The sequence below is a fragment of the Podarcis filfolensis genome (assembly GCF_964270895.1).
Source record: "Podarcis filfolensis genome assembly, chromosome: 7".
NCBI classification, from domain to species: Eukaryota; Metazoa; Chordata; class Lepidosauria; order Squamata; family Lacertidae; genus Podarcis; species Podarcis filfolensis.
In genome coordinates, this window is record NC_139603.1 from 67,008,600 (window position 1) to 67,112,118 (window position 103,519).

The window sequence follows — 103,519 nt, forward strand, 5'->3', positions numbered from 1 at the left end:
ATTTTGAGGTTGGAGGCGTCAGGAAAGGAAGTCTGGGACACCAGTGGAGCTTCAGCGTTCAATACATCTGTATGTGTGTATGTATGTATGTATTATATTCTTCTAATGAAGCAAGAATGAATGTTGCCTGAAGGAAAATTAATGTTCAGTAGAATATGCAGAACCAGGAGAGACACTTATTTAATTAATATATTTAGATGCAGCTTTTCTCTCAAATTCTACTACGTGACAGATATTTGAAGACCACTAGCATGTCCTGTTCCCCCCACCCCACCCTCCCCACATCTTCTCTTCTCCAGGTTAAAGATATCCAGCTCCTTCCTCACAAGACTTGGACTGCATCTGCACCATACATTTAAAGCACTCTTATACAACTATAGACAGCCATGGCTTCCCCTCAAAGAATCCTGGGAGCTGTAGTTTGTTAAGGGTGCTAAGAGTTGTTAGGAGGCCCCCAATCCCCTCACACAGCTACAACTCCCAGAGTTCCCTGGGAAGAGGCATTGACTGTTAAACCATTCTGTGAGGGAAATCGAGGGCTTTTAACAACTCTCAGTGCCCTTATCAATCTTCAGTTCATAGGATGGAAGCCATCACGGTTAAAAGGGGGCATAATAACACTTTCAATGCCTGGTGCAAATGCGGCCTTGGTTTCTGCCTTCACCATCTTTGTTGTCCCCCTTTGAATATCCTCCAATTTGTCGGTGGTGCCCTGAAGTGGGCATCTGATGTGTATCCTTATCTGGTGCCCTTTTGAGCTTTATTTGTAGTGTCAAAACCAGGTCAGGTTGCTTTTGCCACTACTCACTTTCAAGCTGTGTCTAGCTAGGGCGAGACCCAGCTCTACCCTGGCAGCAGCTCTCTATGTCTGCTTGTTACCCTGAGGAATGACCTCTGAGGAGAAATTTTTGCCTTGGAATCCACAGCTATTAGACCTGCAACTTGTATGAAGGGTTGCATGTGCGCTATATTATGGCATCTGCGTTCTATTATAGCTGGAGGGGAACTCCCTTGTGCTTTTTGGCTGGCTTATTAAAGCCTCCTCAGTGTAATGAATTACACTGGTTGGGCATTCCTCCCTTTAGCTGTAAAATTGTTTTTCAAATCAGCATGACGGTTTTATGAAGCGTTTGGTTTTCATACAGAGATGGATTATTTTTATGAGCCAGAGGCCAACTTGGTTAGGTGGCTTATTTTTATTTTATTTTTTGCTTCATGCCAGGCTGGGGGTAAGAGAGGGTTTTGTTCAATGCTTGCTTTGATTTGGGGGAGAACCGTTGCCTCCGCACCAAAGCCAGGTGGTATGATAAATCTGTGCTAAGACGGTTTGGGGGCCTCAGGGGGGTGTGCTCAGAGAAAAGGATGCGCACCAGATGAAAACAGGCAAGGCTGTATTCAGGGGCAGGTTGAAGGATGCCCAGCTCAGAATCTGTCTTGGACTCATGATGAGACTATCCCTGAAACAAAAAGCACAAATAGTTCAAATGGCAGAAAGAAGGAACACATATTTTCAGATCCAAGCTTGGGAAATGTTTCCCTGGCTTACAGGGTAGAAATCCAGAATACATGCAAATTGAGGGTGGAAATCATGAAATGGGCTACGAAAGCAATTTTTAAAAGGTATTTATTATTTGTTCATCTGGGAAATGGAATTCCTGCTGCCTATAAAGGAGGTGTATATGGGTGGTAGGCTCGCCTAACAGTTTCAGGGCATATATCTCAGAAGACGTCTAAAGAGACACCACTATATGTGAGCTCACAAAGGTTACCTACTGCTTTGAAGATGGAGTCCTTGAGTCAATAGTGCTCAAAGCTCCCCACGATATCTGCTTGTACCGTTTGTTTGGGCTCTTGGACCAGGGATCTGAAGAATACGTTCAATATCTGAAATTTAGAGGAAGAAGCCCAGGCCATTCAACAACATATTTCACATCTCTTCCTCTTTCACGGGGGACCCCCCCCCCCGGCAGAAATAAATAAATAAATAAATAAATAATCTGCAGCCCTGTTTCTCCATACAAGATTGTCAGTCAGCATTTGTAAAAATTGGATCCCTAACTGATTTGTTCGTCGCCTCGTTCACCATATTGGAAACAACAGAGATCTGGCTTGATAAAGGACTGGTCCACACTTCTGCTCATCCTGTGCTCAGAAAGCATGGGTCCTGGGGGTTTCCCCACGTGTCCCATACTTTCTAGACATGGGCCCCACCACTTTCCCCAGGAAAACTTGCTCTTTAGTGCTGAATCAGAACAAACATCAATCCGTGGAAAGCCCAGTTAACATTAGCTCCCATTTAGCAGTAAACATTGGGTTTTTCTGGGGGAAAGTAGCAGAACAAACAGAAGTCTGGAGGAGCCCTTAGTCTCTAAAGGCTGTAAAGCCACTGCCCAGTCAGTGGGAAGAGCTCTCCAAATGTTCTCTATATAGTCATGTGATCTCTAGCCACAAAAATTTCAGACATTTGTTTCACACCTTTTTCAGGGCGATGGCTGCCCTTCACCATGTCAGTGTCAGAGGCCTTGTCTGAAAGCAGTGGCAGACCTGGGGAGCTCAAAGTTCAACGGCAACCTACACAACACCCAAATTCAGTGCCCTTTCACCTCCCATTCTACACCATAATTACAGCACCCCCAAGGCTCCAGGCCCACTGAGACCAAACTGGTCACACTCCCCTAAATCTGCCCCTGCTGTCAGCTCTGAATAATCTCCTTCAAGTTTAACCCATAATTCGTATTTGTCAAGCTTGCTTTTTAGGTCACATGATCTCCACAGCATGACCTTTCAGGAGGCAGTCCTTGTAAGAAACATATTCAGAATTTTAACATTCAGTGGGTTTCATTCATTGTTTGCTAGACTCAGAGCAGACCCACTGAAATTAATGGGCATGACTAACTTAGGTCTGTGAATTTCAACCAGTCCACTCTAGGAGAACATAGTTGGATACATTAGGGTTGCCATATTTCAAAAAGTGAACAAACAAACAAACAAACAAACAAACAAACAAGCAAACACAAAAGTTGTTGAGATCTTTTTTTGGGGGGGGGGACACACCAAGTTGTTGAGATCTTTTTAGACTTCTGACATGGGTTGTGCTATATGTCCAGATTTTCCTGGACATTTCAGCGATTTCCACCCGGACACTGTTGGTGATTGCAACCCAATAGGTGCATTCAGTAAATGTTGGCAACATTTCTGAGATCCAGTTGCCGTTTTCAAATAAATACACCAAATACAGATATCCAAATACAAGCAAACACTTCCCATGCGCAAACCACACTAACAGCAGTGACAATCATTGCTTGTTTTAACTGCTTACTGGTAGCAAATCCTAGATAGGACCTCGATACTTTTTGGTGCCAGAAAATCCAAATGGCACCCTTTCAATGCACCAAACAAGGGCATCAACAATCACAAAGTTCCTGTTCATTTCAGTGGAGCTCACTCAGGAGACCCTCTCAGTCTTTTTTGCCCCAAGAGTTAGCTTAGTCTATCTCTAACCTTATAATCCACACCAGCGCCCTAAATCGGTTGCCCAACAAGGCAGCCATCTCATCTTGGTTCACAGTAAGGCTGTTTCTGGGGGCTGTCATCAGTGACACTACCGTGTAATAAATCCAGTTATTGGGAAACGTTGGCCAAATACTCATAGCCCCTACCAGATCTTTAATTTTTGGAACAGGATTTCGTAATTCCCTTTCTCAATTTGCAGCCCAGTTCAGGCTCTCCTTTCAATCAACAGCTGAAATGCACCAAATCAAATAACAACAATGGCTATCCAGGGCTTTCTATCATAAAACTGCTGCTGTGATGCAGATTAGAGGCATCTACGCCACTAAGAGCTCTCCAGCTGTACCATAACTTCTCATCACTTACACTGGATCCCTCGGGTAGCGTCACACACAAAACATGATAGTAGTTGTTGACGTTAATGCTTAACACAGGTCAAAACAATCTAACCCGACTTTTTTTTTTTGGCCAAAACAGGCTTAATAATTATTAACTGCACTCTGAGTTATGAAGGAACGAACATTAACTAATAACCTTGAGCTACTTTAGCAAACATTTATTTAATATCTCTTTTGTAAATGTCCGTTATGAGTGCTGTTTTATTTGCTTAGGAATCCATCACGGATTCCCAGTTGAGTTGTGCCTACATACAATAGCAGAAGGGCACAATGGTAAGCTGTATCTAGAGTCTTTCTCCACAACCCCATGGCTTTTGGCTATTTTTGTGCTATATATAGAAATGGACATGCTCTGAGTCATAGAGCAAAGTCTGTATCATGGAGGTCATTCTGTTCCCTAGATGGAGGGGAGGTATGTCTGTGTGGCTATCTAGGTATTGTTGGACTCCAAATCCCATCAGCTCCAGCTAGCATGACCAATGGTCAGGTATGATGGGAGTTGTAGGCCACATTCACACCATATGTCACCACTTTGAGCAGTCACAGCTTCTCCCAAATAATTCTGGGAGCTGTAGTTTGTTAAGGGTGCTGAGACTTGTTAGGAAACCCCCATTCCCCTCACAGAGCTACAATTCCCAGAGTTCCCTGGGAAGAGGGATTGACTGTTGAACCGCTTTTGAGAATAGTTTGACGCAATGCCCTCCAGAAGTTGTGGACTGCAGCTCCCATTATCCCTGATCATTGGCCATGCCAGCTGGAGTCCACGGCAGTTGTAGTCCACAATTTCTCAAAGGCACCATGTTGACTATCCCTGAATTTAAAAAAGCCTGCCCAAGGAAAGACATCTTAAGAACTCATTTAAATGTGAGCAAAGAAGGGGCCAGATGGACTTCCCTTGGAAGTTCCGCTACTCATTTCCTTATCAACAGCACCTGGCTGGAAAACAACAAGAAGGACCTCAAGAACAGAGCGAAGATCTCATATAGGTTCATATGGGAGGAGGTGATAGGCTGGCCATGTGTCCAACCTGGCAGAGGACCATCCTCTGTTGTAAGGGCTGTCCAGTCCAAGCCCTGTTTATAGATACAGAACCATCAGATGGGAAAGTAGGAGGAGCCCTGAAGTTGTACCTGTAGCTGCTGGACAGCAGGCTGGGGAAACACCTGGTCACAGTCTTCCCTGCCATGGAATTGCATTTCTCTTCAAATTATACTTATGATTTCTAAAGTTTCATTGATAATATTTGCATATGCAATTTTTATGCAAACCTGCCTCCTCTTTCTTCATCTTTTTGGGGGTTGGGGAGGTTAATGCATTTGTTACCCTTTTTTTGAGCTATTTGTAAGCGGCCACCCTAGGATGGGGGTGATTTTTCTCAGATGCCCTCAGGAATTTGTTTGCATGCTTTTGCTCTGTTGGTTTTGGTGTTTTCGTTTGGAATCCACGTCAGGGGCTATGCCAAGAAGCGAGACAATACAATAAAACCTGCTGCTCTGAGCTCCTTGGAAGAATGGTGGGCGATACAAATGTGATAGACAGATTACCAAAAGCATGGGCAGTGGCCATCTGGCTGCATCCTTTGCCTTCAAATCTGAAGCATAATGTAAATTACAGCCGTTTCTTCTTGGCACAGAAGATGCGGTTTACAGTTCTAAGTTATGTTTTGTCTGTCTCTAACCAAAGCCAGGCCGTGGAGTGTTCAAAATAAGCAGCAATTACATCAGTGTTCAGGAACAACATGACTTTTGAACAAAGCAAGCATTTGAAATAATATCTTTTAGCCCTTGTAGTTTGTTCTTTATTTGCGTTTGATCCATCTGTTGCTTAAAATAGGTCTGCTGTGAGATGTAAGGAGTTATGAATAGCAAAAATTAAAGAGAGAGAAAGAAGACCCTTTGCTTCTGAGTGCCAGAGTCAACCAAGAACACGAGCTATTCTCCTTTCAAAGGAGAATTCATTTTGCTGTTTTCCTGATAGTTACTTGTGCAGCCTGGGAACTTCAGGAGTCTTGAGTTAGATAGCTGCCTCAGGGGGCAGATGCTAGAGGGTATTTGGCTCTCTGATGAACATCTATCATACTGCAAAGGAACAATCAATTTGCAGGGGAGAAGCAGCAATGCAGGAACTGCTTCTGCACTGCCATTTTCCCAGGAGCTTTGCTTCCAGCTGTCTTCTTCTTCTTCTTTGGTGATCCCTCATAGCCGAGTAAGATTGTCTTCCATAAACACAGTTTTAACAGTGGGTCCGTAAGTGACTGTGGAGGCCAGTTCTGGATCCACACGTCTTTCCACAGTGAGGACATAGGTTTCTGGGAGGGAGTTGATAATGGTGAGGGTTTGCCAAGCATGCCTTCCTCTTAGCACGTTTCTCCCTTTTGTCCTGAGTTTGAGCATCTTCAAAGCCCATGGCACCTTTGGTAGAGGCTGTTATCCAACTGGAGCACTCACCGGCCAGTGTTTCCTGGTTGTCGGTGTTTATATTCCATTTTTAAGATTTGGCTTGAGAGAGTCTTTGACCCTCTTTTGTTGACCACCAGCATTACGCGTACCATTTTTAAGTTTAGAATAGAGTAGTTGCTTTGGAAGGTGATAATCAGGCATCCACACAACATGACCAGTCCAACAAAGTTGATGTTGAAGAATCATTGCCTCGACACTGGTGATCTTTACTTCTTCCAGTACACTGGCATTAGTTCACCTGACTTCCCAGGTGATGTGTAAATTTTTTCAGAGACACCATTGATGGGATCTTTCGAGGAGTTGGAGATGGCGTTGGAGATGGTCCATGTTTCACAAGTAAGGTTGGTAGTACAATAGCTTTGTAAACAAGCATTTTGGTTTCCCTGCGAATGTCCCAGTCCTCAAACAGTCTGCGCTTCAATCAAACAGCTAGGTGCCCTAGCTAGGGAAACTGGGGTGCAGGGAAGAAATGATGGGGATGTAAGGTTGAGGCACTCCATCTACTTCAGCCATAATTTCTCCACTAATTTGATGTTTGAGGGAACCATTTTGACTGTACCCTGCAAAGGAAAAATAAGTCTTGAGTTTTTGGAATGTTTCTTTAGGCTGAGGCTCAACTTGTGCAATAAAAATGTATGACATAAACACCACAAGCTTCCAGTACTTTTTTCCTCACAGGGAAATGGATAATGTAACAGGCTACCTTGGACCTTTTACCACTTAAGAAATCCGGGAACATCAACTGGTAGTTGCCTCATTCTGCTCAAATAGGGCTGTCTAATATTGACCAAGTTCTGCCTATTTCAACAGTGGTGAAGCTGTGAGCCAAAACAGCCATCGCTGGAAATGAAAGAATTACATGTTGTTCCCAGTCTCCAGGCCAAATGACCACAACTACTGTTCCTTCATCACTGAACTCGTGGGCATTCTAGTGCCAAGTGTGTTGTAATTTCCAGCTCCAATGTGAGAGGCAGTTGGTCCATGAGCTGGTGGAAAGGGAACTTGGAACAAGGGGACATGATGCTTTCTTCAATTCATCTGTGTGTCACTGTTCAACAGGTGAACCAACTCCATTGAAAAGCATTGCATTGGAGGTGACTTTGGATGATACAAAATCTCTGTCTCTGGTTAAATTTGTGATAGCTCATTCACACATTCAAGTTAATGCTTGATGTTGCTGACTTCAAGTGATGAATGTGCTTAGCTGAGTCAGCCCGGTGTCTCTATTAAAAATTGTGCTGCATTTAAACAAAGCCAACTTCTCCACCAACAACTATAGCCCTGATCAGTTGCACAAAATTTGTTGCTCAAATCGAATTGAAATCAATGAGGTTTAAGTTAGTCACAATCACCTTGCCCCTTGATTTCTGAATGGGACTCAAATGTAACAAACATTCCCAGATCAGGGCCATTTTTGTCTTATATTCATAAGAGAATTTTCACAAGCAGTGCTAAGAGCGTCTTTCAAGTTTGGTTTGGGGCTCTTGGCAATAGTGCCAAAGAATTGATGCTTTTGAATTATGGTGCTGGAGGAGACTCTTGAGAGTCCCATGGACTGCAAGAAGATCAAACCTCTCCATTCTTAAGGAAATCAGCCCTGAGTGCTCCCTGGAAGGACAGATCGTGAAGCTGAGGCTCCAATACTTTGGCCACCTCATGAGAAAGATTGAGGGCACAAGGAGAAGGGGACGACAGAGGACGAGATGGTTGGACAGTGTTCTCGAAGCTACCAGCATGAGTTTGACCAAACTGCGGGAGGCAGTGGAAGACAGGAGTGCCTGGTGTGCTCTGGTCCATGGGGTCACGAAGAGTCGGACACAACTAAACGACTAAACAACAACAAGAAAGAGGAAAGGAGCCATTTTAAAACCAAATATGCATTCCAGTGGATCTTCATGTTAATGGTGTTTTCATTGTTACAGACTTGTAATAATTTCTATCAAAATTTTGGAATGTGTTATTGATGCCTCTGGCCCCCTTTCCGCCTCAATATTTCTAACCTGCTTTCTGTGGTGATTTTGTTTATGCTTGATTTCGCATTTAATAGCAAAAGAAATGTATTCTAGTCAAGGCAGGTTTCCCCACTTTGCAGATCTGTTAATACTGCAAACATGGTTTAGCAGTCACATGTGAAAATGGAGCTGACCAGATTTCCACTTGCCTTTCCGCATCACCCTCCCACTCTCCAAATGCTCTTTCTTTTCTTAAGTTTTGCTTTCACAAGAGTTCAGTTAAGAGCAGTTAGCAGCTTATTATTCTATTTATTTCCTTGTGCCATTTGGTAGCTGCTTCAAAATTGGTCCTACCCCAACAGAGCTATTTGCAGAAAAGAGCAACATGGCTTCTCGCCTGGACACGCTTCAAGTGTTGACCTCGCGAGGTCAAGTCGTCCTGGACAAGCTCCCATTAGGCAGCAATACCTTTTTCTAGATCTGGACACTTGCTGAGGAAAGGATTCACAGTTCAGAAGTTTCCATGAGGTCTGGAAAAAAAAGAGAGAAGTTGGCACTGTAATCTTAGATAGAATCCCTTAAAACAGGACTCAAGAATCCATTGACCTCCAGATATTGTTGGACTACAGATCCCATCACCCCTGACCGTTTCTGCTTGGGGCTGATGGGAATTGGAGTTCAGCAAGTTACATGTGCCCAGTTAGGTGCATGTTAGGTGCACCTGATGAGACAATCAAGGCCTGACTGAGAACTAAACAGGAGTCAAACGTCCAACTCCTTTATTGAGTTGCTTCATTTCTGAAGCCACAGTTCTCTTCAAGCTACAGATTCCAGCTCAGAGCCATTCCTGAACTGGGGAGGCTGAACCCTAGTTGGCAAAGACCATATGCTCTTGAAATTACAGACATGCAAACAGAGAACCTTTCCAAGCAAACAATTCATCCTGCAGAAAAACTGTTCTTGGCGTGTAGCGCTTTCAACTACAGGCAGCAACCATTTCATGCGGGGGTTCCACCCTGGCCCCCACGCATGTTGGTAGAGCACGTATAAGTGCACCCCACCCCATTCTGCCTTGCACCCCCATTCTGCCTTCTTCCAGGTCCTAAAGGACCCACACATCAGTGATCATGTGTCAATTGGCCATGTGTAAAATGTCCATCGCTTGTATGTTATCGTGTGCTCCCCCAGGGATGGTGCCAGGGAGAAGAGGGAGAAACATAGAAAAGCAGCAAAGCTAGTCTAGCCCAGAACTCTTTCCCCTTTACACCTGGCTTCCAAAGTGCTGAGAGTATCAACATCAGCACCACCACTGCCACTGGGAGAGTATTACATCCTGAGTTTAAGTGCTGGGAGGACAGTGGAAATGTTGCCTTTTAAGGAGCAGGCAAGGTTTATCTGTAATCTTAGTGTTATGATCACATATAAAAGATCCTCCAGTCTGTGATTTAGACAAATTCAGTTGCAAAACACAATAAATAGAATACTGCATATGGATCAATCTTCAGGTTGGGACAGCCTTGTGCTGCGAAACTATTATGGTACATTAGAAGAAACACCAGACATATTTCTAATTGGGAAGAATTGAGGAGTGTCATGGGTTTAATTCAGACAACAAGTATGTTTCATTTTGGCACCGCACATTCCTATAATCAAATTGTCTGAGGACTGCTGTTCACGGCAGACATATAATGTGAATAAATATTCTTTGTTTCCTTTCAGGGGGATTATGTTGACGGTAATATTCTGCTTTAAACCTGATCATACATTCTCCCTCTTATTATGCAAGCTCTCAAGGGCATCCTAGAGTCATGAATTAAAGCAAGAGGCCTAATTAGATCCTATTGTGGCAACTAAATATTATTTGATCTGCAGCAACAACACAGAGAATGCAACTCTCCAGCTTGTTCTGTCTGGCTTTATTAAATCTTCTTCTTTTTTCCAGAAATAGGCATAGTTTACGCTTAACGTTTTTGAGTTAGCACCTGAATAAAGTAAAAGAAACCAATCTATACTTTCTGGTAGCAAAACTGAAAGGAAAGAACACAGCATAATTACACTATCTCTGTACAGTTAATATTTTCTTCCTTCCGTGTGTAAATCTATCAGACATGTCTGCCCGCAATCACATCCAGCTGGTTAAATAGTAAACAAAGGCTATATTTTTAAATAAAAGTACAGAGTTCCATTTGCTGTAAGTGAAGGTTTTGCAAGTGTTTGAACAACTGCATATGACTTGTGGCAGTGTGGGTTTTTATTTGAAGTACATTTCAATTGTTTCTGTAGCAGATGTGAATTTACTGGTTGATAGTGTCTCTGGGCAATTTTCAACTTTAAAATGTTTGTCATCTAATCGGGGGATGACATTATTTAGATAACAGATCCTCTGTGATGCATCCACACAGCCGGCAGCAAAACATAGCTGAGAAAGGAATGTTAGCTGAACATGTCCCATGTGATGGGAAATTATCCACATCTTCCAAGACAGGGCTCACCGTGTTTTAGGAACACAGGAAGCTGCCATATGCCAAGTCAGATTGTTGGTTCTTATATGCCATTATTGTGTACAATGGCTGGCAGCTGCTTGTCAGGGATATGCCTGAATCGAACGCCTGGGAAGAGTCTGACTCTGGAGATGAAGGAATACAAGTACAGAGGGAGCCAGAGTCTGACTCGGGAGATAAGGGATTGCAGCCACAAACAGAGCAGGAGTGGGTTAGTTCGCCCCCCCCTTCATCAAGAGTTCCCAGACTCAGATAGAGCAGCAGACTCGGGAAGCTCACAGGCAGATGGAGGGGAGGAGATAGATGACATTGAGGGGGTCGCTATGCAACCAGGAGGGAGGCAGTGTTTGGAAGGATCTTTGTTTGATAGCTGGGGGGGGGGGAGTTCACCCACCTTATCTCCAAACCAGAAGAGCTTAAAATGCAATGGAAGTACAAGAGAGGAAGGACTGGACTTTGGTGTCCTTCGTTCTGCGAAAGGGGTGCAGACTCAGAGTGACCAACTCGTAGCAAAGTGCTGCAGGCTCAGAGCCATGCGATGGATGTTTATTGTAAATAAACGTACCATAAAAGTGCCAAAGACTCATTCATTCTTATTGGGGCTTGCTTGCCTGCCTGAGATCATTAAACTGCTCCACAGAGTTTCAGACGGGAGTCCTTCCCATTCGTACCTGGAGATGCTGGGAGCTGCACCTGGGCCCTTTTGCATGCTAAGTATGTGCACTGAATTATGCCCTTTCTTCCTCTTTTAACCCTGGAACCTGCTTTTATTGCCAGGGGACTCAGCACCAATCCCATGAATGTAAAAACAGTTTTATGCAGGCCCAAAGTCCAGGTCACCTCTGTTGATATATCCTCAATACGGCTGCAGCAAATGTCTGCTGCATCAACAGAAGTATAGTGTCCAGATCAAGGGAAATAATAGCCCTGTTCTATTCTGCCTTGGTCAGACCACACCTGGAGTCTTGGACCCAGCTCTTGGCACCACGATTTAAGAAGGATATTGGCAAGCTGGAATGTATGCAGAGGAGGGCAACCAAGACTGTCAAGGGTCTGGAAAGCAAGACTTGTGAGGAACGATTGAAGGAGCTGGGTATGTTTAGTCTGGAAAAGAGAAGACTGAGAGCAGATATGATGGCCATCTTCAAATATCTTAAAGGCTGTCACATGGAAGATGGAGCAAGCTTGTTTTCTCCTGCTCTGGAGGCTAGTCCCCAAACCAATGGATTCAAGTTACAATAAAGGCAATCTCAATCCAACACCAGGAAGAACTTTCTGAGAGTAAGAGCTGTTTGACAGGGGAACAGACTCCCACAAGAGGTGGTAGATTCTTCTCCCCTGGAGATTTTAAAGTAGAGGTTGGATGGCCATCTGTCGTGGATGCTTTAGTTGAGATTCCTGCATTGCAGGGGGTTGAGCTAGATGACCCTTGGGTCCCTTCCAACTCTATGATTCTATTAATTAATTGTTTTTTTTATTTTAAAACCCTTCCTTTCTTCTGATGCAGGACCCAAGCTGGCTCAAAATTTTAAACTGATACAAAGAAACATGCACAATAATAGAAATACAGTGGTACCTCAGGTTAAGTACTTAATTCGTTCTGGAGGTCCGCACTTAACCTGAAACTTAACCTGAACCTGAAGCACCACTTTAGCTAATTGGGCCTCCTGCTGCCGCCGCATCACCGGAGCACAATTTCTGTTCTCATCCTGAAGCAAAGTTCTTAACCCGAGGTACTATTTCTGGGTTAGTGGAGTCTGTAACCTGAAGCATATGTAACCTGAAGCGTCTGTAACCTGAGGTACCACTGTAATTTTTAAAATTAGATAAATAAGTAACCCCATTAAAAATAGCACTTAAAACACTTGCAAATATTTAAAAGCACACAAAAAAGTGGTGTGGAGAACAACACCCACTCTTAGAAGATTCTGCCGCAACGGCCAGTTGAACTAAAAAGGGCCTACTCCTCCTGACAGCACATAAACTATCCAAAACCAGACAAATGGCAATTTTTCAAGAAACCTATAAATCTATTTTGGCCATACTTAGCCCATTCAGATAGAATCTTTGCCATTCTCTCTCATTTCAGGATGCTGTTCTAAGATAATGTCACTGTCGGTAAGCTGTTGGAAGTAATTTTCTTCCTAATTTTAGGCCACAGAGGTAATAATGAATGAATTACTGGATTATTAATATTTGGAGGCCTTGCCTCCTCCTTTACCTGCATAAGTGAATTCAAGCATAGCCCAATTCCATTTAGTTCCAAAGTATCTCATCCGCCTTTGTTTTCCAGTAACAATGATGATTTATTGGCGCCATGCTCTAGATCTTTCAAAGCGCAGGTCGCTAACCAAATTTGCCCACTTTGGGCTGATCCAGTCTTCGGTCAGTTTGGCTCACTGGGGACAGAGTGGTTGGGTGGCACTTTATATGCTACTGGAGCAAGGTGAGTAGCAATCAACACAGGGCCTTTTGAGTAGTGGCACCCCAGTTACGGAATAAATATGTGCAGATAGGGGCTCATTTCATTCAGTTAACTGAATAGGCTGACATCAGAAGTGTGGACAGAGGGGCACACTGAGTTTTGGGGTGTGGACAGCTAGTGCAGCCTTGCTCCCCTTTCATGCATGCAGTGAACACACAAGAAGTGGGGTTGGATTCTGAACAGGGCTTTCTCCTCCTTCAGCTTTTCTGACACTTCGCTTCCTAGAGTGACTGCTCTAAGTAGGAGTTCACTGCATCAGGGGTATCAAGGATCTAAGAACAGAGAAGGTGTCTTGGAAAACAGCATGGGTGTGAATTGTATTGTCCTAGGGGAACTTAAAATATATGTCTAAACATAATACGCTGTTGCACACCACCTCAATCTCTGAGCAGTGTGAAATTCCTGGACTTCTAGGCCCTGGGTCTGTGTTTCCTTTTGGAAATGAGGCACAGGGGAGAGTGTGGCGTCTTTATGATATATGGTTTATTTATGCATATCTACAACCTGAGCCTACAATGGAGGAACTCTCAGCATCAGCACCCCCAAAGGATCTTGTTTCTCCCATAGCTGTAGTCAGAGGTGCCAGCTTCTCAAGTTTATTGAGGGGGGCCGGCTCAACGTTGACAACGTCCTCTGAACATTGAGGGGGCCCGGCCCCCTCAAAAGAAATATTCAGGGGGTTGGAAGTGTCTTGGGCCCCAGGAGTTGGTGCCTATGGCCATCGCCTTGGATTCAAACAGAAGCATTGCTCTCTCCAGCTTGCTGCTTTATGTCTAGGTCACATTACTCCCACTTTCAGCTCTAAACTCAGGCTTTGTCCTCCTAACTACCTCTGAGCTGAGAGAGAGCCCCCACCCATTTTTCATCTCACACAGAGCCTCCTTTCCTTTGTTCCCCTTAATGGCCCATCACCCAGGCTATTACCTCCAGACAGGAAGCTAGCGCGGCTTATATTTTAACACTTGCTGGATCCAGGGGTTGGAAGGATCTCACATACAGCCTTCTTCCTCCCCCTCTGCCCCCCACCCCAACTCATAACAATACATTCCACCTTAGCAAACGAAGGGAGGGTGGGAATGCTACTTTCTCTTGCAAACTCAGCTAAAATAATTTTTCCTAACACTGTTTGAACAAGTGTGATTTTTATAATCTCAGTGTTTGCTTTGTACTGCCGTTGTGGCGGTGGTGGTGGGGAATGGGGCGCGGGGTTGTGGTTCACATGTATTTTGAATAGCAAAACAGAAGCAAGTTATTTACTTTTCTGATTAGGTTAACAGCTTTTCGGGGAAAGTGCTTACCAAACCTAAAACAAGTTAACATGAGTGCAGTGCACAGATGGCCAATCATTTGGGGTTCTTGGAAGAGAAGGAGGAGAAGCCGGTGGGTGAACATCCTGTTTTGTTTTTGCCATGAAAGGGGAGAGGGAGGAAATGACAGGCATATAAGGCGTTCAGATATCAAAGATTCTCCTCATCAGATAAATAAATAAACCCACAGAGCAGCCTGCAAGAAACCTTGCGTTTGTACATGCAATGTTTCCAAGTAAGTTGTATATGTTGCTAGGCATGAGGAACTGTTGCAGCAGAGCGCACAGCAAACTGGGAAGAGAAGTACAGTGGTACCTCAGGTTACAGATGCGTCAGTTACAGATGCTTCAGGTTACAGACTCCGTTAACCCATAAATAGTATCTTGGGTTAAGAATTTTACCTCAGGATGAGAACAGAAATTGTGTGGTAGTGGCGCGTTGGCAACGGGAGGCCCCATTAGCTAAAGTGGTACCTCAGGTTAAGAACAGTTTCAAGTTAAGAACGGACTTCCAGAACAAATTAAGTTCTTAACCCGAGGTACCACTGTAGTTGGGGAAGAGGCATGGGCCACACTCAAAGCACTATAATGTCGCTTTAGAAGAAGAAGAAGAGTTTGGATTTGATATCCCGCTTTATCACTACCCGAAGGAGTCTCAAAGCGGCTAACAATCTATTTTCCCTTCCTCTCCCACAACAAACAATCTGTGAAGTGAGTGAGGCTGAGAGACTTGTTCAACCTTGGTTCAACCATTCTAAGAATCATAGCGCTGTGAGGGGAATAGTTGTAATAATTTTGGTATATGCAGTTTGATACAACTTCGTTAATATATTCAGAAAGGTTTATCTGAACTTTTACTGTTGTTTTATTTTAATTTGATTTTAATTTTTTGTAGCATTAGAGCATGTCCTACGTTAAACATTTGAAAGTATGAAAATCAGTAGGAACTGTTACACGCCCCCCGCCCCAAAAAAGGTATAAATACGTTCAGGTGTACTGTCTCTCCATGGCATGTTTTATTCTTCAAAGGAAAATTCTTGAGTTGAAATATATAGAACATTTGAAGTATAGTATATTAAATAGTCTGTAGCAGATTCCATCAGGGGAATCATATCATTAAGCATTTTCTTCTTTTTACCATCTCCTTCATCTGGGAAAGTAATCTGTATTTTCATTTTTCTTTCTTTTTTTTAAAAAATATGGTAATTAAAGCTTGTACTCCCACAGGAGATCCTTTTTAAGCAATAGGACAATGGATTTGAGACATGTAAAGGACCCCATTATAAAAGACCCTGAAATCAACTGGCCTGAAGACAGGTTTTTAAAGCTTCTTTTCCATGTTATTCCCATGCAAAAGGACAACCAGAATTGGGGAGGGGGGACACATGTACATTACCAAAGAGGAACAAAAGAGGGCACCAACCTGCATAAAAATTGTATATGCTAACTGATATGTGTAGATGTAACTCTGAAAATTATAATTGTGATTTTAATAGAAATAAGCAGCAGCATTCTGGGGGGGGGGGGGAGGGATGGAGCAGCACTCGTAATCTTGGCATCACTGCATTGCTGTTTACCTGGATGGCACTAGGGTAGGGTGGAGCAGTGGTGAGGTTGGGGGCTGTATGGATACAGTGGTGGTGCATCAATACAGCCTCCATCTCCCTGCTACTTTGCCCCATCCAGGTAAACTGCCATGATACCACTGTCAGAAGGGCTTTTCTGCAGCTCCACCTCACTACAGCAGCCATTACTAGAGACGCAGTACATCTCACCATAGCAGGGAAGTCTGCGGCCAGGTGACCTGTGTGTCTGCTCTTAACTATTATTTCCGTTTGGGGGAGCTGTGGCTCATCTTCAAAGTGCTAAACCATGGTTTAGTGTTTCATGTGAATGCAGCTGTTGTACAGCAGCAGAAAAAGAGAGAAGAAGCTGACATGAACACTAAGGATATTCTATGAGTCCTAACTTAACTTAACTCTGTGGGTTAAACCACAGAGCCTAGGACTTGCCGATCAGAAGGTCGGCGGTTTGAATCCCCGCAACGGGGTGAGCTCCTGTTGCTCGATCCCTGCTCCTGCCAACCTAGCAGTTTGAAAGCACGTCAAAGTGCAAGTAGATAAATAGGTACCGCTCCGGTGGGAAGGTAAATGGCGTTTCCATGCGCTGCTCTGGTTTACCAGAAGTGGCTTAGTCATGCTGGTCACATAACCCGGAAGCTGTACACCGGCTCCCTCGGCCAATAAAGTGAGATGAGCACTGCAACCCCAGAGTCGGCCATGACTGGACCTGATGGTCAGGGGTCCCATTACCTTTAACTTAAATGCATAAATTAATACAGCCAGTCCACAAGTCCAAATTTGGTATCTAAATGAGATCAACAGCAAGGGCCGACTTTGGTCTGTCAAATTTCAGCAGCGCCCTGTGCGAGTCCAAAATTCGGCACGCACACCCACTTCTTGTCTTATGTTCTGCTTAATTAACTACATCATAGTTGTGACGTCCTGCAGAGCCTCCTAGACTCGGCACCCAGTAGGGCAAGACTGGTCGCGCTGCCCTAAATCTGCCGCTGTCAACAACTTAAAGTCATGTGTTCAAATGTAGTGAGTGCCCCCAGATGCCATAAGGATGTCACAAAAAAGGGGACAGAATGAGGTGGAGCGGGAACAGAGGAGAACGGGTTTACGCGCACTCTACATGCGCATGCAGGTGTCTGGATCATAAACCCCGCTCAAAACTAGGATGGCCTGTATGTGAACACTGCCCAGTGTGTTTTGATTATAAACATTCCTAAGGAGGATAACAGATCTTCATGTTTCTTACACTTGTGCATCACTTGAAAGTGTTGTTTTCACCAGGACGCATGAAGACCCTTCACTTCTGAGGAGGGAATTCTTGTCAAGATTGCAGCACTGGGCAATCTTCATATCACAAACAACTACTTCCAGGCACCAGCTTCAGGCCTTCCTCTTCCTTCGCTCATCCATTGTCTGCTAGCTTATTAGAGAATAAGCTTGTGTGGTTTTCTGCTCAGTGCCTTCCTTGCTTCCTTTGTTGACAAGCAGCCTGATGCTGTTGTGGCTGTCTGCCAAACCTAACTATATACCTGTCTGCATGCTGGTTTTATTTCCTAGGCAGGTAGACAGATAGGTCATCACTAGGGAAGATGTCCTCCTTGACTGCCTTCAACTATATCTTTTGATTGGGCTATGAGACGGTGCTAGGGAGCCTTGGGTACCTAGCCCAAGGTCACCCAGTGAGATTCATGGCCAAGTGTGGATTTGAATCCTTGTCTCCCAGGTCCTAGTCCAACACTCCAACCACTACACCACACTGTCTCCCTGTCAGGCCATTGGTTCTTTCACTGTTCGCTTTCCTCCCTTGCTAGCGTTGGGAGAGAAAGGGGGATTAGCTGTGCTTTGAAACAGCTCCACAATGGAGCTTGCGCAAATGGCTGGGGTGTTAAGACATGACGTAAGTGCAAAATGGTGCTATTAATGCCCGTACTGCATTTCATTGTCGCTGGGGTAGGAACCTTGGAATGTAGGAAATGCAATTAAATCCCTCGCAAACACTAGTTCAGATTTCATTAAAAGATAACAGTTTGCAATGTTATTTTGTAAAGAAGAATAAGAGCCAAGGGAATTTAGCCCAGCCCAACCAGCTCCAATTCTCCAGATCCCCACTTAAGGGGGTGTAAATATCCATATAAAAAGCTATTTATGGGGCAGGTCCGCTGAGAATAACCACAGATGTGATGCTTTGAGCTAGTTCTGTTCCCAATACTTTTTTTTTAGAGGTGATAGAATCCTGCAGAGGGCTCTTTGCTGGCTTGCCTTATTTAGAGCTTTATTATTTATGAGGACTTGTAGAAAAAATTACACTTTCTTTGAAGTTATTGCTCCGAAACTGTTTCCCCTTTACTTTTTGAAAAACGTTTCCATTGTTGCCCCAAACGGAAGAGATTAGGATTTGAGGAGGTGCAGAAGAGGGCAACCCAAAATTATTCCTTATGGAGGAAAGGCTAAAAAGCTTTGGACTTTGTGTAGGAAAAAAAGAACTCACTGGGCATGGCAGAGATTTATAAAATCATACATTGTGTGGAGCACCTTTGCCTGACCTGATGGCTTCCAGATGTTACGAACGACGTCCCATCAGACCCAGCCAGCTGAAAGGCCATAGCTGAGTTACCACTGAGCAACCGCCTTGCATGCAGAAGGTCACAGGTTCAATCCCCAGAATCTCCCCATAACAGAGGGAGGGACCTTGTCTGAAGAGCTGCTGCTGGAGAGCTGTAGACAATGATGAGCCAGTGGCGTAGCGTGGGTTGTCAGCACCCGGGGCAAGGCAAGTAATTTGTGCCCCCTAACCCGTGGATTTGCACCCCCTAACCCTAACCCCAGATGTTGCGCCCGGTGCGGCCTGCCCCCCCGCACCCCCCACGCTACGCCACTGTGATGAGCCAAATCGAACAATTGTTTGGCACAGTATAACACAACTTTCCCTGTTTTGAATCTCTTTTCTGTATGTATGTGTGTGAATTTTGGTTGTCCCATTCCATGAGATCCATGCACATAAGCAGGTCTTCTGCATGATACGTTGCTGATGTGGAAGTATGTCTGGGTACACATTCCCCATCTGCACTGTGATGCACAATGCGCCAGCATTATCCTCTTTTAAAAATGAAAATAGTGTCGCTGGCTTGTTCCTGTAATCATGGCTGCTCGGAACTGTGCAACGTCACTAGGGCATACACACAAACTGTGGGGTGCACACACAATATCATCATGCCCCCTGGTGTGCGTGTGTGACATCATCACACCCCTCAGTGTGCCAATGTCAGTTGCACATGTGGCATGGCTACGTCATAATGACGTTGTGTGCATGCTCCCCGTGGCATCCATGTGCAGCCGCCATGTTGTGGGAGCCATGGCACCCAGGGCCCCTGGGACCTGGTCCCGATGGGAGCGCGCATCTGTACCCAGGTCCACTGATTGTGACTTGTGACTAAATGACCACAGATCGACCTGCATCTTATTTATTTTTTGGTTAAAGGTGGGAAGTAAGAGACTGAAAACAGACTGGAGAGAGAAAAACAACTACCAGACTTTTAGAAGACATCTGAAGGCAGCCCTGTTTAGGGAAGCTTTTAATGTTTAATAGGTTATTGTATTTTAATATTCTGCTGGGAGCTGCCTAGAGTGGCTGGGGAAACCAAGCAGATGGGGGGTATAAATGATGATGATGATGAAGATGATGATGATGATGAAAAGCAACACTGACTGATTAAACAATGCCTTGCCTTTGTAGGCCTAATAAAAGACAGATACACTCAAAATACATACCCTTCAACATTCCTCAGATGAAAACAGGGATATTTCTCATTCCCCTCAACTGATCCTTCTCAACACCCCTCCCCCATATTTGTGACCCTCCCCCAGCAGAGCATTTCCTGTCAGAAAAAGGGTGGGTGCCACAGAGCACAAACACCTGTGCTGCTGCCATCTCTCCTCTTGTTCTCTGCAGCCAGGTCTGACATGACCTGGCAATGGAGCTGCTGTGGTCGGGTGCGCCTTGCCACTGCTGAGGAGGGCCGCTCTCTGCCGCCGGGTCAGAAGAGCTGCTGCTGCTGGGCGCAGGGTGTGCCGTTCACTCGCCTGCCATTTTGTCACCCCCCCTTAGTCATGACACCCAGGGTGGGCCACACCCACTACACCCCCCTTCCTACGCCTCTGCCGCCACCGTCCCGAGAAAACCCCTTTATCCTGATTTGATTTGATTCTTTATATTTACAAGAAGAAAAATGCACACCAATATATATGTGTGTGTATATACACACACACAGTGGTACCTCGGGTTAAGAACTTAATTCGTTCCGGAGGTCCGTTCTTAACCTGAAACTGTTCTTAACCTGAGGTACCACTTTGCTAATGGGACCTCCCGCTGCTGCTCAAAAAAGTGCCAGTTCCTCCCCCCCCCCCAAGCTTGGTGCCAGCAGGGGAAATGGGGACTTTCTAGGATCAAATCAGAAGCTGGTGTGGCTTTTGTAATTCCGGGACTATCCCTGGAACATCAGGACACTTGGAGGGTATGAAAATACCTGTTTTCACCCCATACATTTAAAGCACATAGTTTCCCCCAAGAACCCTGGGAACTGTAGTTTAACCCTCACAGAGCTATTCCCAACACCCTTAATAAACCACATTTGCAAGAATTCTTTGAGGGAAGGTATGTGCTTTAAATGTATGGTGCAGTTGTGACCATAGTAATCTATTTGCTTTTGTAGGTTGCCTTAGAGAAGCCTGTGTTGTTGCCATATTTCCATTTAAAAGCATGGAAGCATGTACACACACACACACACGCACACGCACACGCACACACACACACACACACACACACACACCAATATGCAATGTTTAGATGGATAAGCACTGAGTATCTTAAACCCTAATCCCTTGAGTGTTAACACTTAATGGAAAACTATTCACAAATTAGCCCAGGGGTGCTCTAACCTAGATAGATAATCACTGGTAAAATTATGTTTTCCTGTACTGAGACAAATGAAATGTACATGGTGGCTCCTTGGAACAAGTAAAAGCAAAACAGCAAGATCAAGTCTTGGCATATATTTTTTTTTGCTCTTCAAGAAAAGAGATTCTGGAGATAGTAACAATTGGAGATTTGTTTTGCAGGGGAGGTTGGGTTGAGGAAAGAGTAGCATCTCTGTTTAGAAAGTGAGAGACTGAGCTGTGACAGATGGTGTTATTCTGGAAAAGAAATTCAGTTTTAATTAAGGTTTTAATAGTGTGAACCAGATGTTCATCCTGTACTTTATCTTTGAAAAGAGTTGGGAGAATGCCAGGAAGATACATGTGTGCATCACAGATCTAGCATCACAGGTTTCGCCTCAACTAGGAACCTCTCCTATCCTTTGTCATTTATGTGAATGAAAATAAACTCTCCAGCAATGCAAAAGTTAGCTGGGCACCTGGATTTTCTGCTGTCAGAAAGTAGACTGGCTTTGTGAGCCAAGATTCTTCTGCAGAATTTGATGATAAAGCCAAGTCCGCTGGATCCCTCTTAGGGGTGGCAGGTGAATTTCAGGTAGAGACATTAAGAAGGTTTATGATCAGCTAAATTTGACCATTAAGAAACATAGGAAGCTGTCTTATGCTGAATAGCACCTCAGTACAGTGAGAGATTTTACTTTCTTGGGCTCCATGATCACTGCAGATGGTGAGAGCAGCCACAAAATTAAAAAAGGCCTGCTTCTTGGAAGAAAAGCAATGACAAACCTAGACAGCATCTTAAAAAGCAGAGACATCACCTTGCCAACAAAGGTCCGTATAGTTAAAGCTATGGTTTTCCCAGTAGTGATGTATGGAAGTGAGAGCTGGACCATAAAGAAGGCTGGTCGCCAAAGAATTGATGCTTTTGAATTGGTGCTGGAGGAGACTCTTGAGAGTCCCATGGACTGCAAGAAGATCAAACCTCTCCATTCTGAAGGAAATCAGCCCTGAGTGCTCACTGGAAGGACAGATCGTGAAGCTGAGGCTCCAATACTTTGGCCACCTCATGAGAAGTCTCCCTGGAAAAGACCCTGATGTTGGGAAAGATTGAGGGCACAAGGAGAAGGGGACGACAGAGGACAAGATGGTTGGATAGTGTCTTCGAAGCTACCAGCATGAGTTTGACCAAACTGCAGGAGGCAGTGGAAGACAGGAGTGCCTGGCGTGCTCTGGTCCATGGGGGTCACGAAGAGTCGGACACGACTAAACGACTAAACAACAACAACAACTGGAACTCAATGGGTAACTTTGACCCAATCACCTTCTCTTAACCTAGCCCACCTTACAAAGTTATTATGATGCTGAAGTAGAGAAAGGGGGAAAACATATACTGAGCTCGTTGTAGGGCACTATAAGCAAATAATGAACAGTGTTTGAAACACAGAGCATGGAGCATATGATTTGGATACATATAAGCACACACATATGCACTAGGGACTGCTGCCCCTACTTGCACCACTTCTCAACCCCATCTACCCTACAATCCTTTGCCAATCCTCCTTCCTTCACACCTGGCCAACCCCTCTTCTTCTCTGCTCCTGCTCCTCTGCTCCACCTCTCTTCACAACGTGACCCAACACCCTGCTCCACTGCTTGGTTGCTTGCTGGAGGCCATGTGAACTACAGCATGACTGCAGCCGTACAATTTTATTATATAGCAAGATATATTGATATAGCACATTGTTGTCCTACGGAATTTGCTACTGCAAGAGATGGTGATGGCCACCAACATGAATGGCTCTAAATGGGGATTAAACAGATTTGTAGAAGATAAGGCTATCCATTGCTCCCAGATTTTTTCGATGAGCTTAAATTCAATTCTGCCCACTTTGAACATACTTCTAGGGAGTGGGGGCTTGCATGGTGAGTGGATGACTTAACACACAAGTCCTTTGAACTGTTATTTGTTCCAAATAGTGTACTGCTATGTTCTGTGAGATAGGCTTGAGGGGAAAAGGACAAGGACCTTGATTTTGGGGATACCACATCTTTATCTCTGCAATTCCTGAATCATAAATTTACCTTAAAAGAGACTTTCATTGCCTGTGTGAAGTCTGGTTCCCACTTACATGAAGGTGATAATTAAGTATTTCTTGTAAATAAAAAGATAAGCATGCTAATCTTTTCTGCAACTATTAGAGCCAGGATGTTAATTATTCTTTCCAGGACATGTCTGAGACAAGAGCTTGTGCCATGGTCTCAGATAGTTCACGAGGGGCATCTTTTACAGTATATTAAACTTATGCCAGCTGTGCTGATGCCATGATCCATTGAAATAAATCATATAAAAAGCCCAGACATGTAAAAACCATGTAAAAAACCCAGACCATGTAAAAATGCATCATTATTCCCTCTCCTCCTGCATGTGACATAACGTTTGCCATTTTAAAAGGGTTTTTAAAAAAGTGCTTAGTATGTCAACTGCTTCTCTGTTCTGTTACATATATATCCAAAGCACCGTAAATGAAAATTGTGGCTGCAAGGCTGCTCCCTCTCCTACAACAATTCTCTCCCAATTGAGAACATTGTGTCTGCTTAAAGAGCTCCACTATAAAACAAACAAACAAGCAGTATATATTTTGAGGAAGGGATTCAAGCGCATACTGGGAATTTAGGTTTGCACAGTTCCTCCTTCAGTGTGGTGTAGTGGTTCAGAGCAGTGGACTCGTAATCTGGTGAACTGGGTTTGCGTCTCTGCTCCTCCACATGCAGCTGCTGGGTGACCTTGGGTCAGTCACACTTCTGTGAAGTCTCTCAGCCCCACTCACCTCACAGAGTGTTTGTTGTGGGGGAGGAAGGGAAAGGAGATTGTTAACTGCTTTGAGACTCCTTAAGGCAGCCTTTCTCAACCTGTGGGTCCCCAGACGTTGTTGAACTACAACTCCCATCAGCCCATCTAGCATGGCCAGAGCTCAGGGATCATGGGAGTTGTAGTCCAACAACGTCTGGGGACCCACAAGTTGAGAACCGCTGCCTTAAGGGGAGTGAAAGGCGGGATATCAAATCCAAACTACTCCTCCTCCTCCTCCTCTTCTTCTTCTTCTTCTTCTTCTTCTTCTTCTTCTTCTTCTTCTTCTTCTTCTTCCTCTTCCTCTTCCTCTTCCTCTTCCTCTTCCTCTTCCTCTTCCTCTTCTTCTTCCTCTTCCTCTTCCTCTCCCTCTCCTCCTCCTCCTCCTTCTCCTCCTCCTCTTTCGTAACCTGGTCCTGAGCTGTAGACGGACTTATATGTTAGTACCAACATCTTGAACTTGGCTCAGATCTACCCGTAAATCCCCATGCAATGTTAACAAAATGCAGGCTCTCTTCTCATGCTCATGTGTATCTCATGCATGGGGTTCTAATGGATGGAGTGGGGTGCACCTTCTGGCCCCTGCCCTCAACATCCTGTGCCCCATGCACAGGTGCTCCAAACGATTGTGTCCCCCAATTGCACAGGGAGGGGGTTGCCAACCAAGGCTGAGCCTGACCTTTCCCAAAGGGAGTTTAGGAAGAGGACAGGTAGTTGGTCTTCATCTGCTGCTGTCTTCAAATTTGTCGTCCTTGTTTCCAAAACGCGGGTAGTCATTTGCTTTATTGTGTATAATTCTGCAAGCGTCTTGGTGTTTATGTGGACAGAAAAGCTGCGGAGAGGGGGAATAAAGAAGTCAAACTGAAGAAATGTTTGAGGATGGCTGAAGGGAAAGCTTAGCAAGGAGCTCCATTCTCTCCTATTGAATCTGATTATGTGTTTCCACCACCCCTGCATTTTTAAAGCACATGGTTTCCCCCAAAGATTGCTGGGGAACCATAGTTTAAGGGTGCTGGGAATGGTAGCTCGGGGGGGGGGGAGCTACAGTTTCCAGGATTCTTTAGGGAAAGCCAGGTGCAACAAATAGTATGGATGCGATCTTTGTTAAATGAAGGAAATGAAGCAGCGTTTACCCTACTGAAAAGGAGTCTTATTCGGAGACTTTAGAACTGTTTTGGTTCTATCTTTCAGGGATTCCGCCCCCTTCAGTGGAACAAATGATTTGCTTTAAAAACAGCAGAAGCAACAAACACAGACACAAGCAATCCTTTCTCACCACTTTGCAGAAACTGTTTTCGGAGGTAGCAGGGGGCAGGGGGAACTGACCAGGAAATCACAGGAGCCAATGCTCCATGAGTCATCCCGAAGCTTCTGTCCTGCTCCGTTTTCCTTCTGCCAGCCAAAATCAATATATTTAACATTTGCATTTCATTACACGAGGCTGGAAAGGTCAGTGTTTCAGGGTTGAAGGTTTCTTCTATCTTAGAAAAGACCGTGGCTAGTTTGGAATCTGACTTATGGTCCGGGAGAGGGTTCATTGCACTCTCCTTACCTGGGGAGAAATGAGAGAAGGTGGGAGCAAAAGCTTCTTCTCTGCTTCCCACTATCCAATGCAAACAACACACCAGCAGATGATAAGATTCCTGTTATTTTGTAGCATAGTGACAAGGCACCAGAGATGTACAATAACATGCAAAATGTTTATGCAAATCCAGCCAAGAAAATCTTAACAAAAGCTTTTAAACCGTATTGTGAGCCCAGGAAAAAGCCAGTGTTTGAACACTATCAGTTTTGGCAACTTAAGTTGGATGAAACCGAAGAAATGGATCGTTTTGTTATGCAATTAAGGTGCAGAGCTCATGAGTGTGAGTTTGGAACATCAGAGGATGTAATGATAAGGTATAAAATTGTTTTCAGTGTCCCTGACTACAAGTCAAAAGAGAATCGTGGAATCGTAGAGTTGGAAGTGATCCACAGAGCAATCTTATCCAACGCAGAAATTACAACTAAAGGTTCCCTGACAGATGACCAGCTAAACTCTGTTTAAAAATCTGAGGTGAAGTAGAGTCCACCACCTTCCAAAACTTCTTTAGTACCCCGATCTCACACATGCTCAACCAATAGACGTTTGCAGACTTCAGCTCATGCATACCCTGCCCCTTGCAATGGCTCAAGAGTCTCCAGTATCTGTCCACAGTCAGCCAAAGGAGCATACGAATTCATCCATTGCATCAGCCAGCAAGGTCACCAGCAATGTCAGCAGTTTGGCACCAGTATTAATGGATTAATAGGAGAACCTTTGTTATTGAGAAGACTCAGCGATGACAGTGGGAGGGACTAGTCCACTAGTGAGGTACAAAAACCCCTGCAGGGCTGTGTCCTGAAAAACAAATGGCATGTGCATGGCAGTTGATTGGTGGTTTTCTAATATGTCTACCACTAGAGAGCTCTTTCTCTATAGACTTCACTGCAGAGGACCTGCTGTGTTCTGGAGAGATTCTGAGGGCATGTGTTGGGGGCTGGTCCACTCACACAGGATGTTAGGCAGGGCTTTTGAGCCTCATCATTGTACTGCATGAACTGAGAGCGCAGCAGAGGAATACTCCAAGAACAAAGAAACAGAGGAAGCTTCCTTATAATGAGTGAGACCATTGGACACCTAGCTCAGCGTTGTCTGCAAAAATCGGGCAGAGACTTTCCAGGGTTTAAGAAAGGGGACCTTTCCAACTCCACCTGGAGATCGAACATTGAACCTTCTGCTCTCCCACTGAGCTATGCTCCCCCCTTCCAAATAGTAGTAAGTGTGGAGGACAAAGTAGGGGAGGTCAGTTGTGATGGGGAAACTGTCTTGCAGGTAAGCTTGTCCACCAGGGTGAAACTTTTCATTGAGGCACCCTGGACTTCCCCAGAACACAGTTTGAGAACGCCTGGCTTAGACAAAGCTTACGATCAAAAAGAAAGGGAAAAGAGAAGCGTGTCCAGCCCCTCTTTCATGTCTCAGGAGATCTTCCTCACTTCATCCTCAGAGACTGTCATTTTCTTTCCCCACCCCCAGAACTGGTGCTTCTTCTTTTATCGTTATCCTCCCATTTCCTTCCGCAATTACAAAGCTCTGCAAAGATCAAAGTCCTTGTGACCCTGAGTTTGCACAGTCTTTCTCTTTTGTCACTGGATGGTGGCCAGCTGGAGCGTGTTAAAAAAAACCACACATCACTGGAATATGCTCCAAATTCAGACTTTTAATAAAATGCTGGAATAGATGCTGATGCTGATTGGCTGATACCCAGTGATGGAACCCTGCAAAAGGGAAGTCATCACTTTGATGTTAGCAGCTGCACCGTTTTTGTACATAATCATTCTTTTCTCCCATCTCCCCTGCCCTGTGGTCTATTTTTCGATGATGCAGCATCTAGCCCTGTGCTGAGGGACCTTTGAGAGTTGTCTCCCTCAGTTTATTAGCATGCTTGTTGAAACTTGCAGATGTGGGGCCCCCACCCAGCCCAGCATCCTATTCTCACAGTGACTAACCAAATGCATAATTAATTTCATTTGAAGATCACAGGGTGGTTTATACCATGAAACTACAAAATGAAAGCATGATTGCAGGAATGGGCCAGTGGGCCACTAGTAAGTTTCTTTAGGATTAGAAACTCAAAGGCCAGATTGCATGCCGTCCTTGGATAGGGATAGTCCCATGACAAAATCAGCCTTCCAATTTATTGAATGTTTTCTTCTCCAGTGAAACAGACTTCTGTTTTTCTGCCACATTTGCAGAGCACTTTGGAATTTATTTAGAATTCCTGCATTATTCCAGGAGATGTGGGGTTCAGTTTACCTTATCCTAGGAAATAGTTGAGGGTGGCGTATATGGGTTTTTCTTCCCCTTTCTCCAGTGATCTGTTTCTGTTCCTTGTGCTTCCTGAGCTGGGGGGGAAAAAACACAACCTGTGGAAGAAGTAACCTCATGATATCTTTCCCTCAGTTTTAAATCAAGTGCAAGAAGGCTAGCTGCTGAGCGGCTGAGTTTGGTGTGCTCACTGGTTGTGTTTTTAAAGGAAAACCTTCCTTTTACCTTAAAAAGAAAAGAATAGAAAATCTTCCCACACTGATTTATTTAATAATTTTTTAAAAAGCTTCAGTTTTGGGGGGGGGGGGAATGACTGCCACATATCAGCACTACGGAACTGGGGGTGGAGACAGGAGATAGAACTAGGCTTATGCTTTGGCACATACCATCACGGCATCCAGTTGAGAAGAAACAAAAGAATTTGACAGCTAGCATCGTTCATCACAGGTGGCTCTGCTTGGAGACAAAGTTAACGACAAGTGGACTCAGGGAAATAATTGTTACTTGAATGACTGATTTGTGTTTGTTGGTGTCATGCACTTGAGGGGGGCAGGAGTGCAGACTTTTGCCCCTTATGGGCAAAATTTCTAGATCTGGCCCTGCTGTTTTCATCGAAGACTCACGGCTGCACAGGACATTATAATAGGCTTATTTTATCTGTATGCCTTTCATTTCCCCCCAGCTTCACAGAAAAGCCTCACTTTCTTTTCCCAAGATACCCCACTGTTGATAAATATCATCGGCTATTTATCTCTCCTTTGCTGTTTGATTCATTGCATTCGCAAATTTGGAGCTAATTCCTTGTATGACAGGGCAGCTAATGAGTTTGTCTCCAAGACTTGGAATAGAATTTTAAATCCTTTCTATGGACTCTTAAATCCTTTACAGCCATTAATGTCTTATCAGTGAGAGTCTCGTTGAACAAAAGGTATAATTCTTAGCTCATGCTGTGTTAACACCAACTGAATTCAGCTCAGTTGCTTTTGCTACACAAAACGCAGGAGAGGGAGCCTGTTCTGCAGGTCATCACTGCTGAATATTACACTTTGAAGTATTTTTTCTTCATTCAATTAAGAACATTGGCTTATAGGGAAATCTGAATCTCAAAATTCAGCTATCCCTACTGCCTTTTCATCATCAGACTGGATTTAACAGTCATTCATTCTTTGAGGACCCAGGTTGGAATTCAATGTACTGCTAAGTTAAAGTCCCTTGGCAATGTCCTAGTTGCGCTACTAAAATGGGTTTTGCAAGAGGAGGCACAGGAAGCCAGCATAGTTTTCATGGCTGCTTGTGCAACAGATTTTTGTAGTGCTGATACTTCCTGTTGCACAACCAGTTGCACAATAAGCTTCCACTAATGCAGCTGTTGCACAGGGCTTCCTATTGCACAGCCATTATTCTCACCCTTATGCTTGTGCAACAGTCCTTACCCTGACAATGCATGTTAAACTATTGCAGATATTAATATTATGCAGCATGAAGCAATTGGATGCATAAAATTTGACTCCTTTCAAAAAAAAAAAAAACACCCTGTCCAGACCCATGAACTTCTTCAAAACAGGTATAGAAGCATTATTGACACACCCAAATAATTCTATAAAGGATATGCTTATTCAAGCATAGGTTCTTCTTCTTAAATATATAACGTAATTACGATCAGGCTATGCAGCTCCTAGAGAGGCTTCATTATCTCACCCTTCTCTCACTGTACCTGGGAACATAAGACAAAGGCAACTCACCTTCAAAATGGCGAATTTGCAATTGAATACCTTAATCATGTGCTATAAGGTTAAACACTCACATGTAAGCTAGCAGGGAACACCAACAGTTAATTATCAACTCAGTTAAAAGCTTAGAGAGAGCTTCAGTATAGCCTGGGTTACAATTCTTAAATTATCTTACTGTTGCTCTGTATGCAGCAGCCATTTCTCATTTTGCCACCTGAGGCGAAACAGGATTGTGCCATGTCACTGCAGCCTCCACTGCAGCATCTGTTGCCCAAGATAGCTGCCTCTTCCTACCTCATGAACAGGCCTAGCCCGGCAGTAGCTGGCAACCACCTCAAGCATTCTGTGCATCTAGGTCAGGGCTCTGTTCCTCCCTGAAATCTATTGAAAGTGTCACGGCTCTTGTGCTTTTGAAGCCTCAGTTTCATTGACTGCTCACTGATACTTTAGAGGTGTCACTCCTAACTCCCTTCTTTGTGTGACGGCTTTACCCTGTGACCGTTGGCAAAACTACTGCCTAATGCCAGAGAGAAAATGAACTTAACAAGGACAGCGAATATTGCAATTCTTTAAAGCAGCGCAGGCAGACAATCTCATCTCAGAGCTTTGAGTCATACTTCAAACTTTTTGATTACTCGCAGGATGCACAATCGGAGGGTAATAAAAATGCATACGGCTATATCGCTGACATATTTATTTATACACATGTGCACACAGAGGAGGCAGATGCAATGCAAATGGATACAGATACAAAAACAACACAAAAAGCTGGAAACCTTGAAAGAGACTAGTGGTCCCTCGATAATGGAAAGCGTGTCTGAGTGGAAGAATCCTGCTAAAGAATATATTTAACTCAAGCAGGGAGAAAATACTCCACCTACACAGTATATACAAAAAAGTTGTGAAATGCAAATGCGGTTTATATAGAACATAGCAACCTACATTTTTTCACTTGTAAAAGGAGTACACCAAAGGACACCAGCAGGCCTGCAGGAACAGTCTTTGCAAAAGAAAGTTTTGTCGACTCTGACCACTAACGTTCTAGGAATAGGGGCAGGGGCTCTGGCTGCCAATTTGCTACTGGGCCAAGTTAAAGGCATTTCTGTTAGTATATAAACACCTGAACAACTTGGGACCTGGTTATTTGATAAACCACCTTCTCCCATATTGCCCTATTTGGTCACTGAAGTCACTGGAAGAGGCTTTCAAGGTTTGGTACGGGGGATAGAGTGATGATTAATCAAATACTGTCTGATGCTTTTGCTGCTTTCTGCAGGGAACCTTTGGGCTGTGAACCAAATTAAACCCAACAAGGGTCCCAGTTGGACCTGAAAGGCCATTTCCCCCAAACTATGTCTGCCTGTCCCACACCTGACATCATATATGACCTCAGGTGTTGGACAGGTGGAGATGTTACAGGATCAGCTGCATGACCAAGTTCCCTGTGGGGAACTTGATTTCCACAAGCAGAAGATACCAATCATCAGCTGATGGTTGATGATTCCAAGCCCATTGAATCAGCTGTGTGACCAATTCCCTTTGAGGAACAGAGCTCAACCTCCATGTTCTGCTCTGATGTTTGCTCTCTCTTCCCCCATCATCCCACCCTGGCTTTGTGGCATTACAATGAGCTCAGAAGCATTACTTTTCCTTTCAGCAGATGCTTGTGTGCCTCATTTTTTTGGGTGCATTGATAATCAAGGTGTCATCAAGTACCTTGTGCCATCTTGTAGAGATCCCAGCTTTCCTCTGACAAGCCCCATGCTTTGCCTTGGGATTTGGAATTCATCCAGATCTGATGCATACCCCTAAAAACTACTCTCTGCAGAGAGTCCCAGGCTTTGGCACCAGCCCGTTTTGCTTTGGGCAAAATCTGCTTCACTCCAAAGTAGGCTGCTCCGTACCAAAAAGCAAGCAAAGCAACTCAAAAACAATGAGCAAACTCTGCAGCAAATCATCTGCTATATAGATAGTGGGGTTTTTTTAAAGGCATGTTTAAACTTTCAGTTTTCCAGGATCACCTCTAGCTAATCCTACCTGACTCCAAATTGCCTACAAGAAAATAAATGGAGGAAGCTACTATTTAGAACAATCCCACAAGCAATTTTGTCTTCTCCAGTTAATCCTTTCTTTCCACACCTGCTAATTCAATTTCAAATGCTCACATTTTTGTTCTTTTTAAAGCCCAGAGAACATTGCTGTTCTGGAATATTTTTAGAGTTAAATGTTTGCATGGAACAGACAGGCGGCAGTTGAAATGTTGCAATACAGACGTCTGTTCTAATAATTTTGGGACATTCTAACCTGTTTTCTAATACAGTGTTCCAGTTTCGTCTTGCTGCAGAACTCACAAAACCAGTGCAATGATAATAATAATAATAATAATAATAATAATAATAATAATAATAATAATAATAATAATTTTTATTATTTATACCCCACCCATCTGGCTGGGTTTCCCAGTAATGCATTTCAGATAATTAATTACCCCATCAGCTAAAAAATTAACCCAGCACTTTGTTCTGTTCCTCTTATTCTTTGCAAAAGTTATGAAAGGAAACTGACAACCTCTTAATTTCTTTTAATGTGGTTCCAACTCCAGCTCTTTTCCATTCCCAGCGGAAGGAAAACCACTGGTGGTTTATACAACAAATGTTGACTAGTGCCAAATACATTTGCACTGCCTCTTTTATTGCTGTTGCAAGGCACTTAGATCTGCTCTTTACACATCTCCAGATGCTGCTGGCCAAGAAATCTCAAGGCTGGTTCATGGATTGAAATAGAAATTTCCTCAGTTGACCTTTTGTTTCCTGTTCTGGCTTAGGGCTTATCCACACTTACCTTTCCTTTGTACTTTCCAGTCTGCGCTTTAAAGCTCAGCATCCTAGCGCCCCCCACTTTTTTTTGCTCAGGAGCTTTCACTGTGAAAACCCGCTCTTTACAGCTGAATCGGAGCAATCGGCTATTCAGGTTTTCAGCCGATTACTGTTTGCTCCAATTCAACTTTTAAAGAGCAGGTTTTTGCCAGGAAAACTCTGGAGCAAAAAGAAGGGGCGATTGGACATGGAGCTTTAAAGTGTGGGCTTCGTGTCTGAGTGAGGCAATAGCTAAGTGTAGAGAAGTCCTTAGATTAGGGTTTCTCAAACTTGTGTATTCTGCTGTTTTTTGACCACAACTCCCATCATCCCTAGCTAGCAGGACCAGTGGTCAGGGATGATGGGAATTATAGTCCAGATACAGCTAAATACCCAAGTTTGAGAAACCCTGCCTTAGATATTCCACCTTTCCTTTCCTTTTGTATCCCATGCTCCTTTAGAATGTAAGTCCTGCAGAGCTGAATGGGGTTTACCCCCAAGTAAATAGGTACCGGTAGTTATTTACAGTGGACCCATTGCAGTTACAAAGATAGGCCGAGCATCAGTCCGAAGCATCCTCATCCGGAGGCCAGGGCCTCTATATCCCAGGACGGCCCACAAACACACCTTTTAAATTTAAATTTTATTTTTGATGGGTCTGGAAGCTACCATGAGCCCTGTGCGGGTGGTCAGAGAGGGTGGTCAGAGGATGATGTGGAATGGAAGAGCATGAGTCCAATCTGGGGGAAGGTCCTATTGAGTTGGGGTATGGGGATCCAGAACGCTGAGAAGTGCCAGACTCTGGGGAGGATCCCAGTGGCTTAAGAGTGGAGACCTGGGTCCAGGGGAAAGGGCTGATCAGGTTGTCACGGTAACTTCCCTGTCATCAAATTCAAGTCAATGTCCCCACTTGCCAAGGTGGTGCAGGCAAGGGAGAGCCAGTGTGGTGTAGCAGTTAGAGTGTCAGACTAAGATCTGGGAGACCTAGTGTGGCGTTTGCCCTCCTATGTGTGTGACATCATACTGGGTTCATAGGGCTTTCACTAATTGTAAAATGACTAACCAATGGGAACCCAGGGGGCAGAGTTAAGGGTGTATAAATTTAAGCACAGAGGTTTTTAGTGAGTTAGAGTTGTTGAGGAGACAGTCTGGAGTTAGGAGAGACAGAGAAGATAAGTCTGTGGGTTGGGCTAGTCTGGTGTGAGAGAGTGAGAGAATTTGTTAAGAGGAGTCAGTCAAACAGTTAAGATAATTAGTCAGAAGGTATTAGGAAGGTATAGGCCGGTAAAGAAACTAAAGTTAAGATACTGACAGGAATATTATCAAAGAAACCATAAACTTGTTAATGTTTGTAAAATAAACTTGTTTTTTTGGTTCACTTTTAACAACTGACTGGACTCAGTGTTTTACCAGAGAGTAACTGATTGGTCGCAGTAGGGAAGCGAGCACAGTGGTGGCACAGGGATCAATAGACTGTTAAACGTCCGGGGACCCTGTGTGATCGCCACACCTAGGTTCAAATCCCTAGGTTGTGGGAATTAAATGGGGGGGGGGGGAAGAACCATGTGTACCACCTTGAGCTCCTTAGGAGGAAAAGGTGTGGTAGAAATATGATACAATGCAATAACGACCAAGTGCTGCCAATGTTCAAACTTGAATGGGTTTGTGCACATAGTAATGTCAAGGTGGGAGTCGTGTGCAGGTTGGCAATAGCTCACAAGATGCCAGTGAAGTTAACTCTTTATTCAAAGAAACAGAACAGTGCAGCCCTAGTGAGCACAGCACCTCTTCCTAGTAGGCCTTGCCCCAATGAAGCAGTTGCAAGGACTGAAGGTCTTTCTCACAACTCTCTATTTCCCCCCACCCCTGATCCTTCCCAAACAACCTGAGACTTCTTTGCCTTGTCTGTCTTTGCTTTGCTTTCTTCATCCTTCTGTGGCTTCTGGGAGACCAGGGGGAGGGGAGCTGGTCACAGCAGGAGGGGAAAACTCCCTGGCTTCTTCAGCAGCCTGCCTGATCTCTGCCTCTTGGCCCCGCTCTTCTACAGCCTCTGCTTCTGCACTGCTCTCTGCCACAGCTTCTTCCTGCTCACTAAACCCTGTTGCCTCTTCAGCTTCCGACACTTCCTCAGCACAGTCTGCTCCCTCTGACCACACATCGCCATCCCACCACCAATCCCCTGGCTCTAAGCCTTCTTCCCTTAGGGGTTCCTCAGCTGGTTCCTCCCACCACTTCTCTGTATCCAGCCAGTCCATGACAAGTAAGTACATTTAAACATGACTGGCTGCATATGTGTAAGGACTTTCACAGGCCCTGTCATGTTTAAATCCATCCTTTGTCTATGCAAAAAAGAAAAAGTAAAGCGAGGACCACAGACTTTGCTCTTTGGGGTGCTTCTAGCTGTGCTTCCTTCCCTGATCCTGCCAGTCTTTTCCCTGGGTTTCTGCCCCTGCCAGTTCTGCTTCCTGCTCCTCTCTGCACACCCGTCTTTCACCTCTCCAAGCTGCCTCCTGGGAGCTGACCTCGGCCTGCCTCTCTGACCGACGAGTTTGCCTTGCAGTTCAGATTCATGTCTTGCCTGGACCTGCAGGGTAAAAGGGCACATGATGCCTCTGGTGCATGACAGCGGTTGCCCTGCTGAATTCTCAGCATACACAATATGCTTTAATACAAGAAGCTGCCTTTTGTCTAATTAAATCAGACCACTCTAATCATCCAAACCTGTGATTGCCAAACACTGCAGGGCTGATAAGAGAGACAGAAAGAGATAACAGAGTGAGGAATGAAGGAGTGTTTTTATTTTTAATATAGACAAGAGCAACACAGTGATTAATGGCTGAGCGTCTGGATCACGAACACCCTAGGCAGACCTCCTGCTTTGTCTTGGCAACACGGCTGTGTCACCAGCCTCTGATTAACCACCACTTCTTGCACATTTTTGTTTACTCCTTTGTGCTGCATCTTCCCCAGGCCTCCATCCTATAAAACTCAGGCAATGGCAGGAACAAGTGGCGGCAGTTGAGAGCCGCCATTTTGATGTCTCATAAACTCCAGCCAACATGGCTAATTGTCAGGACTGATGGAAACTGGAGTCCAGCAACTTCTGAAGGACACAGGTTCCCCCCCCCCACAGACACACACACACACACACACACAGAGAGAGAGAGAGAGAGACAGAGAGAGAGAATGTTCCAAGATCACACCAGAGTTTGACTAAGAAGAACCTAGATGGGGCAGGTTAGGTTTTAATGTTTGCCAGGGAAGAGGTTTAGCCTCAAGTGCACTTCCATAAGAATGAATGGCTGCCACGTTCCTATGAAGAAGGCTGGTTGGTGGGAGAGGTCATAGTGTCTCACTGGCAGCTTCCACCAGCCTTAAGTTGGGCACCCCCCGGTCAGTAAAGTGCTGACCTGCCCTTGTCTGCCTGCTTCCATGGGTGCTTGGAGCTCTGAGTATCGCTCAACAAGTGGACCAATCTACTGCACCAGGCAAAAAAGAAAATAAATAAACCCTCTTGCATCTAGCAAGCTGGAACGTCAGGACCACGTGTCCCAGCTTGTCCACCAAACTGCTGGTCAACTGCTCATGGAATATGACCAGTGCTTTTTTCTGGGGAGACGCAGGGGTATGCATACCCCTAAACATTTTGCGAATCTAAGTTTGGTCTCATTAAGAGGCAGTATTTCAATATGAGTATGAAAATGAGAGTACCCCTAAACATTTTTTTAAGGGGGGGAAAAGCACTGAATACGACCATCATTGACCGTGAACTGAAAATGCTCAACAAGGACGTTGCCACTCTACAGGAGACAGGCTCGCTTTGAATGGAAGCCTCCAAGAAAAGAACTACACCTTTTTCTGGCGAGGAGAGCATCCAGAAGGACCACATATTCAAGGCATAGGCTTCGCAGTGAGGAACTCCTGTCTGTGATAGAACTGCTGACTGAGAGCTCAGAACGCTTGCTTTCCCTCTGCATCTCAACCACCTCCAATCTGGTTGACATCTTGAGGGCCTCCAGTCTGGTTAACATCTTGATGATCCCACAAACCAATGACTAGTTCCCCATATCTGCTGTAGACAAACTACAAACCAATCTCCTATGCTTATTTCTACCCCAATCCCTTCCTTGGTTCAGAATTTTAACTGTGGGGCCCATTAGAAAACAAAAAAATATATTATTTTCTTGATTTTTCTTTGTTGCACTTCCACCAAAGGTAGGAATGATCCAATTTCCAGCAAAGATTGTCTGTAACAAAAACCAGTGTACAATGCCATTAGTGCAGCAATATAATGGATTTTTTTTCATAGATTTAAATACACTGAAAAAGAGGCTTCAGGTATTAAAAATAAAACTCCATTCATCTTATTGTGAATTCCAATGCCTTTACATCTTTCAAATCCTACAAAATTTAATAATACTTTGTAAGTAATCCTTTAATTCTAATAATTTGCCAGTCATTTTTCATCAGAGATTAATGCCCATCATTTGTTGAAGTAAGCTTTATCTTAAATGGAAATATTGGGGGGAAAGGGAGCGAACTTTCCCATTTAAAATGCACACTTCTGATCTGAATAAATAAGAGTTGTTGAAATTCAGAAATAACTGCAGCATTGCTCTGCTGGGATTGTACCATTTTAGAATGCAAATGGGTTATCACATGATTCAATGAATGTGCACACACACAGCCTTAAAAAGCCCTATGCATGAGAAAGGAAAGTGGTATGTCAAGGAGAAGTCTAGGAGGAAATAACCATTCCACCTGAGATAGGGATGTGGGTAGCGCTGTGGTCTAAACCACTGATCCTCTAATACTTGCCGATTAGAAGGGTGAGCTCCTGTTGCTCTGTTTCTGCTCCTGCCAACCTAGCTGTTCAAAAGCACACCAGTACAAGCAGATAAATAGGTACCACTGTAAGGTAAACAGTGTTTCTGTGCACTCTGGCACTCATCACAGTGTCCTGTTGTGCCAGTAACGGTTTAGTCATGCTGGCCACATGACCCGGAAAGCTGTCTGTGGACAAACGCCGGCTCCCTCAGCCTGAAAGCGAGATGAGCGCCACACCCCATAGCTGTCTTTGAGTGGACTTAACCATCCAGGGGTCCTTTACCTTTACCTACCTTTCTACCTGAGAGGTTCTCACAGTGGCAACCAGATGCCTGTGGGAAACCAGCAAGCAGGACCTGAGCACAAGACCACAAGTGCTCACCACTGCCTCCTGTGGGAGCAAGTTCCATAGAACAGTGCACAGCGTGAAAAAGGTACTTGGCATCTTTCTGGGGACAGCACGACTCCAAAACAGCCTATCCTGCTCATCGCCTGTTGAAGGTGAGGCTCTCAGAGGAGGACCTTATTAAATGATTATGATCATTGAGCAGGTTTAGCTGGACAGTCCTTCAGGCTGGAACCCTTAGGTAGGAGGAAGCTTCATCCTTTGGGGAAGTCAACTAGGTGTTGCAGCCAGTGGTGGGTGGAGCTAGAACCCTAAGTGGGCGGAGTTTGAAGCAAAGCATGGATCTCCCTCTCACTCCATTAACACAAGTCTGAACTGATTGCTCACGGAGGGCCACATGCAATGGGGCAAAGGGCCAAATGCAGCTGGGAATAAGAAGCATTAGATTCAACGGATATACAGTGGTACCTCGGGTTAAGAATTTAATTCGTACTGGAGGTCCGTTCTTAACCTAAAACTGTTCTTAACCTGAGGTACCTCTTTAGCTAATGGGAACTCCCACTGCCGCCACACCACCGCTGATCAATTCTGTTCTCATCCTGAAGCAAAGTTCTTAACCCGAGGTACTATTTCTGGGTTGTTGTTGTTGTTTAGTCGTGTCCGACTCTTCGTAACCCCATGGACCAGAGCACGCCAGGCACTTCTGTCTTCCACTGCCTCCCGCAGTTTAGTCTGGATTAGCGGAGTCTTTAACCTAAAGCGTCTGTAACCCGAGGTACCACTGTACATGCAATGGAATGTGCTTTTATACACCCAGTTCCCAACCCCTGTAAGGCCATATAATTATGAATATGCAGTTTGCTTGATTTCTGGTAGATAAAAACTGTAGCAACGTGCAAGGCACCTTACTGCTTTGCCTCAGGTGGTGAAATGGGCCGGGCCAGTGCTACAGTAAGCGGATGCTTCCAGGTTCCAGCTATCTTGCAAGATCTCGCCAGAGCCTAGGAGCCACCACCGCCATTTCTCTGGCAGCGAAGTGCGCCCCTCAGATTCTGCCGCCCAAGTCAGCTGCCTCAATCTGCTACATGATAGGCCAGCCCTGTGTAGCCCAAGCAAGTTTCCTGAGACCAGAACTTAAAAGCTGTACAAAATCCCAAGGCCAAGGTAAAAGGTAAAGGGACCCCTGACCATTAGGTCCAGTCATAGCCAACTCTGGGGTGACGGCGCTCATCTCGCTTTATTGGCCGAGAGAGCCGGTGTACAGCTTCCGGGTCATGTGGCCAGCATGACTAAGCCGCTTTTGGCGAATCAGAGCAGTGCACGGAAATGCCGTTTACCTTCCCGCTGGAGCGGTACCTATTTATCTACTTGCACTTTGACACGCTTTCGAACTGCTAGGTTGGAAGGAAGGGCCAAGGTACCTGTTCATAAATTTCAGGAACAAGTGGCAACCTGAGGATTTGCACCGCACTGCTTCCTTCTCTCTCTCCAGGGGTGCAAACTTGAATAAAATATCTTTTTTGCGGGGGTGGGGGGGAACAACCAGGTAAGCCCCACCCAGCATAATCGATCACATGACGTGACGCGCACACACTATTTTGAATGGCAATGCCCATCAAATATTTTATTGCTGGGGAGTGGGCTTCTCGCGCGCGCGCGCCTGAGCTCGTTTCTCCCGTCTGCACGACGCTACTCAGCAAAGGAAGACAGGAATCCGAGGCGGGTTGGACGAGGGGAGCTGGAGAGTGTGCGCGCGCGTGTGTGGAGAGAGCGGTACGTGGTCAGGGGGCGGCGGCTCTGAGGGGGGATTAGCTTGGCTTTGCGAGGGACCAAGCAGCGCCGGGGTTGCCGCCGCGCGCCCCGCGCGCCTCCCCTCCCCTCCTTCCCACTGGTTGCGCGACCTGCCAATCCGCGCCGTAATCCTGCAGGAATTTCCCTCAGGCTTCAACTAGGAGTCGCGCTCGCACAGCCCTGGGAAAGGAAAGCCGAGCGGAAAAACGGCGAGTTAAGAGCGCGGCTTGCGACGACGACCGCCGAGGCTCCGCTCCCTTCTCCCCGCGGACAACTCCGGCGCCTCGGCCAAACTTTGTGGCGTTGCCCTGCGCGCCTCTCTTGGCCGGACCCGGCGCGAGGGAGAGAAAGAGGGACGGGCTTGAGTCCGACGAAGCGGCGAGGAGGCGAAGGCGAGCGAGCGGCGGCGGCAGTCCGGAGCAGCCCACCAGCCCAGCCCCTTCCCCTTCTGCTCCCCACAAGCCAGCCAACTCCTCCCTGAAGCGAGCGAGGAGGAGCGGCGTCTGCAGGAGCAGAGACCAGGGAAGAGGGGGAGCCCGCGAGCCCGTCGCTTCTGCCGGCGAGGAGGGGGGAGGAGGAGGAGGAGGATTACTCGCAGGACCTGCCTGGGAATCTCTCCTCTCCAGCGCGCGCTCTCCTTTTTTTGTGGAGGGGGGGACGGGTCCTTCGAAGCCACCGCTTGCAACCCCGGGAATAATGTGGAACGTGTGGATACTGCTTGCTTTCGCCTCGGCGGCCTGCGTCTCGGCAGAGACGGTACGTCCCTTCTTCTTCTTCTTGCAAAAAAAAATTGTTTTTGAGGAGTGGGCGGGAGGGAGAAGCGGAGCAACCGTGGGACGAATCGATACTGGCAGCTTCCTTTCTCTCCCCCCCCCCTTCGTTTTCAGTCGCATTCCATGCAGCCGGCCACCCCGCAAGCCCTGCAGCCAACCCCGATGCCCCCTAACTGCTGCATTTTGGTCAACTGGTGCGGATAAACAACCCCCCCCCCCGCTTCGTGCAGGCAGCGAAGCCCCGCTGGCTATTTCAGCGCCTGCAGAAACTTCGCTTCACTTTCCCCGCTGCGCTCGAGGATTCTTTTTCCTGCCCTCCCCGCTCCGCTAGTTAGTGCTGGCAGCCAACAGCACGGAATGTCACGCTGGCCCCATCTGAGATGGGGGGGTGTCTATTTTGGAAAAAGCCCCCCCTTCTCGATTCTAGAAGCCCAGGAGTCGGCCCCGATTTGGGGAGGGAAGGGGTGGGGGCGACGGCTCAATCGGGAGGAAGGATGAGACGCCCCCGCTGTTCCCACATCTGCTGCGCAGAAGTTTTGCTGAGGTCATTCGCAAAAGATCAAAACTTTTCGAGCAGAAAAGGGGCACTTTGGTCTTTCGGCTCCTCGGTGGTGATATGCGAGACTGGGGTTGGCGCGTGGGAGGAAAGGAGAGAGGGCAGCCCATTGTATGTCACCAAGCAGTGATTTTCCTGGAATTGGGGCCAGGCTGTTGCATTGAAGGATGTTCGTCCTGAAGAGGCATTTGACAAAACCTTGTGCTGCATTTCTGACGCTCTGTTTGGGTGGTGCCTCCTTTGTTTTTTTTAATAAAGTACCAAAAAAATTGTCCGAATATAATGGTTTAAACCGAAATGCAGAGATGGGAAAGCTTTATAAATGCACCATAAAAAGGCATTTCTTTTTTAAAAAGTGGGTGCATGAGTGTGGCTGCTTTTTTAGCACTGTAGAAAAAAAGTTTGTAATTGATTCAGACCTCCGATGCTGCGGCTTCAGTTTGTTCACTTTGCCTGGAAGACTCAGGAGAACATGATATGATGGTGATTCAAATTGTGATCATTGTTTTGGGGAGGGGCAGGGGTGAGAATCCCAGAGACAATCTTTAAGTTCAGCTTGATGGATCGGAACTGAAATGTGGATTTGGTCAGAAGCTCGCTATATGATAGCTTCTCCCCACCCAACAACAACAACAACAACAAAATTATAAGCAGACTTAAGAGTTAAATCCATCCCCAGCAAAGCTTTCTGGTTGGACCTGTGGGATTGATACGTTGCATAGATCGTTAGAATGGAATTGGGGAAATGTTTTCCCTCTTAGGGTTTGTTTTGCAGTTGACTAACAGGCTCTCTTTAAGTTTAGAAACCAGTCAGGGATTCCTCTGGGCTGTAGCTATGGTGCTTACCCAGGATGCCTGGAAAAGGCTGGTTGTGTCCCTTCTTGCCTTCTGCCTCTGACATATAGTGGAGTTTAATTGTTGACGATAAGACATTTAAGAATCGAATGCCTTTCTGGTCCTTGTGCAATCAAAATCTCTTCTTTCCACCCCCTTGCATGGAAAAGTGAGGGAAAATCTTTTACTCTTTGCAAAATAGCTCGAATCCCTGCAGGATTCTGTTGCTGAAAGTGCTTGTATCCCTCGAGAACTGGGAGGTTCAGCTGCAGATCTTGAGCAATATATGTTGTGGTCTCTTCCCTCATCACTTCAGCATATCTGAAACTCCTCATGTAAAAAGATCTTGTGCTCTTTTCTGGCTGTATTACATCCTCTTCCCCGCTCCTCTCTTTCTGGTGTTCAAGGTTAGAAGTACTTCAGCATACCTTGAATTTATGGAATTTGCAGTTAGCACAGAGTTTCTCTCTGGAGTACTGTAGCTTGTTTGCATTTCCTATTCCCCTTATGCATAATACAGGCTTCAAAACTACTGAATAATAATGGGGAAGCCAAGCTGAAATCTGATAATAATATGAGATTTCCCCCTCGCCTAAGGATTTTGATGTGGCTTTAGTATCTTGTTCTCTGCTCATACAGGGTCTCTCTCTTTCTCTCTCTCTGTGTGTGTGTGCTTGCTTGCTAGGGTACTGTCAATGGGGGGGGGGTCCTGTCTCTGCTTGGCTTAGTATCATTGAGAAGCATTCCAGGCAATCCTGTATCCTTTCAGAAGTTGCAGTGAGGATAAAATAAGCACTTCTCTGTGGTTAGAAAGTGTATATAGGAACTAATTGTGGAGTTTGCTGATTTCTCCCTCCTTACTCTTTAAAATGTTTTGGATGTCTTTGAGCTGCTCCACTTTGCTGTCATGAGTTTCCAAAACCGGTAGCCTGATAATGAATATTCACGTAAGTTTTCTGGAGTTAAATAGGACTTACAGCCAACTCCAAATTAAATGTGCATGGAATTGCAGCCCTAGGAATACCTCCACCAATACATATGGCACAGCCTGGACCAACCACTTGATGGAGTGAGTGTGCATAGGATTGCAATTGGACAGCACGCCTACTTTGTGGGTTAGCCCAGTAAACTAGGTGGAATTTACATTAAAGAAACTCACTTAAGATCCGACTAAATGTGTTTATTACTGCATTGCACCCGTCTCCTGGCCTGAATGCAATGATTTTATCATCTTAATTGGTGACGTCTTTCAGTGTTTGTTTTCTTCATAAAATAGGCATGGTATTAATTGGTAGTAGTTGCTTCCTCCTCCCCCTCCCCATTTGATCAATGGCAGTATAAGAACAATTGTTTAAATGTTTGTACATTAGGATTTCTTCACCACACTGTTCATATAAAATCTAAACCTTCATAAAACCTTCATTTTCCAGTTAATGCACCTGCTAATGGTGTCATTATCTTGGGTTTCTCTGACAAAAGTTATTCATGAAAGAGCTACAGCAATTGGCAGTACTTTCATTTTTTATTTTTATTTTGCATTAAGTTCTAAGTGGCTGAGCTGGTAGTCCTGCTGCTTTTGTCTGGATGCAGTAAGACTGATAGAAAAGGATGGTGTTGAACCCCATCGTATTGAAAATCCGTGAAGACTATAAAGAAAGGAGGGCCAACCCCACCATTGATAAAGAGGCGTAGGCATGCATACGTCCACAAAGTGCCTTCATTACATTAATTGGGAAGGATAGCTCAGCAGCACAGCTCAAATCTAGTTTTGGACTTACTGAATTGTGAATATTAAGGAAGAGTTTGCATTGGCCCTATTGGTCATATTGGGGAGTCCTCGGCTAGCTGGGGCCTGGTGCTAGTTTTCTTGATGAACTAAAGACTGCACGCATTAAGCGTGTTTACATAGAAGTCTCGTTGAGATGAATGATGCTTCTTCAGAGTAAATGGATGTAGAATTGATGGTGCAAGTGAACAACCCACTCAGCATAGTCTTCTTCTACCCAGCAGAAGCACTTTACAATTTTCTCTGGAGCTTTTTAGACTGAAAAGAGTGGATTTTCTGCAGAGACTGCATCTGAGCTGACTATACACATGCAGCGTTGATTCAGCGATGCTATAGCTGCAGTGTTAGCTCTTGTTTCCAAATGTGTAAATAGATCATACTGTTTCAGTACCATTTCCAGCTCAGATGTGTGTTTCCAAATCCATCTGATGCAATGTAATGTAATGGCTAGAGTGTTAGACTAGACCAGGGAGACGAGGGTGAAAATTCTCAGCTGGCCATGAATCTTGCTGGGTCCATCACAGTCTCTCAGCCTAACCTACCCTCTCAAAGGGTTGTTGGGGTGATAAATGGAGGTGTGAGGGGATGGACCCATGAGCCATGTATGCCGTCTTGAGCTCCTTGCAGCAATGGAAGGATACAAACGTGATAACAATTCAACAAGTCATTGAATTGTTGAGTTGGGAGCAATCTTGTATATCTCGTACAATCCCCAGCAATGCAGGAAACACAGCTAAGGAATCCCCAGCAGATGGCCACCCAACCTCTGTTTAAAAGTCCCCAATGAAGGAGAGCCCATAGCCTCCTGTGGAAGTCCGTCCCACTGTTGAACAGCTCTTACCACCAGAAAATTATTCCTCATGTTTAGTCCTTTCTTGTAACTTGAATCCATTGATTCAGGTCCTGCCCTCCAGAGCAGGAGAAAACAAGCTTGCTCCATCTTCCATGTGACATCCCTTTATATATTTCTCTCTCCCCTTTAATTGTTTCTTTTTGGAGAGGTAAGTTCTCATCAACAGTTTCCCGGAAAGAAAAAAAAGGTGGTAGAAGTGGAGATGTTTTATTTTATTTTTGCTGCCCCCCCCCAAAAGAGATGAGGAATTATAGACACTGTGGCATGTTAAATGAAGGGGGCACGTTTCACAAGGAAAACGGCATAAGGTTTTCAGTAAACAACAAAGCCATCAATTGTGGTGACCCAGTTGTGGCTCCTGGCATCCTACCCTTAAACTATGTTTGGATGTCTTGAAAACATTCCACGTTGCCACCACAGATCATTTGCTCTAGTTGCACAGTAGTTCCAGCAGGTAATAAGGTGATTTTGTCAGCCACAAATATATAGTGCAGCGATGATGTAGCTGTTCTACTGATGGATGAAGATTCTTAGAACTTATTCTTAGAACTCTCACCTGGGTAGCAGAGATTGTTTTATGTCTCCTCTTTATGGTCAGCGCAGCTGGAATTATGAAGGGCTTAGACTTCCCCCAAATATTCCAGAAGAAGGGCAGTAAACAAACATGGAATTACTATTCAGCAAGATCTCATGGATGTTCTTACCTGCAGGACCTTCTTTTTATCTAGTTCTAATAGAGGTTCAGGGATGCGGGTGGCGCTGTGGGTTAAACCACAAAGCCTAGGACTTGCCAATCAGAAGGTCGGTAGTTCGAATCCCCATGACGGGGTGAGCTCCTGTTGCTTGGTCCCTGCTCCTGCCAACTTAGCAGTTCGAAAGCACGTCAAAGTGCAAGTAGATAAATAGGTACCGCTCCGGCGGGAAGGTAAACGGCATTTCTGTGCGCTGCTCTGGTTCGCCAGAAGCGGCTTAGTCATGCTGGCCACATGACCCGGAAGCTGTACGCTGGCTCCCCCGGCCAATAAAGCGAGATGAGCACCGCAACCCCAGAGTCGGTCACGACTGGACCTAATGGTCAGGGGTCCCTTTACCTTACCTTTAATAGATTTTCAGTGCAGATCAGCTATGTGCAAGATTCAGGCTGAAGACAATTGCATCATAGATTCTGACCAAACTAAGCCTCCTGATGTATATTTTGCACTAGGAGGCTTAGTTTGGTCAGAATCAAGTATGCACTTTCAGAGTTAACGCTGAATACAGTATTTCTGGTAAGTGAGCCACCATAGCTGCTAGCGGGCAGTGAAAATTTGTGTCCCAGACCTTTTAGATGAGGGACACATTGGTTGCAAAATGTGATTTTGATTTTTCCAGCTCTCCTACCCCATTACAGGAAAATGGGAAGAAGGAATGGACTGGAGTAGCCTAGAAGATGGTATGACTAGCTGCAACCCTGAATAGGAGCACTCTAGGCTGCAACATTTTGTTGCAGGTCCCACTTGAACCAAATGGAGATGCCCTAGCTCTAGATTTCCTTTAACCAATAGGGGTTTGGACTAGGTAGGCAAATAGACCCATCCAACTCTGACTCCTTTTCCTAGCTAAGAGGAGAGGCCTTGTTGGTCTTTAGAAACAGTGATGTGATCTAGTCGTCTGTAAAAATTGTGGTTATTATCTTGGATTGTATATGTAACGTGTGCACTAGCAGCAAAGCACGGAGAAAGACTAGTATTTATGGGGTTCCCATGGTGGTGTATCAGTTGCCTTGAATGTGGTATAATGAAGAATATAAACATTTTAAATAAACAAAGTAAATAGTGTCTCTAATAGCATTTCTTGCACTTTCTCCCTTTCTTTCTGTGAGAGTTTGCAAAGAACAACCACCACGCTATGCTTATTTTATTTAAGGTTAACTTCACTGCAGCACGTCTATAATGAGTTATTAATTAAATTATTATAATTAAACGGCTATTTAATTACCATGGAAAATGAGTTAACTTTTCCTGGTCACCAGTTCAAATGTTTTCCTTATGGCGAATAATTATGTTGTTGTGATCCGGAGACTGAATAAAAGAGCACTTGTGTAGCTGCTGAAAAGCACTCTGTCGTCTTATTAGATGTGACTGTTTCTTTTAAACAGGGTTGTGTTGTTCTTTGAAGATGGAGAGGTTGTTTTAAGTCCCCTGTAAGGCACTGCTTGCATGGAAGTCATAAAGAACCCCCTTTTTAAATGTTTGCGTCTCATCTTCAGCCGCAGCAAATAATGAGTGAGCAATTTGGGTTTGGTTCAAGACACATTGCTAAAGTGGTATAACATGGTTTCCTGTTGTAGCTAGTATGGGAGAATTACTTCAGGCTGTTCTGCAAACAAAACCTTGCCTAGTTGTGTCCTTAGTTCACAAGGCAAGTGAGGAGTTTGTGTCTGTAGCGCTGGTAATTTATTCCTAGACCTACATTGCACAACATAGTCTTCCTTGTTCACAGCGAAACACATTTTGCACCCCTTTTGAGCAAAGAGAGATTAATCCTTGATGATGTAATGATAGTTACGGTTGCTTTCTGAATTCTATAGTCCTGAGGAACAATAACATAATACAACAATACTCAAAATGACACAGGTTCTCCGAAGCAACCCTGGGGAGAATGACTGTGCAGAGAGTTAAACCTTAAGGGATCTGCTTCCAACAAGCAGTGTGAATTATTTTTGTCTGGTTCTGAGTTTGCTTGGGGTGAAATAAGATGATGAGCAATACATGCATAATATTGCACAAGCAATCTGTAAAGAACAAATTGCACATCAAATAAATAAAATAAAAATATGGTTTTCTTAAAACACTTGTAAGCACATTAACCCAATTGTTTCCAACCAAAAGCGAATTAATTTTGGATGGCATTATTAACATTGTGTTGGACTTCCTTGTTGAACACAAATACACAACACTGCATTCTTTTCTTCCTTCCTGCTCAAAACAATTCTGTGGTGTCTTGGAAGATCTGTAATACTGAAGGTGGCTATAAAATGAAAGATTTATTAACATGTGCACAGTAGGATGGTTAATATCTTTTCATTTATATCAGGGATAGGGAAACTTGTTCTGAGGGCCGCATAATGTTTTGGGGGCCGCATGGCAGTGGTGGGTGGGGCCAGAGGTGAAAGTGGGTGGAGCAACCAAACAAGCGTCATTATCAGAGTTCAGGGACACATCCCAACCAGGCAGAAACTCTCAAGGTGTGTGAGAAGCAACACTGGTGAGGGGTGTCACCTGGAAATAGTCCCAAGGGCCATATTTCGAGACCCAGAAGGGCAGCATTTGAACCCTGGAGCTGTGTTCCCCTCGATTTACATGAACCTTCACCATTGCATCCCTATGGCAGATACTCAACATTATGTTGCAAAATAAACAGTAGTGTTTAATGATCTAACTGACTTGTATTCACGGATTCTCATTGGTATGCTTTCTCCTCACACCATCTCACAAACATATAGGTGCCTAGTTGTTACTGGCACCTTTAAAAAACACAATTGGTCCTGGCACGGGTTCCTGAAAACGACAGGAAGCAGGTTCTTCATCCTGGGTATGTTGCACTCTGTGTGTGGGCTTGGCTACCTCTTCCGGCGAAGTATGATACTCAGTCATGTGATTCTCTGGAGAGCTTTTTTTAAAAAAAGAAAAAGAAAAAAGAGGCACATGGGTGGCCATATTGGAGTGGGGAGGGCACTCTTCTATCAGCTGTTTGGCTCAAAATCATTCCTTTCCCACCCTGCCCATAGCAGGTTAAAGTAAACGGTCCCCAGTGATCATTATCTGTATGTAGCTGAGTCCTTCCTTTCTCAGTTCTTAATCTCAGCACTGGAGGTAAGGCATCCAAATTGGAGGCAATGATATCAGAGTACAGTGGTACCTTGGTTTAAGAACAGCTTAGTTCAGGCTTCCTCAACCTCTGCCCTCCAAATGTTTTTTGGCCTACAACTCCCATGATCCCTAGCTAGCAGGACCAGTGGTCAGGGATGATGGGAACTGTAGTCTGGAAACATCTGGAGGGCCGAGGTTGAGGAAGCCTGGCTTAGTTTATGAACAACTTGGATTAAGAACACTGCAAACCGGGAAGTAGGTGTTTTGGTTTGTGAACTTTGCCTTGGAATAAGAACATGCTTCGCTTCCTGTTGAGTGTGTTCCATTTGTAACTTGAGTTGCTATGGGAAAGCATGCCTTGGTTTAAGAACGGACTTCTGGAACGGATTAAGTTCGCAAACCAAGGTACCACTGTAGTTTGCAGTGCTAGGACTTCACGGTGTTGAGTGTGTGGGCCAGAGGGGTGGGACGAACGAGGAAGCTATTAGCCATCCCTTCCAACTGGTGGATCCTGCTCTCCACCTTCCTAAGTTCTGCAGAATCGGAATCAATAATAATATTCTATCTTTACCTGTAATGACTCTTTTTTAATTTCGGTATTCATCATGAAAAGATTGTGTGTCTCACTCTCTGTGTTAATAAGATTCAAAGGCATAATTTCTGAATGGATCTGACATTTAGGGCCATGATGTCCCTGCTGCTATTGGAACCTTTGCTTCTTGAGGCAAACTTTATACAGTACGTTTCTCATACACATATTTTTTGTAAAACGCTTAGAGGTTTTTTCTACAATCAAGCAGTATATAAATTTTAGGAAATAAATAGGTTTTGGTCATCTCTAGGTATGTGCTCTTCTGATCAGATGTAGGTAGAATTTATACAAACATAAAAGCAAGAGCCACTCTACTCTGCTGTTGAACACTGTGTTGACTTTTTCATTGGGCTCTACACAGTGAAATTAAGATTTCCTTCTGGTCAATCACTATCAGCTCAGACACCATCCATGTATATGCATAGTTAGGTATTTCAGTCCCAATGTACCGTATTTTACATTTACATTGAACAGCATTTGCCAATTAGTGTCAATTCTTCTGGAGCTCTTTGCAAACCCTTGCATTTTTATTACCCTGAATAAATTGCTTTCCTATACTAACGTTAATAAGTTACCTTATTGCTCATCCTTAACTTTGGATAATTTACATATCTTTTAGAGATAGCAGCGGGGAGAAATTCAGTTTGTTTTGCCCAAATTCACATTTCCCACAACAGTACACAAATTGAAATGTATATTAGGGAAACGTGTACATAAAGTATTGGTGAAAATAATACACAAAATGCTTTGTATCAGGTGAAATTGCATGCAAAAATTTGTATGCTAGGAGAAAGGCACACAGTTTAACAAGAATTGTTTTCTTAAAAAAGCAAATGTGACACAGAAATGTGATGAACTGAATTTAAGGTTAGAAAAATGAGGAACTAAGAGAAACCAGATTAGACAGATTATCAATCCTTTTGGGGATATCCTACTGTTTACATTCTTCCCCTAAATTGTGAGAGTTATCCATTTATTCCTACTCTCCGCTTCCTGTTCTTTAACCACTTACATAGGGCATGCCACACGACTGCTAAGTTTGCCTAGGAGCCTTTGGTGAGAGACTTTGTCAAAAGTCCAAGAACACAACACTTAACGGATCAGCTTTATCCACATGCCTGTTGTTGTTGTTGTCGTTGTTGATGATGATGATAATAATAATATTTTTATCTATATGCATTTACACACACACACTTTACCCTCCAATGTGCATTTCTGTACACATTATTTGGCTGGAACACTGCATTACAAAACCCAGAGAAGTGAGGATTTTGAAATATGGCAGCTCTTCAGATCGCTTATTGTTTCTGAAAGTGTGAATTGGTTAGATTTGCCTCTAAATGCAAACTGAATCTTAATTTCTCCCCCACCCCAGTGTGCACACATCACAACTTATTTCTTTGGCTACAGCAGAACACTTATTTCCATCCTATTTTCAGCTGGGGTGGGGACCCTGACGGTGCCAGGGAAGGCCTGTGGGTACCATGTTGGCAACTCCTACTCCATGGTTCCCAGTGCATGCTTATTAGGTTTCTTATTTGGACGTAAAAGTGGAATGGAGCTGTTTTGAAAGCAAAATGTAGCACTGGGTGTTCACCATTTTGGAGAGAAGCACGTTCATGGGCTACAGGACTCTTGTTGTGTATCCTGGATTAGGATTTGGAAACATTTTGGTACTGAGTCCTGATGACAGAACGATGGCTGTGACGGAAACATCTTAATGTCTGTGACAGCATTTTTATCCTGCGTGCTCTTTAAACACTTCTGCGTTGTGAATTCGTGGAGAGAGAATAGAATCACCACCCCGAGGCAGAAAGTTTGAAGTAACATTGCTGCTGCTTTTATTAGCTCAATGAAAATTTCATATGCATCCCCCTGCACTCAAATACCGTACACAGCTTCCAGTCTTTGATGGCTTTGTTTATAATTTCTCCGGCGTAGACTCTTTGATTATTTCTTAGCTGTGAGGCTTGGCATTTCAACTGTAATGTGCCGCTTTAGAGAAAGGAATCGCGCGAAACATGCTGGAGACTGAATGTCTGTGGAGCCCTTATTTGGCCGAGCATATTACGTTTGCTGAGCTTGGCATTAGCTTTATGTTTACACTCTGGCTTTCATTTCAGGCAGCCTGTGAATCCACAATCCAGTGAAGCTGAGGGATGGGGATTTGAACTGATTGACAATCTGGTCCTGCGCATGTTTCCTTTCGGTGCCCAAGCCCAAAAGAAGTGGACCCTTCTCTGTTGTGGCACCTTGGTGGTGGAACTCTCATTGCTCCCTAGATGGGATTCATGTCAGGAGTTTTGCCCATTATGGCATAAGTGTCACGGAATCACAAAATATTATATTTCCCAATTCTGGAAACGTGGCCAACCCGGTCCAACATTCCTTAAGGCACATTAACATTCCTTAAGGCACATCTCACTCTTCTGTGAAAGGGGGTACAGTTTAGGGGTAGCCAATTTAGCAGCCTCCATCAGCCCCAGTCAACATGACCAGTGTTCATGGATGATGGAAGCTGTAGTCTTAACAATATTTGGTCACAGGTCCTCTCTACCCTTCTGTTACGTTCTTACCTGGATTACAGTGCAAACATCTTGTTCCTTGTCACAAAATATTCCACAACACAAATCCTTCCCTCAGTGGTAGTCCAGGTCTAGAAAAAGTGTCCTTGTCTACTGAGTCCTTGTCCAGGACAACTTGACAATCTTCAAATTGAGGAAAGTGTAGGTGAAGCACGAATTTCATCTGGCTTTTGAAAACTTGGTTACGTTTTTGTTGTTGTCCGCTGGTTTTGTGTGTTGGTTTCTTTAGAGACTTTGATTGGGTCAGTAGGCCCAAATGTCTTTATCTAATCCATGGCAGTGAGTTATACAGTGGTACCTCCAGTTGGTGACGGGATCCATTCCAGAGTTCTGGTTGGATCCCGAGGTTTCCGCAACCGGAGGGACTGCTTCTCTGCATGCGCGCAGTGCGGTAGAGCGCTTCTGCGCATGTGCGCGTGGTGAAACACTTCCAGGTTTGCCGTTTTCGCAACCCGAAGTTTACGTTACCCGAGAGTAACATAAGCCGAGGTGCTACTGTATTCAGATTTGTTTTGTCCCAAGGGAGGTTTGGAACGGTAGGGATGAATTGTAGTCACTTGCTTGCTTCTAGTTAGCAATACCTTTTAAAGAGCTAAACCATACTTGGACTATTTAAGTCATACATCTAAATTGAAAGGCAACATTCTCAAGCAAATGCTTGTTTTGTGAGAGTTTAGGCCACAATGCAAAAGTGAGGGCTTAAGGATATTGAAACCTATTACAGCATAAGGCCTTCTCTTTTGGATTTGGGCTGCTTTGCACAATGCATTTTTGCTCAACAAGTGCACTTTTTATAGGCGGGAAATAGTGTTGCGGAGCAGAAAATTCAGCACAATTGAAACTCTGGTGCTTTTTCCGCAGCAGGAGCAGCAAAACCATATGCTGGAGTAGTATTTGCCAGTGTTGTAAGCTTGTGAAGTAGGGGGACAAATTTGGTTTGGTGCATGATTGCTTGGGTAGGGTAGACTCAGACAGTGACAGGCCCATGATCACCCAGTGAATTGCATGGCTGTTGACAGATGTGAATCCAGGCCTCCAAAAGGCTCACGATTCTGTGACTGCTGAAGTGGTTGGGGGCACTGCTTTACCTGACCTCCCATCACTGCAGAGGTGAGATCAGCATGATACAAAAGCAACAGTAGAGTAGCCTGGCGTTCCCTGCTGGTGTGTTTGCACCACACAAACTGCTGCTTTGCCCTCTGGGTATGCTACGGTGGTGGCAGGGGGTCAGTTAAGTAGCCCTACCAACTGTGCAATTGTCAGGATATCCTAATATAATGCTTCTTTTTCAATATTGCAGACTGTGCTATGTACTATAGGTGGTGTTGCATGGAGATTATTTCACCTGTTCAAGCATTTCTGCTTGACTGATGGAATGATTTTGCTTTCGTTGTAGAACAATGCATCCCTTATAAGTGGGGAAGAAATGAAAATAGTGGGCATATGCAAAATGGGATGTTCTTATTTGGCTTATTGTAATAGATTTGAGAACATGGACCGTGTATGACTGGTGCAATTATTGTGACACTAAAGTTATAGGGTTTTTTCCACTGTAGCATTAAAATATCAATTTTAAAGTGCTTGCTTTGCCAGAATCTTCTTTGAGGGAAAAATAATAATCAGAAAAGTCATGAACAAATACCACAATGATCTGATGCAGGGGTGGGCTAAAATTAGATCAGGATGTGCTGGTACCGGTAAATCTCTGGGTTATTTGCAGTAGGTTAGCAAGGGTTTCTGAGCCCAAAACATTTTAATAAACCAGCATACATGGCTTTTCCACCTAAACCAAGCTGCTAAAATGAAGAAAGGTAACCAGCAGTGAACTTTCATGCGAAGGGACAGTGAGTTCAGTTCAGTTCTGTACTGCAAAGAAATTCCTGGACTCAGAATGTGTTCAGAGACACCCTGTTCAATTCTAATTGGTTGTCGTTTGCACCTGACTCTGGTTGATAGATCAAAGAAGCCCTGACAAGCCCAAAGACTGCTCATGCCTAATCTAAAGAATACAAAGCTGGACTCATTTAAAAGCATATTCTATACCTTTCCTGGGCAAGCCTTCATGGAATGGATGGAAGTTTGCAAAAAACAATGCAGAACTCCCATTCATTTTTCTGGGCCTTGCCTATGAGGTGTGCCTGGAGGCAGTGTTAGAAGCTCAGATATCTAAGCTAGGGGCCAAATGGCTCCTTAAACCAAGGTTTCAGTCACCAAAATGGCACTCCCCCTATTAGTGACCCCAGGGGAGTTCCTAGTTGATGTGCATCAGCAGGACTCCCTCTACTGGTGGTTAACCCTTCCCAGACTTCAAGCGGACGGGCTGAATTCGGATATAGTCGGTTAGGACTCATCACCTGTAACCAATAAAGTTGTGGCCTTTTTTAACCCATTAACCTTAATAATTGTGTCATGCGTCATTATTTCCACCTTGGGGGAGGGGGGGACTTGCCACACAACTTGAAGTGACTAGATCCAGGGACAGTCCATATATCTATTGGCCCTATTCCTACCTCTTTTTTCTTAATGGTGGCATGAACCATACATAAAATTAAGAATATTATTCAGGGCAGTGGGGTGCGGTAAGTGTAGACAAGCTACAACAGTTAACTATAGCGTTGTTCACTGCTCCTGCTCAGTCTGCACAGAAAAAGCATTTTGGTTCTTGAATTTCATTCTGATTATGCAGATAAAATATAACTGATAGAATTCTACAGGATGGGGTATTAGTGTGTGAAAACAGTCAAGATCCGCAGACATGCACCTCTAGATGGTGGAGATGTCAGGTGCTATCCTGGCCCCCAAGCATCTTCACTTGATGGCAAGTGGCCAATAGCCGGGTGCAAAATGCGCCTGGCTCCTGGCTAATTTCAAACATTGCCTGAAGGGTTATGCCCAGTTAGTACGAAAACATTTTTCTGTTTGTATTTTTTGAAAGAAAGAAAGAAAGAAAGAAAGAAAGAAAGAAAGAATTAGCATTTAAATGAAAGAATGCTTACCATCAGCTGTGTTCACATGGCAGTTAATTCAGTTTTTATGGCTTTCCCCTAACAATTCATGTTGTGCAAGTCTAGTGCTCATTTCTGTGTTCGCTTCCTTGCTTCGCATTTGTAAGAAATCAATATTTTGTTGTGGTGGCACTTAACACTGTGGAACTCCCTGCTTGTTTACATAAGGAAGCTGTGTTTGCCGTACTCTTGTGTGTGTGTCTGCTTACAACATTTTTGCTTAGGCAAGCCCATCCAGACATGTAGAATGATGACAAGTGTTTTAACCTGGTTTTTAGCTTATAGTTGATTTTAATTATTATTTTTTAAATGATTTCAGTAGGTTTTTTTTTAAAAAAAACTTTTTAAAAAACTGATATTGCTTTTCTTGTAAATCGCTTCAAGGTTTTGTTACAATCAAGTAGTGTATAAATCTTGCAAAATAAATAAATAGGGTGGAAGCAACATCAAACTTCCAGCCTCTTACTTTGAGGGATGGAGAGGTTCTGCGTACCATTTAAGAAGCAAAGCACAATCTCTTGTTCTGGTGATAATTAGTACTATATGAATTTACCTCTTAATGCTGTTGCTTCTAATCCAATGAAAGGCATTTGATCTGCATTCTGGGCACAGCCTTCCAATGGAGCCATTCAGGGAAGCCCTGACCTACTTTCTCTGAGGAAAGTGGGCAAGTCGGCCTTGCCCTTCCAATTTGTCGGGAAAGGTTTTGAGGTAAATTCTTCCCGGCTTAAACGCTCACGCACAGAAAAACTTTGCTGTAGAGCATCATTCACAGGCAGTAGCCCCTTGCTAAGCTAAGCGTTAAATATAGCATGAAGCTTAACAGAACTTACCTGCAATTAAGTAGTAGCAGTCTCTCATTTGGCGCTCCGCAGTTGTCAATTAGCCTTTATTACGAGAGATTTGTTTGCTAGAGGCTTTTGTGAATGGAGGCTGTGCCCTAACTGTGGTTCTTGCTCACAACCTGATTTTTTTTTAAAAGGATGTAAATTTGTGTGTGCCATTGCAGGGATGTTTATTTTAAAGTTGCACTCTTTCTTCCTTTTTCTTTTTCAATAAAAGACACCCCCCACATTCCTGCAAGACAGTGACTAGATTCTAAATTCCTCTCCCCTGTATTAGTAAAGTGGATGTCTCTCATTCAGATCATAGAAACATAGAGTTGTAAGGGAACCGCCGCCTGCAATGCAGGAATCTCAGCTAAAGCATCCATGACAGATGGCCAACTTCTGCCATCCAACCAGATGTGCTGGTCTAAGTAGGCAGAAGAAGAGAGAGGCAATGAGTCCCATGTGGTGGTTGGATCTAGGGGCAATGGTGCCTGGTTCATCAAGGTAAATGGGGTATTGCTTCACCACCAACCTCATTCTGCCTCCAGCCAGTCCCCACCCGTCTACCTTCTTCCTTAACATCCAGGCCAGGGACTGTCACTGGCTATTAGCTTTCTTCTGCTAATAGTCTCAGTGCTGCCCCATGTAGAACTTAGCAGGGAGGAGGTAGAAGTAGAGTTGGTTGACTCCACTTGTTGTGGCTCCGCCTATCAATGGCTCTGGCTCCACCTCCTTTTGGCATCCCTGTCTTCTGCCCCACTAGTCTCAGTAGATGCTGGTCATCATTGCCTGGGGGCACTGTAAATTTTGGAAAGGAAAAAGCCCTGCATCGCTTTAAAAAAACCAAGAATAGAAGACATTGTGGAATTGTAGGCTTTGGAGGATGAGCTGCAGCAGTTGAGGGCTGAACACCTCACAGATAAGGATGGGTACACACACTAAGTGGAACGGGAGTGAAGTGAGCTACATGTCTCACCACATGTCAGAGAAGGATAAGCTTGTATTGCTCCTCAGACAAACCCTGCCTCTTTTTGTCTTGTCCTTCAGTCCTGGCTTGTCCTTCGGTTTTGACTTCTGGCTTGTCCCATGGCTTCTGATTCCCAGCTCCTGGTTCAGTTCAACCTGCTGCCCATGGCCCAGCTCTGGAAGGCAGTGACTCTTCAAGTCAAGGATGGGCAGCTTGTGGCCCTCGAGATCTTATTGGACTCTCAACTCACATCAGCTCCAGTTAGCATGGGCAGTGGTGATTGGGATGATGAGTATTATAGTTGAACAATATCTGAAGGGCCACAGATTCTGTATCCCTGCTACCTAAGATGCCATGGATTGGACCTGGGACCTCATCTCTCTTATACAACCTGCTACAGTGTATGTTTAAGCCCTCTGAGCACTGAGATGTGTCACTTACATATGGTTTAGATATGCAGCTTTCATTTTCAAGTTTGGATAAGCTGCATATTGGCTAGCATGGGATTGAAGTGGAAAACATATGCTTCTACTTGTTTAAATATTGGTATGGATTTTGGGCAACTTGCGTCTGCTGATGAGTAATAGCAATAAAGAGTACTTAAATAACAAGATTAAAGTCATCATCTGGAAGCCGTATGCAGCAGATGACCCCAAACCTTTTGAACTCAACTGGTAATCATCATCATCATCATCACCACATTGTTATTCACATTCTTGAGTGTGACTCAGCCATACGTTTCTCTGTGTTACTGATTGGACATATTCATATTGTATTTATGTGGATTTGTATTGTCCACTACTCAGATATTTTTAGGATTGAGTTGTACATAAGTTTCTAAGTAAATTAATAAATATGGTGGACTCAAGCTGTATAGGGATTTATAAGTTAAAACAAGCGTTTTGATTTGTGATGCTTAGTCATGCAGAATAGATTGCTGCTTCCATGTCTCCAACTGAAAAGCAAATTGCATCATCTAGACCAGGTGGAAATTCCAGAAGTCTTCAAAAGCAGTTCTACATTGAGGATAGGTGGGCAGTGCACTCAAAGTTACAAAGGCACCTGTTGATTTCAGCTGTTTTGTTAGTTAACCTCTCTCCTTAAGACAAAACAACTTGCCAAGTGGTCAGATTTTCCTGCATCTTTCCCATGTTTTTATTAAGAAACAACAAAGATCCTAACCTATCCAAACATTCTATTCAAAAATGCTGGTGTATAAGCTGGGTATAAAAGTAAGGTGGCAATATTGAGAAATCAAAAGTTGTGCATTCATCCTGAGGGCCAGATTAGAAGGGAGCTCTGTTGGGACCAAACTACATGTTTCACATTACTGAAATGTGGGTTCCTATTTGCTTGCTGCGGTGGCACTGGGATTCCAGTTAGGAAAGTGGCATGGCAGAGAAGAAGTTCATTATGAATGAAGCACTTTCATTCACAAATGCAATGAAAATAAATGTCGGTTCCACCTGCTTGCTTTATCCTCTTGTCAGATGTTTGACTTTAATACCTCAATCAAGGTACATTGAGTTGTCCTAATAGCACTGTGGTATCTGCCATTCAACACTGAAAGGTATAAAAGAATGCTGTGTGTGTGTGTGTGTGTGTGTGTGTGTGTGTGTGGCGCACGCTATGTGCAGTAGAACAAACCACCCAAATCCTGGCTTCTGCTGAGTCAGTTGCACACCAGTCACAGGCACGTAATGTGTCTGGAACATACGGTCCAACCAACTCGGGCCTCCTGCCAAGCTGTCTCACTAGGCAAGGGAGAAGAGAGTCTCCGTGGCACAACTCTTGACGGATTATCTCCAGATCAGCAGCTGCTGTCTGAGAGCTTGCTTATGCACACCCTGCATCATGAACAACTTATTAACCCTCTGGACCCACTGAAGGCATTGACACTTACCTATAAATAGTCTTCCTTGCTTTTCCCCCTTGCCTTTCAGTAGACGAATTAGAGCAAATAAAAAGGTTGCAATTCAAGGATTTCTCCAAGGCAGGATTGACCTACATATTCAGTGCTCCTGATTTTCTTTTCCTTAAAGAAGTTTATATGTTTGCAAGGTCCACAAGTAAGTTTGAATAAACATGTCAACTTACTGTGAGTCAGACTTCACTTTATAGGCATGAGCTACACAGAGTTGTGCAAAACTGTCAGTTGAGTGAAAGAGAACTGAACATATATTCCGTTGAATCAGGAACCGCAAAGGAAAATTGGATGCACACCTGAGTGTTAATGCCATCTATCTGCAATGAGTTGCTTTTCAGTAGGCTGTACAGTCAAATCTGTTGCTCAGTCTATGTTCTGGTGCAACTAGAAATAGTGCCTTTTTAAAAAGTATGACTGCATCCAAGTCAGGGTGTTTTGAGTTCTAACACCAAAGTCCTTGTTGAGTTTGCTGATTTTGTTGCTATAATTTTAATCTGTCATGGTTGTTATTTTGCGGTCTATATATTGTTGATATTGCTGTTCATTTCGATATAGTTGATATAAGGCAGTCTTGTGTAATACTTGCTTATTCAGAAGGTATGATGTAAATTTCATATCTCATTCTTTTAATGCTGCAAAAAATCGAGTGCCTAGGATGCTGGCTGAGGCTGCTGGGAGTTGAAGTTCAGCAACGTATGCAGTGCCAGAGATTTTCCATCCCTAGCTTAAGATCAAAGTTCAGTTTTGGGTGTTTTCCCTCTCCTCCAGCAACCCTGTCCCACATTATTCAGTAGCGCTGCTGACCCTTCCAGAGAAGCTTTTCAGCAGATGCATTTGGCTTCATGAGCAAGGACAGAACAGGAAACACTCCTTCCATGAACCTCTTCCAGTTAACTTGTCTTGGGATCCAAACCAAAGTGTACTGTCTCTCTACTTTTGGTCCAGCATTGCTGGCCGCCTTCTTAGTACTTTTGTTTGGATTTCTTTTCAAGGCTGTCCAGAGGACTTGGGATGGGTTTACACAGGGGATGCTATCAACTGTACAGACATCTGTGTTACATAGGTTAAATGTCATAGCTTCCCAGAAGAGCCCTGAGAACGGGAGTTCGGAATTTTCTAGCAGTGATCCAGAACACTCCCGTGAGAGCTACAGTTTTTCCTGTTTCCTGAACTGAGGAATGGGAGAAGAGTCAAGCCAGTTTAAGATGTGGTGTGCCCTTCTGTTTCACAACAACTCTCTTAGGATGAGTGATAGCAAAACATCCTAGGACTAGGCTATGAAATTTGTTGCTGGAAAGCCACTTCAGATGGTACCTTTTTCTTTATGAAATGTATTTTCACTTGAAATATAGGACAGGGATGGGTAAATTTTGGGCGCATCCAGCGATGATGTGAGTTTGAATCCAATAACGTCTGGAAGGCTCAGTTCCCGATACTGCACAAAACTATTTGCTTTATTGTAAATTGCCCAGAAACATAGCATCTTCCTTTTCTTACGCTTACTGAATCTTGGGAAGGCTGTGTCTCCATTTTGCCTGTGTTGTTTAAAAATGCATTGTATCTGCTGAGACAATCTTTTCTATATTGCTTCATTTTCTTAAAAAACATAGTCTGGTCCCGTTCTCCCCCAGTTTGCACAACTAGACCCTAGTCAAAGATCCATCATGGTTGGGAAAACAACATTGTTGTGAATCAACTTGCATTCGCAGTTATGTGAATAGTGTGAAATAGTCGTTTTTTGAGGAAACTGTGCAACTTCGTTCATCAAGGGCAGGAGGAAAAGCCACCGGTGCTAATTAATAAACAGAAGAAAAACAGCCAAGTTTTCCAACACAGGATTCAAATTAACACATAGCAAGTGCATGTACGAAGTGAAGATCAGCCAGGTCCTGGCTCTTAGCCACAAGACCAACAGCCGCCTCCACCCCGGCAGAGAATGCCTTAACGCAGCCTTTCTCAACCTGTGGGTCCCCAGATGTTGTTGAACTACAACTCCCATCACCCCTAGCTAGCAAGGCCAGAGCTCAGGGATGATGGGAGTTGTAGTCCAACAACATCCGGGGACCCATAGGTTGAGAACCACTGCCCGGGGGCTTTTAACCTCAGGGCCATGCATTTGAACCCCACGTTGGGCAAAAAGATTCTTGCATTGCAGGGGGTTGGACTTGATGACCTTTGAGGTAACCTTACAATTCTGTGGTTCTATGGAAGTTGCTCTACTCCCACCCAGTGATAAAATTTTGAAACTGCTTACTGAGTCTCTGCTGTAGTGCCCGGCCTATTTAGAGGATACCTATGGAATATATTAAGTTTTTTTTAAAAAGCCACTGCCCTTATCTTTTAACGATAAAATTATAACTATCTGTATAAACCGCTGAGAATCTCAGAGAGAGAGTCCTAATATATAACATACCTTTCACATATTATTTATTAAATCTTTTTATATTACCTTTGTAAGTACAGTAGAGCGTATATTTAGGGAAAGTGGAAGAACCGAACTGGAACTTGCTGAAAAAACTGAACTGGAACTTGCCGTTTCAAAGGATCTCGCTTTTCGAACTGAAGATGGAAAGACACAAACAGGTCAACACGTTGCACCTTTTGTCCGGATGCACCGCTGCTCCCGTTCCATATAGGACCCTCGCTCTGTTTATTTATGGAGTATTCGGATTGCCAGGGCACCCAACCTGAAGACTGTGAAAGCGGTGCAAGGCCTGCAAAGTGGTTCTCGCGAGCCCTTGTGGTTGGCAGGGAGAGGAGGGAGGTGTGCGTAATCCTTGTTAATGCTGTTACCGTACAGTAGGTCACTGCTTTAGGGAGCTTTGCTCAGCTTGCTTACTTGGGAGTCTTGGCTTCTCGTGGGAGATGTTAACCTCCTCCTTAGAGAAAAGGAAGAAAGAACAAAGAGATCAAAGAGGAGAACAGTCGAAATTGATTTTTTTAAATAAAAAACTTCTTTTGAGGGGGGAAACGTGCTCGGGAAGTCGCAGTGGTAAAAGCATTTTGCATGTTGGCAGATCAGAAGGTGCTTTTCATAATACATCAACTAAAGAGGAGCAAGCGTCCTTGGAGACCTGTGTTGCGTTCTTGGTCAAACATTTAACATAACGTGTATAAATATTTTTCTCCCCAGATAGACAGCAGAGCGTTGGTTTCTCATTTCCCTTTCCCCCCCACCAATGCCTGCTTTCAAGTAGGATGCGTGTTACTCCCTTTCCCACAGACAGAGAGAGAGAGAGAGAGTGCTTTAGGGGATGATCATTCAGAGAAGCTATGTGGTAGCAAAATCTGAAGTATGTTATTGTTATCCTTATTATGCTTATTATATGTGAAGTTTGGAAGACAGCACTCTTGCATGGTACTTGCACACCATACATTTAAAGCACATTTAAATGCACCTCCCACCAAATCCTGGGCACTGTAGGGTGTAGGGACTTGTGAAGGGTAAACCACAGGTCCCAGGATTCTTTGAGGGAGAAAAACGTGATTTAAATGCATGAGATGTAAGCAGCCTATGTCAAAGTGAACAAGGTTTTTGTGGGGTGGCTAGGGAAGGCTAGCAGTCATGGTGGTTGTGGGCAGGTTGGTGTTTCTCCTGAGAGCATAATTTACCAGGCAGATATATAGCCCAGTAGGGAATGCTGCTTCAGCATCCCTGATAGTTGGCCCATCAGGCTCTGTTATCAAAGGGGCATTCACTACTGGGCAAGGCAGTCTGTCCCACTTTCAAAGACAGTTTCTACTCCCAAGAGGTTGTTGCTAATGTTTCTGGAAATTTGAACAAGCAGTTTTAGGGCTTACCCCCTGGAACCACGGGGGGGGGATTGCTCCATCGGTGGCCACCATTACTGGACCGGCTGGACTGTTTGTGAGGAGCCAGAATACCATGGTTATCGAGTCAACCATTGAATCCTTAGAAGTGGCTGGGTATACTGCTTTAAATGTCTACTGCAGATGGTTCCTAGGTCTGGGTTCTCCAATGTGTATACATGGGTATATATTAGCCAGTGTGTGTTTTTCTGTTTAGAGGTGCTGATGTATTCTGCAGTGAGCACTGAGTGCCTTGAGCTGCCTTTAAATTGCAGGCCTGTTGATACAAGATAGATTTTATGAAGGAAAGCAGTATATGGACTTCCTACTTTTTATAGCTTCTGTGTTGAGTCTAAATATGTGCTAGTAGATTTCATCTAATTGTTTACATTTCCTTGGTTTTTAATTTGTTTTGAAGAACATGACATTAGTTTTATAGTAAAAGAACACCGATCAGTTCCAGAAAAACTTGTAGAGTGTTACACACTTACATCAATCACATCTGAGGGGGAAAAAATTGAGCAGGGACACTGTCAATTAACTGAATCATTGAATAGACACCACCAAGGCTTCAGCTGTGAAATAACCTCTCCATAACTGAGCATGAGCAGTGGGAGTATTACATTATAAAGTCATTTATATTTGCATAGTTGATATATGGCAAGAGCGTCCAACAGGTAGATTGTGATCTACCTGTAGATCAGTTGACGTTTTGTGGTAGATCACTGGTAGATCAGTGGCTCCCCCCAAAGAAGCTCGACAACTTTGACCTGAACCCCCCAAAACAGGAATTTCCCTCCTAAAAAAAGTTCGGTAACTTTGACCTGAACCGCTAAAAAATGGGCCTTCCTCCTTCCTTAAGAAAGGCTCAACAACTTTGACCTGAACCCCCCACTGGGGGCAGATCACTGCCAGTTTTTAACTCTGTGAGTAGATCACAGTCTCTTGGGAGTTGGCAACCCCTGATATATGGGAACTATACCTTATCAAAATGATCATGCTTAGTTTAGCATCTTAACAACGTCCATGTTACATTAGATGTTTGGAAAGAGCCAGATCCCAAACTTTCCCTTGCCAGTCCCTGAATGTGCTGTGGTAAAACAGCATTGCAGTTATATCCTTACATATTAGGGAACGGTCTAGAATAGTGTGTGGTGACAGAAGGGCCAGAGCTGGGTTATTATTGGAAACGACATAAAAAATGCTTTACTCCAAACCCAAGGTTTTAAACAGGAAAGAGTGCATCTATGTGCCCTTTTCTGTGTAAATGTACAATACACACTATTTGTGTTATTTAGCCTGAGGTTGGAGTGTTCTTTGTTGTTTTTGACATGCCCGTAGCCAACAAGTGCTCCGTCGGTCAAGGACAAGTCTTTCAGTATGTGAATTCAGTGGCTTTTCAGTGGAGATTGAAAAGGTTCATTCCCTGAGACAATAAAATAGTTTTTCTTAGACTGGGTTCTTGTGTTACCTTGGTGGTATGAGAACCACAGCCGCACTGATCTTACCTTCACTAACAATGTAATGCAAGTCATTATTGGCAATGCTGACAAGTTAACATAATAATGCAGTGTCTTAGTCTTCTTATGTAAGTCTTCTTTTATTTCTGCATTAAATGCTAGGATGGCTTAGTAGTATTTTACCTTAAAAAAAAAAGTTTCAGGTTTGGTTTAGGTGGTTGTTGAAAGAAAGAAAAGACCAAAGAGCAGGAAAAAAGGGTGAACTAGCATACTCTGATAGCAAAGCATTCTGCAAATAATAAACCATGCATTTAAATCACACGACTTCCCCCCAAATAATCTTGCAAGCTGTATTTTAATGGCATTGTACCTCTGTGAGGTTTAAACTACAGTTCCCAGGATTATTTGAGGAAGACCATGGGCTTTAAATGTAGGGAGTGTGTGCAGCCCAAATTGGGTCAGAAACACCGTTAATACTGCAAATCTCAGTCGCAGAGTGATTTTTAAAAATGAAATAGGATTCCAGATGTGGTGATCAACTTCTTCTGTATATTTATGTACCTTCATCTCAAAAGCGCATTTGAGCCTGGTGGGAATATGTTCCTGATTTCATTAGCCATGTTTAGACACTTAAGAGCAAACAATTCATTTAGTCTACAGGTGGAGACTCTTAGGGTCACCAGCTTAAAAAGTCATGTCAGGGGCCCCAGTTTGGTCCACGAGGCCATTTTTCCCAAGCCCCACACCTGAGATCATATGATGTCAGATGTGAGACAGCTATATTCCTGGCTGCAAAGGGACAGTCGGGTGTGACAGTGTGCTTCTGATTGTTCCTCATCAACTACGGCTTGTATTCAGCACCTTTTCAGTTTGGGCACCAAATACAAGCCTTGTTGGGATTGGTTTGTTCGAGAGCTGTTGAGTTCAGCCAGCTTGCTTTTGGCACTCAGTTCTGGATCCGGTCAGCAGACCTTTGCACCTGTTAATGTGCTCCTTCCCCTTTCCACTTCCATGGTTTGCTCCAATCACAACATGGGTTTTATTTGTAACTGGGATTTAAATTGAGTTTCCAGACTCTGGTGACAAGGGTAACCTAGGTTCTTGACATCAACCATAGTTGTTTATAGCAGCTGCTGTTACTTCTATCCCACCAGCCTGCCCTCCCCTTTCGTTTTGGCCCCCTCCCAACAACCCTGTTATGTAGTTTAGACTATGAGAGAGGCCCAAGATCACCCAGTGAGTTCCATGGCTGGGTAGGCATTTGGATCTCCCTAACCCTAGTGGAATGCTCTAACTGCTACACCATGTTGACTTAGTTTTAGCAGCAATGCAGAATGCAAGGCAGCACTGTGGTAAAAGGAAATAATGGAAAGTGAGTGAAAGGGGTCTCAAAGGAGAGGGGAGAAAGGTATGGTGGAAGGATCATCAACCATTGCTAAGACATGGTGCACTTACTCAGTTGTTACTTGAGTTTGACTTAGACTAATCACTTTCCCTGTCATTATCTGTAATAAGTCATGTGTTGTTTCCCCCCCCCCAGTTTTTTTATAGGTTTTCCACATTTATGACAAAAAAGACATTACAAAACACACAACAAAGAAAAAAAACACTTTACAATACAATAAACTAAACACAAAAAAATTATTTCTTCAGGTATCTTATTCTCATAGCATTAATAACTGACTTCCTCGCATCCCCTCTAACTGAATTTCATTATATCACCTGTATGACAGTTCTCCAAATTCATATTTCTAATAAAATTGACTCCTAACATTTACTAAGTCCTTCTCCTTTATTAATAAGTGGTGTGTTGGGTTACAAATACATTTTTAGATTTCTTTGAATTCTGCCGTTCAAATGATAGAATGGAGCAGCTTGCAAGACGAAAGGGGACTGCTTTCAGTAAGCAGTTACTTTTGTGCTCTTTCTCCTCGTTCACAATTTTTTTGGTGTGTGTGTGTGTGTGTGTGTGTGTGTGGAATGTGCAGTCACATAGCAAAGAAAAACATAACCTGGAGTTATGCTCCCTCCTACCCCTTCTCTGAATATAGGACTCTGTTTCGAACATGAGAGGAGACATTTTAATAGTTCTGTTGGGTTGCTATGTGTGGAATGTAATAGTTCATGCATCAAAGACTCTGAAATGGATCCAGGTGCATGACTGGCCGTTGCTTTTTCTAAAACGAAGTACTGTGAGCAAGAGGTTGGGAGTGACAGAAAAGCATAAAAAATGAGCAACTGGAAATTTAAACAGCCCATGCTTTAATCTTAAAAACTTCCTTACTTCTGTCAGCCTGTGTACCTGTCAGCCTTAAGCTTTTGTAGTACAAAGCTGTCTTGTGGTTGCATGGGGGCTAATTCGACCTTTTGTTCATTGTCATCTTTAGCTTTCATTTAGAATTTTGTCTTTGCTCTTTATCCTGGCTAAAAAAGAAATACTTTTTTTTTAAAAATGCACCCAGATCCTTCCCAGAGTACAAGGACTGAAAATGTGCTGGTTTAGCCTCAGACACCAAAAGCCAGCCCATGCAAAAAGAGCTTGCTTTTGGGCAGTCTTCTCTGCACCCAATTGGTGCCCTCCAAATGTTGTGGGACTTCAAACTCCCAGGATGATGAGGCAGCGGCACTCACCTGACTTCCTTACATCACTACTGCTTACTATGAGGCAGAGGAGGAGACGCTGTCAAGGTCAGCACGGTGCGAACACACCATCAGAGACCTGGGTTGCCTCCCACCATTCCTTTGCATCCAACCAGTCCCTGACACATGGCCACTTCTGACCATGGGTACCCTGCACATTTCTGATCCTATTTAAATGAAGTATTAAATGTCTTATATATTGGGGAAATATTCTAGATGGCTATATAAGCAGGGTGCTTTACTTCAGAGTAAAAAGTAGGTTCTGGTGCTGAGATTTGTGTTTCAACTTGCTTAAAATATACCAGCTACCTATGTTGTCTGTGTCCTTGAAAACATGACTTTTCAAAAAAAAAAAAATTGGAGAGAAGTTTATTTAGAAATACTGCTAGTTTCTTGGTCTTTTGTCTTGGAATGGCAGTCTGTGTGCGTTTACAAACTTGAAAAGAAAATCTGCATAATTGGCCAATAAAATCATCCCATGTGATAATTAAAAACAATCCAATAAACACTTAAACAGAAGCAGTATGCAAGAGGCTGGATGTAGCAATGGACTGGACGAGGGCCAATAAACTGAGACTCGGTGCAGACAACTGCTGGCGTGTAGTACTCTTGGTGGATGTTTCAATGTCCCAGCCAAATGTCATTCTGTCAGTTCCAGAGGGAACTGTTCACACCATAAAGCAGGGTTGGCCACCTCCCAAGAGACTGTGATCTACTCACAGAGTTAAAAACTGGCAGTGATTGACCCCATTTTGGGGGGGTTCAGATCAAAGTTGTTGAGCTTCTTTGGGGGGAGCCACTGATCTACCAGTGATCTACCACAGAACGTCCACTGATCTACTGGTAGATCACGATCTACCTGTTGGACATGCCTGCCATAAAGGATCAGCGTCACAGTTTTGGGACACTCGTTGACCCAAAGTATTCTGTCTGCTTGCTAATGTGGCTGTTACATTTTTGTGTCTTGCTTTGGACTTGTTTGCATGTTGTTTTGTGAGGGCATAACTCTTAAGGCAACTGAAAATTACCGTATTTTTTGCTCTATAAGACTCACTTTTTCCCTCCTAAAAAGTAAGGGGAAATGTGTGTGCGTCTTATGGAGTGAATGCAGGCTGCGAATGCTTTCGCTGCGCAGCGATCCCTCTTGTTGTTCTGGCTTCTGAGATTCAGAATATTTTTTTTCTTGTTTTCCTCCTCCAAAAACTAGGTGCGTCTTATGGTCTTGTGCGTCTTATAAATGAACTGATAACATAGTCCATGGAGCAAGACCTCATCTAATGATCTAATGGCGCTAGGGTGTTAACTGAGATATCTTAACTGAGATTTCCAGAACCTTGGAGCCTGATATAGCTTGATTCTGTAGCTTTGCAGAGGAGGGCAGCTACCCCCCAGAGCCAACTCTGCAATGTGGCACAGAGCGAAGCAACCTAGCTCTAGTGGCACCTGGAGCTAGAGAGATAGATGAAGGCAAGAACTGTTTTCAAAGTGCAAAAATATCCCTCCTGCATCAACCCAAAGGCTCATCTACTCCAGCATCTTGTTCTCTTGATGGCCAGCCAGATGCAAGCAGGACCTGAATCCAGCAGCACTCTCCCTGCCTTCGATTCCCAACATTGGTCGCCATTGAATGCCTCACCTTCCTGCATGAATTTGACTAATCCTCTTTTAAAATCATTCAAGTTAGTGGACATCTTCTGGACTGTAGTGGGATGTGGTGAATAGTGCAGCAAGTTTTTTATGAAATATTGGGCCTTGGAGTGGATGGGCACCTTTTCGGTTCCTCTTCAGTCAGCAAAATGTCTTAGGCCACAACTTGCATGCGCCAGGCACCTTCCACTGGAGCCGTTCAAGGGACCTTCTGTAGCAAGATGGACCCTTTGGAACACAGGACTGAAATCAGAAAGCAAAACACACACACATCTTTATTCATGCTCAGTAAACAGATTTACTCTCACACACAACTCTACAGATCCTGACCACAAGTTTTACACGGTTCCCCTCCTCAGCACGTGGCCTTGCAGAATGTGCAAGTACTTTCGTGTTGCAAAACTGCAGTCCTGCCTTGGCAACACCATTATTGCACCTAAACTATGTATGCCCTAACTCCAGTTCTTCCTGCCTGAGAAAAACAACAACTAATATTAGCCACAATCAAAATTTGCCAGGGAAGTAAGTAAAGGTTTTGAACATCAACAGGAGAGAAGATTTGTCTTACCACTTTTTATGGGGTTAAAAAGCATTTCCTGATAACCCAGACAGTATATATATATTTTTAATCTCAAAAGGTTTAGTAAACTTTTAGAAGATATCTGAAGGCAGCCTTGTATTGGGAGGTTTCTAATGCTTGATGATTGTATTATATTTTTAGATATACTGTAAGCCGCACAGAGTGGCTGTATAGGTGGGGTGTAAATAATAAAATTCTTCTTCTTCATCGTCATCATCATCATCATCATATTATTATGGGGTGGTATATTTTGTGTAAGAGTTAGTTGTGATATTACAATGCAGTCTTTCATCATGTGGGTACTGATATGTGTGCAGTGCAATGCAGTGTAATTATAAAAAAATACTTTACTAGTTTTCTTTTATAAAAATCTTGTTAAGCTTTTGAGTGGAATTCATTGTGCTCTATGAAGCCACTTGGTCACTGTTCTAGAAGGATTATTGGGGATTGGAGGAATTGCCTTAGGCAATAGATGGTGTATTGGAGGAAATAGATGCTGTATTTCCTCCAGGTAATATTAGATTGTAAACCTTTTTGTTTGTGTCTGCATGCCTCTGGGCATTGTATGGTAAGCTCGTCTGTCTCCTGTTTTGTTCCCTGATCTAATGCACCCAGCCTATTATCCCCCCCCCTTTTTTTGACCTGTGTACAGTCTGAATGATGCTAATCATAAGTGCTTCTATTGCAGCCTGATTCTCAACAAGACAAAAGTCCAACTGACTTTAAGTAGGACTTGTTTCCTAGCAGTTGCGTTTAGAATTGCAATCAAAATACTGAGCTGATATTGGGAGAAAATGCCATTGAACACAGAGGGACTTATTAAGTAACCCTCTAAAGCAGGGTTTCCCAAACTTGGGTCTTCATCTGTTTTTTGTCTAGAATTCCCATCATCTCTGACCACCGGTCCTGCTAGCTAGGGATGATGGGAGTTGTAGTCCAAAAACAGCTGGAGACCCATGTTTGGGAAACCCTGCTCTATAGCATCTGGATGCAAGGCTCAGTCCCACTAAACTTGGTGGGGCTTGCTTCTTAGTAAACATTCTCAGGATTGGGCTACATGTTGTACAATTGGGGCAAAATAAGGGGCGGGAATTATGAGTAGTAAGAAATGATGGGTCTTCTGCAGGTGAGGCCAAACTTAAAAGTGGTGTGAAAGAAATGTGTGCATTTAGTCCTTCTGCACTTTGCCAGAATCAGAAATGCATTGCGTTGCCATTCTCTCCGTATAGCATTAGTACACCAGGAATCCGGAGACAGGGTGTATGGCAAGCTGGTATTCCAATGCTGCAGATGTAATGTGATGCTGGTTACATATTACTCCCCCCCCAGCATGTTTTGTGTGTCCAACATAACCTTTCCTGGGGGGGGTGGGGAAGGAACTTGAGAAATGTTGTTCCTGGGCCAACATATAGTTCTGCTACAGAAACCTTAATAGGGCTTAATAGATGTTTTTCATCACAGTATGTGAGCTGAGTCTAGCTTCAGATGTCTGTGGTTATGGAGACTGAACTCCCTGTAACATTAGAGAATCCAGTCCACATGTTGTGTATTCCAGTTCTCTAGAATCTGGAGCAGTACCACCAGTCCAGGTTTACACAAAGCTCAGAAACTGTAGAGATCAGGGCCCTGAGGAAGCTGCAAGGGAATCGATTTCTGGTGGACTTTTCTCATGGTGCAATATGTGTTTGAATCTGTTCTGTTTTGGTCACCAGCCTTTGCACAGAGTATGTCGTAGATGTTGTTGTTGTTGTTTAGTCGTTTAGTCGTGTCCGACTCTTCGTGACCCCATGGACCAGAGCACGCCAGGCACTTCTGTCTACCACTGCCTCCTGCAGTTTGGTCAGACTCATGTTTGTAGCTTCGAAGACACTATCCAACCATCTCGTCCTCTGTCGTCCCCTTCTTCTTGTGCCCTCCATCTTTCCCAACATCAGGGTCTTTTCCAGGGAGTCTTCTCTTCTCATGAGGTGGCCAAAGTATTGGAGCCTCAGCTTCACGATCTGTCCTTCCAGTGAGCACTCAGGGCTGATTTCCTTAAGAATGGATAGGTTTGATCTTCTTGCAGTCCATGGGACTCTCAAGAGTCTCCTCCAGCACCATAATTCAAAAGCATCAATTCTTCGACGATCAGCCTTCTTTATGGTCCAGCTCTCACTTCCATACATCACTACTGGGAAAACCATAGCTTTTACTATACGGACCTTTGTTGGCAAGGTGATGTCTCTACTTTTTAAGATGCTGTCTAGGTTGGACATTGCTTTCCTCCCAAGAAGCAGGCGTCTCTTAATTTCGTGGCTGCTGTCACCATCTGCAGTGATCATGGAGCCCAAGAAAGTAAAATCTCTCACTGCCTCCATTTCTTCTCCTTCTATTTGCCAGGAGGTGATGGGACCAGTGGCCATGATCTTCGTTTTTTTGATGTTGAGCTTCAGACCATATTTTGCGCTCTCCTCTTTTACCCTCAATAAAAGGTTCTTTAATTCCTCCTCACTTTCTGCCATCAAGGTTGTGTCATCTGCATATCTGAGGTTGTTGATATTTCTTCCAGGAATCTTAATTCCGGCTAGGGATTCATCCAGCCCAGCCTTTCGCATGATGAATTCTGCATATCAGTTAAATAACCAGGGAGACAATATACAGCCTTGTCGTACTCCTTTCCCAATTTTGAACCAATCAGTTGTTCCATATCCAGTTCTAACTGTAGCTTCTTGTCCCACATAGAGATTTCTCAGGAGACAGATGTCGTAGATACCCCTCCCAATTTGGATCGGTGAGGTATCACTTTTACTGTAGCCCTGTGCGGGTGTTCTTGTTTGATTTGAGTTGATTCAATATGTGTATTCCTGTTTTCCAACAGCAAATGTTGAGCTGAAAGCAGCTCACGATAGCATGAAAAACAATACCAAACTCAATAGCATATAAAGCAAACAACAGATTCATCAAAACAATTACTACAATTCAGTATTAAGTCATAGCAACTGATGGTATTGTCAGGATACTACAGAATACCATGGGACCTTATTCCACTTGTGGGTTATCAAATGTGTTCTTCACCATGAGGTTGTAGTTGTGAGAGGGGAAGAATGGGGATACATTTGCCAGCCCCACCTATTCTGAAGCTGTTCTCCATGTTTTGGAGAGCTTCTACAAGCTCAGCACTTTCTCTGCCGCAGCACCTCTGACTGTGTGACGACGATGTGGTTGTTCTGGCTCACATATCCTCTGCTCCTCCCCCCTCAAGCTTGCATGATGAAAAAGATGCCTAAAGAGGGACTTGGTGTGATGTTAATTGCACTGAATTGTGCAGAACTTTCAGGCAGAAGTGATTGTGAGTTATGAACAAAAGGAGAGCACTATACATTTCAAACCCACACATTATGTTTGCTAATAAGTCATGGTGAAGATGCTGTAAGGCTGTTAAAGGGTGCTTATGCATGTCTGTGTATTTGTGGTTTTTATCTGAACCACATCCATGAGTTAAGTGTTTGAACACTTGTGGGCACAGCAGGATGGGGCAGTAAATAATGACTGCGAAATCATTATTTTAAGTGCAGAGTATGATCTGCATGAACATTTTAAATTAAGGATGAACGATTCAATCTGTTTTTGCATATATCTGACAATACTTTTCTTTTTAAATTCCCATGAACATTTGCATTTAAATGGACAGTTGAGTACTTCTAAAGCATTTTTTTCTTTTTAAAAAAGTATTTTAAAATGCATTTTGATGCACGTTTAAATCCAATAACAGTTTTTGAACATGTGGGAGGTGAGCGTATCAATTGATAGTGCAAATGCCAACCCACACAAATGCATTTAAATGCAAAACTACCCAATTGACACTGTCCAAAACAAAATGAGAACTGAAACACAGGATCCTTTAAAATTTGCACTTCCCTGAATTTTGCAATGTAGTTCCCCAGCCAGCGGTGTGTACAAAATTCATATACTAGGGTATGTGCATAAAAATGTATATGTTAGTGAAAATAACATTAAAATGCATTGTATTTAGGGAAATCACTTTGCAACAATGGGTTTATTAGGCAAGATTGTATAGCAACATGTGCATATCAGGATATATTTGCTGATGGATTTTCATGAGGACTTTCCCCTTTAAAATAACAATCACAGACTGATTTGGAAATGTGGAGAACTGAATTTAGGAATGCAGGAGTTGGCTCAATAAGAAATTGAGAGGAAGCAAAATGGACAGATTCACCCATCCCTATCTTTGGCCATGCTGGGTGGGACAGAGGCCATAATCTCTGGGAGACATCAGGTTGGGCTATGTTGATATGGACAATACTGAACTAGATGAGCTACTGATAGGACTCTGTGCAAGGCAGCCTCCCTTATGGGTTAACTGAGTCTTGCCATCTGGATCTGTAGAGGTTGTGCCCTGGGAAATTATTATATTACTTTAAGTGCACATTCGAGGAAATGAGGGAAATGTTTCAGCCTAGTATTGAAGAATGACTGATTGCCTTCTTACTTCTAATCATGGAGTATTTTTCAGCTTGCACAAAACATTGCTGATGATGATTAATATGACTTAGATGTTAAGAGTCCATGCCTCTCTGCAGCTGAACCCTTAAATTCTCAAGCCCTATGTAGGTCTTGCAGTCTGCCATGGTCTCAAAACAGTAGTTAGAAGGACATTTTGCTGGCTTTTGAGAAGAACTGGTAGCAGCAAGTTGTTAAACCAAATTAGTTCCAAGAAGAAATGGGATTTGGCCTTCCTGCAAATTTCCTTAGAAACGTTTGTGTTTTCTAAAGTGTTTTTAGGACACTGGAACAATAAACCAAAGTTGAATCATGTGCTGGATTTCATTGTTGGCAGCTGAAGGGTTTGGTTGCTTTTGAATGCTTCTGGTTGGGGGTACTGCAGAATGAAAGGCTTTATGATAAAGAACTAGGAATGTCCTATAATAAATAGATGGCTAATTCTAAAATACGTTAGGCTCCAAGTTGGCTTTTATTAATTATTCTGAAAGACAAGGCAATGCAAAATATTTTGTATGAGTTATCTGTTTCATTATACATTTGTTGCCATGCAGACACCAATGACTCTGCTTTTGGGGGATGTTTAGAGGGGGGGCTGCTGTTATAGTGGGGGGGGACATCGGGGTTGCTGGCTTTGCCTTGGACTGTATAGCTCTACACTGCCACAGAGTGGTGATTTGTCAAAGGCCCCATTGCAATGGAACCACGGAATGGGTTGGGCATGGGGGGAAGGGGTGAAACTGGTGGCCCAAGGAGAGCAAGGAAACATTTGATTGTTTACAACTGATATGGAAGAACATTCTTCACTCTTGGGAAATCTTGCTTCGCTGCTTGGTGTTGAATTATTACTATTATTTCATTTACTAATCGCTCACTGTGAGGCATCCAGAAGCGATACACACTATAATACTATGGAAAGCAGTTACAAATATGAAAACAGTTAAAACAGTATCAAAAACAACAACAGCATAAAGTCAGTTCAAATCCAGTGCGGATACCAACTGAGATATAGGTCTCTGTTTAGAAGGCTTGTTGAAAGAAGAATGCCTGTATGGTTTACAGTGGGAGGGAGTTCTGAAGGATAAGTGTTTACACACTAAAGGCCCAATTATGGTGTTGTGCAGAATGGACCTCTTCCGCAGAATGCAGTGATCAGTTGGGTTTTGTTTTTTTAGATATCCTAATCCCAAACTATACAAGGCTTGAACCTAGCCCCAGGTTGTTTCAAACCTAAAATTCAGGTGACAATGCATGTCTTGTTGAATGATGCAGTTTCGTTAATTCAGTTTTCAGTGATGTTGGGAAGTTGTGAGAAAATAGTGGAATCTAATGTTTTGTTTTGTTTTGTTAAACAATTTTAAATAATGGTGGTTTAGATAATTGGGTTTTTTATTATTATTTTGAATTTTCATGATGATTGTGTGAGATTGTATGCTGCTTTTGTGGCATGTTTCAGTTAAGTTTTGCTCCATTCCTGCTTAGGCAGTATATAATTTTCCACTGTGATGAATGATAAGCAATTTAAAGCTTTATTTGTTTGTTTAATGCCTTTGTACTCCACCTTTTGGGGCACATAGCCCTTGCAAGACGGCTTACTATTTATTATTATTAAATCATATAAAACATCACAACACAGCAATACTTTTAAGTACCGTTTCAAAGTTAAACGTTAGCAGCTGTGAACAATTTTCCAGCCCAGCAAATTAATTAGCTACAGATCAGAACAAAAATATAATTCAAAATTAAAAGCCCGTAGCCGTTTTTTCTCCCCAGCACAGCAAATTAATTAAATGTGGAGTCACAATATTTTCAAAGTTCTTTTAAAAACCAGCAATGCTAAAGCCATATGTGCCTCCCTGGGGAGGGAGTTCCATGTGACAGAAATAGTCATAGCATTTAATTTGATTTTGGGTAGTTTTAGCCAACCCTTAAATACATGCCCATGTCCATTTTTGACTCTCATAAGTGGCATTATGCTTTGACTATATGTCTGCGCTGTACATTCTCTGTCGACTTTGAGGATTTCTCCAGGCAAGGCTTTGAGTTCCAAGATGGAGGCCAAGTTTCATCAAAACCAATTGCATCTTACTCAATGACTACTAATGCCGATAGCCATGCTCTACCTCCACTGCTTCGGAATTCCAGTTTCTGGAAACCACAGGAGGGGAAAGTGCTGCTGAGCTCACGTCCTGCATGTGGGCTTTCCAGAGACACCTGGTTGGCCATTGTAAGAAAAGGATGCTGCACTAGATGGGCCCAACTCTTAGGAAGTTCCTAATGCCCATCTCTAACAAGATTTTACTGTGCAGTTCCATTTCTGAAAAACTGGACAAATCTATGCAGTAAACATAATGTTGTTGTTGTTGTTGTTTAGTCGTTTAGTCGTGTCTGACTCTTTTTGACCCCATGGACCAGAGCATGCCAGGCACTCCTGTCTTCCACTGCCTCCCGCAGTTTGGTCAAACTCATGCTGGTAGCTTCGAGAACACTGTCCAACCATCTCGTCCTCTGTCATCCCCTTCTCCTTGTGCCCTCCCATCTTTCCCAACATCAGGATCTTTTCCAGGGAGTCTTCTCTTCTCATGAGAAGAGCCTCAGCTTCAGGATCTGTCCTTCCAGTGAGCACTCAGGGCTGATTTCCTTCAGAATGGATAGGTTTGATCTTCTTGCAGTCCATGGGACTCTCAAGAGTCTCCTCCAGCACCATAATTCAAAAGCATCAATTCTTCGGCGATCAGCCTTCTTTATGGTCCAGCTCTCACTTCCATAAAAAACATAACGTTACTAAGAACAAATAGTTGCGACTTTCTCCTGCCTCACTGATGGAATTCTGCGGTTTGAATTTCTAGCACATGATCTATTCAGGGATTCATCTTACACTGAATGAGGTTTGTTTTTTTAAAAAACTAACTTGTTCAACAAACTAGAACATATATTGAACAAGACTCACATGGGTTTGAGGTTACCTCAAATTCGCTTTGTGGTTATGCTGCATCTACCGTAGTTCAAATGACATACATATTAATAAGAAACTACTCAAAGCAAACTTTTGCGCCATTTATGATCAGGCACCCTATAATAAATTTGTGGCAGTGGGACAATGATGTGATGGACAAAAATGACCAGTTGTCCATCTTGTTGCCAGCTTGTGCTGAGATCATGGATGTGGTTTGTCTGGTGATCATGGAATTTACTTGGCATATTACAGTCTGTGCAGCTTTCTCCATTATGAATGTTGGGGAGCAGATATGGCTAGGTGTGGACCCCAGGGATAACAGACAATCCTAATAATTGTGCATTGCATTAAACTGCTGCATCCTGCTGCTGAGCAGACTTCAGCATGCGATGTAAACCTTGGAACTGTCCTAAATCCTAAATATAAACAGCAAATATTTTAGGAACTGACACATGGAATGATGTTGGAGACAGAGAAGATTGTGTTGTACAGAAGGCAGCTGTTGTGTTGGTTCTTATCTGCAGCTGAACAGGGGTCTCTAAGGTGCTTGATTTCATGTCTGCAAACTAGACCAGTTTTTTCTTTTTCTTTGAAAAGGGATACAAGGGAAGTAATGAAAATGATACCATAAATCAGACAATTGCCACTGAGTCATTGTTGACTCAAAGACATCTTGCTTTGGGACCCATTTGGATCCCTCAAAAATCCTTACTCAAGTGTGATTTCTTCATTGTGTTTTGACTTTTTATTATGGAGATACAGCTGTTCTGTTCCCTGCCTAGAAACAATGACCCAAAAAAGAAAAAAGGATTGCTTCGTAGATCAACCAGTGAATATGAACCCAGCTCTGCACAAGTTACTTCTTTGGGTTGTTGCCCATCTATGCCAAACAGCGCTACAGACACACTGAAAACATTTGCAGGCATTTGGTGTGATCCAGACGGACTCCCATCTAATTAATCTTGTTTTCCATGGTGGCCAGCCGGAAGCCTCCATGGAAAACCCACAGGCACAAAATTCGGGGAATGCTTATTTATTTTAAAAATATTTATAGTCCCCTTTTCTGCTTGAAAACAGGCCTCCAACATGGTTGGCCGTAAGTGAAAATGAATACGGTATGATCGCATCTTACACACATTTAACTTGTGAGGTTTCAACCATGCATGGTTGAAGTCTGGCTGGTTAAAATTCTGCAAGTTAAATGCAAGTAAGGCGGGCAGCTTAAATGTTATCTTCAGTGGGATTTTGCATTGCAGAAAGAGCTTTCAGGCTCTCTGTCTTGCTTTGGGGCCAAGTCCCGCTGAGTGCGTGGGCTGTGAAATACTCCTGTGAGATCTCACAGGGCCATCCAAGTTCCCATGAGCACCCCATGACTTCCAGAGCCAGTGAGTTGAGTGGGGCTTGCCTGGTAAGCAAGGTAAGAAGAAGAAGAGTTTGGATTTGATATCCCGCCTTTCACTCCCTTTAAGGAGTCTCAAAGCGGCTAACATTCTCCTTTCCCTTCCTCCCCCACAACAAACACTCTGTGAGGTGAGTGGGGCTGAGAGACTTCAGAGAAGCGTGACTAGCCCAAGGTCACCCAGCAGCTGCATGTGGAGACGCGAACCCGGTTCCCCAGATTACGGATCTACTGCTCTTAACCACTACACCACACTGACGTAAAAGCTCTCTGCCCTGCTTGGGGGGCCCAAGGACCTTTTGGTGTGCTGGCTCCAGAAGACTAGAGATGTTTGTATGTGGCCAGTTCCATGGGGGCAGGTTGAATATGCATATTTTCAGGTGTACACAGATCCCTTGGAACTGAACGCCTGTGTAAGACATGGTTTGTACTGCATATTGCACATAAAATTCAGTGTTGACTTACAAAATCTCTGCAGGGGCAATGAAGGAAATTGTACTCTCTCCTGGAAGTTGCTACTGTTTTGACTTTCTCAGTTGCTGGTCTTCAAAAGTTCAATGGAGACAATAGGAGAGTGTCACCCCCCCAAAAAATGTGTTCTACTTAGGAAAATGGTGTTGCACCAAGTGCTTTAGTCCCTGGGTGACAATCTTCCCTTTGCTTCTCAGGAATTGGTATTCAGGAGCATGCAACATCTGAAGCTGGAGATAGCATATGACTAGTGAGTCACTGCTACCCTATTTCTCCATGAATTTATCCAACAATATTTTAAAGCTAAAGCTGTCTTCAAGATTCACAGGTCCTTGAGATAGCCCTGTTCAACCTTCCCTTGATAGAGTGCCTTCCTTCCTTCCTTCCTTCCTTCCTTCCTTCCTTCCTTCCTTCCTTCCTCCCTCCCTCCCTCCCTCCCTCCCTCCCTCCCTCCCTCCCTCCCTTCTTTTCAAAAAGTTGATAAGCATATAGCAGTGGTCACCAACCTATTCAGATATGGGATTCTACCAGCAGTTGAAAAGGCAGCACACCAGAGGTTCCCCAATGCTATTTTACAGGGTCAAGTTTTTGTGATGAGAACACTAAAGACTATTTGCTGCCTTCTGCAATGAACAGTTCATTAGAAATGAACAGGTTGAGTCCATCAGGAGGAAGCAAGCAATGCGGGTGGTACTAGCAACACCAGTCCTATTCCTCAATATATTTCTGAGCTGAAGCTACTTCTGGCAGCCAGTAACCACTCAGCAACTTCTTCCAGCAAGCGTCAAACGCAAGCCTGTGTTCCTTTATTTTCTTTTTTCCTGGCCAAGCTCAGGACTGTAAGAAATTGTTCCTTCTGCCCCCAGGCAAGTAAGGTGTGACATAAATTCTAATGCCTTTGTTATCACAGGATATCAGAAGCTATTAATCAGGACCACATTGTGCTCCATAACCTGCCAAGCTCTACAAACACTTAGCAGAGGAAAGCAGGGCTGTTTTGCATAGCCAAATAATATGCTTTCAGCAATACATTAAACTTTCTAGGGATTAAATTACAGCTTGGAGTTAGACCCAATTTCTTCTCTTGTGCTGCCTGGTGGGCTGTTTATCTCCCCCACCCACCCACCCACCTGCACCTGAATTGCAAAGCTAACAAAGATTTCACATATCTCTTTTTTTTCTAGTTGCAGTCCACAACAATAGCAAATGCGTTTCATTCGAATGCATGTGCAATCCCCTTCCCTCCCTTTCTAACCAGCAGAAATTAGCCCTGGCTGTTTACACATCAAGCCCTTAGGAGGTTAATGTACCACATAAATACTGCATTTATCACAATTTTGCCTCCTGTCTGGTAATAAGTGTGAAATATCTTCCTTCAGGAGTTGCAGTCATTCCCCATCCCCTGTTGTGTACACAGCCAGATGCCACCTCTCTATCCAATTTTACTTCTGTAAAATATTTCAAGGTGGGCTTTTTGGGAGAGGAGTGGTGAGTCTTGATAGTTCAGCCCATCCATTTCCTTCATTTATAAAGAATTGCTCCCACGCTTTAAGTTTTGTGATGTGTATTCAGTGTTCGCAATAAGCTAAAGAAGATAGGACTCTCACAGAGAAGGTATGGAACTTGTTCCTCTAGCTAATGGCCATCTTGATTATTTGAAAGTGCCAGCTGGCGACCTGCTTTTTCTTGTTACTCCTTGCCCATTATTTTGTCTTGGACTAATCTAGTTTTGACACCAGATTCTTTGAGCCCTCCTCCTTGTTTCTGATACTTTAATCAGGAAGCATGCTGTGATTCCTTCTCTGTCCTGAGCAAAGTAATCTGGTGTCTGTAACTTCATCTGGTGGGCCTTTAACTCTTTTTAATCTTTCATCTGTTGGATTGAATTTGTTGGAATTTGGGGCTAAACTGGCTTCTCCATAGTCACATTCTCATGTAACAATAAAACAAAGCTTTTGGATTATTGTGGTTTACCATGCCTAAGTAGGGTGCTAGTGCAACTTCCCAATTGCTTGGCTTCTCTGTTGTATCCGAATTGGTCATTGTTGATTTGCTGTTTTCTAACAAACTATCATTTCTAGCCAACGTTAGGCAAGGATTTGTTGTTGGTTTATGGGCCATGGCTTGTTTGCAAGAAATCAACAACAATCCTTGGCTCAGACATAATGGGTAGCCAAGGTTTCCTTGTTTGTTAGTTCTGCTAGTGGCAGGGGAGGAGTGAAGCGGAGGTGATCAACCTCCATGCAGCTCATTCATGGTCAACCATGACCGTGAGCCAGAATCATGCAAATGTGGCCTGTATGTTAACCTGCTTTTTGTAAATTGTATAACAGAGCTCAGTGAAAGCCCTGGAGCTTTGACTGCCTAGTTTCACAGTCCTACATCGTTTCACTGGACCTAGGATTGTTCTGTGCACTGCCAATCCCCTCCCAATAACAGCAACCTTTATGTTAACATCATTAAAAAAACAACAACACAATTTAGTGCTGATGACTTTGAGGCTGAATCTGAATTCGTATCTTCTGCCACTTGTTTGACATCATCCAAGAGGTGGTGTCAGGTTTAGAAATAGCATCACATCCTTTAATAGACAATTCATATTGTGGTTTTCTTCAATTTCCAGTTTCCACTGGTAGGAATTAACGTGATGGCATTTTGCAAAACCAAAAATGAAGGAAGTGTTCCTATTTTCACTTTCCTCCGTGCTTTTTACTTATCAGCTTGTTGCTTTGCTTAGGAATGTGGGGCGCTAACTTATAGAAAGTCAGATAATTGGTCCGTTTATCTTAGTATCGTCTATATGATTTCCCCTACCTGGCACTTTCTAGGTATTTTGGGTCCATTCACCTACCGTATCAGCCCCAGCCAGTGTGTCCAACGGTCAGGGATGATGGCAATGCACCAGGACGTGCACTGACTGGCCAGCTCTCCAAGTGTGTTTCCTAGCTCTTTCTGGAGAGCTAGGAATTGAATTCAGGATGTTTTCGCTGGTGCTCTCCCACTGAGCTATGCCTCCTCCAGAATTGCAATGCCTTCCTAACCATGTCTACTCAGAAGTACTATTGAATTCAGAGCAACCTAGGAAGCAGCCTTCTACTGAGTCAGAACTTTGGTCCTGCTGGCTCAGTATTGTCTACATTGATGAGCAGCTCTCTGGGGCATTCAGTCTTTCCCAACCCTACCTGGAGATGCTGGGGATTGAACCTGGGACCTTCTGCAGATGCCTTTCCACTGAGCTCCACCTTTAGGTAAAGGTAAAGGTATCCCTGACCATTAGGTCCAGTCGTGGCCGACTCTGGGGTTGCGGCGCTCATCTCGCTTTATTGGCCGAGGGAGCCAGCGTACAGCTTCCAGGTCATGTGGCCAGCATGACTAAGCCGCTTCTGGCGAACCAGAGCAACAAACAGAAACACCATTTACCTTCCCGCCAGAGTGGTACCTATTTATCTACTTGCACTTTGACGTGCTTTCGAACTTCTAGGTGGGCAGGAGCAGGGACCGAGCAATGGAAGCTCACCCCATCGCGGGGATTCGAACTGCCGACCTTCTGATTTAACCCTTCTGTTTAACCCACAGCGCCACCTGTGTCTCCCGAGCTCCTCCTTTACTCACACATAAATGCAGTTAAGATTGCAGCCTAAGACTTGACAATCAGCTTAATTTTCAAATAATGCTAGAGTTTGTGTTTAATGAAAACTGTTCCAAAAACGATTTTTCTCTTATAAGCCTAACTTGGACATCAAGCTTTAAATATATGCACAGATCGAATGTTGCCAGCCTGCTTCTGTTTAAGCAGCTGAGTTTCCACCTGCAGAAACTGCATTCACATCTTTGTGAAAATAGTTTGCATAGACTTTTCTCGGCAACAAAGCAGCATTCCCCACCCAAAGCTCATGCTTTATACTACATGACCCTTTTCACTATTCACTATTCACCCTTGACACTTTCACTATTAATGAAACTTCCTAAGGATTGGTTACTTTATCAACTCCATTTTTCATATTTGCTGCTTTATTGAACTTTATATTCCCCCCCCCCCCAATGGTCTTCCACTGTTGTGAGATGCTGAATGAACATTCCTCCTGTTTCTTGAAGCATCTTGTCTTTGTTAAAGGATAGTGTTTCTTCATTTCATTAAGCTTATAAGAGTTTCTTAGTACTGAATGAAAAGAATTGTAGGTATTTCAGGAATCTAGGAATAGCTATTTCATAATAAAGGACTTAAAAGGAAGGGTTTTCTCTCTCTTTATACTCTGATCGCCCGCTTTCAAAAAACAGAGAGAAAAACTCCCCCCTTCTAAGATACAGCACGGAGCTCTTACTATTCCGTGCTAACATTTGATATTCTGGTTTTACAAGCTCTAAAGCTTATTGTCTTCACTGACAGGTTGAAATGGTAGAAATGCATTTTTTTTGGTCTGCCATAACCCTTTGCAGACTTCAGATTAACTTTGGAGAAGTTCAGTTTAACATGAAGTGGTTGCCTTTTTTTGTACTGTTGCAAAGTACTGGAATTCTAATTGAAGGTGCATGTTGTGCTATATAGATAAGATGTAACATGGGGATGACACTTGCAGCTTTAGCTAAAATCATAGATAAACCATATAAAATGTTCCTTTAAACAGACTAGTAAGATTAATGTCTTCAAAGTGCGCCAGATAAGAAATTATACAAATAATTGCATCAAAATGTGACTGATTTCGCAGAAATCTCTTATGCTGATGTATTGAACCAGAGAGCAGAAATTATTATTGGTATTAGTATTAGTATAAGTATTATTTGTAAACCACCCTATACTCGTAGGTCTCAGGGTGGTTCACAACACAAAGTTACAGTATACAAAGCACAAAATACAGAATAAAAATAATCAAAACATAAAGACAGTAAAACATGGCTTTTCACTTGGCGAGCTAACGCCTTCTCCCGCTCCTATTCCGAGTCATCCTCAGAGAACTCCATATGGCTTTTCACTGCTGATTCTAGCAACGTCCATATCTTCTGTGACCATCAATTGCCTGGCAGAGGAAGTGCGCTGAGACCTACACATGGAGTTGGTACTTCCAGGAGGCCAGAAAAGACATTTACTATCACTGCCCTTCCCAACATTTCCCTTTTGCTCCTTTCAGCCTCCTCTGGAAAAGGTTCCCCATCCCTGACTTAGATACTACAGGGTTATTTTTGTTTGTAGGTACAGAAGTCTCCCTGCTTTAATATTTTTTTTTTTAAAAAAGCCCATAGGTGTGTATTGGTTCATATGCCGTGGCAAACCATGGCTTGCATTAGGTGCTGGACTGCCATACAAACTATAGCTGGTGCATTCCCCCTTTGCCCCTCACCTTCCCCGAGAATTTCCATGGGTTGTCCCAACAGTGGCCTCTGAGTGCAGAAGAACACCCTACTCTGTGCTTTTAGAGGTGGGATGGAAGTCCAAACCACAATTGGCCAAACTTTACAGTTTACAAACAGTTTACAGTTACAGTTTACAAACTATCTTCAAACATTATTGGTTTCAGATCCTGGTTTGGTAACCTCTCAGAAACCACAGATTTTTCAGTTTATCAAATGGTGTACGCTCAGACAGTGTGGTTTGGCATTAGATCAACGTCGTGAGTAAAAAGGCTACTGATGTTATACAAATCGTTCCCTGCAGTGGCAGAGCACAACTTGTAAACATGGCAAGACGTTCAATAAGCAGCGAGTGCTGTTCAAAAGTTGAGGTTTTTGGTTTTTTGCAAGTATCTTCATTTGTACTTCTCCAAACTTGTTTTGTCAGTTTTGCAACAACAACAACAAAATCAACAAAAGTTCCTAACCTATAAGATTCCCATTGGCTTGGAGGAAGGGAGTGAGGCAGTGATTGTCACTGATCTCCCTGCAGGCGCCTGAAAATCTGCACTGCAGGGTTGGTGGATTCTTATGAGCAACATGAGAGTAGCTCTAAGAGTCGCAGGGAGAGGGAGGAATCAGCCACAAAATAATCACCTCTCCTGGAGCTTGGTTCACTTTGGCTCTCTCACAAACATTAATGAAACCAGTTTTATTGAAAACTTAAAACATAAATACTGAATTAAAAAGGGAAGAAATCCCAGAAATCACAACAAATTTCAACACAACTTGAAATGTGATCAAATTGACCCTTTCTTTTCCCATTACGTTCATATCAAAGCAGTCTTGTAAAATAAATAAATTGTTCCATAGAACACAGGAGACAGAATACACTGAAGGAGGGATAATCTTCCAATTCAGGGAACAAAGCATTCAAAGAAAGGAAAATCGGGATTGCTCTTAGTAGTACATCGTTAATAGCTCAGTAGTGCAATTTGCTCTTTTATTTTTTAGAAAGGAACTGCAGTGAGAATCTTGTTTCCTGTAAATAGCTGCTTTGGTCCTTCTGTGAGATTGTTATTTGTTTTGGGCAGCCTCCTTGCTTAAAGAACTTTTTGAAAATAACTTGAATGAACAACCCTGGAGCTCTTGCTACACTAATGCTTTATTTGATTGGAACATTGTCCCTGAGTAGGACATTCATAGCAACAGTCAACAGAGAATACACAAAAAAGTGGTGGGTTGAGAAATGATTCCAGATGTGGGTGATGAGATCCTTTTTTCCATGCTTTGATCCAACGCTAATTGTTAACTAAGTTGGACATCTCTGTGTCTGTCTGTCTGTCTGTTTCTCTCTCTCTCTCTCTCTCTCTCTCTCTCTCTCTGTACGTACTTTCACTGCAGCTCTGTTGAGTGTCAGTGTGCTACACAATTGAATTAGTCACAGCTATTCTGCGTCCGGTCAAACAGCCAGCAATATTATTCCTCTTAGAAGTTCTATTGTTGCATCTAATGGTGCCTTCTCCCCCTCGGCAACATAGGAGCCCATTCCACTTTGTTGGTGAACCACATAATCCAGCACTACTTAACTATAGCATTACATATGAAACAGATTTGTAATTGATGGTTACATGATAGCTAAAATATAATTCTACATTCTGATGGGTTTGTATTTTTAGGTACTACTTGTGTCAGCACTGGCTACAGAGAGTTCTCTCTTTCCACCCCCCCCCCCAGCCTTATACACTGATCACCAAGGGTGTTACTATGTACTTAAAATACTCAGGACACAGGTCTCTGTCACAAATTTGTTATACATATGGATATAGATTTAGGTCCCGCATCAAATTACAATTGTCAGTGGCTAATGTCCTAATGGCACTCCACACATTTTGCAGCATACCTTGCCGTCCTGTAAGCAAAATTCTGTTTTAAAACATTTTAAAAGGAAGGGGGGAAGCAGAAGATGTGGCGCCCAATGCAGAAAAACCTAGAAGACATAGTTCCATTTTAAATGTCTGTGTTGGTCTTCAATTTTCAGCTTTGGGGTGGGGGCTGGGGTGAGAGGACTGCCATTATCAAGTTCCCGGCTTCTCACCTTTTGTGTTTTAAGTTCTAACAAATATAAATTACCTGGCAGTGTCATGAATGAGATGTTAAGAGGAAGAAGAGGGCATAAACAGCTTAGATGCTTTAAATTATAGAAGCACAGCAAGATGAATGTTGTTTTCTCCTCAGAGCCAGTGATATGATTAGAAAATTAGAACGTTTGTTTGCTAACTGCCAACTCTTGCATGCCTTGTGCGATAAGCATTGCACCTCAGAGTAGCAAGGCTTAAATGTTTAAGCATTTCGCTTTTGAAGTGTAGTGAGTTAGTGTTCTACTTAGAAACTGCCCTGTTTTGCTTTGGTGGCACAGGATAGATTCTTGGTACTCTTTCAGTTGCTTACATTGCATGAAGACCAGGCCTGTGAAGGAGTTCAACATAGGCAAGTTTCCTATCACTAAGTATTTGGTAAAACTGGAAAGCTGGATTTGCTGACTATATGGTGATCCAGTAACCAAGCATGTTAGAACCCAGTTTTGCGTATATAGTCAAGCAACACTATCACATGTGACTTTCTCCTGGCCTTAGTAAGAATGAGCCTACCATGTAGGTCAGGGATGGCGAACATGGAGTCCTCCAGATATTGACAGACTACATAATCCATTGACCACCCAGGCTGTGATTTATGGAAGTTGAAGTCCAACAGTATCTGGACTGCCACAGAGGTTCCTTATCCCCAAGGCATCTCTTTCAGTGTCCAATCCAACTTGAAAAACTTAACAAAACAGAACTCTGTGTCATCTCAGACTAGAACAACGGATCTCTTAATGCCATTAGCTGTGTTTGTAATATATGCAACTGTGGTTATAGAAATAAAGGTGAATTTCTATAGCTGTTTTCTGTGGCATTTTAGAAACATTCACAGAAACATCAGGTGTAGATACTGAATTCAGTGTGATAGATGATACCCCCCAATATGGGGATGTAGGTGGCGCTGTGGTCTAAACCACTGAGCCTTGGGCTTGCCAATCAAAAGGTTGGCAGTTCAAATGCCCGCGGTGGGGTGAGCTCCCGTTGCTCGGTCCCAGCTCCTGCCAACCTAGCAGTTTGAAAGCACGCCAAAAAGTGCAAGTAGATTAATAGGTACCGCTCCAGCAGGAAGGTAAACAGCGTTTCCATACGCTGCTCTGGTGTTGGTGTTCTGTTGTGCCAGAAGTGGCTTAGTCATGCTGGCCACATGACCCGGAAAAACTGTCTGCGAAGCGGATAAATGCCAGCTCCCTCGGCCTGTAAAGTGATATGAGTGCAGCAATCCCAGAGTCGTTCGCGACTGGACGTAACTGTCAGGGGTCCCTTTACCTTTAACCCCCATACATGAAGACAGATTTAAACAGACCTTTTGCACAGAACTGTATGGCTGGTTCATTCTACTGCCTGTTGAGCCAGCAGGTTATGTGTAGGCCTGAGTTTTCACAATTGGGTGCTAGGTCATTTGTTTGAGCTCAACCAAGTTTGGCCTAAGTGTAAATCTCTCCTTGCTCCATCCTACCCCTGCCACGCCATGACCACTCCCAGGGGGCAAACCTCAAATGCAGTTGACTAAGATTTGGACTTGTGTGAGGATTCAGAGACAGTGAGATGAAGGAAACAAGGAGGATAAAGCAAGGAAGGGAGGAGCCCCAAAGTAGGGAGAGTAAAGAGAAGCACCACGACTCATGAATGTATGGTGTTTGAGTCTGAATCTGGGTTTACTAGCTGTGGCTAAGCATGAATTCTATGATAAACCCTCTTGCATGCCATTGACAGTGAGCATAAAAATGAAAAATATAAACACATTACAGTATTTCTCCCCTGTTTTGTTCTGTAGATATTGTTTACTGAACCTTTGAAACCTGGTTAACCCGTTCTTGATTTCCTGGAAACTCTCGTTGCCTGGATGCAAAGCCTGAAATCAGTTCATTTCACATACTTGAAGGAAGATTTGACTTAATGGCTGCACATGATGGGCCCACTTTTTAATTTTTTTAAGAGGTTGTTGTTGTTTAGTCGTTTAGTCATGTCCGACTCTTTGTGACCCCATGGACCAGAGCATGCCAGGCACTCCTGTCTTCTTTAAGAGGTTAAGCATCTGCTAATGGATCATAGGTTGGATGGAAATTGAAGGCTATGAGAACCTTCACGTAGAATTGGAGAGGAAATGCTTTGACATTTTTATAAGCTTAATAGAAGTTGTGTTGTTTTGTGACATCTGTAATAGCCACTGATTAAGATGGTGCTTTTTAAAAGTAATTCAATTCATTAGCTATGTAATTGCCTGCTTTTCTTCAGAATATGTAACTGCTAAACATGCTGCATCTCTTACACTTGTTTCTCCATGTATTTTTCCATCAGCTGGAAAGTTTTGACAGTGGTGGATTTGTTTTTATATATGTATGTATGTATTTTTGCAGAACCTTCCCCACTCCATCTCCAGTGCCTATTGATTAGCAGCTGCTTGCATAAGTGCCCGGGGTTGTTTGAGAAAAGAACAAACGGTGTGCTTTAAAAAACAACATTCTTTGGTGTGAGCTTCTGCAAGTTTCCAGGGGGGCTGCTTTGCAATTTGACCACTTGCAGAGATTGCAATTAATTGCTGCTAGGCTGGGGCAGTGAGGCAAGAGAGAAGGTTGTGATGTGAAGAGTTATCGGCATGCATGCCAGCAAGGTTACCCTGACAGCTTTAATCATTCAATTGCATTCTCTGGAGCTGGAAATGAAGGTCCTCTGGAAGGTAGAAAATGGATCTGAGAGACAAAAGACAGAGAAATGCTTCCATAGCCTTTAATAGCAATTAATTACAGGGAAATGCATTCATAAGAGGTTTGTTTATTTATTTATTTATTTATGAGGAAAGGCTATCGTCCTCAATGGTACCAAGCATCTCACTGCCTGAAAAGGATTAAGTTTGGCACCTGGGTCTTCATTAACAGATCGTTCTCTGAATTTACCTTTATGTGTAAAACACAGGCTGATGTTACAGTGGCTGGAAAATGCACACCCACATTTTGAACTATAATGGAGAATTAGCCGTGCATGCTTCCTTCTATTTGGGACTGAGACTGATGACTGCGCTTTTCTTTTTTTTCTTTTTTCTTTGTAAAACATGCAGAATTGCTATGCTAATTGAGGTAAATCCATCTGTGGTTTGGCTGGCTGGCTGGCTGGCTGCCTGCCTTACTGCTGCTACAGTTAGAAGAACAGCTTATCTATTTAAAAACTTAAACGTGGAGTGGCACTTCAGGGTTTGAACTGGAGATAGCTTCTCGGAAGCAGCTATTCTGACGTCTTCAGAGCTGAGTGCTCCCACTCCATCCACGTTGGAGGCTGAGCTGAGAGCTTAATAAATATGGTGGCAGCAAAAGACTCCAGTCTTCATATCCAGGATTAGGGTGTTGGTTTTCACAGTGAAGCTGAATTCCCCCCCCCCCCATCTTTTTTGAATTCTGATGTTGGTTATATTGTGCAGATGGGAGTCTTTGTTTAGATTTCCAGAAATGCATGCTGTGCCTCAAATGCCTAGGCATGCACCAGATATAGTAGACAACTCAAAGGATGAAGGGTGTTTGATTATTATTTTGTTTGGTGGTGGGATTTAAGCAATTAAAATTGTGCTACTTAACAAGGTAAAACACACAACAAGAAATGGTTTAGGAATGGAATTTAGCTGCCTCAATTAAAAAAAATAATCAGTGCCTATATTTATTTTTATATTTATTACATTTCTATACCGCCCTTCCTCCAAGGATCACAGGAAAAGGAATGTTTTTAATAAAACTGTTACTTCTACATGACAGGAGGTGGCTTCCAGAGATGGTACTGCTTGGATACCTACCGTATTTTTCGCTCCATAAGACGCACTTTTTTCCTCTTAAAATCTAAGGGGAAATGTCTGTGTGCATTATGGAGCAAATGTGTGATCTCTGGGGCTGGGGGGGAGGAACCCGGGCTTCCCCCGCCAAGCTCGGGGAGCAGCGGGAAGGCTGCGCGCAGCCTTGCCGCTGCTCCCTGACATGCGCTTTGGGGCTGGCGCTAGGGGAAAGCCTAGCTTCCCCCACCGCCAGCCCCACAAGCTCGGGGAGTAGCGGGAAGGCTGCTCCTTTTGCCTCTCCTTTCGCTGAAGCCAGAGGAGTCCTGCTCTCCTGGCTTCACCGAAAGGAACCTGAAGCCTCCGGAGCGCAGCGGAACTCCTGCCAATCTCCGGAGGCTTCGGGTTGCCTTCACTGAAGGCGAAGGCAGTGTGGGAGAGGGAGAGCTGCACAGCGCCCCTTCAGTGAAGCAGGAGGAGAAATGGAAGGGGCTCCATTTCTCCTGCTGTTTCACTGAAGGGGTGCTGCGCAGAGAGGGGGAGAATTTTTTTTGTTCTCCCCGTCTAAAACAAGGTGTGTCTTATGGTCGGATGCATCCTATAGAGCGAAAAATACGGTAATCGCTGGTGGAGCCTTTAGCAGGGGATTAGACAAATTAATGGAGTGCTAATGACCATTAGTCATGAGGGCAATATGGAACTGAAGAATACCAGTTGCTGGAATGATTAGTTCTTTTGGAAATTGCTTGTGGGTATCCCAGAGGCATCTGGCTCTCCACTGTGGGGAACTGGATAGTGGACTAGATTGTTTGATCAAGCAGTGTTCTTTTGTTCTCCTGGGTAAATCTGCTTGTGTGCTTGAGATCCTCTGCTTCAAACTGTAATCAAGAACTTTCTCTATGTTGTTTGCATGTGCACATTTAAAACAGGGATGGGGAAAACTGTGGCCTTTCCTGATGTTATTGGACTCCAGATCCTCTTAGCCCCACCTAGCGTAACCTAGGATGGTGGGTGTTTTCCAAGAACATCTGGAGTACCCCACCTCTGGTTTAAAGAATAAGAAAGAAATACTAGGTTTACGATTGCACTGTAATCCAAATGCTAGAGCATGAGACTCTTAATCTCATGGTCGTGGGTTCGATCCCCACATTGGGCAAAAGATTCCTACGTTTTGCAGGGTTTTGGACCAGATGAATTCTACAGTTCTGTTATTCAAATTGTATATGGCTAAACCGGTTAATATGTCTCAGTAGGAACCTATTCCTGTTTAAGAATCTTTCTCTTTTGTGTGCAACAGAGACAATTTCCTGTAATTTCAGTTATCTGGGTCTTTCTGTACTCTCAGTGGCTGAAGACAGTCAAGCCAGTTCTTTCCTTTCTTTCTTTTAATCGGCAATGAAAGTTCAGAGCCTCCAGCTATGTTTCTTTTTTATTATTTTATTATATATACACACAGAGAGTTGAGAAGAAATTCTTCATTAGATACAAAGAGCGTGAATAATCTTTCTGGCATCTACTCTGCATGTTATAGTAACTGCACTGGTAAGCCAAGCAAGGCTGCAGTCCAGAGCACAGTTTTCATCTCCAAGGCTGCGCTCTCATTGCCACAGGCGGATGCCAGAGTTTGGAATCAACTGCAGATGCACATTACAAATGCTGACTTAGTATTGTTTCGTGCTTACATAAGGAAGATCGGCAAATGTCCTTCAATACTATAAAGCATTTTTATATAAGCCGTGTGTCATTTTAAATTACAGTAAACCCTCCTATCTAAGAGGGTGCGGGGAGGACTAAAACAAGGTGTCCTGTTCAGTTCAGCACAGCAGTGCGCTGCAAAACCCCACATCCGTTGGCATTGCAGCTAGAGTTATTCAAACAGAACTTCATAGGCCATATTGCCCCTTTGCAGTGTTGGCAGAGAGATCGACTGAGTTATGAGGCTCTGCCCAGGCAGGCAGACCACAGAAAGAGGCCTTCCAAAATCTTCCCCTCTGGGTGTTGTTAAACTCCAGCTCCCATCTGCCCTAGACTCCATGGTCAATAGCCAGGGATGATGGGAGTTGTAGTCCCAAACATCTGGAGAACACTGGATTGTACTAAGATTTCTGATGCTACTGGCCTTATCAGCCATTCCACATGTTCTGGACCTAGCCTAAAGCTTTATATGTGTGGGCATGCACTTGTACATAATAACAGAGCAGGATAGCTCTCTGTGTTAAAACGTCTTCTGCTCCTTGAGTTGCAGCTCTACAAGCGAACTTGGCCACTTTTTTTTTTTTAATGGGATGTGTGTTTCTTTGAAAGTATCCACAGAGAAGCTCTCTTGTTTCCTCTGGGTCAATAAAACTTCCTCCTTGTTGCTTTCTGCCGTAGCTTTGCTGAAATAAGATATCAGTATGGAGTCCTGCGAAATAAGTTTGTATCTATTCCATTGCCTTGTCAAGAGAGAAAATGTCTTTGAGCACCATGAGATTCACTAAGCCTCTTTAGCCAAAGGGCATCACTCATCCTCCATTAGAGCAGAGAAGTTTTTTTAGTAAGGGCAAGAGCTCTGTTGTGTCAGGCACCATCTAAAACACATTAACAGATGCAACTCATGTCTTAAAGACCTCTGCAATCTCCCTCCCTCCCTCTCTCTCTCTCCCCTAGGTTCATTTGGGTACCAGGAAAAGCATGGGAGCGGAAGCAATGAATTTTTAACTTGCTTTCTGAGGACCATTCAGCACCCTCAGAGGAGCGGTTTTTTTCAGGCAGATGTTCTGTGTTGTTCTCTTCCCCTCCTGTCTCACTTATTGGAAAGAGTGCTAGGCAGAGCACACAGAATCTGGAGCCAAATTCTTAGTAGGAAACCATCCATTGTGGAAGGTTACTCCCCTGGCTTTGGAGAGGCCAAGACACATGCTAACTAACAGAAGGACGATGAGGCTCATTGTTTAGAGATGTACATACTTCAGCGCAGTCTTCTAAACATTGGAGGCTGGTGCCTATTGGGATTACTGGGGTGGAAGGCAGGGAGGCCAACAGTAGGTGGAGCCAAAGCCAAAGACTGACAGAAGCCACTAATTCTAGTTTTGTCCCCATCCTCCTCCTTGGTAAGCTCTGTAATGGTAACACTGGCATTATGGAGAAGGAAGCAAGTAGACAGAGCTACTTCCTGGTCTGGTCCTAAGTCAAAAGACAGGTGAGGACCGGCTGAAGTTGGTTGAGCAGTTCCCCATTTGCTTTAATGGACCAGCCTCCACTACTTCTAAATAGATCCTGCTAGAAACCAGTTTTTATCAGCATTCATTCATTGAATTTTACATAATATTTCATACATATGTGTGTATGGAATGCTAAAGCCCCAAATTAAGAGATTTTCCTAAAAATACATGTTGTGGCATACAGTTACTGTTTAGGTAGCGGGAATTGACTTTGAGAATCATGGTGGGCCAGTGAGAAAGCAAATTGGATAAGATTTGGCAGGCACAGTTTTAATCTATTATTATTATTATTATTATTATTATTATTATTATTATTATTATTAGAGGGCCCTTTCCTTTGGTGATTTTATATTGTACTTGATAAGCCTTTACCTCACTCTGAACTGACTCGGTTTGACCTTCATGACTTAATTACATAGCAAAATCAGGCTGGCTATGTAATGGTGTGATGTTATCCTGTTCAATACCCTCAACTGACTGGGATCACCCATGTCACCGATTCAGGAAGGAATTGCATCACCGTGTAGCCAATTTAGACAGGATATGCAGTGTTGCGGCATCATGACAGTCACCACACGCTCCCTGATTGGGTGGCACTGCCAATGTGACTAACCGGGGGGTGGGGTGGGAAATAGGATTTTGTAAGTTAAAATTAAAAAGCCGCATAAGCAGCAGATAAGAGGAAACAATGGCAGAGAACAATGGCAGAGTTATTTTTTAAAAATAACTTATTGACTATGCTACCACTCAGTGGATTTGTAACTGGCTGACTGACCGAACCCAAAGGGTGCTCATCAACGGTTCCTCTTCATCCTGGAGAAGAGTGACTAGTGGGGTGCCACAGGGTTCTGTCTTGGGCCCGGTCTTATTCAACATCTTTATCAACGACTTGGATGATGGACTCAAGGGCATCCTGATCAAATTTGCAGCTGATACCAAACTGGGAGGGGTGGCTAACACCCCAGAGGACAGGATCACACTTCAAAACGACCTTGACAGGTTAGAGAACTGGGCCAAAACAAACAAGATGAATTTTAACAGGGAGAAATGTAAAGTATTGCACTTGGGCAAAAAAAAAATGAGAGGCACAAATACAAGATGGGTGACACCTGGCTTGAGAGCAGTACATGTGAAAAGGATCTAGGAGTCTTGGTGGACCACAAACTTGACATGAGCCAACAGTGTGACGCGGCAGCTAAAAAAGCCAATGCAATTCTGGGCTGCATCAATAGGAGTATAGCATCTAGATCAAGGGAAGTAATAGTGCCACTGTATTCTGCTCTGGTCAGACCTCACCTGGAGTACTGTGTCCAGTTCTGGGCACCACAGTTCAAGAAGGACACTGACAAACTGGAACGTGTCCAGAGGAGGGCAACCAAAATGGTCAAAGGCCTGGAAATGATGCCTTATGAGGAACGGCTAAGGGAGCTGGGCATATTTAGCCTGGAGAAGAGGAGGTTAAGGGGTGATATGATAGCCATGTTCAAATATATAAAAGGATGTCACATGTTTTCTGCTGCTCCAGAGAAGCGGACACGGAGCAATGGATCCAAACTACAAGAAAGAAGATTCCACCTAAACATTAGGAAGAACTTCCTGACAGTAAGAGCTGTTCGACAGTGGAATTTGCTGCCAAGGAGTGTGGTGGAGTCTCCTTCTTTGGAGGTCTTTAAGCAGAGGCTTGACAACCATATGTCAGGAGTGCTCTGATGGTGTTTCCTGCTTGGCAGGGGGTTGGACTCGATGGCCCTTGTGGTCTCTTCCAACTCTATGATTCTATGATTCTATGACTTTATAGCAATTTTAAATAGTGGTGACTTTTTGACACAGACTCCTGAGCATTCTAATCCTAATAAGGATTGTTTGAATTTCGCTAGCTTCTTTCACGGAACTAGGCTCCCTAGTAAAACAAAACAAAACAGCTATGTGTCTCTGAAACATAATATATACCTTTACAGGGTTGTCCTCAGTATGTTGACCCACCGTGGGGTTTATTCTACACACAGTGGTGGTTTTTTGGTTAAAAATAAATAAATTGAGGTGCTCATATCATATGTTGATAAAAGTGCCTTTGGTGACAGTAAAATAATGGTTCCCGTGGGCAGCAAATGAAGAGGTGGCAGCACTCTGAGAGCACACATACAATGCCACCTTTAAACTATATAAGGCTGCCTGCTGAAGATTTGAAAGGCGCATGAGTGCTATGCCACTGATTATGTAGCCCTAAAGGAATCAGTGGTTCTGCAGTATAAGTGCTTCCTACATTTGCTTATCATAGTCTTTCTCCAGCTGTTATGAAATGGTGATTGGGATGCTTTTATTTAGATATGTGTGCAAGATGAACCAGGGGCAGAGGGTGGCTGGCACTCTGATACACCTATTCCCTTCTCCCTTTATATCTGTGGTCAGAGAAGATGCCTTTACCTTGACTGTGGGTCTAGGGTGACACCATTTCTGTAAAACTACTTTAATTTTTTAATTTTGTTGATGACTTGTAAACAGCTAACGACTCCCAGATGTGCAATCTAAACTCAGTACATATTTGAGAGGAGAAGCAACCTGTATTTAGTGCTTAGTGGACATTAATCTGCTTCGCATCCCCTAGATTTAGATTTATTCCTGTTTATTCAGTAACCAGACTGGGCTCCAATGATCATTGGCTTGTAATATGTGAAGAATTTAGGTCAGAGGATTTTCCAGCATTATACTCTTAAGAATATCAATGTAAGTGGGATAATAATTGATGGATGGGAATGCAATCCCTGTCTGAGTGTACTGAACAGAGTTTCTGTGGCTCTTGCACGGGGCTTGCACTCACTGCCCGCCGCTAAAATCATACACAGTAAGCCTGCAACATACACGAGGGTTGCGTTCCGGAGACCACACCTCAAGCAAAAATAGCATATAGACGCAATGGTGGGTGGGATTGCCGAAGTCTCTCCCCCCCCCCCAGAATCCCACCTCCTTTTAAGTATTTTTGCCATGCACGTTCAGCTGAATGCACACAATGAAATGCATGTAGATTGCGATCTAACAGTTCACACATAGGTGGGAGTAAGTTCCTCTGATCCCAGTGGGAACTTATTTATAGTAGGCATGCATAGAATATTGCTCATAAGTTCTTGTCTGGATCTTTGATGTTTAATAAACTTAGTCCATCATGTTGTTTTATGTGTTAAAATATGAAAGTCCATTTCCAGTGATCAAGAGCTGTTGCTTATTCTGACTTGACCAGGGAGCACTAGCCAGTATTTCTCAGTTTTTGTCCCTTTTCTCATTTTTTTAAAACCATTTTTTCTTGCACAAGTGCATGTTCAAGTTGCCTATATGAGATTCCACCTAAACTGCCTGTCAACCTCCTGTTTCAGGTTGTAATATATGAGGGGGCCTGCTGGTTTTTAAATGATTCAAAGTTAATAACTGGGAGCTTTGTCAGTTCATTTTGAGGGAGTATGTATAATACCTCTGCCTATCAGAAAGTATGTGTTTGACTGCTGATCTTGTCATTGGTTGTGTTTATGCTATTTTTAGTGAGGTGGTGTTGGGTGTGAATTTGTTGGCTGCCTTGGAATGAGATCTGAAAAATGAGTGATAGGCTCTCTACCCTTGGTACTCAGTAACTGGAAGTGGCAAACATAAATATTTCCCGAAAACAGTTGGGGAATAACTCACTTTATACTGAGCTCTGTTATAACTGCAGTTAGATCCTATGGTACCCATTATAATATTATCTGGAGCACTATGGGACAGATCATTCCCTCACTAATCCTGGAGCATCCAAATCCCTATATTCTCGAGCCCCCAAATTATCTCCACCAACTAACCCACCTTGGAGCTTGGAACACGCCTTTCTTGCAGCTGCTTACCTGGTTCTTCTTTGGATATTGGATTGAATGAGAGACATCTCTCTTTAGCCCTCCTGGAGTATTGTTGTAACAGCAGCCCAAAGGTTGGTAGCCCTGGGAAATGTTATTTTCCCATGGCTACTGATATTCAGAAAAAACAGGGGAAGGAAGCAGTTTAGCTGAAAAGAGATTTTGGGAGTCATAATGCTTGCCTTTTATTTAATGCAAGCACAACAAGTCCTTGTGCTTCATATTTCAAGCCAAGAAAGTACAGACGTTGAAAACATGTCTAATAAGATCAGTTTAAATTAATAAATCTTGGCTAATGGAAACAGGAGGACATAGCCTCCATGTTGACCTCATCTTTCGTTAAACCCAGATCAACAATGGTCATGAAGGATATTCTTATGGCACTTGTTTTAACACTGTTTCCCACTACTATTTATTGTGACATTTGCTTCCTCAGTTCATTTAATGATATACTGGGATGAAATTAAATTAGAAGTTGTGCTTGTGCATAATGAAACAAAGAACTAACCATGTATTTCACCATCATTTCCAGAGAGCAGCACTGACCTCCGATAAAGACCTGTACCTTGACAACAGCTCCATTGAAGAAGCATCAGGAGTCTATCCAATTGACGACGATGATTATACTTCGGGTTCAGGCTCAGGTAAAGCAATGTCGCATAATGATAAATGTGTTAGGACTGGACATGGCCTTTGTCCTACAGTCCCATTGTACAGCATACACTTCACATGCAAAATGTGCCAGGTTCAGTCCCTGGCTTCTTAAGAATGAAATAAAATCAGGTAGCAAGCAATGGGAAGCAGAGTAGTCATTACTGGGCTAGAAGAGTCTGACCATGTTCTCTTCCTGGGTCTCCACAAGTTGTGTCGGGTCAGCTGATATGTGTGAAGCAGGCCCTTGATCAACAAGAACATGAAAAACCTAATCTGAAAAAACCTAATCTGTACAGAAAATTCAGTACAGTGATACCTCTGGATATGAATGGGATCCGTTCCAGAGCCCCGTTCGCATCCAGAAGCAAACGTAACTAGCAACGGCACGTCTGCGCACACGCGCGTCACTTTTCGCCGCTTCTGCGCATGATGTCATTTTGAGCGTCTGCGCAAGCGGCGAAACCCAGAAGTAACGCGCTCCGTTACTTCCGGGGTGCTGCGGAGCGCAACTCGAACGCGCTCAACCCGAAGCACATTCAACCCGAGGTATGACTGTACAGGTAGCTCCCAATTTATGCGGATGTTACGTTGCAAGGCACCATGCATTTAAGTGAAACTGTGTATATTTGAAACACCCTTGAAAAAGCCTTCAGATACCCCCTTCCGCCCCTTTTGGTGACTTTTTGGGTCACTTCTGTATTTGGCGCAATGCACATGTGCGCAATCGCACATATATTGGATGTGTCTAAAGCTGTCATTGCCTGTATGTTGACTACCTGCTGAATCTGTGATGCTGTTTATGATGAAGATTAGAATCCCCATGTTGTTATCAGTGTCTGTATCATTTAGTAGAATGACCTTGGTGACACACTGCATTTAAAGGCCACAGAGAATGTTTGGGCAACAAAGAAGTAATTGTGGCTCAGGTGACACCACGTGATAAATTTTGCCACAAGCAAGAGCATTGCATCTCATTAGCATATATCAGTTAAAGAGTATTTTTTATGGAGAGCATAATGTTGTTGATGGGCGTGGGGGCGGGGCTACCTAGAGTGGCGGAGATATTGAGTGTGTGGCAGGGAACAAACAGAGCTTTCAGTAGCTACCCTTTCCATGCTCCCACCTGGATTGTGAAATTTCATGTGCATTTCTATAGTTACACAGTAATCCTGAACTTTTCTGAAGCTTCCTGTTGGTTGAATTGTGCATTTATGTTTTCCGGAGTTGAGATATGCAGTTTTAAACGCTGATATCCTGTTGGATTTATTACATATAAATAAGGGATAAGACAAAAAAATGGGATTTTGTTTTAGATTAGACCCTGAGGAATTAAAAAAATGTTGTACCAGGCTGCTTGATTAATATAATTCTTTCCCCCTGCCCCAGTTGAATGTACTGAAGTAATGGAAAATTAAACTAAGAAAGCCAAATACTACCGAGCAAATCTCGATGAATTAAATCAGTTAGGTAGATAAAAGAAAATGTCACGAGTGTTTGGATTTCAGTGCAAAGTAGTTGCTACATAATCGGTCAGATAACTATCCGGTCCTTTTTACAGCTAAATAAATTACACAGTAAATGCTTAGAACCTTTTTGATTAGCCAGCTGCTGAATAAGTAAGGGCTGTTCCCCACAAACACCAGATTACATTCTCAAACTGTTCCTGGAAGGGGGGGGGTGTCACATGCTTGAATGCTTCCCTATGAAAGCAAACCCCCCTGCAGATCAGGAACATGGGGAAATGTGGTTGGACACCAGCTTGCATCAACCCCAGCCAGTATGGTCAATGGTCAAATCTGGAGGGCCATGGGTTCCCCTTCACTGCTGTAGATAGGAAACCAGCATGTTGTGAAGAGTTCAAGTCATCTTACAACAGGGTTGTTGTAAGGACAAAATGGTTGGGGTGAGGGGAGAACTATATGCTATCCTGGAGCTCCTTGGAGGAGAAGCGCCAATATTTATTTTACATTTTACTGCGATGTTGATGGTTTTTTTAGAAAAGATTTTTTTAAAAAAATAAATAAATTGTAAACAGCCTTTAGGAAAGCACACAAATATCGGCAATAAACTGGAGCAGAGCAAGTATGTACAGATGCGTTTCCATTCATATTCTTCTTGTGCTTCAGGGGCTGAAGAAGAAGAAGAAGGCGATAACACGCCAATAGTGGTGCCATCAAGAAATCTTCCAAAGATGCCACCAACTAGCGATGCTCCCAGAACTGAGAAAACCACGCTGAAAATGCAGACCAAGGTACCTACGCAAACAAAGGTGTGTGCAGGGGAGGAGCCTCTTGCTGGTTTTTAAAGCTGCCGTAATAATAATTTAACCTTAAATGCCATCTGATGTATGCTTTAAGAGGATTTACTAGGTTTAGTGCAAAGCTGTGGATTAACCATAAAGACAACTCCCTTGGATATCATATCAGTCTATTAAGAGAAATGCAGAGCTTTGGTCTTCTGTGCTGAAACGTGTGTATCCCTCCTCTATATCTGAGAATATATTGGATGCTACTCTCTCGTAGAAGGCGCCGGTGCCCACAGTTTGGCAGGGTTCTTCCCCAGTGCTACATTTTCCTCCTTGAGCATCCTCAGGTTGGTGACCTCCCCAATGTGTTAGTGCCTACAGCTAAGATGGGAAAGCTTGGTGACAAGCGTAGAATCCCCAGCCTTGCATTTTCTGCTGTTGTGCAAAGTAGCAATAGGCTATTGCAAGGAGAAAGGGAGTGGGCAGGAGACTCTGTGCTTAAGCCTTGCTCTGCCCACTGCGTCCCCTCTTTTAACCCTTAACCCTATTCCAACCAGCTTCTCCCCCCCCCCCCTTTTAGTGGGGAAGGGAGACAGGTGTGTAAGGAAAGCAAAGGTTGGGGTAGAGTTAAGTACTGCAAAGTTATGATTCTGAGTTGCATCGTAAGAGATACTTCCAAAGGCCTGAAACTTGCAAAAAAAAACATAGTGGAGAGTTTTCAGTAACTACCAAAGAGTAGGGCAAGCTGCTGTAGTTTCCTGCATCCAGGGCACCCAATAAGCATCACCGAACAGTTGGCTATTCCTCTTATGGACTGTGAATCCTATCAGAATGTGCTTGTTGCTTCACTTACGAATTCTGACACTCAAAAGGGTTTTACACAGGGCAGCCAAAATACAAAATATCAAAAGGAACTGATGGCCGCTAAGAGCTTTGTTGGAGGGCTATTGGCACACTGGGCTAGTTCCCTCAAATTAACAGTGGAAATGTTTTTGGGCGTAGCTTAAATTGTGGGGAATAGGCTCCTTGTTTTCAGATTATAGGAACAAGAGCATGGGACGTTGCCTCTAAACCAAGTTAGATCATTGGTCCACCTAGTTACACTATGCTTTCTGCACCAACCTTATTTTCCAACTTGGTGTCCTCCAGCTGGGGCTGATAGGAGTTGTAGTCTAAAACAGCTGGATCACACCAGGTTGGGGAAGACTGGGATACACTGGCTGGCAATGGCTCCTCAGGTTTGAGAGAGGGGACTTTCCAACCTTACCTGGAGATGTTTTGGATTGAACCTGTGACCTTTTATATACAAAGAACATGCTCTTCCACTGAGCTACAGGCCACGTTATGTTACACAGTTAAAGAATGTTTAAACTGAATTAGACTACATTCGCTGCACCATGTAGCAACAAATCTATTTGATTTTACTCTTATTTCATAGGGGTAAGCACATCTATATAAGCACACATTGATTTGTAGGAGTTATTTTAAGAAAGGGGTCTGAGGCTTCCAGTTAGAAATTTAGGAGACAAATTCTGCCCCGTCCCCCATCCCCCTTTAAGGTTCTCAAGAGAGTTGAGCTAAAGGTGTCAAGTGAATAGGAAATGTATATATTACAGAATTTGAATGCATAAAGGGTAATGGTTTCTGTCACTGCTGCTGCGGGTTGTTGTTTCTCCCTCTAAACTGACTCTGTGCCATCGTTTCCCCACATCTTGTGCTACAGTCACCTGAAGAGATTGATAAAAAGAGGATTCTCAAGCCTGACGCTGAAAACAAAAACGCTAAGAACGAACCAGGTGAAGACACCGACGTATTCACCCAAAAACACTCAGAAAACCTTTTCCAGAGAACAGAAGTATTGGCAGGTGGGTGCCATATGTTCATAAGCTGCAGAATAAGGAGCTTCCTGCTCTATTTTGAAGCCAAGGTATTCACTGTCTCTGCAGCTACTCACATAGCTGTTAGGAGTATTGGGGGACTGTTGCTTTGAGCACTGTTCCTCCCCACCCTGCGGTATGATGCCGTCTCCCCACTTTTTTTCTCTTTTGCAACACAGGAACGGTTTCCATTTTATTACTCTTTTCCTCTCAATACTTTGCTGCCCTTTCCTTAGCATCTCAATAATGTTTACACCAGGACATTCACCTCCTCCTCAAGGGATGAAAGGAAAAACAAATCTTTTTCACCTGAGGGGTTCATTTGCAAAGGGGATGGGGCTGCTAGAAGCTTTTGAGCTTTGCGAATTCGGACACAAACGAACCCTAACCTGCACCTCACACAGACGAATGTGAGGATCTGAACACTGCCAGCCCTCTGGATTTCACACTTCCTCAAATTTTGCAATGCGGTTTTTGGTTCAAAGCATATAGAATTGTGTTTAATGGTGGCACGTGCTTTCAGATAGTGTTCAGAAATGGGCATTTTGAGAGAACGTGTGTTGAAAATACATATTGAGCACCGTCCCTAGAACACCCCTTTCTTGGCCACTGGTGCACCAGCAGTGGAGGGGAAATAGCCGCAGTCCTTTCCACAAGTGGTGGATCTCCCTCCCAGAAGGTGGGCCTCTGGGCTACTCTCTCTGGGACCAGAGAGTTGCACCCTTCATGCCTTGCTTGTCTAGTTTGACTCCAGGGCTGCAATTCACACATGCTAGGAAGCAAATCCTTTTGCATTTTGCAGCCAAGTAAATATATTTGGGGCTGGGCTTGTCAAGCCTTCAGGAACATTTTAGAACGTCCCTTCCAGAACCTTAACAGTTATTTGGCTATAAAATAATCTGGGTGGCTCTTAAGAACCTGCTTGGGTTATAAACACGATTTACATGTTTAAACTAAACTGAATTAAAATGCTACAATGGCAGTGCTCTAAGGGGCCATAGTTGGCAGTGCCAGAAGCGAAAGTAGGGGGAACAACATTTTTGTTAACCCTTTGTACAGTAGAATGGTTTCTACGCACACTTGCATACTCCTCCCTATTCAGGCAAGCAAACTGCATTATTCAGGGATGCATTTCAGCCAGGCGAACCCCTCATGGAAACTGTAGAGCGGGACCAGTGAGGGTCATGGCTTGGGAAGAGGAGGTGTGGCAAGGGTAGGAAACCTCTCCACTTGGTTCCCAGGCTTGAGGCTTGTTGTTTTGAAATGCCATTTTGAACGGTTGGGATACTCGGTAAACGATGGTGGTTGTTTTTTCTCTTGAGAGGGGACAACTTGGAGGCAATACACTGCTCCTGGTGAAACTTCTCTTCTTTTCCCTTCCATAGCTGTTATCGCCGGTGGAGTTATTGGTTTTCTCTTTGCAATCTTCCTTATCTTGCTTTTGGTATATCGCATGAGAAAGAAGGATGAAGGCAGCTACGACCTTGGAGAACGCAAACCATCCAGCGCTGCCTACCAGAAGGCACCTACTAAGGAGTTTTATGCATAAAACTCTTAACTTAAGTGTCTCTGTTTAAGAGATCACTGAACTTTTTAAATAAAGCTTTTTTTTTTTTTTGCATAGAATAATGAAGAAACCTTTTTTTTTTCATTAAAGAGCCTTTATGGCACCTTTATGATAAAAAAAATCCCATTGTATTTAAAACTTTTCATGTATTCCTTTTAAGAAAATGTAAAGTAAAATCTTAACATTTTGCAGTGTTCTGTGAATAACAGTGGCAAAACATTATTTTATACAGCCATTGATGTTCACTGAATCATTTAAAAACTTTATGCATAAATGAAAATGATTGTTTTTATCCTATGGTTCAATGAAAGTTGTTTAATTTTTGTCAGCATGTCTGATTGATCTTACAAGTTAGTTTTTATTTCATTAATTTATCTGTTTCCAAAAAAATAAATAAAAATAAAATGCCTTTTTGTAGTTGTCATGGTGCAATTTGTCTTCGGATAACTCAGATAATGGTAACTCTTAGTGTAAATGTATTTTTTCAGCTATGTAAACTTTAACCTCCACTTTGTATAAATTTTAGTGTCAGAAAATCCATTTTACACCTTGCTTTGTTTCTCAGTGTTCCTGTAGCTTCATTGAAACTTACAGCAGCAAATTAATGTGTAAAATTGGACTATTACTGCAAACGATGTAGTCGTACCCGTACAAAAACAAATCTTCTTTATGGGAGATTTTGCAGTAAGCTACTGACAAGCCTATACAAACCCAAAGACTCTTAACAGTATTCCAAGATGTTGCTGCAAATTTCTATGGCCACTGTTGGTTAATTTCTTGCAATTTGAAGGTACGAGTAGGAATTGAAAAAGAATCCTTTTTTTTAATTGTTCTTTTAAAAATGCATTTAAGTTGTAAACGTCTTTTAAAGCCTTTGAAGTGCCTATGATTCTATGTAACTTGTTGCAGACTGGTGTTAATGAGTATATAACAGTAAAGAGAGAGAGAGAGAGAAAAGAAAATGTTGGTATTTTATAAGCACAGACAATTCTAATGGTAACTTTTGTAGTCTTACATGGATAGACATAAATTGTAATTTGGGAACATAAACACTACTGAATAAATCATGTGGCCTAATACTGAAATATTTCATTGTGGACTTTATTTTGTTCTCTTTCGTATAATGGCGACTTCATGCGCAATGCTACTAATTGCATCTGTTATATGCTAAAAAGATATGTTGGAAACAAAGGTCCCCGAAGGTTGCTAACAAGAGTTTCATGGGAGAAATAGCTCTGTTTATAGCCTCATTAAAATGAAAATGTACCTGCAGTTGTTAATTCTTTTCACATTGGTGAAATGTTAAGTGCTAATCAATATGGGCCACGTCTTTAGTGCTCAAATTCACATGAATATAAAGTTTCAGTTCTCCATGTACTTGAATGATTCCTCCCACCCAGGCCTTGCCCTTGAAATAAGCAATATGGATATGTTTGTGTGCCTTGAAAAGTAACAGAATTATTCCACATCATTATCTCTGCGGTGGGGGTTG

General features: G+C 43.4%; 1 protein-coding gene across 2 annotated transcripts; it reads left to right on the forward strand.

Annotated features, from left to right (window-relative positions):
* Positions 1–39,209: 39,209 nt before the first annotated feature.
* On the forward strand, positions 39,210–103,112 carry SDC2 (syndecan 2). Of its 2 annotated transcripts, none has more exons than XM_083622787.1 (5): positions 39,210–40,120; positions 96,217–96,328; positions 98,465–98,589; positions 100,307–100,448; positions 101,846–103,112. In XM_083622787.1, exons 1-5 carry the CDS (start codon positions 40,061–40,063, stop codon positions 102,007–102,009), a joined length of 603 nt encoding a protein of 200 aa, XP_083478913.1. In that variant the 5' UTR covers positions 39,210–40,060; the 3' UTR covers positions 102,010–103,112. The 2 variants fall into 2 exon arrangements, with proteins under 2 accessions (XP_083478913.1, XP_083478912.1); XM_083622786.1 differs by having other exon boundaries at positions 39,237–40,120; positions 98,465–98,607.
* The last annotated feature ends 407 nt before the right edge of the window (positions 103,113–103,519 follow it).

Coding starts and splice junctions, on each gene's coding strand:
- SDC2 (XM_083622786.1), top strand. CDS start 40,061: ATGTGGAACGTGTGGATACTGCTTGCTTTCGCCTCGGCGGCCTGCGTC. Junction 96,329..98,464: donor TACTTCGGGTTCAGGCTCAG/GTAAAGCAATGT, acceptor CTTGTGCTTCAG/GGGCTGAAGAAGAAGAAGAA. Junction 100,449..101,845: donor GAGAACAGAAGTATTGGCAG/GTGGGTGCCATA, acceptor TCCCTTCCATAG/CTGTTATCGCCGGTGGAGTT.